At 46.4% G+C, this 144,179-nt stretch overlaps 1 protein-coding gene across 1 annotated transcript; it reads right to left on the reverse strand.

Moving 5' to 3' along the window:
- Positions 1-15,997: 15,997 nt before the first annotated feature.
- On the reverse strand, positions 15,998-120,442 carry ttpa (tocopherol (alpha) transfer protein). Its single transcript, XM_085993039.1, has 5 exons — positions 120,134-120,442; positions 85,570-85,723; positions 79,067-79,260; positions 31,263-31,373; positions 15,998-17,834 (listed from the first exon to the last, which is right to left on the reverse strand). Exons 1-5 carry the CDS (start codon positions 120,347-120,349, stop codon positions 17,661-17,663), a joined length of 849 nt encoding a protein of 282 aa, XP_085849165.1. The 5' UTR covers positions 120,350-120,442; the 3' UTR covers positions 15,998-17,660.
- Between the last annotated feature and the right edge of the window lie 23,737 nt (positions 120,443-144,179).

Below are 144,179 nucleotides of genomic sequence, written 5' to 3' on the forward strand. Positions count from 1 at the left end.
AGCAAAATGGTTGCTTTTTCTGCACTTATTGCACATTTTCTCAAAGACAGGGCACAGTTCTCTTTTGTGGAATTCATTTTTCTTCCACAGTTCCAGCAGTGTCGAGTCTTTAGGGAGCCTCCAATGTTGTCCTGAAGCTTGCATCTGTCATGCCTTGGGGTCTCCTTGGCTTTCTGTACTGCACCCATATTCTGTACACTTGACTCTCCAATCACTTTGAGTTGCACCACCATGCTTTCAGAGGTATGACAAATCTCACCTGTCTTCAACAAGGTTAGATTAGCCTCTCGAAGCAGTTTCTCTCGCATCTTCGTATCCCAAACACGAGTTGGTCTCGGAGTATCTCTTTTGGCGGTATGGAGTGGAAATCATACCCTTCGGCAAGCTTTCGCACTGCTGTATGATATTAGTCATATGTTTCACCACTTTCTTGTATTCTCCTGTTGAACTTATATCTCTCAAAAGAAACATTCTTGCGCGGTTGGCATTACTGAGAGAACTTCATCAGCACTGCCATCTTGTCTCTGTCTCCATTGTCTGACCACCAGACTTGGAGTACATAAGAACATAAGAACATAAGAAGTAGGAGCAGGAGTAGGCCATACGGCCCCTCGGGCCTGCTCCGCCATTCAATAGGATCATGGCTGATCCGAATCTAGACTCACGTCCACTTCCCTGCCCTCTCCCCGTAACCCCTAATTCCCTTATCTGCTAGGAAACTGTCTATCTCCATTTTAAATTTATTTAATGTTGCAGCTTCCACAGCTCTCTGGGGTAGCAAATTCCATAGATTTACTACCCTCTGAGTGAAGAAGTTTCTCCTCATCTCAGTTTTGAAAGGGCAGCCCCTTATTCTAAGATTATGCCCCCTAGTTCTAGTCTCACCCATCAGTGGAAACATCCTCCCCGCATCCACCCGATCAAGCCCCCTCACAATCTTATATGTTTCGATAAGATCGCCTCTCATTCTTCTGAACTCCAATGAGTAGAGTCCCAACCTACTTAACCTTTCCTCATACGCAACCCCCTCATCTCCGTAATCAACCGAGTGAACCTTCTCTGAGCCGCCTCGAGAGCAAGTATATCTTTTCTTAAATATGGAAACCAAAACTGCACGCAGTATTCCAGGTGTGGCCTCACCAATACCCTGTATAACTGCAGCAAGACTTCCCTGTTTTTATACTCCATCCCCCTTGCAATAAACGCCAAGATTCCATTGGCCTTCTTGATCACCTGCTGCACCTGCATACTAACGTTTTGTGTTTCATGCACCAGGACCCCCAGATCCCTTTGTACTGTAGCACTTTGCAGTTTCTCTCCATTTAGATAATAACTTGCTCTTTGATTTTTTCTGCCAAAGTGCATAACCTCGCACTTTCCAACATTATATTGCATCTGCCAAATCTCTGACCACTCACTTAGCCTGTCTATGTCCTCTTGCAGGTTTTTTATGTCATCCTCACTCATTGCTTTCCCTCCCATCTTTGTATCGTCAGCAAACTTGGATATGTTGCACTCGGTCCCTTCCTCCAAATCATTAATATAGATTGTAAAGAGTTGGGGTCCCAGCACTGACCCCTGCGGAACACCACTAGTTACTGATTGCCAGCCCGAGAATGAACCATTTATCCCAACTCTTTGTTTTCTGTTAGATAGCCAATCTTCCACCCATGCCAGTATATTACCCCCAATCCCGTGATTTCTTATCTTGATCAGTAATCTTTTGTGTGGAACCTTGTCAAATGCCTTTTGGAAGTCCAAATACACTACATCCACTGGTTCCCCTTTATCCACCCTGTATGTTACATCCTCAAAGAATTCAAGCAAATTTGTCAAACATGACTTCCCCTTCATAAAACCATGCTGACTCTGTCCTATTAAATTATGTTTATCCAAATGCTCTGTTACTGTTTCCTTAATAATGGACTCCAACATTTTGCCAACCACAGATGTTAGGCTCACTGGTCTATAGTTTCCAGCTTTTTGTCTACTTCCCTTCTTAAATAAGGGTGTTACATTAGCAGTTTTCCAATCTGCCGGGACCTTTCCTGAGTCCAGGGAGTTCTGGAAAATAATCACCAATGCATCCACAATCCCTATCGCCACTTCTCTCAAGACCCTAGGATGTAGGCCATCAGGTCCGGGGGATTTATCCACCTTAAGTCCCATTATTTTACTGAGTACCATCTCCTTAGTGATTTTAATCGTCTTTAGCTCCTCCCCCCCCCCATTGCCCCCTGTTTGTCCAGTATTGGGATATTTTTAGTGTCCTCTATTGTAAAGACTGATACAAAATATTTGTTCAGCGTCTTTGCCATCTCCATGTTCCCCACCACTAGTTTCCCGGTCCCATCCTCTAAGGGACCAACGTTCACTTTAGCCACCCTTTTTCTTTTTATATAGCTGTAGCAACTCTTGCTATCTGTTTTTAGACTTGGAGTAGACTTCACACACTTCTTCCCTGATCACTGTGAGAAGTGTTGCTCCCTGCATTTGTTCTGTCTTCTGGTCAAGCTCCATCGCAAGAGGGTAGTTATTCCAGGTTCACTTTTTTTTAATATCCGTTCCTGGGCAAGGCCAGCATTTATTGTCCATCCCTAATGTTAAGTATGTGTATTGTATTGAACAATTAACACAAAGACTTAAACGTATAACTCAAACAGGTCTTTACTGGTTGGAGGTAGGGACTATACATAGGTCTTTACTTCATGCCCACAGGCGGGAACTGAGGGGGATCAGTACCCACAGTACTATTTATACCCCTATGGCCAGGAGTGGTACTGCGTATCACTACGCCCAACAAGTAGTGCAGTCCTGTCCATAGGTTCAAAGTAGCACACATATTACATACACAACATTCCTCCCTTCCTAGCTTTACAGTCATCTCCCCATTTAACATAACGTAATAACATATATACATATATTACTTCAGGTTTACATAACAGAATAACATAGATACATAGATAACTTCATGTCAAAAACAGATCACAGATTCAGTCTCTGCGGAAAACAGTTCACAGATTCAATCTCTGTGGTGTAGTCGGTTCACGTTGCTAGAGTGACTCATTCAATAGTCCTTCCATGGATTTAACAGTTTGAACTTCCGAACTGAATTGGCTCCGTTCGGAGGGACCACGTGTGTGATCTGGTAGAGGTGATAATGGTTCAGATGGGTCATCTTCTGTTTTTACTTTTCCTTTTCTGCTTCTTGGAGACTCTCTGGGCTCCATTGTCAGCTGCCACAGCTGCCAGCTGCATGCGCAGTTCCTCCTTCTCTTCCTCCTGTTTCCGTCGTAGAGCCAGCTTCTCCCGATGTTCCGTAGACTTTTGGTGCTCCTCCATGATTTCTGCACTTTGGGAGTCGAAGTTACAAGCTGGGCAGGACAGGACATCGTAATATTCGGTGTCGTCCTGAGCTAGACCAGTGAGAGGGTCGTCTATTTCCTCCATACCTAGCTGGACGTTAGCCAGCTCTTGTTCCAAATCCAGACATCTTTCCTGAAGAGACTTCTTCATGTGTACCTCTGCATCCAGCTTTTTCTGGGCTTTCAGCAAGTCGTTTACTAGTGACCTCATTTGTGATTTTAATACTTCAACTTCCTTTGGAGATTGATTGATCGGACTATGCAATCCCTCTACCGGAGCAGCTGTTTCAGCGGTCTGTTGTTCTACGTTGACGTGAGTCAGCGTACTTTTGGCATCCAAGGGCTGCTCTGTTGCAGTCATCTCAGTCTGTGTTGCCACCTCAGCTCTTCCAATAACCTTTGAGAGCTCCGAACCCCTTTCGTTTGAATATTGAAGTTCATGTTCAAGTTTTTCCCATTTCAGAGTCCTGTCCTTCAGCATATGCAGGAGTTGGCTGACCGTTAACTCCTCTGACATCAGACGTTTTGTGTGCTCCTGCTCCATTTTCTCCATCAGCTGCTTCTGTTGTCTTTCCAGATTCTCCAACTCTATATCAAAGAACTCTTTCGTTGCATTCAACTCTTGCTCAAAACGGCGAAGCATTTGTTCTAATTGCTGTTGTAGTTTGAAATGGAGTTGAGTTCGAGCCCGGTGTCCCTCAGAAATGGGCACATCAGTAGACTTGCCAGACTCAGAATCCACAGTTAAACTATGTTGTTGTTGCTCAGTGGAATTCTGTGCTGAAACTTTGTCTTTTGCACCTGAGTTGGGCTTACCATCATCCGTTCCAGAGTCTGGGCCGACTATCTTCACCGAGTTCTCACTCGTTATTGTTTGTAGGAAATGCCAGTCCATATTCATTTTCCTAATCCACTCCCGTCCTAGTAGTGGAGGACCTCCTTCAGATATCACATATAAGTCCATTATTTGACTGTCTTCGCCCTTGTGGGCCACTGCAACCTCTATTTTCCCGATGGGGTACACTCTTTGCCCCGTGTATGTTTTCAATATAATCCCCGTATCCTGTAGGGGAATATGTTGGAATAACTTTCCGTAATCTTTCTTATTTATGACCGTCAATGCCGATCCAGTGTCCAATTCCAGTTTTACTTGGACTCCTTCTATCTGAAGAGTGACCCAAATTGTCTGGAGGTCTGCACCCTTACCAGCGTTGAGTACTCTTAAGCTAGCCAGTTCATTACAGCTTAAGCTAGCCAGTTCATTACTGCTAGCGTCTGAATCGGACTCCTGTTCGGTCACCTTGTGTACCTTTGCGTATTTTCCTTGCGGTGACTTCTTGTTGCTGGTCTTCTTCCCTGACCTGCATACTCTAGCTATATGTCCAAGCCTACCACAAGTTCTACATTCTTGGTTTTTAAACCAACACTGGTTCTGATCATGCGTTGTCTTTCCACAACGATAACATTTGCCAGAACTCACACCCAATTTGTGTGCACTGAGCTCCGGTGACCGTAGCTGCATTACTGCCGTGCCTCTCGCTGCGGCTTCGTGTGCTGCTGCCATAGTGACCGCCTTCTCAAGCGTCAGCTCATTCTCCTCGAGCAGTCGCTTTTGTGTATCCTGTTTAAATAAACCACACACAAATTTGTCTCGTAGTGCATCTGTCAATCCCGTTCCAAACTGGCAATATTTCGCTAATTTACGCAATTCCAGCAAATATTCAGCATTGCTTTCATGCTGTAGCTGCCTTCTGTCGTAAAATTTAAATCGTTCCGCTAGCATCAGCGGCGTGGGGTTTAGATGATCTTTCAGGACAGTAACAATCTCATCGAACGTCTTATCCGCCGGTTCATCTGGTGATAACAGGTGTTTCAATTGCCCGTACGTCTTCGCACCCATTAAATTTAATAATGTTAGAGCTTTATCTTGGTCACGAATTTTATTGGCCTTACAATAATTTTTTACTCTTTCAACATATATGGCCCAATCTTCGAGGTCACTATCAAAGGTGCTAATATTCCCGTGTTTAGGCATTGTAGATTTGCAATTTCTCAGATTTTATTTTCTTTACTTGTTATCAAAGATGGCGGCTTCCCGCTCTTGCCGTCGTCCTCCGCCCACAAAATGGCGGTTTTCCCGCGCTTGGCGGTCTTCACCCGTCCCCCGACACCGTCTCCCTTCAGCCCTCGAGTGCGGCCCTTATCTTCGCCGCGATCGATAGCCCGCGCTGTGCACCGCGACTCTCGCACCTTGAGCTTCTGCAGCCGCCGCGCCTTTCAGTCCGAGTGCGGCTCTTATCTTTGGTCCCGATCGCTGGCCCGGCTGCGCCCCTCACTTCAAAGCGGCCCGGCCCTTATCTGCCGATCGCTATCGCCCTACCTCTCTCTCTTCCCCAGTCCTGTCTTTACTCCGGTTCACAAGCTGATGGAGGCTTCAGGGTCCTAATGCCTGTCTCTTCCAGTCGCTGGAAGCTGTCAGGATTTCTGCTGCCCTTCAGTTTTGAGTGGGGTGTTGAGGATTGAAACCTCTCTTCAACGTCCTGTCTTTGGACGAAGCCGCCTGGAATAACTGCCGCAGGGTAAGAGCCTGACTCGTCGCCAGTGTTAAGTATGTGTATTGTATTGAACAATTAACACAAAGACTTAAACGTATAACTCAAACAGGTCTTTACTGGTTGGAGGTAGGGACTATACATAGGTCTTTACTTCATGCCCACAGGCGGGAACTGAGGGGGATCAGTACCCACAGTACTATTTATACCCCTATGGCCAGGAGTGGTACTGCGTATCACTACGCCCAACAAGTAGTGCAGTCCTGTCCATAGGTTCAAAGTAGCACACATATTACATACACAACACCTAATTGCCCATGAGAAGGTGGTGGTGAGCCACCTTCTTGAGCTGCTGCAGTGCTGGTGCAAGTACTCCGACAGTGCTGTTAGTGAGGGATTTCCAGGATTTTGACCCAGCGACGATGAAGGAACAGTGATATATTTTCAAGTCAGGATGGTGTGTAACTTGGAGGGGAACTTGCAGGTGAGGGTGTTCCCATGCGTCTGCTGCCCTTGTCCTTCTGAGTGGTACAGGTCACAAGTTTTGGAGTTGCTGCTGAAGAGGCCTTGGTGAGATGTAGATGGCACACACTACAGCCACGGTGCGCCGGTGGTGGAGGGAGTGAATGTTTAAGGTGGTGGATGGGGTGCCAATCAAGTGGGCTGCTTTGTTCTGGATGGTGTCGAGCAACTTGAGTGTTGCACTCAGCCAGGCAAGTGGGGAGTATTCCATCACACGCCTGACTTGTGCCTTGTAGATGGTGGAAAGGCTTTGGGGAGTCAGGAGGTGTGACAGTCACTGCAGAATACCCAGCCTCTGACCTGCTCTTGTAGCCACAGTATTTATGTGGCTGGTCCAGTTAAGCTTCTGGTCAATGGTGACCCCCAGGGTGTTGATGGTGTGGGATTCGGTGATGGTAATGTTGTTGAATGTCATGGGGCAGTGATTAAACTCTTGCTTGTTGGAGATAGTCATTGCCTGGCACTTATGTGGCGCGAATGTTACTTGCCACTTATCAGCCCAAGCCTGAATGTCATCCAGGTCTTGCTGTATTCGGGCATCGACTGCTTCATTATCTGAGGAGTTGCGAATGGAACTGAACACTATGCACTCATCAGCGAACATCCCTGTAATGATCAATAACATGTCATTCTATAGTGGACTCTAGGTGGAGCTGTAGAGCTGTGTAGAGCTGTATATAAGACTATGATATTAAGACTACATTACCCATGAGGCACTAGGCTACCCACAAGGCAGCAGTCAAGATGGAAGCCTCTGCAGATACTGTACCTAGTCCACATGTGCTCAATAAAGTAACTAGCAAAAGCTAGCTGTGGTCATAATAAGAATGTCTATTTATTAATGAACATAAGATGGTACCAGGATGGTGAAGATCTGCTGAAAATTGTGAAAAGCGACATGGAGAATTTGAAGCCACCAGAGCATTTGAAACTCATAGGAAACATCGACTACAATTGGCAGAGTCTTAAACAACAATTCGAACTCTACATTGCAGCCATCGGATTCGGTACGAAGCCAGACGCAAGGAAGATAGCGTTGCTGCTTACGGTTGCAGGCCCACAGGCAATAGAGGTATTTAATACATTTGTATTTAATCCAGAGGAGAACAGAGAAAAATTAGAAGATGTGCTAAAAAAATTTGATGCACATTGCTCTCCCAAAAAGAATGAGACCTATGAAAGATACATGTTCTGTTCAAGGACACAGCAGCAAAATGAGACTTTTGATAGCTTTATAACTGATCTGAAACTGAAAGCACAGACATGTAATTTCTCTGAGCTCAAAGCAACCATGATTCGTGACCAGATTGTGTTTGGTATTCATGATAAAAAAGTCAGGGAACGTCTGTTGAGAGAAACCGAACTAAATTTGGAAAAGGCGGTGAAAATATGCCAAGCCAGCGAGCTAGCTCGAAAGCACGTGAAGACTTTCAGTGAAATCAATAATGATGCGATTGTAATGAGTGATAATGCTGCTGTCGGTGCTGTGTCCTACAAGGGGAAGAAACGTGGGCAGAACAGAAATGAAAAGCAATCGGAGGATGAAAATCTTAATTGTAAACACTGTGGTTACAAACACCAGTTAAGACAATGCCCAGCATTTGGAAAAATGTGAACAAAATGTAATGGAAAGAATCACTTTGCCAAACAATGCTTTTCAAAAGTAAAAACTAAGAAAGGGCAACGAGTTAATGTAATTGAGGACACTGATTTAAGTGAGACATTTTTTGTACAAATGGTGTCATGTGACAATATCAAAAAGGATACAGAAAATGTGCAGCCCTCAGAAATGGACACTGCTGAACATAAAGTTAATGCAGTAAAAGAGGACAAATGGATCAGCCCACTGCAGGTAAATGGAGCATTAGTTACCTTGAAACTAGACACTGGGGCAAAAGCAAACTTAATCAGTATGAGTGACATTAACAATATGAAAGAAAAGCCCAAAATACAGAAAAAGTCAGTACTACTGAAGGACTATAATGGACAGAAAATAGATAGCTTAGGTATATGCAGACTTAAAGTGACAGTCAAAGACAAAGTGCATCATCTCATGTTTTCTGTTGTGGCTGAAAGACTTGATTCACTACTGGGTGACAAAGCTTGTGAGGACTTAGAACTGGTCAAGAGAGTCTACCGTATAAACTGTGCCATAAGCAGACCAGATGACTCGGTGGATTCTGTAGTGAATAATTTCCAGGATGTGTTCAAAGGATTTGGAGTTCTACCATTCACTTACAAGATCCAGCTAAAGGAGGATGCTCAGCCAGTGGTACATGCTCCACGAAGAGTTCCAGCACCCCTGCGTGACCGGCTCAAGAATGAACTGGACAGAATGACCACACTAGGAGTCATCAGGAAAGTCGAAGAGCCAACGGACTGGGTTAACTCCATGGTATGTGTAAAGAAAAAGAACAATGATCTAAGAATATGCATGGATCCAAAGGACTTAAATGCAAACATAAAACGTGAACACTACCAGATTCCCAAGCGAGAAGAAATCACCAGTGAAATGTCAGGTGCCAGATACTTTACAAAGCTCGATGCCTCACAAGGATTTTGGCAACTAAAACTGGATGAAGAGAGCACCAAATACTGTACCTTCAACACACCATTTGGCAGGTATTGTTTCCTCAGAATGCCTTTCTGGATAATATCTGCATCTGAAATCTTTCATAGAGCGATGGAACACATAATTGAAGGTCTGGAAGGAGTTCGGGTCTATCTTGATGACATCATCAGCTGGGGCTCCACACTGAAAGAACACAATGAGAGACTGACTAAAGTGCTACAGAGCATACGCCGGAATGGACTGAAGCTCAACAAAGCCAAGTGTCAGCTTGGCGTCCAGGAAGTCACTTTCCTAGGAGATAATCTATCTGGTAAAGGAATAGAGCCAGATATGGAAAAAGTAAACGCCATACTCAAAATGCCCCGACCCACTGACAAAAAAGGAGTGCTACGCATCATGGGGATGATAAACTTCATTGGAAAGTTCATTCCTAACTTGTCAGCCAAGACAGCCTGTCTGCGAGACCTGCTACATAAAACAAATGAGTTCGCATGGACAGAAAGACATGAACAAGAGTGGATAAACCTCAAAACAGTGCTGACAACCACACCTGTACTCACCTTCTTTGACCCAACAAAAAGAATCAAAGTGTCAACGGATGCATCAAAAGATGGGCTAGGTGCGGTATTGCTACAAGCAGAGGGTGAAGATTGGAAGCCTGTTGCCTATGCCTCCAGGTCTATGACTGATAAATCAAATCAAATCAGATCAACTTTTATTGTCATTGTTAGTGCACAAGTGCAGTACAACGAAATGTAGGCTTGCGGCTCCCGAGAGTGTACATTTAGATTAAGACATTTAAACATTCAACATACATTTGGCTTGTAATACATTAACATAAACATAACCATAATAAAGTGCATTGGCAGAGGTGCAGGCTTTAGAGTTTATTTGTGGAGTTCAGTAGGATGACAGCCCTGGGAAAGAAGCTGTTCCTAAATCTGGTCGTACGGGTGCGAATGCATCTGTAGCGTCTCCCAGATGGCAGGAGGGTGAACAGACTGTGGCTGGGGTGGGTAGGGTCTTTGATGATGGACCGTGACCTCCGTAAACAGTATTTCTGGTATATGTGCTCTATGCGTCAGTAGCCGGGTGCCGGTAATGCGTTGGGCAGTTTTGACTGCCCGCTGCAGGGCTTTCCGGTCATAGTAGCTACAGCTGCCATACCATACTGTGATACAGTTTGTCAGGATGCTCTCTATTGTGCAGCGGTAAAAGTTAGAGAGGATCAGGGGTGACAGGTTACATCCCTTCAGCCTCCTTAGGAAATATAGGCGCTGCTGGGCCTTCTTCACCAGAGAGGAGGTATTGAGGGACCAGGAGAGGTCTTCTGTGATGTGGACTCCGAGGAACTTAAAGCTGTCCACCCTTTCCACCACAGCCCCATTGATGTGGATGGGGGTGTGACTTCCGCCTTTAGACTTCCTGAAGTCCACAATGATTTCTTTGGTGTCGATATACCCAGATTGAAAAGGAATGTCTAGGCTTGGTAGTTGGACTAGAAAAGTTTCATGGCTACATATATGGACTTCCCACCTTCACAGCTGAGACAGACCACAGCCCTCTGGTTGCCATCATAAAAAAAAACCTGAATGAGGTGTCTCCAAGGATTCAACGACTCATGATGAAGCTGCAAAGATATGACTTTGAACTGATCTACACACCAGGCAAATACATAGTGTTAGCAGATGCACTATCCCGAGCACCCACAATGAGTCATGTGAGCTCTACTGAGGAAGACGTGGATGTTCATGTGAGTATGGTCACTGCTGCGCTGCCCGTGTCAGACACAAAATCAAAGCAAATAGCAGAAGAAACAGTAAAAGATACAGTATTACAAACAGTAATAGAGAACATTCATCATGGTTGGCCAAAAGGTTCCTGTCCAAAATATTTTCACATAAGGTCAGAATTGAGTGTCACAAGTGGACTATTACTAAAACAGAACAGAATAGTCATTCCACAGGCTCTACGTCAAGACATGCTCAAAAGGATTCATGAGGGACACCTCGGAATTGGAAAATGCAAAAGGAGAGCAAGAGACACTGTTTATTGGCCTGGCATAAATAAGGACATTGAGAACATGATAGGCAAATGTGAGACATGTCAGAAACACCAAAACAAACAAGCAAAGGAACCAATGATAGTAGCTGACATACCAACAGCACCATGGCAAAAGGTTTGTATGGACCTTTTTCATTTAAATGGTAAAGACTATCTAATAGTGATTGACTACTATTCTAACTATCCTGAGATGGCGCTGCTCTCAAGCACCACAGCAAGCAGTGTCATAATGCATGTGAAATCCATCTTCGCCAGACATGGAATTCCCAGGATTGCCGTTAGCGACAATGGTCCGTGCTTCAACTGTAAGGAGTGGCAACAGTTTGCAGCACAGTATGACTTTCAGCACATCACATCCAGTCCTTTGTATGCTCAGTCAAATGGTAAGGCAGAGAAAGGTGTTCAAGTTCTCAAGCAGCTACTGAAGAAAGCGACAGAAAGCAAGTCTGATCCCTATCTCGCCCTGCTGAGCTACCGAGCCTTACCTTTAGACTGTGGTTCTTCACCTGCTGAACTACTAATGAGTCGCAAGTTGCGCACCACGCTACCCTGCTTTGCAAAAGAACAGCAAAGTGAGGAACTGAGACAGAGACTTCAACTGTTAAAGCTGAAACAGAAATCATACTATGACAAGTCATCCAAAACTCTAAAACCATTGACAAGGGATGATGTTGTCAGGATTGAGGATCCAGATGCATGGAACAGGAAAGCTACAGTTCTTGAGGAAGTAGGACCAAGGTCATACACTGTTAGAACTGAGGAAGGACAGATTCTCAGGAGGAACCGCCGTTCCCTCCTAAAAACACAAGAGACTATTCAAGACCAGATTGATGACAATGCCGCAACTGCATCTTGTCATTCACCGCCAGAACAATCTCATGAAGACACATCAGACTTACCCGTGTTGAGAAGATCCACACGTGAAGTAAAAAAGCCTGATAGACTTAATCTTTGAGTACAATGTAAAGCTTTGAAAATGTGTTGACTGTTTTGAAAATGTTTATGTTTATAGAGCACTAACAAAAGTGTTACTGATATTATCTTTATTGTTTTCTTGAAAGTTGATTGATATTGATTTTGTTAAACCTCAAAGAAAGGGGATGTAATGATCAATAACATGTCATTCTATAGTGGACACTAGGTGGAGCCGTAGAGCTGTATATAAGACTACACTACCCAGCTGTATGATATTAAGACTACATTACCCATGAGGCACTAGGCTACCCACAAGGCAGCAGTCAAGATGGAAGCCTCTGCAGATACTGTACCTAGTCCACATGTGCTCAATAAAGTAACGAGCAAAAGCTAGCTGTGTTCATAATAAGAATGTCTATTTATTAATGAACATAAGAATCCCCACTTCTGGCCTGATGGAGGGAAGGTCATTGATGAAGCAGCTGAAGATGTTTGGGCCTAGGACACTGCCCTGTGGAACTCCTGCAGCGATGTCCTGGGGCTGAGATGATTGACCTTCAACAACCACAACCATCTTCGTTTGTGCTAGGTATGACTCCAGCCAGTGGAGAGTTTTCCCCCTGATTCCCATTGACTTCAATTTTACTACGGCTCCTTGATGTCACACTCAGTCAAATGCTGCCTTGATGTCAAGGGCAACCAGTTTCACCTCACCTCTGGAATTCAGCTCTTTTGTCCATGTTTGGACCAAGGCTGTAATGACGTCTGAAGCCGAGTGGTCCTGGCTGAACCCAAACTGAGCATCGGTGAACAGGTTATTGGTAAATGCCACTTGATAGCACTGTCAACTACACCTTCCATCACATTGCTGATGATTGAGAGTAGACTGATGGGGTGGTAATTGGCCGGATTGGATTTGTCCTGCTTTTTGTGGACAGGACATGCCTGGGCAGTTTTCCACATTGTCGGGTGGATGCCAGTGTTGCAGCTTGGCTAGAGACGCAGCTAGTTCTGGAGTATAAGTCTTCAGCAAGACAGCCGGGATGCTGTCAGGGCCTATAGCCTTTGCTGTATCCAGTGCACTCAGCCATTTCTTGCTATCACGTGGAGTGAATCAAATTGGCTGAAGACTGGCTTCTGTGATGGTGGGGACCTCAGAAGGAGGCTGATATGGATCATCCACTCTGCAGTTCTGGCTGAAGATGGTTGCAAACGCTTCAGCCTTGTCTTTTGCACCCCGTGCTGAGCTCCATTATCATTGAGGATGGGGATATTCCTGGAGCGTCCTCCTCCCATTAGTTGTTTAATTGTCCACCACTATTCACGACTGGATGTGGCAGGATTGCAGAGCTTTGAACTGATCCGTTGATTGTGGGAGCGCTTAGCTCTGTCTATATCATGCTCCGTCCGCTGTTTAGCATGCATGTAGTCCTGTGTTGCAGCTTCCCCAGGTTGGCACCTCATTTTAGGTACACCTGGTGCTGTTCCTGGCATACTCTTCTGCACTCCTCATTGAACCAGAGTTGGTCCCCTGGCTTGATGGTAACGGTAGAGTGAGGGATATGCCGGGCCATGAGGTTACTGATTGTGGTGAAATGCAATTCTGCTGCTGCTGATGGCTCACAGCCCCTCATGGATGGCCAGTTTTGAGCTGCCAGATCTGTTCTGAGTCTATCTCATTTAGCACAGTGGTAGTGCCACAGAACACGATGGAGGCTGTCCTCAGTGTGAAGACGAGATTTTGTCTCCACAAGGACTTTGCAGTGGTCACTGTTGTCATGGATAGATGCATCTGCGACAGGTAGAATGGTGAGGCTGAGGTCAAGTAGGTTTTCCCCTCGTGTTGGTTCTCTCACCACCTGCCACAATCCTGGTCTGGCAGCTATGTCCTTCAGGACTCAGCTAGCTCCGTCAGTAGTGAGCCCCTCTTGGTGATGAACATTGAAGTCCCCCACCCAGAGAACATTCTGTGCCTTTGCTACCCTCAGTACTTCTTCCAAGTGGTGTTCAACATGGAGGAGTACTGATTCATCAGCTGAGGGAGGGCGGTAGGTGGCAATCAGCAAAAGCTTTCCTTGCCCATGCTTGACCTGAAGCTATGAGACTTCACGAGGACCGAAGTCAATGTTGAGAACCCCCAGGGCCACTCCCTCCCAACTGTATACCACTGTGCTGCCACCTCTGGTGGGTCTGTCCTGCCGGTGGCACAGTACATACCCAGGGATGGTGATGGAGGAATCTGGGACATTGACTATGTCAGGCTGTTGCTTGACTAGTTTGTGCGACAGCTCTCCCAATTTTGTCACAAGTCCTCAGATGTTTTTGAGGAGGACTTTGCAGGGTTGACTGGGCTGGGTGTGCCGTTGTCGAGTCTGAAGCCGGTGCCGAGGTCGATGCCAGGTGGTCCATCCAGTTTTATTCTTATTATTGTTTTTCATAGCAGTTGTGTCCAACTGAGTGGCTTGCTAGGCCATTTCAGAGGGCAGTTAAGAGTCAACCACATTGCTGTGGGTCTGGAGTCACATATCGGCCATACCAGGTAAGGACGGCCAATTTCCTCCCTTAAAGGACATTAGTGAACCGGATGGGTTTTTACGATAATCCCATAGTTTCATGGTCACCATTACTGATATTAGCTTTTTGTTCCAGATTTACTTAATTAACTGAATTTAACTTCATCAGCAGCCATGGTGGGATTTGCACTCAAATCTCCGGATCATTAGTCCAAGCCTCTGGATTACTAGTCCAGTAAGCTAACCACTATGCTACCTCTTCCACTTTTCTACAGCATTCGCGTGGTGGATATCGAGAGCTGGAATTGGTGTAGAGCATATCCAGACACCATCGTTTACATGCTTTAGTTATCGAGTAACTTTTAAAACTATGTAGGTCACCGATATATCCACTAAAAAAGTGAAAGTTGCTTTCAACAACACTACCACCTCTGCCACCACGTGTCGATAGAACAAAGGGAAATCATGTGTGATTCACATGATGATGATGCAGACGCCATGCATGTACAGCATTTACCCTGCATGAAGGCCCTATCCTCTGGAATTCCCTCACTAAACCTCTCCGCCTCGCTACCTCTCTTTCCTCCTTTAAGACGCTCCTTAAAACCTACCTCTTCGACCAAACCTTTGGTCATCTACCCTAATACCTCGTTATGTGGCTCGGTGTCAAATTTTGATTTTTAACGCTCCTGTGAAGTGCCTTGGGACGTTTTACTACATTAAAGGCGCTATATAAATAGAAGTTGTTGTTGTCACAAAGACCATCCTCGCAAACGGAGGACTGAGAGCAGCACACACTCACTGTGCCGACAGTTCCCTAATGAGGAGAACATGTTTCATAAGTTTGTTTAGCCACAAGAGGTGAGATTCTCTCTAAAGTGAGTATGTGCTGCCCCTGTGTTTGACTACGTCCTTCCAGAACAGATCACTGTTCATCACCAACATCAGAGTAAACACCCTTTCCTACATCTACCAGCTGATGAGTGAACTCTACAACCCTGACGACCACCAAATCTAACTTAATAAAGCCCGTGAGACCCGAAAAAAGATAGACACAGAATGATCCATCGAGGGATTTAACTATAAATATGATAACAAAGTGGGATAAGTTTATTGAACTGCCCGAAATAACCAGCACGCTTACTGTGTGATGTCTTCGTAACTGACCTCAGTAGAAATGGTAAATGGTTAGTGCGAATATAGGTGGCTATTGGCAATAAGTGTGGCTACAACACTGTAATCTTGAATCTTGATGAGCACGATATCTTGCTGGGTTCTCAAGATTTCAAAGTTGTCCCCCCAAGATCTAATTGTTGCACTGCATTGTCCTCTAGTGGCATTCCAGTTACTGTGTCATTGTTTGCAGAGTTTGGTTGAGATACAACAGAGCATGTCCATTAAGTTGGAAAAAATAAGGGAAAGCTCATAGAATTACATTCTGTGCTACCAATTTGCTGGCATTATGAGCACAAGCAAAAATTCAACAACTGCAAATTGTAAATATTAGCACTTTTATTGAACTCCACCTTTTACAATTTTGCACTTATTCCACTTCTACATTTAACCCTAGTCGCCCGGTGAAAACAGGTGAGCTTTTAAAATCACCCAGGTCGCTTACCCGTCCTGGAGCCACCGGGAGCTGACTTTCCACTGAGCATGCGGCAGGGACACCCTCCCAAAGCAGGCAGGGTCCTTCTTAGCATACGCATGTCATGACCCGATGTTGCCATTGAGACTCGACTGCAAGTTTTACTCGGTGGCCTGAGCTTGAAGTGGCAGTGTTTTCTGCCAAATCAACCCAGCGCGATTGGGGTCAGGAGAGGCCCAAAAAGGTAAGTTTTAATTTTTTTAAATTTCCTTGTGGGGCCATGAGAAGCTGGAGTGCTCCCCCAGGCCCTACAAGGAAAGCTCAGACCTCCCCTGCTGCGACGTCGCCTCGCACCCCCCCACCCACCCCCCGCACCCCGCGGCCCACTGATTGCGGAACAGCCTGGCAGCTGATCTCACCACTTATCTGCTGTCAGCGGGTGGCCTCTGGGCCAAGCAAATTTCTGATGATTCCCACTGATTTCCCACCTGGAATGGGTGGGAAGTCAGCCAGAATGATTTAAATCTCTTCCCCAAATGGCTGCAGATGCTGGGTCAATTGAAATTTTCAAGACTGAGATTGGCTGATTAATTTTTCTTAAGTCAAGAGCTATGGATCAAAGGTGGGTAAATGGAATTAAGGTACAGATCAGCCGTGGTCTGATTGACTGGTAGAACAGGCTCGAGGGGCTAAATGGCCTACTCCTGTTGTTAGGTACCTAAATGAGGCCCAGGAGTTAAAATACCCCAAACATCACTTCTGGAGCAGCAGGTGAGTTCCTATCACACTGCTGCTCACCCACTGAAAACTGGCTCGCAGTTAAAATCGGGACCTAGTCTTTCTTTTTTTTCTTTAGGCACATTGCTTTATTTGTCAGACATTATGGGGTACATTTTTCAAGGTGAGGCTGCCAGCATGGAGTCTTGTTCAACAGAGTTGAGAATCGGTCAACGTACCCAATATGTTGTGTTTAGAACCTCAATCGATGGGCGCACAGTTCAAAGAACCAAGCACATTTACCTTCATACTTGATCTAAGGTCCCACCAAACAGGGCTTCTTGCTGTTATTTGTTGCCTATAATCCATGGATTTTGTAGTTTTCTTTTTTTTTTAAACTGTTGGGTATGGCTACCTCAAAGACTCTCTATGGCAATTAAAATTAGAGAGGAAATCAAATGCATATTACAACAGGCTTTAAATATCTACACATGGTTAAAAGCTTCCATTCCAATAGGTGCAGCTATTAAAATTTAATGAACAAATTATTAGAACACAGCTGAAGGCTTCAGTTCCTAAAGTTTTAGCTATTAAAATGTAAAAGATGATTCAGTTAGAAAACAAAATACATAATTACTCTTAATATACAGTAATCTGCAATATCAAATAAACCCCATATTTTGTTCAATATTTGATATCTTTTAAAAGGAATTTCTATTTATACAACATTCTAGTGCATAACTGGACACCTGCTGGTTCCATAGTACATAGTCATTTTTGGCAGTTGTGTTACATTGATTTAACACAATCAAGATATTGATTTTCAGACAGCAGACTCTGTGTCACAGGGTATCAAGTAACAAGTGAAAGCTCAAGAAGATCTTTCTCAGACTGCAGCACAAATTTGGTCCATTCCTGACAGAGTTCCTCATAAGCAGGTCCTTGGCCACCGTATTCAGGGGGAAGAATCTGAACTGGAAAGTGCTTGCAAAGGCTGTGCTGGTAATTGTTTCCATGCATGTGAATCTGAAATGGGCACAACACATTCAATTTAAATTACAGGGTCTTCAATTCCTCTCTTGCCAATTTTCAAAAAGTATCATTTTTTTTGTGTAAAGTCAACAATTTTGTACTTAAAATCTAACCACCTAATAAAAATAATATGGCATAACAACAGAAAATGCTGGAAACACTCAGCAGGCCAGGCAGCATCCGTGGAGAGAGAAACAGAGTTAACTTTTCAGGTCTGTGACCCTTTGTCAGAATTGGAAAAAGTTAGGGATGTAACAGGTTTTAAGCAGGTGCAGAGGCAGGGAACGGGAGGGGGGAGGGGAGGAAGGAACTAAAGGGACGGTCTGTGCTAGGGTGGAAAGCGGGAGATTAAATGTTGCAAATGGGGATGGCAGAATAATCAACAGCTGCCGCCTGAAAAAGGGGGCAGGAGTTATAGTCTGAAATTGTTGAACTCAATGTTGAGTCCAGAAGGCTGCAAAGTGTTCCTCGAGTTACAGTGAGCTTCATTGGAACAGTGTAAGAGGCCGAGGACAGAGAGGTCAGAGTGGGAGTGGAGCGGAGAATTAAAGTGACAGGCGACCGGAAGTTCGGGGTTACCCTTACAGACTGAACGGAGGTTTTCCACAAAGTGATCACCCAATCTGCGTTTGGTCTCCCCAATATAGAGGAGACCGCATCGTGAGCAGCGAATACAGTGTACTAAATTGCAAGAAGTACAAGTAAATCGCTGTTTCACCTGATAATATGGTGTTCTTGACCTGTTCTTACTATTATGGTTTACTTCTGTTATTTTTTGTTAATATGGATGATACTGGTGGGAAATGGGTCCCGACCTCGCTCCTGGGCCTCGACCTTGAACTAATAAGCTGCAAGCGCAAGGCATTCCTGATCTGGAAACAGCAACAAAACTCGAGATCCAGAAAGCAGCTCTACAGACGCCTGAATGCCAAGGATCAACAAAAAACTCGCGACCTAAAGAACAGATGGTGGGTGGAGAATGCACAGGAGATCCAACAGCTAGCTGACAACCACGATGTGTGTGGATTATTTAGCGCAGTCAAGACCACCTACGGCCCAAGCATCCAAGGACCTATCCCACTGCGGGCCAAGAACGGAGAGGTACTCATCAAGGACAGAGAGGCAGTCAGTGCCCGCTGGAAGGAGCACTTTGAAGATCTCCTTAACCGAGACTCTGTCTTCGATGCGAGTGTCCTCAACTCCATCCCGCAGCATGCTACCCACCACCACCTCAGTACAACCCCAGCCCGGCATTAGGTTGAAAAGGCAATCCAACAACTGAAGAACAACAAGGCCTCAGGAGCAGATGGAATCCCTGCCGAGGCACTAAAACATGGCGGAGAAGCACTATTGGCGCGAATACATGAACTAATTTCTCTTATTTGGAAGGAGGCGAGCATGCCAGGGGATCTCAGAGATGCCGTAATCGTGACCAACTTCAAGAAAGGTGACAAGTCCGATTGCGGTAATTAGAGGAGTCTCCCTGCTGTCTGCCACAAGGAAAGTCATCGCAAGAATCCTCCTCAATTGCCTTCTCCCAGTGGCTGAAGAGCTCCTCCCAGAGTCGCAATGCGGATTCCATCCACTAAGGGGCACAACTGACATGATCTTCACCGCGCGGCAATTACAAAAGAAATGCAGGGAACATCACCAATCGCTGTACATGACCTTCTTTGACCTCACAAAGGCCTTCGACACCATCAACCGTGAGGGATTATGGAGTGTCCTCCTCAAATTCGGCTGCCCTCAAAAGTTTGTCACCATCCTCCGCCTGCTTCATGACGACATGCAAGCCGGGATCCTGACCAACGGATCCACCACAGGCCCAATTCACTTATGGACCGGGGTCAAGCAAGGCTGTGTCATCGCACCAACGCTCTTCTCGATCTTCCTGGCTGCAATGCTCCATCTCACCCTCAATAAGCTCCTCGCTGGAGTGGAGCTAATCTACAGAACAACCGGGAAACTGTTCAACCTCCGTCGCCTCCAGTCCAGATCCAAGGTCGTCCCATCCTCTGTCATCGAATTACAGTATGCAGTCGACGCTTGCATCTGCGCACACTCTTGAGGTCGAACTCCAAACCATCGTCAACACCTTCAGCAAAGCGTACGAGAGCATGGGCCTTACACTAAACATCCATAAGACAAAGGCCCTCTACCAACCTGCCCCCGCCATACAATACTGCTCCTTGATTATCAAAATCCATGACGAGGCCTTGGACAACGTGAACCACTTTCCATACCTCAGGAGCCTACTGTCAACAAGGGCAGATGTCGATGACGAAGTCCAACATCGCCTTCAGTGTGCCAGTACAGCCTTCGGTCGCCTGAGGAAGAGAGTGTTTGAAGACCAGGACCGCAAACCCAGCACCAAGCTCATGGTCTACAGAGCAGTAGTGATACCCGCCCTCCTGTATGCTTCAGAGACATGGACCATGTACAGCAGGCACCTCAAAGCACTGGAGAGGTACCACCAATGCTGCCTCCGCAAGATCCTGCAAATCCATTGGCAGGATAGGTGCACCAACATCAGTGTCTTGCTCCGGCCAACATCCCCAGCATCGAAACTTTGACCACGCTCGATCAGCTCCGATGGACGGGCCACATCGTCCGCATGCCCGATACGAGACCCCCAAAACAAGCGCTCTACTCGGAGCTCCGACTCAGCAAGAGAGCCCCAGGTGGGCAGAGGAAACGCTTCAAGGACACCCTCAAAGCCTCCTTGAAAAAGTGCAACATCCCCACCGACACCTGGGAACCCCTGGCCCAAGACCGCACAAAGTGGAGGAGAAGTATCTGGAATAGCGCCGAACACCTCAAGTCTCTTCGCCGGGAGCAAGTGGAAGCCAAGCGCAAACAGCGGAAGGAGTGCACGTCAACCCAAGCACCCCACCCACCCGCCCCTTCAACCACCGTCTGTCCCACCTGTGACAGAGACTGTAGGTCCCACATTGGACTCATCAGTCACCTGAGAACTCATTTTTAGTGAGGAAGCAAGTCATCCTCGGTTCCGAGGGACTGCTTAAGAAGAGAAGAAGTGGGGAATGATACAATAATCTTCTTTGCATTCATTGTCAATGGCAGGCAGTCCCAGCTCAGGTATATCTTGGCGTCAATATAATTCAAAGCTCTGTAGGATTGTTCCTCTCCAGCTCTAGGATTAGTTCAGAATTTGAAATGGGTAGAAAAGGGATGGAAATGATATCACTTACAGATGTAAATTATCAGGCGATTTGTAGAACTGAACTGGTGAGAATTTCATTGGAGAAAAGAAAATTTACGGGAGACCTGATCCAGTTCTGCTGAATGCTGAAAGCTATAGATGACATAGGTTGTAAGCATGCTATTCGACCTAGTCTAAAACGAACAAGTCTCGAGTGAGGTTGGTGGTTAGTAGGAACCTTCTCCCCCACAGAATAGTAAGTATGAAGAAAAATTTCCCAGCAAAAGCAGATGAGATGATCAACTCCTGGATAAATTCTCAGGAATGCGATTGGTGGTTATAAGGATAGGTACAGACTGGGATGATCAAATTATGCACAAGACACACGGGGTGGGGGGGCGATTTTGCCAATGGGGGTGCGTTGGAGGCAGGACTGCTGCTTGGCGGGTCGATGTCCCACCTCCATCGATTTGTGGCCAACCCACACTATTTTCCCTTGATTGACCTTGTTAAGCCTGCCCAGTGGGTTTAGCAGGCCAATTAAGGGAAAGACAGTTGCAGAAAATGTCAGAGTAAGACGTTTCATCCGTCAAAAATTTTTGACAGGTGAATTGTCATCGTTTGACAGCTCTGTGAAGCTGTCAAACAGTGACATTCTCTGTAGTTTGATGAGTTCTTGAATTCAAGACCTTATGATCATTGTTCAGAATAGACTGGCATCTCTTGAGGAGCGATGGTCAGCTATTGAGCATAGAAACCAGCCCTTCATGGAAGTCCTCTGGAGTAGGACTTCCAGTGCAGAAACGGGTCCTCCTGGCCTCCCTGAAGTGCAGCAAGGTGCTGTCAAGCCACCTGCTAGCTCTGAAGTGGGGCTGACCCATAAGAGGGATGTTGGTGGCAGACAACAAGGAAGTGGGGGTTCTTCTCCAAGCGCTCACACAACCATGCCACTGCAAAGTCCTCGGTCAGAGTCCCACCAGAGTCCTCACCCAAATGAGATGGGCGTCTCATCCCCTGCTCAGCCGCAGGAGCAGCACACTGTTGCCGAACCCTCTCAGGTTCGCAACCCCAGAGGACGGCCGCCAAAGGTGTCGAGACAGGAGCAGCAAGAAAGTGAGCAAGGGGCCTCCACATCTGCTGAAGCCACAGGGGAAGCACCATGTAGGAGCACGCGTAAGAGGAAGATAATGCACAAGTAGTCACAAGGGTAGTCACTTGGGTGTTATGTTGTGTTTATTTTTGAAATGCCATCAGTTGCTTGTTGTGATAAAAATTTCTGATGGCAAACTGTTGAAGTTGTGGCCTGTGTCATTTCGCAAATGGGACTTCCACATTGAGGGCTTAGAGCGACTTGCAATTGCCAGTATGGTGGTCAGAGTGATAGGAATCCGTAGGTTCTTGTCCATCATCGATGCTCTGCTAAGAAGGTGCGAGGCAAAAGTGTTTGATTATGCAGGCTAAGCAAATCTGGCCAACATGAGTGCGTCCCTTGCATCCCGGGCAGCAATGTTGTCATGCGCTGGTGCCTTCTGGCCTGTGCAGTTCAGGTGGGTGAGCAGCAGCTTGGCGCTCCTGTTGTTGCTCCTGCTGTTGGTGCTGCTGTTGTTCAGGGTTCTGCTGCTGCCCCGGGTGGTCTTTGTCCAAATCTGATGTCCAGGAGGAGAGGAAATAAATGGTTCCCATTCTTCTACTATATACCTTAGTTGAGGAAGCGCTCAGTCAAGGTGGGGAGAGGGGTTTCCCAGGAGGTCACACTGGAGATGGGTTTCAGGCTCCAAACATCCACAACAATGAGTCGGCCTGCTAAAAGTTCCCCCAGACCTGAGACAACAAAGTTCTGCCACCTGCAAATGATGATTGCTGAAAACTCCTTTGTAATGGTGGAGCTGCAGCTGTTAATAAGCAATCCACTTGTGAGGCCACCAGGAATATCTGGCGTGTTCCAGAGGAGGCATGTAGGACGGGGGGAATGTCTAAAAATCAGAAAGGCCTCTCAAAATGGGATTATAGAGGCACTTAAGTGGTAGTTAAGGGTATTAAGGGCCTATCCCGCCTCTTGGAGACAGGATGGAAAGAGGGTCAGAAAACACACATTTGGGAAAATTGCTCGGAGGCGCCCACCATTTTTTGCGATGATACCACCTCGCATGCCTCCAAAGCTGCCTCCTCGTGTTTGGCAAAATCGAACCCATTAACTCTGTTGCTCCATCCATAGATACTACTGGACCTGCTGAATGTTTCCAACAATTATTGTTTTTATTTCAGCTTTCTAGCATCCACAGTATTTTGCTTTTCTGTTAGACTGTACAGGGAAAAATTCAGTTGGTTTGCGCCTCCCATTAGTGCCTTAAGAGGGTGCTAATGGGGCGCAAAGCAACTAGCGCCCATGCGCGGCGATGTTTGTGCTGCTCACAAAATTAACTAGGCATTTTGCGGCCACGCTAAACACTACCGCCATGATCTCCTGCGCCAGCAGATCGTGACGTCAGTCGAGTGTGCCCCGGACTGAATATTGAGTGGTGCCCCCACCTTACCGCCTGCCGCTAGCAACGACAGGTTGAGGGGAGCTTTTTGCAGTCAGGAAGGGACTGGGGGAGTGCTATTTAAAGGCGACCACTTCCTGCCTTTTTTTGTTGGTGACATTTTTGCACCACGCATTCTGAGAGAGAGAGGGAGACTTCTGGAGAGGTTCAATGCTGTGTGAACGAGTTTTGGGTACTGAGCAGCACTTTGCAGGCTCATTTTGATTTGCCCTTCCTTGTATCGATTTAGAAGAGACTGTGGGGGCTGCATTCTGAGCTCTTTCCCTGGGTCTCTCCATTGTTCTTTCCAGCAGATTTGATGTACAGGTCTCTCCAGGCCGAGATTCTAAGCTGCAATGAGCAGGATGTGGATGGAGAGCAAGATTAGCCCTCCCCTTTAAGAACTGGCCGGCGCCATTGTGTCTGTGTTCCATTGCTGACTGACATCACATGAGCTTCGCCAGCGCTCTGAGGTAGCGCCTCGCTTCTCGGCCTTTGCGCCTTAAGACAGGTGTGTAGCGCTTGATTTAGCACTCCAATCACCTCTAGGGGTGATAAAAGCCAAGTTTGCAGTCAGAGGCGATAATTAGCGTCAGGCGCTAATCTTTGCGCCCACCCAATAATTGCACCCGAAATGGGGCGATAATGAATTTCTCCCCCTCTGTCCCTTCTTGTCACACTCTGCTTATTTTTACCCAAATCGCTACACTGCTCTCTTGCCTTGATCTTTCACTTTAGATTTCTAAATTTCCCCTCACCTGACTCCTCCCCCCTTTTTTAGTTTAAAGCCCTACCTACAGCCCCAGTTATTTGATTCGCCAGGACGCTCGTTCCAGCCCAGTTTAAGTGGAGCCCGTCCCAATGGAACAGCTCCCTCTTTCCCCAGTACTGGGGCCAGTGCCCCATGAATTGAAACCCCTTCTTCCCACACCACTCTTTCAGCCATGCATTTAACTCTCTGATATGCTTGACCCTATGCCAATTTGCACGTGGCTCAGGTAGTAATCCAGAACTTATTACCCTTGAGATTCTGCTTATTAATTTAGACCCTAACTCCTCAAACTCCCTCAGCAGAACCTCATTATTAGTTCTACTTATGTTGTTGGTTCCTACACGGACCATGACAACTGGATCCTCCCCTTCCAAGTTCTTCTCCAGCTGCGAGGAGATATCCTTAACCCTGGCACCGGGCAGGCAACACAGCCTTCGGGACTCTCTTTCGCGGCTGCAGGGAACAGTATCTATCCCCCTGACTATATTGTCCCCTACTACTACCACCACATTCCTTCCTTCTCCCCCCACTTGGATGGCTCCCTGTACCACGGTGCCGTGGTCAGTTTGCCCATCCTCCCTGCAGTCCTTTTCCTCATCCATACAGGTAGAAAGCACCTTGTACCTGTTGGAGAAGGTCCAGGGCTGAGGCTCCTCCATCACTACATCCTGGGTCCGCATACCTTTCTGACTCACGGTCACACCCTCGTGTCCCTGACCACTGATGAACTCTAAAGTACTACTTAACCTAAAGAGTGTGACTGCCTCCTGGAACAAAGTTTCCAGGTAACTCTCCCCATCGCAGATGCATCGCAATGTCTGCAGCTCATGCTCCAGCTCAACAATTCTGAGCCGAAGTTCCTCGAGTTGCAGACACTTACTGCAGATGTGGTTGCTCGGGATCACGATGCTCTCCACAAACTCCCACATGCTGCAGTTACGACACACCACCTGCCATCTCTAACCTTGTTTTATTTATTAATTAATTAGTTAACGCTTTTATTCAATCGATATTTTAGTTTTATTATTTGATTATTTTATCTAGTTTAAGTTATTAATTTAATAACTACTAGCAAGTTACAGTTTCTCAGCTCTTAATTTAACTCCCTTCCCTAACTTAGAGAGCAAAAAAAAGCTATAATACTCACCAACCAAACACCTACCTGCTCTCCTGTGACGTCACTCTGATTTTTTTGTTGTTTTTGAATCGGAGCCTCGCCGCTGCTTTAATTCAGGTCCACTCTTGGGCAGCTCTTTATCCTCTCACCGCTGCCGCTGCTGCTGTCCTGTGACATCACTCCTTGTTTTTTTGGAAATCGTCGAAGGTTCCGCCGCCACTGATACCACCTCCAATTAGGTCCGCGCTGCCTGGTCTCCTGCTGTTTAAATACCACCGCTGCTGATACCGCCTCCAATTAGGCAGTGATGGCCTCGGTGATGCGGTCCCACATCATTCTTTCTGGCAGGCCTCCTGGCCCCTGTGGGTAGAGGACCTTTCTTGCAGTGTTGATCCCCTGCACAAAGCTGGAGTGCTGCATCCAAGACCCTGGGTGCCCCTTCCCTGGCTTGCTGTTAGTTCTAAAGCACTTTTCCCATTTTTTGAGGTGCAGAAGGGAATTCAGCTTTAAGAGCTGAAGACTCCCATTTGGGACTTTAATATATTTTTTAAAGGCAGTAAGGGTTGAAAATCGCATTTCTTTACTTCATTTTAATTTTTATTAGTTCAGAAGGCATTGCCCTTTTAATATATTGCCCTTTTAATTTCCCACAATGCCCATCAAACTCCACTGCCTCGCTTCCAGAGGTTGTTGGAAGATTGAACACCGCTTCTGGACGACAACTTCACCTCCCATGTCTGCAGTAATGCCACCAAGAGGGCATTACACGGTAAGTTAGCAATGGGCTAAAAGTCTTTAACCCCCAGTGTGAATTTTTCTCTTGTACCGCTTTGTCCATTTTCAGGGGCCGTTAACCCGAGGCCACCGGCAACTCTCATGCCAGCCATGAATTTGTGGCCCTTAATGTTTTAAATTTAAAGATGGTGAATTCTGTGTTCGTGCATTTGAGAAACGACCATGCTGATAAGTGAAATAATCACTTGGCACTCAGTGTCAACAACAACTTTCTCAAGTCAGCTACGTAACATTTGCATATTGAATTATCATTGGCCCGCAGGCATCTGTAAGGAATACCTATTATATTCACATGTGATCACATGCTGAGTTGTCATTAGCCTGCAGGCATCTGTAAGGACTACTATTGTTTTGAAGACCCAGGCTAGGGGTCCTAATGCCAGGCTTTCCCCATTAGTGCTGTTATGAATAAGATCACAGACCTAATGCTTAATAAAAGAGTTAAACTGCAATACTCCGTTGTCCTGCAAGTTATTATTTTTGTACAAAGTGTGCAAAACAAGACATGGTGTCAGAATAGGGATTAAAAATGGACATCGTTGGAGCTCCCTCGCCTCAAATGGATTGGGGATCTTTGAACTTACTTGGAGAATGGCGCAAGTTCAAGCAACACGTGGAGTTGATGTTCTCGGGTCGGCTGAAAAGCAAAGGGGAGGAAGAAAGATGCAGCTACCGACTCCTGTGGATCGGACAAAAAGGGGGAGACATTTTTAACACATGGTCTCTCACTGCGGATGAAGCAAAGTTACTGAAAAGTTATTTTGACTGTTTTGAATCATATGTGATTCCCAAGACAAATACAATATTCGCTAGGTACAAGTTTCAGGAGAAAGTACAAGGAGCTAGTGAGTCGTTTGAACAGTTCATGACTGAGTTAAAACTGCTGGTAAAAGACTGTGAATATGCAGATAAAGATGAGATGGTCAGAGACCACATCGTGTTTGGAATACATTCAGCTAAAGTGAGAGAGAAACTTTTGAATGTTGGGTCTGGGCTAAAGCTGGACAAAGCTATGGACATAGCTAGATCGCACGAGATAGACCAAGCACAGTTGAAAACCATAACTGGCACCACGAGCAGCTCGCATGAACAGACAGTGCATGCAGTTAATAGACACTCACCAAAGAACACCGCCCAGAGAGCGTGTTTCAGAACAGAAAGAACAGAGAGAGTTCTAAAAATGAGCGACACAGACATAAAACGCTTCAAAAACTTTGGATATTGTGGAAACAAGATGCATGGAGAAAAGGAGCACTGCCCGGCCAAAGGAAGGCAATGTGCTAAATGTGGTAAACGGAACCACTTTGCTAAAGTTTGCAGGACTGTTTTCGGACTAGCAGTGCACACAGTGAGTGACAGCTAAATGCCAGATAGAGAGCAAAATGCAGAGGAACTGTTTATTGATTCTGTGTCATAGAAAAAACAGATTTCAGAGACTGAGCAAGCCTTTGCAGATATTGAGATAGGAAAACAGGGCACAGAGTTAAGTTTAAACTAGACACTGGAGCTCAGGTCAATGTAATTCCTCTGAGTGAGTATCACAGCTACAGTCCACCTCACGCAGACTGACCAGCTATGGGGGTGAGCAGCTCATTGTAAAAGGCACATGCGTGCTGAAATGCAAGTACAAAGAAAGCGACATGATGTTGGACTTTTACATTGTTGACACTCGAGCACCTCCAGTGCTAGGTCTAAAGGCATGTTTAGACATGGACCTCGTCAAGCTAGTGCTATCATTGACAGTACCAGTTGAGAAGTAGACAGTCATGGAGGAGTTTGCTGACATTTTCAAAGGAATCGGACTATTCCCAGGTGAATGCACTATTCACCTTGACCCAGCAGCAACCCCTGTGGTTTGCCCACTGAGAAGGATACCCCTTGCTCTACATAGTCGCCTGAAGGAGGAGCTGCAGAGCATGGAGAATACAGAAATCATTGTCCAAGAAACAGAACCGGCAGAGTGGGTCAACGCGTTAGTAGTGGTTGAGAAACCACGTACAGGCAAGCTCAGAGTCTATCTCGACCCCAGAGATTTGAACAAGGCTATCAAACACCCTCACTACCCTCTACCAACATTAGATGACATCACACCCAAGCTAGTGGGAGCACGTTACTTCAGTGTAATGGACGCACGATCAGGATACTGGACTATCAAGCTCACGGAACAGTCATCTAAGCTAACAAAGTTCAACACACCATTTGGACGCTACCGATTTCTGCATTTACCATTTGGTCTTATCTCAGCTCAGGATGAATTCCAGCAGAAGATCGACGAAACCTATGAAGGCCTCGACGGAGCAGTCGCAATCGTAGACGACATCCTCATCTATGGAAGGAATAGAGAGGAACATGACAGGAACCTCCGTGCGATGCTACAAAGATCATGAGAGAAAGGTATCCGGCTCAACCCCGAGGAAAGCATAATCGGATCCACCGAGATCAGTTATTTCGGGCATCGCCTCTCAACTGATGGCATTAAGCTGGATCCAGAGAAAATCTCCGCCATCAAGAAGATGGAGCCGCCAAAGAGCCGCGCAGAGCTAGAGACAGTACTAGGCATGGTTAACTACTTAGCCAAGTTTGCCCCGAGCCTCTCTGAAATCAACGCACCCATGCATCATTTGCTCAAACAATCCAATGAGTTCCTGTGGGACAAACAACATGACACAGCATTTCAGAAAATGAAAGACCTAATCACCAGAGAACCAGGACCATTTCTTGCCTACTTCGACCCCAACAAAGAGCTCAGACTACAAATGGACGCGTCAAAGTACGGACTAGATGCAGTATTACTGCAAGAAGGAAAGCCCATCAGCTACGCTTCCAGATCTCTCACAGTGAAATCAACTATGCTCAAATCGAGAAAGAGCCATATGCAATTCTGTTTGGATGTAAGCGTTTCCACCAGTACGTCTATGGCCGACAAGTCATTGTGGAATCCGACCACAAGCCCCTCGAGTCAATCGTGAGGAATCCACTAGCCGCAGCCCCACCAAGGCTACAGAGAATGATCCTTCAGCTACAGAAGTATGACTTCACAATCATTCACCATCCAGGCAAAGACATTCCTGTCGCAGACACGCTCTCCAGAAAGTCTCTTAGCTACCAGGACAGCAGCCTCAGTGAAGGCATGGATGTGCAGGTGCACATGGTGTACAACAGCTTACCTGTGAGTGACTCAAAACTGAAGGAGATCCGAGCAGGAACAGAGAAAGATGCACAACTCACACTGCTGAGCAAAGTCATACATGAAGGATGGCCTGAGGAAAGGAGGAAATGCCCTCAGAGCATATCTGAATTCTGGAACCACAGAGACGAACTGTCACAAATCAATGGAATCGTCTTCAAAGTGGAGAAAATCATCATTCCTACCAGTCTCAGAGAAGAGATGTTGACAAAAATTCATGCTGGACATATGGGCATGGAAAAATGCAAACAAAGAGCACGTGACATTATGTTTTGGCCCGGAATGTGCAAACACATTGAGGACATTGTCGGAAAATGTTCCATTTGTCTAGAACGCTGCCCATCAAATGTCAAAGAGCCTATGATACCTCACTGTATCCCAGACAGGCCCTGGCAGGTCGCGGCAACGGATCTGTTCACATGGAACAACGAGGACTACATAGTGACTGTTGATTACTACAGCAGATTTTTTGAACTGGACAAGCTTCACAGCACCACATCTGCAGCTGTGATCCACAAGCTAAAGGCAGCCTTTGCCAGGCATGGCATGGTAGAGACTTTAGTCTCAGACAATGGCCCCCAATACAAATCAAAAGAGTTCGAGTCGTTTGCCAAGGCATGGGATTTCACACATGTCACATCAAGCCCACATTACCCTCAAAGTAATGGCCTTGCTGAAAAAACTGTCCAGATTGCAAAAACACTCATGGACAAAGCAAAAGCGGACAAAAGAGACCCCTACATCAGTCTCCTTGAGTACCGCAACACTCCGGTTGATAACTTCAAGTCACCAGCACAGCTGTTGATGAGCCGCAGACTTCGCTCAATCCTTCGAAGCACCAACCAGCAGCTGCAGCCAGAGGTAGTCAGCTGCAAGCAAGTGCATGCAAAACGTGTACAGAGACAGCAACACCAAAAGAGATACTATGACAGGTCAGCTAGACTACTGCCGCTGATGCACAATGGAGAATCCGTCAGAATCCAGGAGCATGACTACTGGAAGCCAGCAGTCGTCATCCAGCCAGCTGACACTGAGCGATCGTATCACGTCTGCACCCCAGTAGGACAGGTGTACCGCCGCAATCGCAGGCACCTCCTGAACACCAAGGAACAACACCGTCATTCCGACGAGAGGATCAGTTCAACAGAGTGTGTTGAACAGAGCAATACACAAAACACATCATACTTACCTGAACCTGAATTGTTGACCGATTCAGGAGCATGCTCAGTTTCATACCACACAAGGTCGGAACGAGAGGTCAAGCCTAGAGTTATCCTTGACTTGTAAACTGTCAAAGGATGTAGGCAGATCGCTGCCCTAAAACAAAACTGTACATCGTTATTGAAACGTTGAGCTGTTTTCAGCTCGTTAAATGCTGAGTTTACTTATATGTTTATGCTACCGAGAACATTATGTAGAAGGTTTAAAAGTAATGCATAACATTTTTCTTTTAAAAGAAAGGGGATGTAACATTTGCATATTGAATTATCATTGGCCCGCAGGCATCTGTAAGGAATACCTATAATATTCACATGTGATCACATGCTGAGTTGTCATTGGCCTGCAGGCATCTGTAAGGACTACTACTGTTTTGAAGGCCCAGGCTAGGGGTCCTAATGTCAGGCTTTCCCCACTAGTGCTGTTATGAATAAGATCACAGACCTAATGCTTAATAAAAGAGTTAAACTGTAATACTCTGTTGTCCTGCAAGTTATTATTTTTGTACAAAGTGTGCAAAACAAGACAAGTTACAGCTCAGCTTAAATGCATTTCCAACAAAGCTGGTTGATGTTTCTGTTTCAATTAAAGTAGAAGTATTATTTTCATGGCAATTGTTATAAAAAGGAAATGTAAAGGGTTACTCACACGTTCTTTGATTTTTTCTGACAGGAATGGCTTAATTAAAGCAAAGACTGAGTGGAACAGTATGGGCTCATTGATCATATGAATGCCTCGGACCTTCAGTGGAAAGGAGTCCTGAAAATGACAGGAAATGGCCTTCATTATATTTCATGTTGGTACCTATCTACATTTTAATAAAATGCAGCCTTCTGAAGGTACAATTTTACACAACCGTAACTCAGAGCTTTTTCAACAGATCCACCCTTGTTTAGAAATGAATAATCAGGTTAAAGCTAATAGGCTCTTGTATCAAGTTTTCTTGCTTCTAGACCTGAACACTTACCTTTCTCTAGTTTCTCTCCTCTCTCCCTTCATGCTCTCTCCGAGCTCAGCTTATCCATGAGACCCAACTCCAGGCCGGCGCAAAGCAGTTATTAGGCCAGTGTATTAGTACACTATACATTTATTTCTTGAACCTGGGTCTGAATTCAGTGTGATCTGAGAGGATTGAAGTCTCCTCTATTGCCTGTAAGCATCCTGGGGTAGAGTTTCAAAATCAAATCAAAATCAAATCAAATCAACTTTTATTGTCATTGTTGGTGCACAAGTGCAGTACAACGAAATGTAGGCTTGCGGCTCCCGAGAGTGTACAATTTGGATTAGGACACTTAAACATTTCAACGTACATTTGTACATATATATTAGCATAAATATGACCATAATAAAGTGCATCGGCAGATGTGCAGGCTTTAGTGTTTATTTGTGGAGTTCAGTAGGATGACAGCCCTGGGAAAGAAGCTGTTCCTAAATCTGGTCGTACGGGTGCGAATGCATCTGTAGCGTCTTCCAGATGGTAGGAGGGCGAACAGACTGTGGCTGGGGTGGGTAGGGTCTTTGATGATGGACCGTGCCCTCCGTAGGCAGCGTTTCTGATATATATGTTCTATGCGCTAGTTTTATCAGTGCAATCCTAGTGTAATTGGTTGAACCAGTGGAAAACATCGCAGAAACCCAAGCATAAGTTACGGCAAGCGTAAATCGAGTTTCTGTGATCTTTTACGCTGATTTAAAAATAATTTTGCCCAAAGCCAGCCCCACCACAAAACTGGCCACGCCTCCAGATCAAAATCACGAGGATGGCAAGTTTCTGCCAATTACGCCCGTTTAAGGAGGCTTTTCAAATTGTGCTCATTTTCTTAGGCACACAGGCAGTAGTAGGCAAGTTTTAAACGTTTTACACATTAAAAAAATATTAATTTACTAAGAAACTGATTAGTGTACACGAATGAAGCTAGTAAAAGGTCCAGTACAGTTCTTTTTTAAGTCATTTTCAATGATTTCAAATCAGGTTACTCATAAGTGGAGGACTAGACACTCTGGGAGCTAAATTGGATAGCTCCCAAAAACGGGCGATTAACCCACCCTGTTGCTTCCGATGCAGGATTCGTGCTGCCTGATAATTTGCATGATTGCTATATGCAGCCAGCACTAAACACACTGTTGAGTGGCGTCTCAGCAGGTGGCCCAAGTTTGTGCGAGGCTAGCACCACTTAAAGCTAGCCTACACTACTTAAAGCCAGTCTGCACTTTTTAAAGGGGAGTGCATTTTGGCTGGAGCAGGTGCTGGAACTGTTTGTGGAAGAGAGTCTGAGCAGAAAGAGTGAATTATGATGCAACGGGGAGAGAGCGTGCTCCACGGTGTTCTGACGCTGCACTGGAGGCCTTGCTGGAGGAGGAGAGAGGTCCTCTCCCCACAGGGGCCAGGAGGCCCTCCAGACAAACTCTGCAAAGGCAGTGGGAGCAGATAGCCATGGTAGTCAATGCCAGAATTCAAGCCAAGGACCTGGATGCAGTGCTGCAAAAAGTTCAATGACCTCACACGAGTAGTCAATGTCAATGAATTCATCTTAAAATGCCACATCTCACCAACTGCACCACTAGCCTCACACACTGCACAATGCACCACACCCCATCACTCAACCACCAATAATCGCTATCAATCATGACTCATACCTAACATTCATAGCTTCACTTCACCCTCACACACTTAGCACTGTTGTAAGCCTCACACCCACAACTCAAAGCTTGCACACACTGCCAGCTATTCAACCACGACAGGCACATCACCCAAACAGATTGCACCACACGCACTGACACACGTCCGTTTCTCTTGCACGACAAAGTTGGCGCATAACCGGAGGCAGCAGGAGCTAACTGGTGAGGGACAGGCATGGCTGCATGTACTTACCCCAATGGAGGAGACGGTGGTCCCCATCATTGGAGCGGCCATCGCTGGGGCCGTGGCCAGCAGCAGGGCTGAAACCATCGAAGATGACGGTATCTTCGTACCTAATCCTCCTTCTCACATCTCACTTCCCCCTCATCCCACAATTTTCTGATTTACAAGCTGCAGATAGTGTAAGCATGCACCTCTTGCTTTCCCCCCCTCTCCTCACCACAACCCTAACCTGTGCCTTTCTCCTCTCAGATACCCAAGAACTGCAACTGGCCTAGCAGTAGTGGAAGAGCAAGAAGACAGTGATGAAGAAGAAACACTGTCACTCGATTTCACACTCACAGCCATCAGTTCAGATGCTGACACTGCGCGCAATTTAGAGGATAGCTTAGAGGTGGGATCGGCACGTGGTGAGACACTGAGCATGAGTGGCCTGCAGCCAGGGCAGGGGGAGAGGGTAGCACAGGTGCCAGAACACCAGAGGGTGAGGTTGCACATGAGTTCTGCTGCAGGGAACTCAGATGAGCACTTTGATGGGGCGGACTACAGAAGAAGGCTGATGGGTATGCACAATGAAATGCATGGTGCATTGGCAGGCCTGCCAGAAACCCTGAGTGCAATGTCAAGGAACATGGAGGAGTCCGGCACCAACTTGGCACAGAGCTTTGTGCAGAGCTTAGAGCCCATCCTTTCCAGAATGGAAGTGGTGGTCAACTCCATTTGCACACTTGTGGACCCAACCATGATGTAATGTCTGATCGCCGAGGTCTCAGCTTCCATTGCAGCACAAGCAAAAGCCACCCAATGTCTGGGTGCTGCAGTGGATGCTCAGACTTCCGCCATGCAAACATAGACGGCTCTCATGCAAGCTCAACTTGCTGCCATGCAAGCACAGACTGCTGCCATCACAGCTGCGGATACCAGTGTTCAAAGGGGCTTTCAGGATGTCACAGCAGTCCAGCAATCTGTCCTCCAACAGATTACTAGGACTGCTGAGGCACCGCCATGGGAGAGTGGCAGTGGCTCCATGGAGCATGAACCTGCTGTCCTCTCTCAGGATGACAGCATTCATCCTCCCAACTCTGCCAGTGCCCTTGCTATTGCCTGTCAGCCAACCAGCCCAGACTGCTGCCACCCATGACAAGATGGTGCAGTCCAAAGCCGGGCCTTCTAGACCCAGAGATGCTTGAGGTTGTCCTCCAAGGCCATCTGCAGTCTCCCTCACTGAAAATCAGCAGCCTTCAACCAGCCATGCTGCAGCCACTGGGGTAGCATTGCGTAGGAGCACCAGGACAGGCAAAGGCACACAGAAGACAGGCACTAGTTGACGTTTGTATGCAATATGTCATGATTTAATTTATAAATTTGATTTGGAATATTTATTTTGTGGTGGCTTTTATTTTTGCATTGTGGCCAAGCAGACACTGTGATGGTCAGTAACAGAGGAAAAATAAGACGTGGGACTGTTAGTGAATAGGGAATTGGGGTTACGTCTATTGGTAGCGCAGTCGGGTGAGTTGTTCACGACAGCCCGGCCAGAAAGGGGTTGTCTACGTTGCCTCCTCTCTTCCTCCAACTCCTCCTCCTCCTGCTCCTCAGCTGTTCGCCGTATTGCTGGTAGCAAGAGCAGTACCCTCATGATGACGAGGTTGTGCAGCATGCAGCAGACCACCACGAATTTTGACACGCACTTTGACGAGTACTGCAGGGCTCCTCTAGAGCGGTTCAGGCAGCGGAAGCATTGTTTTAGCACGCCAATGGTGTGTTCTATGACATTTCATGTGGCAGCTTGGCTTTTGTTGTAGGCATGCTGCCCACATGTGATTGGGTTGTACACCAGAATCATGAGCTATGTTGTCAAAGGTTATCCCTTGTCGCCCAGTAGCCACCCTCTGGGTTGTCGTGGTGGCTCAAATGCAGCATGACTGCTGCCAGGATATCGAGCATTGACCTGCATGATTTGCTGTGTATTGTCACACACCAGCTGGACGTTGAGGGAGTGGAATCCCTTTCGGTTGCAGTACATCTCAAGAGTTGACATGCGGTGCCCGCAAAGCGACGTACATGCAGTCAATGGTACCCTGTACCATGGAGAAGCCTGCAATCCTTGCAAAGCTGCGTGCTCACTGCCTGCTGCTCTCTGGCAAGAGAAGATAAGACATAAGAGAGAATGAAATGTATTGCTGTCACGGAGACATGGTTGAGGGAGGGGCAAGACTGGCAGCTCAATATTCCGGGGTACAGAATCTTCAGGCGAGACAGAGGGGGAGGTATAAGAGGAGGGGGTGTCGCAATATTAATTAAGGAGTCAATTACTGCAGTAAGGAGGGATGATATATTAGCAGGTTCCTCTAATGAGGCCATATGGGTGGAGCTTAAAAACAAAAAGGGGGCAAGCACTTTGCTGGGAGTGTACTATAGGCCTCCAAACTTTCAGGGGGAGATAGAGGAACAGATATGTAGGCGAATCTCAGAGAAATGTGCAAATAATAGGGTAATAATAATGGGGGATTTCAACTTCCCCAATATTAACTGGGATAGTCAGAGTGTGAAAGGCTCAGAGGGTGTAGAATTCTTAAAGTGCATCCAGGAGAGCTTTTTGAGCCAGCATGTAGAAAGTCCTACAAGAGAGGGGGCGGTACTGGACCTAATTCTAGGGAATGTGGCTGGCCAAGTGGAAAAAGTGCTAGTAGGTGAGCACTTTGGTGACAGTGACCATAATATGGTAAGATTTAAGGTGGTCATGGAAAAGGACATGGATGGGCCGGAAATAAAGGTTCTAAATTGGGGGAAGGCCGATTTTAATAGGATAAGGCAGGATCTGGCCAAAATGGACTGGGATCAGCTACTTGTAGGTAAATCCGCATCGGAGCAATGGGAGGCTTTCAGAAGGGAGATTGAGATCATACAATGGCAACATGTTCCCATAAAGGTCAAGGGTGGTTCCAAAAACCACAGGGAACCTTGGATGTCAGGGGATATACGAGAATGTATTAGGAAAAAAAGGAGGGCTTTTGGCAGATACAAAAGGCTAAAGACGGAGGAAGCCCTAGAGGAGTACAAAAAGTGCAGGGGGATACTTAAAAAAGAAATTAGGAGATCAAGGAGGGGCCATGAAATAACACTGGCAAGCAAAATAAAGGAAAATCCTAAGATGTTTTATAAGTATATTAAGGGTAAGAGGATAACTCGGGAAAAAATAGGGCCCATTAGGGACAAAAGTGGCAATCTGTGTGTGGAGCCGGAAGATGTAGGAGGGGTTCTAAATGAATTTTTTGCATCTGTTTTCACTATGGAGAAGGACGATGTAGACATAGAAATAGGGCGGGGGGACTGTGATATGCTCGAACATATTAACATCGAGAGGGAGGAGGTATTGGCGGTTTTAGCTGGCCTAAAAATGGATAAATCCCCAGGCCCGGATGAAATGTATCCCAGGCTGCTGTGTGAGGCAAAGGAAGAGATTGCGGGGGCTCTAACACATATATTCAGGACCTCTCTGGCCACAGGGGATGTGCCAGAGGACTGGAGAACCGCTAATGTAGTACCATTATTCAAGAAGGGAAGTAGGGAAAAACCGGGGAACTACAGGCCAGTGAGCCTAACATCAGTGGTAGGAAAATTATTGGAAAAAATTCTGAGGGTCAAAATTTGTCTCCACTTGGAGAGGCAAGGATTAATCAGGGATAATCAACATGGCTTTGTCAAGGGAAGATCATGTCTGACTAATTTGATTGAATTTTTTGAGGGGGTGACTAGGTGTGTGGATGAGGGTAACGCAGTGGATGTGGTATACATGGATTTCAGTAAGGCCTTCGATAAAGTCCCGCACAGGAGACTGGTCAAGAAGGTAAGAGCCCATGGAATCCAGGGTGCCTTGGCACATTGGATACAAAACTGGCTTAGTGGCAGAAGGCAGAGGGTGATGGTCGAAGGTTGTTTTTGTGACTGGAAGCCTGTGGCCAGTGGGGTACCACAGGGATCGATGCTGGGTCCCTTGCTGTTTGTGGTCTACATTAATGACTTGGATATGAATGTAAAAGGTATGATCAGTAAGTTCGCGGATGATACAAAAATTGGTAGGGTGGTAAATAGCGAGGAGGGTAGCCTCAGTCTGCAGGACGATATAGATGGGTTGGTCAGATGGGCGGAACAGTGGCAAATGGAATTTAACCCGGAAAAGTGCGAGGTGATGCACTTTGGGGGGACTAACAAGGCAAGGGAATACACAATGAATGGTAAGACCCTAGGCAAGACGGAGGGTCAGAGGGATCTGGGTGTGCAAGTACACAGATCCCTGAAGGCGGCGGAACAGGTGGATAAGGTGGTAAAAAAGGCATATGGGATACTTGCCTTCATTAGCCGAGGCATTGAATATAAGAGCAAGGAGGTTATGATGGAGCTGTATAAAACACTGGTTAGGCCACAGCTGGAATACTGTGTGCAGTTCTGGTCGCCACACTACAGGAAGGATGTGATCGCGTTGGAGAGGGTGCAGAGGAGGTTCACCAGGATGTTACCAGGGCTGGAGCGCTTCAGCTATGAAGAGAGACTGGGCAGATTGGGTTTGTTTTCCTTGGAGCAGAGGAGGCTGAGGGGGGACATGATTGAGGTGTACAAAATTATGAGGGGCATAGATAGGATGGATGCTGAGGAGCTTTTTCCCTTAGTAGAGGGGTCAATAACTAGGGGGCATAGATTCAAGGTAAAGGGCGGGAGGTTTAGAGGGGATTTGAGAAAGAACTTTTTCACCCAGAGGGTGGTTGGAGTCTGGAACTCACTGCCTGAAAGGGTTGTGGAGGCAGGAACCCTCACAACATTTAAGAAGCATTTGGATGAGCACTTGAAATGCCACAGCATACAAGGCTACGGACCAAATGCTGGAATATGGGATTAGATTAGACAGAGCTTGATGGCCGGCGCGGACATGATGGGCCGAAGGGCCTCTATCCGTGCTGTATAACTCTATGACTCTATGACTCTATGTATTCAGCTCTCTTGGAATACAGAGCCTCATTTACCATTCTTATGCAACAGTCGATGGCAAACTGGGAGATGTTGCAAATATCTCCTGCTCCAGCCTGGAAGGAGCCTGACGCATAAATGTTCCTGGCCACGGTCACCTTCACAGCTACTGGCAATGTGGTCCTTGCCCTGCTCTGAGACTGCAGTTGTGGCTGCAGCAGGTGGCAGATTTCAGTGAGGACATCCTTGCTGAAGTGCAGACATCTGACACACTGTTCCTTGCTGAGGGTCAGGGAGTTGAATTGTTCCCTGAACATCCTGGGCAGATATGGCCTCTTGCTGAGAGCCCTTCTCCCCCTCCTCCTCTTCCCTCTGCCAGCAGCTTGTCCTGCTCTGTGTCGCTTCTGCTGATTCTCCCTCTCATACCATAGTCCAAGGGGAAAGCTTACTACTTCATCCATGTCTGGGAGCAAATGGTTTGTGCAGATTCCTTGAAGTCAGGACAAAGTCCTTCAGCATGTGCCACACCACTCCCTGTAGATTTTAGCAACTTTGAAGAACTCTAGGAACCACCACACACTTCTACAATCACAGCAAGAGCCAGTAGAAACCAATCATCAACTAGCCTGTAAGTAGTTGATGATCCCTTTAAATAGCGCTGGTGAAGGGTCTTTGTTGCTGCTGAACGCGTGTTCAGCTATGTGTGTTTAAGAGAGGGTGTTAGCTAGCGCTGAGCTCCAAAATGGCAGCGCTGACGTCAAATCAACGTTACTCGCGGATTGACGTCACGGTCTGCCTACTCTGCATACCTCCGGCAGATGCTCCCTGTGCACGCACCAATGCCCTCTCCAAATGGGCATCCGGTGTGGCTCACATGAGAAGTGTGCATCCACATTGTGGACGCCATTTTGGAGCCAAAACGGCACTTATAGCGCCGAAACAAACAGGCGCTACAGAGCCGAATTTTGCGGACACTTATTAAACATGCTTATTTTTGCGATAAACCCATTTTCAGCTAAAACTGCACCAGATTACCACTTTTAAATACATCAATGAATATTGTTCAATGCAAAGAAAAAAATAAATGATGATGTTTATTACGCTGATTGTGCTGGTTCATAGAAGATTTTATGTTTATGATTATGCAAATGATTTTGGGCAGAACTTGAACTGTAACCTAATCAGTGCAATTTCAAGCGCAATTTGCACCCAATTTCCCGACTGTGCCCAAAGCAGAAACTCTGACCCACTATCTGAAATTAATTTGGGCTGTTTCATCACTGCTCATAGTGGAAGCAGGCATGTTAGTTATCAAGATAGGCTAAAAGAGCTGGGAATCTACACTTTAGAGAAGAGTAGACATAGTGGTGATTTGATCAAGGTTAATAAGACAATGAAGGGAATAGATTGTGTTCGAGTAGATAGTTTGTTCCAATTAAATAGGTTAGGGTGGATCATGGATCCCAATTTTAAGTTGGCTTGAGTAGTCATCACCTCTTACAGAAGGTAGGTGCTGCATAGAATTATCAGAGCTAGAGTGATCTCTTGGACTAGTTTCAATTGCCATGGGGGATTGGAGAAGAATATCCCAGATTTTTTTCCCCAAATTGGTCTGGGTTTTTATCTTTTTTTTTTGCGTCTGCCAGGAGATCATATGGTTTTGGGTGGGGTGGGGTGGAGAATGTAAAAATTGTGATGCACAAGGAATTACAAATGTGCAGGGACCTACACATTGTGCTGTATATCACATTATTATGTAACTGTACAAACCATTTCAGGCTGTTTATTGGTGAAGTAATTGAACTGTGTAATGGGTAGACATGCACACATAGGGCAGCTAATGGCATTGTGACACAATACATTCTAGGTGTTATTCAACTTCAGCTATTGTGCAAACTGATCAGATAACAAACTGGTAACTATTACTAGGAAATACTGAATGGGACTTTCTCTGAATATAAACTATTGTTTACAATGCTGTCCGACTGACACCCGGAACAGGAAAAGGCATTCTACACAATTCACATTGGTGAGAAGTCTGCATCATACTTATGGTGTGAGAATTATGTGAATCTGCACTGTTCCTGAATATGTGCTCTCTCTGCCTGAATTTCAATTCCAAATGTTTTAATGGTGCTGAGGTCACCACTGTCAATCTGTCAGCTTCTGCCCATTCATAATAAATGGATGGAAAATGTGGGTGTGTAATATTCCATATATGGGCTTTGGTTTCTCTCCCCTTTATTACATGTTTTTGAGTATTCCCAGAAAAGGAAAATGGGGTGAGGAGGCCTACCGTCTATTCCCTGCCCATAAAAATGTCAGCAAAATTCTCCCCTGTGAACATCTCATACTGCCCACCACTTGCTCGCTCTCTGCATGCAAATGATTCTGAAAAGGACTGCTGACATAAGAACATAAGAATATAAGAAGTAGGAGCAGGAGTAGGCCATACGGCCCTTCGAGCCTGCTCTGCCATTCAATAAGATCATGGCTGATCTTCTACTTCAACTCCACTTTCCCACCCGATCTCCATATCCCTTGATTCCCCTAGAGTCCAAAAATCTATCTATCTCAGCCTTGAATATACTCAAAGACTCAACATTCACAGCCCTCTGGAGCAGAGAATTCCAAAGATTCACAACCCTCTGAGTGAAGAAATTCCTCCTCATCTCAGTCTTAAATGCCCTACCCCTTATACTGAGACTATGCCCCTAGTTCTAGACACTCCAGCCAGGGGAAACAACTTCTCAGCATCTACCCTGTCAAACCCCCTTCAGAATCTTGTATGTTTCAATGAGATCACCTCTCATTCTTCTAAACCCCAGAGAGTATAGGCCCAGTCTGCTCAATCTCTCATCATAGGACAGCCCTCTCATCCCAGGAATCAATCTAGTGATCCTTTGTGCACCGCCTCCAAGGCAAGTATATCCTTCCTTAGATAAGTCTCATCAAGGCCCTATACAATTGTAGCAAGACTTCCTTACTCTTATACTCCAACCCCCTTGCAATAAAGGCCAACATGCCATTTGCCTTCCTTATTGTTTGCTGTACCTGCATGCTAGCTTTCTGTGTTTCTTGCATGAGGACACCTAAATCTCTCTGAATACCAACATTTGAAAGTTTCTCACCATTTAAAAAATATTCTGTTTTTCTATTCATCCTACCAAAGTGAATAACCTCACATTTCCCTACATTATACTCCATCTGCCACCTTACTGCCCACTCACTCAGTCTATCTATGTCCCTTTGCAGACTCTTTGGCCCCGATTTTCGGGCAGCTGTCGGGCGGCTTTTCATGCGGCCGTGGTCCGAAAATCACGGAAAAAGCGGGTCGGGACCCCCCCCCCGCCTGATTCCCCGCCCCGTCCGACTTTCGGACCGCCGTTTCCAACCGCCCCGCTTCAGTCCCGCCCGCCGCTGGCGGGACTGCTCGTCGGAGCACTAATCACCAATGATCACCTTGTTAAGGATGATTTTCCCGTGCCGTTGCAACTTTGGGGCTTTCCCCACCTGAAACCCGCCTGCGGGGAACCCCGCCGATGAGAGCTGGCGTGAAAACAGCTGGCTTGCTTGCTTGCAGCAGCAGATCGCTGAGGGCTGAAGAGATTTAAAGAGGCAGCATTTGCAGGCTGCAGGACCTTGTTGATCAAGGCTTGGGGGAACTATTTGAAGCCTTAGGAGCAGCTGCAGAAAGTTGGAGCCTCACACACTTCTTCAGTGTGAGCTCCTGAGAAGCCCCTCTCACCACCCTAGCTCAGGACCTCCTCAACCGAGGCATCTGCTAGAAGCATGAGAGGCCTTTGGCACCTTCCCTTCCTGGCATTAGAGGGTCTCCAACAGCAGAGGTGGCAGCAGCAGAACCAGGAACAGCAGGATGAGCAGCAGGAGCACCAGGCTGCTGCTCACTCACCTGAAGCTGCACAGGCCAGAAGGGGCCAGCGCTTGGAAGTGGCTTGAGAGCACCTTGCTGCGCTTTAGGGGGCCATGGGGACCCGTTTCTGCACTGGCAGTCCTACTCAGAAGGACTTCTATGAAGATCTGGTTTCTCTGTTCAACAGATGGCCAACGCTCCTCAAGAGATGTCATTCTCTTATGAGCACTCACCATGTTTTCCATATGCTGGCGAGTTATCTCCTCCATGGAGGTTGCCAACCTTTCCATGGTGCTGCGTTCATGCACCAATGACTCCACAAAGGCTCTGCTCATGGTCGCTATGGACTCCTCCATTCGCTCCACACTCGCAGCGACCCTGGAGACAAAACCTGCCAGAGACTCCTGCATCTGTGCATGGAGATCCATCACCTCTTCTCTTGCGGATGGACCCAGAGGCAGAGGGTCGACATGCAGCGCAGCTGAGCTGGCAGAGCCCTGCGCCCTCTGCCGAGGACTCTCCACTACTGTCCCTGTCTCCACAATCTGCTGAGGCTCACTTGTCAGCTGTGAAACACCAGGTGACAACACTACTCTATGTCCCGAAGGTCCCCCCGAGGTGTGAGTGTCTGCGCTGGTGCTCGGTGCGCTTACTTCTGCTGACGCTGCGCCCTCAGAGGTTGGAGCTTCCTCTGAGGAGTCTGGCTGCAAAGCCTCTTCCTCCTCCACAGTGAGGACGGGGGCTCTGGATGGCACTGTGGGGGAGTAAAGGAAGGAGTTACAGATGTATTGCCAAGGTTCCTCTGGTGACTCCCAGCGAGTTGGCATCTGCTGACACCTGCATCCATGCAGCATTGGTCTCAGTGGGAGGCCTCTTCCTCCCTGACCTAGGGAAGAGGACCTCCCTGTGGGCCCTAACCCCATCCAATAATGCCTGCAGTGAAGCCTCGTCGAATTTGAAGGCAGCTCGGGGTCTGGCACTGTCCACAGCTGCTGCAGGCTCCTCTGCCATCCTGTACGGTTCATTTGGAAGCCTTCAGAGGATGCATTGCTTGCCATGGACCTTGAAAGCACCACGAATGATGACATCATACTGTGGGGATTTCTGACTCGATTTAGACAATTAGCAAGGCTTCCCACATGCTGGGAATTAATTGGCCAATTGAGGGAAAATTGCGTGGGGCTGGCTGACACTTTTTTATGTGTGTCAGAAACCCCACATTTGGGGAAATCCGACCATTCCCCACACAAGCCGAAAATCGGGGCCTTTGTGTTCTCCTCAAAGCTTACTGTCCCACCTAGTTTTGTATCATCAGCAAACTTGGATACATTACACTCGGTCCCTTCATCTAGGTCATTAATATAGATTGTAAATAGCTGAGGCCCCAACACTGACCCTTGCGGCACCCCAGTAGTTACAGTCTGCTAACATGAAAAAGATCTGTTTATCCCTATTTCAAAGCTGTCCGGGTCCACAGTTCCATTTCATCCTTCGACTCATCCGACGCTTCAACAAAAAACTTTTTTTCTTCCTTTCTGATGTCAAGGATCGCAAGCTTCATCAACTCGTGGACACCAATGCCCCCCCCAGAACCTTCTTCCCCGTTACTTTCCTCTGATCCCATCCCTTCTTCCAATCTCACCCCCTGCCGTGTTTTCACTATCCCCTCTGACCTTCCCCTCTCTGACCCTGAACGATCAGTCCTCAGCAAAGGCCTGAGCTTCATCCCCTTACGCCCCCATCTGAATGAATTTCGAGCTCGGCACGATGCTGAGCTCTTCTTCCGTCGCCTTCATCTCCGTGCCCACTTCTCTGGCCAGGAGTCTTCCCCCCGCACGGCTGATCCTTTCTCCCGCTTTCTAAATTCTCGTTCTACTTGGACCCCTCCCTCTGGCCTCTTACCCTCTCTAGATCTTTTCATTGCAAACTGCCGACGTGACATCAGCTGTCTCCATGTCTCTGCTCCCCTCTCTCACTCCAACCTACCTCCCTCTGAACTTGCAGCACTCCGTTCTCTCTGATCCAACCCTAACATTATCATTAAACCTGCTAAGGGTGGTGCTGTTGTTGTCTGGCGAACCGACCTCTACCGTGCGGAAGCTGAACGCCAACTCTCCAACACCTCCTCCTACCTCCGCCTGGACCATGGCCCCACTAGCAAACATCAAGCCATTGTTTCCAAGTGTATCACTGACCTCATCTCCTCTGGAGATCTTCCCTCCATGGCCGCCAACCTCATAGTCCCCCAACCCCGCACAGCCCGCTTCTACCTCCTTCCCAAGATCCACAAACAGGACTGTCCTGGTAGACCCATCGTTTCAGCCTGTTCTTGCCCCACGGAACTTATCTCTTCCTATCTTGACTCTATTTTTTCTCCCCTTGTCCAGTCTCTTCCCACCTACATTTGTGACTCTTCTGACGCCCTCTGTCACTTTAACAGTTTCCAGTTTCCTGGCCCCAACCGTCTCCTTTTCACTATGGACGTCCAATCCCTCTACACCTCCATCCCCCACCAGGTCGGCCTTCGGGCGCTCCGTTTCTTCCTTGAACAGAGGCCCAACCAGTCCCCATCTACCACCACCCTCCTCCGCCTGGCTGAACTTGTTCTCACATTGAACAACTTCTCCTTTGACTCCACTCACTTCCTCCAAATTAAAGGTTTTGCTATGGGAACCCGCATGGGCCCTAGCTATGCCTGCCTGTTCATGGGATATGTGGAACATTCTTTGTTCCTGTCCTACTCAGGTCCCCTCCCTCACCTCTTTTTCCGGTACATCGATGACTGTATTGGTGCTGTTTCCTGCTCTCACCCTGAACTAGATAAGTTCATTCACTTTACTTCCAATTTCCACCCTTCCCTCACCGTCACATGGTCCATCTCCGACTCTTCCCTTCCCTTCCTTGACTTCTCCGTCTCCATTTCTGGTGATCGGCTTGCAACAAACATCCACCACAAGCCCACCGACTCCCACAGCTACCTGGACTACACTTCCTCCCACCCCGCTTCCTGTAAGGACTCTATTCCATTCTCCCAGTTTCTCCATCTCCGCCGCGTCTGTTCTGACGATGCCACCTTCCATACCAGTGCTTCCGACATGTCTTCCTTTTTCCTCAACCGAGGATTCCCCTCTACTGTGGTTGACACGGCCCTTGACCGTGTCCGTTCTATTTCCCGCACTTCTGCTTTCACCCCTGCCCCTCCCTCCCAGACCCACGATAGGGTTCCCCTTGTCCTCACCTTTCACCCCACCAGCCTCCACATTCAGCAGATCGTCCTCCACCATTTCCGCCACCTCCAACATGATCCCACCACGAAACACATCTTCCCCTCACCTCCCCTTTCAGCATTCCGAAGGGACCGCTCCCTCCGCAACACCTTGGTCCACTCCTCAATCACCCCCAACAGCCCTTCTCCTTCACCTGGCACCTTCCCGTGCAAGTGCAGGAGATGCAATACATGCCCTTTTACCTCCTCCCTTCCCACTGTCCAGGGCCCCAAACACCCCTTCCAGGTGAAACAGCGATTTACTTGTACTTCTTGCAATTTAATATACTGGCCCAGTAATTCCGGGCACAACGCGTGAGTACGGACGGGATACTCATGCGTGTGCCCGGAGGAATTGCCGGTTTTCAGCATGCACAGCGCATGCGCTGAAAACCGGCATTTCCTGTCCTCTGACCCAAGGGGTTAAGAGGCAGAGCGCGCGCGACTGCACAGGCAGCGTGTACGCAGTGAAATTCCTTTTTTTTTTCAGAGTTGCGCGCGTGTAAAGGCCTCCGGTCTTTACGCGTGGAAAAACCAGACGTAAGTATTTAGTTTTTCAGGTAAGTGGGCTTTTAGTACAATGTAGAAATTTTTTCCCACAGGATTGTTATTTTTAAAGAATTTACAGTAAGGTAAGTTTAGTTTTAGACCCTATTTTTTTTAAATTTATTTTTTTCAAAAAATTTATTAATTGTTTAAAACTTTTTTAAAACTTATTTATAGTTAATATAATCAGTGGGATGTTTTTTAAAATGTTATTTAAATTTAAAGTAGTGTTTTGGCAGCCCATACTTTTCATGAGTTTGACAGCTCTTACTGTCAAACTCATGAATGAGTTTCCCCTCCCCTGATTGGCTGCACAGTGCTCACCTGATCCCAGCCGGCACATCGCACTAACTACGCCGCTGGATCAGGTTAGCACATCGCGCCGACAGCTGAACCGGGCCAGTGACAGGAAATGCAAGCAGGCCCGGGCTTCAGATGTCGGCGCGCAGGGTGAGTGCACATCGGGGGCTTGCACGCGCGGCAAGCCCCCGATCCTAATTTCAGGGCCACTGTATTCGCTGCTCACGATGCGGTCTCCTCTACATTGGGGAGACCAAACGCAGATTGGGCGACCGCTTTGCGAACACCTCCGTTCAGTCCGTAAGGGTGACCCTGAGCTTCCGGTCGCCTGTCACTTTAATTCACCGCTTCACTCCCGCTCTGATCTCTCTGTCCTCGGCCTATTACATTGTTCCAATGAAGCTCAACGTAAGCTTGAGGAACAGCACCTCATCTTTCAATTAGGCACTTTACAGTCTGCCGGACTCAACATCGAGTTCAACAATTTCAGATAATTATCCCTGCCCCCATTTTTCATGCAGTATGATTTTTGCCACTCCCATTTGCAACATTTTATCTTTCCTGCCTTACAAAAGTACAAGATGTTCTTCAATTCCTTCCTCCCCTCCTAACCTCCCCACCCCCTGTCTTTGCACTTGCTTAATATCTATTACATCTCTAGCTTTTTCCAGTTCTGATGAAGGGTCCCAGACCTGAAACGTTAACTCTGTTTCTCTCTCCACGGATGCTGCCTGGCCTGCTGAGTATTTCCAGCATTTTCTGTTGTTATTTCTGTTTATCCCTACTCTCTGTTTTCTGTCCATTAACCAATCCTCTATCCATGCTACTATATCACCCCCAGCCCATGAGCCCTAATCTTGTGTACTAATCTTTTTTGTGACACCTTATCGAATGCCTTTTGGAAATCCAAATATACTACATCTACTGGTTCCCCTTTATCTACCCTGCTAGTTATATCCTCAAAAAATTCTAATAAATTTGTCATTTCATCAAACCAAGTTGACTCTGCCTAATCATGTTATGATTTTCTAAGTGCCCTGATACCACTTCCTTAACAATGGATTCTAGCAATTTCCCGATGACTGATGTCAGGTTAACTGGCCTGTAGTTCCCTGATTTTTCTCTCACTCCATTCTTGAATAGCGGTGTTACATTTGCGACCTTCCAATCCACTGGGACCACTCCAGAATCTAGGGAATTTTGGAAGATCAAAACCAATGCATCCACTATCTCTTCAGCCACCTCTTTTAGAACCCTAGGATGTCGGCCGTCAGGTCCAGAGGATTTGTCAGCTTTTAGTCGCATTAGTTTCTCTAGTACTTTTTCTCTACTTATATTAATTACGTTAAGTTCCTCACCCTCATTAGACCCTTGGTTCCCCACCATTTTTGGTATGCTTTTTGTGTCTTCTACTGTGAAGACAAATACAAAATATTTGTTTAACGTTTCTGCCATTTCCTTATTCCTCATAACAATTTCTCCTGTCTCAGCCTCTAAGGGACCAACGTTTACTTTTGCTACTCTTTTCCTTTTTACATACTTGTAGAAACTCTTACAATCTGCTTTTATATTTCTTGCTAGTTTTCTCTCATATTCTATTTTTTCCCTTTTTATCAATTTTTTGTATGCTGGTTTCTGAACCTCTCCCAATCCTTAGGCTTACTATTATTCTTTGCAACATTATAAGCTTCTTCTTTCAATCTAATGTTATCCTTAACTTCTTTAGTTAGCTGTGGTTGGATCACTTTTCCCATGGAGTTTTTGTTTCTCAATGGAATGTATTTTTGTTGAGAATTATGAAATATTTCTTTAAATGATAGCCACTGCTTATCTACCGCCATACCTTTTAATGTATTTTTCCAATCTACTTTAGCCAACTCACCCCTCATACCTATGTAATTGGCTTTATTATTGAAGTTTAAGACTCTAGTTTTGGACTTAGGCAAGTCACTCTCAAAATTAATGTAAAATTCTATCATATTATGATCACTCTGCTCCAGAGGATCCTTTACTATGAGATTGCTAATTAACCATGTCTCATTACACAATACAAGATCTAAAATAGCCTGTTCCCTGGTTGGTTCCATGACTTATTATTCTAGGAAACTGTCCCACATGCATTCCATGAACTCGTCCTCCAGACTACCTTTGCCAATTTGATTTGTCCAGTCTATATGAAGATTAAAGTCCCCCAAGATTATTGCATTACCTTGGTTGCAAGCTCCTACTATTTTTTGATTAATATTCTGTCCAATGATATAACTACTATTATGGGGCCTATATACTACTCCTACCAGTGTTTTATGACCCTTGTTATTGCTTATCTCCACCCAGATTCTACTTCCTGATCTTCTGAGCCGAGATCCTTTCTCTCTACTGTCCTTATGTCATCCTTTATTATCAAGGCTACTCCCCCTCCTTTTCCATTCTGCCTGTCTTTTCGAAACATCAAGTACCCTGGAACATTTAGTTCCCAACCATGGCCACCTTGCAACCATGTCTCTGTAATGGCTATTAGATCAAACCCATTTATTTCTATTTGTGCCACTAGTTCATCTATCTTACATAGAAACATAGAAGATAGGAGCAGGAGTAGGTCATTCAGCCCCTCGAGCCTGTTCCGCCATTTAATGAGATCATGGCTGATCATCCAAATTCAGTATCCTGTCTCTACTTTCTCCCCATATTCCTTGATCCCTTTAGCCTTAAGAAATATATCTAACTCCTCCTTGAATATATTTAATGAATTGGCCTCAACTGCCTTCTGTGGTAGAGAATTCCACAGGTTCACCACTCTCTGGATGAATAAATTCCTCCTCGTCTCTGTCCTAAATGGTTTACCCCTTATCCTTAGACTGTGACCCCTGGTTCTGGACTCCCCTGCCATCGGGAACATCCTTCCTGCATGTAGTCTGTCTAGTCCTGTTAGAATTTTATAAGTATCTTGTTACAAATGCTTCATGCATTCAGATAAAGAGCCTTTAATTTAAAATTTTTACCATTATTCCCTGCTTTGACTTTATTCTCTGCTGCAAAGCTGTTAAACTTACTGGGGGAGAAATTCGGTTGCTAGCGCCAGCAATTAGCACCTAAAGAGGCTGAGAATTGGGGCGTTACCCAATTTTCGGGCGGGCACAGTGAACCCAGCGCCTCTTGCCATATTGAGTGGGCTTTTAGTGCTGGCACTAAATCTTAGCGCCCGCTTGCGGGCGCAGGCAGATCATAACGTCATTTCAGTGTGCAATGCCTTTTTGGCACCCCGGACTGGAAATTCAGTGGCGCCCCCCTCTGTTCCGCCTGGCACTAATAAGGACAGCTTCCTGGAACATTCCCCAGTGGCTCTCGGGCTTACGGGGGCGCTATTTAAAGGGGACTGCACTGGTATAAAAGCGGCAGCCATTTTGGGAGCACAACTTATTTGAGATTTACAGAGTTGCAAAGTTGAACTCTGAGCCATTTCACTAGTGACCCAGCGCTGCCAGAGGAGCTTCAGCCTTCATACCATCACCCTTGTTGTGTATGTACCTTTAAGAGAGAACTGTTTTACAGCTCCTGTATACTGTAGTACCGGCAGTGACCACACCTGTATATAAAGCCGGAGCAGGCTTCTGTACTTCAGTCTTGAGACTACTCTACTCCAGTAAATACCTGTTGATTGTTAAGTTACAGCATCCGTGTAGTTCTTGGGGAAACATCCTATTTAAAGAATCACGGATCTAACAGTGGCGACGAGTGTTGATTCGAATCTACCTGCAACTCTGCATTTCCCTTCGAGGATTTGCTCCGGGAGGGCGGTGGAAGAAAGTCGAGGCCAGAAACACGGGCGTCAACCACGAGCAACCACCCAGTCGTCCAGCAGAGAGTGAACATCGCAGGGGAGGCTGTGGAGAGCTGGGCTTGGTTCCCCAGCCACGACGATCAGCAACAGACTGACGACAGGTACAGCGCAGACCCTTCCCGGACAGCGGCGGCTGGAGCCGACCGACGGCAGAGAAAAAGCCGAGCAGCATCGACGGGGTAAGATAGAGGGTGAAGCACACAGGGCACAGCCGGGGGTTGAGCGGCATCGAGGAAAAACAAAACGGAGAGAGAGAGAGTAAAGCAGCAGCCGGGTTCAGGACCGAGCGGCAGAAACGGGAAAGGCGCACAGAAAAAAAATGCGCAGAGCACAGCCAGGGCTCAAGGGCTGAACAGTGTCCGTGGGGAGAAGAAGGGAGAGCGCGGGAGACGCCATTGAGCCGCAGAGAAGAAGGAAGAGCGCGGGAGACGCCATTTTTAGAAGCCGCAGCGGAGAAGAAGGGCAAGCGCGGGAAGAAAGGAAAGCACGGGAGACGCCATTTTGTGCCAGTGGAGAAGGGAAAGCGCGGGAGACGCCATTTTTGACAGTTAAATCACACCCAGGGATGCCGAAGAGTGGCAGTATCTCTACGTTCGACAATGAAGTCGAAGATTGGGCGACATATGTGGAACGTATTGAGGTGTACTGCAGGGCGAATGAAGTGCTGGTTTTGTTAAATTCCATGGGTGCAAAAACTTATGGGTTACTGTGAAACCTAATAACCCCAGAGAAGCCTGTGAATAAGAATTTCGAAAGCATAGTAGAAATCCTACAGGACCACTTAAACCCCACACCGCTGCTGAAAGCAGAAAGATTTAAGTTCCATAAAAGGAACCAACACAAAGACGAAAGCAATGCTGAGTACTTAACGGAACTGCGCAAGCTATCGAAACACTGCCAGTTTGGAGTGGGACTAGCAGATACGTTAAGGGACAAGTTTGTGTGTGGGCTTCAAAGTGAAGGAACCCAGAAACGGCTTCTATCAGAAAAGGATCTTACGCTGGACAAGGCTTTCAGTATGGCAGTATCACACGAAGCAGCCGCAAGGGGCGCTGCAGAGATACAACGGAGACCGCAAGAATATGGCACCAATGAAATGTCCTATGGAACAGGGAAGTGTTATCGCTGTGGCAGAACAACACACGACCAGAAGGATTGTTGGTTCAAGGACCAAGTGTGCAGACAGTGTGGAAAAGCAGGACACATAGCAAGAGTCTGCAGGTCTGGGAAGAAAACCAACAGCAAGAAATCTCCACAGGAGAAGTACAAAAAGGTACACAAGGTGATGGACAGTAGTTCAGATGAACAGAAAAGTGACACAGACTCCGGAAGCAAGGAGCTGGGTTGTCTGAAACTACATAAGGTAACCAAAATGGAGGATCACCAGACTATCTGGGTTACACTCAAGATAGACGGAGTTCAAGTGAAAATGGAATTGGACACAGGATCAGCCCTAACAGTCATAAACCAAAGGGACTACAAGCGGCTTTTTTCACATATACCCTTGAAAGCTACAGAGATTGTCTTGAAGACATACACGGGGCAAAAAGTCTACCCCAAAGGAAAAGTAAGGGTGAAAGTGATATACAAAGACCAGGAAATACCTAAAATGGACTTATATGTATTGCCAGATGGAGGACCACCACTGCTAGGACGTGAATGGATCCGGAAGATACAATTAGATTGGCATTCCATACAGGCACTGAAGGTTGAGGCCAAAAAGGATGACGACGTCACACCTGGACGACTGTCAAAAATGCTAACTGACGCAAAAGAAGTGTTCCAGGAGGGACTCGGAACACTAAAAGGCATAACGGCAACGATTAAAATAGAGGGAAATGCAAGCCCAAAGTTTCTTAAGGCCAGACCAGTGCCTTATGCGATCAGACCAGCCATCGAAGCAGAGCTGGAAGGGTTGGAATGTTCAGGAGTACTGTCCAAAGTAGACTGGAGCGAGTGGGCTACACCCATCGTTCCTGTAATGAAGAGGTCGTTGAGTAATACGCCTGGGGAACCAAAGAAGGTCTGCATCTGTGGGGATTTTAAGGTGACAGTGAACCCAGTCCTTCACACGGTACAATATCCGCTTCCACGAATTGAGGATATTTTCGCCTCGCTATCTGGAGGTAAACGCTTCACCAAAATTGATCTAGCCCAGGCGTACTTGCAAATGGAGGTAGAAGAAGCCTCGAAACAATACCTCACGATCAACACTCATAAAGGTCTCTTTCAATACAACCGGCTGGTGTTCGGGGTAGCATCGGCTCCGGCTATTTGGCAAAGGGCGATGGATCAAGTCCTGCAAGGGATTCCAGGGACCCAGTGTTATTTGGACGACATCCTGGTCATGGGTGAAAATGACAGTGATCACCTCGCCAACTTGGAGAAGGTGCTCACCAGATTAAAGGAATATGGGCTACGAGCTAATCGCCACAAGTGCGAGTTTTTCCAGAAGCAGATCTCGTATTGTGGCCACGTCATCGATGAAGAGGGGTTACATAAGTCCCCTGAAAAGATTGAGGCAGTAGTCAAGGCTCCAGCACCGGAAAATGTGTCACAACTGAGGTCGTTCCTCAGGCTGGTAAACTACTACCATAAGTTCTTACCAAACTTGTCCACGGTATTACACCCACTGAACACCCTACTGCAAACAGGGGTACCATGGAAGTGGAATGACGAACGTAGACGAGCTTGCCAGGAGTGTAAAGAATTGATCACATCAAAAGAGGTGTTGGCGCATTTCAACCCAGCACTACCAATTCGTTTGGCATGTGATGCATCACCCTATGGTATTGGAGCGGTGCTTTCGCACAAATTCCCAGTCGGGTTGGAGAGGCCAGTAGCCTTTGCGTCTCGGTCACTAACCTCAGACGAGCACAACTACGCCCAGGTTGACAGGGAGGCCCTCAGCCTAGTATGGAGAGTAAAAAAATTCAACCACTATCTGCATGGGCAGAAGTTCACCTTGCTGACTGACCACCAACCACTTGTCTCCATCTTTAATCCTAAGAAGGGCGTTCCAGTGATGACTGCACAACGGTTACAAAGATGGTCCCTGTTTCTAGGGGCGAATCAATATGAAATAGAATATAAAGGCACGAAACAGCATGGGAACGCTGATGGGCTATCACGCCTGCCACTGCCTACTGTGGAGGAAGCACCAGCAGTGGACCCTATCGAGATATTTTATTCGTCAATAATTGAACGATTGCCAGTAACGAACATGGATATAGAGGAGACCCGCAATGATCCGATACTGTCTCGGGTATATGATTTGACGGTGAGGGGATGGCCAACACATGGCGACTCACTGTTGCCAGCATTCTCATCCAGAAGAGAACAGCTGTCAGTATGCCAGGGGACAGTGATGTGTGGATCCCGAGTGGTGATTCCACCCAAGTTAAGGGAGAGAGTGCTAAATGAGCTTCATGAAGGTCATCTGGGAGGGGTGAAAATGAAAAGCCTTGCTAGGGCTTATGTGTGGTGGCCGGGGATCGATCAACAAATCGAGGACCTAACCAAGAGCTGCTCAGGATGCCAGAAGGTCCAAAATACACCACCACATGCCCCTCTACACCCATGGGAGTGGCCCTCCTCTCCATGGCAACGGGTGCAAATTGATTTTGCTGGTCCATTCATGGACTCAATGTTCTTAATAGCAGTGGATGCTCACTCGAAATGGCCTGAGGTGATAAAAATGTCCTCAACCACTCCAGAGAAAACGATTGCAGTCCTACGGACCATATTCGCCAGGAACGGCGTGCCAGAGCAGATTTGCTCTGATAATGGACCACAGTTTGTGTCCGAAGAGTTTCAAAAATTTGTGAGAAGGAATGGGGTAAGGCATTACACATCCGCCCCGTATCATCCAGCCACAAATGGATTGGCTGAGAGGTTCGTACAAACCTTTAAAAAGGCGACAAAGGCCATGTGCAACGATGAAATTCCACTACAGCATAAGGTGGACAATTTCCTATTAGCCTACAGAAATGCGACACATGCAGTTACCAACCAGACCCCGGCCATGATGTTCTTTAACCGAAGGTTGAGATCTCGTCTGGATTTGCTCAGACCCAATGTGCGAAGAAATGTTGAGGATAAACAATTCCAGCACATCAATGAGAAGCCGACAAGGAGCTTCAATGTAGGACAACCAGTCTTGGCCCGTGACTACCGAACAGAGAAATGGCAACCCGGAATGATATGCACAAGGCAGGGGCCATTAATGTACACAGTGGATGTCGGGGAGAACATTGTGAGACGCCACGTCGATCAGATCTTAGCGTCACAGGAACGAGTCAACCCCATGTCTCGAGTACCTGGGGATGAACCCGACATACCGGTAGCATCTACCTCCGAACCAGTAGCAGTGGAAACCGATGAACTAACCGACGAAAAGGGGCCAGAATCGCCTCCGCACCAAGAACAAGAACCTCAGGAAAGGCGCTATCCCGAAAGGATCAGGAAGCCGCCCCAAAGACTGAATCTATAAATGGACTATTTTCAGTTAATGTTGCATGTTAAAAATGTTAATTGTTAAATGAATGTTATGGTTACTATTAATCTAAAAGGGGAGGAATTGTTGTGTATGTACCTTTAAGAGAGAACTGTTTTACAGCTCCTGTATACTGTAGTACCGGCAGTGACCACACCTGTATATAAAGCCGGAGCAGGCTTCTGTACTTCAGTCTTGAGACTACTCTACTCCAGTAAAAACCTGTTGATTGTTAAGTTACAGCATCCATGTAGTTCTTGGGGAAACATCCGATTTAAAGAATCACGGATCTAACAACCCTGCTGCTGGTGAGCGTTTACACCCTATTTAATTTCTGCTGACCTATTATTATGGGGGCTGCTTTGGAGGGGAACGTCCTGCTGCTCGACCATCTGGAAAGGGCACAGGGACGGAGGGAGAGAGGGCCAGGAATGGCCAGACGGAGGGGGGCCAACAGACGTCGCCACACCAGACCTTACGCTGCCAGGGTATTCAGGCAGCAGTTCTCTTACCTCAACATGTCGGAGGAGCAGTGTGTTAGGAGGCTGCGATTCTGAAAGGAGTTGGTGACTGAGCTGTGCCACCTGCTTCAGGAAGATCTGCAGCTGCAGATAAGGTGCAGGACCTCTCTGTCGGTGGCTGTGAAGATAACAGTGGCATTGAATTTCTATGCAACCGGCTCCTTCCAGTCAGCAACTGGGGACATTGCCAACATATCCCAGTTTGCGGTGCATAGCTGCATCCAGCAGGTTACAGATGCCCTGTTTAAAAGGCGGCGTCAGTACATATCCTTCAATGTGACACCGGAGAAGCAGCGGGAGCGCGCAGAGGGCTTTGCGGCAATAGCGGACTTCCCCATGGTGCAGGGCGCCATTGACTGCACACACGTGTGCTTTGCGGGCGCCCGTATAGAATCCTGAGGAGTTCCGCAACCGCAAGGGGTTCCACTCCTTGAATGTGCAGCTGGTCCGTGACCACCGGCAGCTGATCCTGGCGGTCAATGCACAGTTCCCAGGCAACAGCCACGACGCTTTCATCCTGCGCCAGACTTCAGTCGCTGACCTTTGAAGCCCAGGCTCACCCAGAAGGCTGGCTTCTCGGCGACAAGGGCTATCCACTGTGCCCATGGCTGATGACCCCGCTCCATATGTCCAGCACCCCTGCAGAAGAGCACTACAATGTCAGCCATCAGGCGACGAGGAACATTGTGGAGCACACAATCGGCGTGCTCAAGCAGCGGTTCCGCTGTTTGGACCATTCGGGAGGAGCCTTGCAGTACTCACCAGAGGGAGTCTCCCACTTCGTCGTTCTCTGCTGCATGCTCCATAACCTCGCCACCCTGTGCACCCAGCCAATGCCAGCGACATTGAAGGACCAGCAGAGGAGGAGGAGGAGCAGGAGGAGGAGGAGGAGGAGGATGACCAAGACGGGAGGGTCCGAGAAAGTGGAAGGGCCGTCCGTCTGAGGCTGATAAGGAGTCGGTTCTAGGCCCCTCTCACGGACTGCTTGGTGCCAATCAAAGACCACGAATGGAACCATTCGGATAACCCAAAGCCTATGAAGGCCACAATGATTGTAAATAGCAGACATGGCCAATGACATTAAAATTCTTTGTTTATTTTGAAAACTGTGCTTCCTTCCAGCATGACAAAGCAATGGCAACTGAAAGCTTAACTAACAAACTAACACATCTGTGACTCGCACACCCGGGAGACTATCCAAAACATGACTAACATTCAGACCAGCGTCCACGGCCTTGATTTCTAGAAATAGGACATTTCTGCAGCCCCTTCTACTCTTTCCCCTTTGATGGTGATCTACTTCTCTTGCAAGAACGGCCCCTTCCCTCCCTGCAGCTCCTCCGTAATGGGACCCCAGTGGCTGTATGAAGGCTGGGGGACGCCTGCTGACTGTCCGAAAGCGCTGATGCCCCTGAGGGATGGCCTGGACGGACTCTGGGCTTGGAGGGGCTGGATGCTGACTGCTCCAATTGGGCATGGGTGGAAGCAGTCTATCATAAGAACATAAGAACATAAGAAATAGGAGCAGGAGTAGGCCAATCAGCCCCTCGAGCCTGCTCCGCCATTCAATAAGATCATGGCTGATCTGATCCTAACCGCCAATCTACTATCACAGAACCATCTCCTGAATCTAACAGAATTAGACACACGAAATAGGAGCAGGATCAGGCTACACGGCCCCTGGGCCCGCTCCGCTACCCACAGGGCCATGACCGATCCAAACCTAGACTCATGTCCAAATTCCTGCCCGCTCCCCGTAACCCTTAATTCCCTTTACTTCTAGGAAACTGTCTATTTCTGTTTTAAATTTATGTAATGATGTAGCTTCTACAGCTTTTTGGGGCAGCATATTCCATGGACCTACCACCCTCTGAGTGAAGTAGTTCCTCCTCATCTCAGTTTTGAAAGAGCAGCCCCTTATTCTAAGACTATGCCCCCTAGTTCTAGTTTCACCCATCATCGGGAACATCCTCCCCGCATCCACCCGATCCAACCCCTTCACAATCTTATATGTTTCAATAAGATCGCCTCTCATTCTTTTGAACTCCAATGAGTAGAGTCCCAATCTACTCAACCTCTCCTCATATGTCCATCCCCTCATCCCCGGGATTAACCGAGTGAACCTTCTTTGTACTGACTCGAGAGCAAGTATGTCTTTTCTTAAGTATGGACACCAAAACTGTATGCAGTATTCCAGGTGCGGTCTCACCAATACCTTGTACAACTGAAGCAATACCTCCCTATTTTTATATTCTATCCCCCTAGCAATGAAAGCCAACATTCCATTGGCCTTCTTAATCACTTGCTGCACCTGCATACTAACCTTTTGAGTTTCATGCACCAGGACCCCCAGATCCCTTTGTACTTCAGTACTTTCCAGTTTCTTGCCATTAAGATAATAACTTGCTCTACGATTTTTCCTGCCAAAGTGCATAACCTCACACTTTCCAGTTTTGTATTCCATGTGCCAAATCTCTGCCCACTTACTTAGCCTGTCTATGTTCCCTTGCAGGTTTTTTATGTCCTCCTCACTCACTACTTTCCCTCCCATCTTAGTACCATCTGCAAACTTTGATATGTTACACTCGGTCCCCTCCTCCAAATCATTAATATAGATTGTAAAGAGTTGGGGACCCAGCACTGACTCCTGCAGGTGATGGCAGCTGCAGTGGAGACGTGCCAGCGTTGGCATCAGGAATGCTGACATCCTGAGAGCGGACACCTGCTCCGTGGTCGGCCGACACACTGGCACTCTGACGGGGCAGCACCGCAGCATGCGGACCCATCGGCTGGTCCACAGATTGCTGGCCTGCTGTGGTGCTGCAAGGGCCCCGGGTAATCCTGCCTGATCCATGGAGGGTGGCAGCAGTCAGTGCTTCTGTGGCCTCAATCTGCCTCTGCATGAGGCCAGCGAGAGACTGCGTGGCAGCACTCAGCACTTGCGTGGCAGGTGCCAGTGCATCGGTGAAGCCCTGGACAGTCCTTTCCAGTGATGTCGCGACGCCCTGCACAGTCCTTTCCAGTGATGTCCCCACGCCCTGGGCAGTCTTTTCCAGGGCTGCCCCAAAGCCCTGGGCACTCCTTTCCTGTGCTGCCCCAAAGTCTTGCACACTCCTTGCCAGTGTCTCGATGGCTTCAGGCATCCTTGCAACTGCAGCCATCAGCTCAGTGTGCCTGAGTCGAGCCTGGGCGCTCATTTCTGTGAGGGAACGCACCTCTTCTGCGCTCTGTGCAGCAGTCATCGTGGCCTGACGTGCCCTCCGGAGAGATGGCTCCCGAACTTCCCTATCCCATTGGAGGCCGCTGGTTCCTGCAACTGGTTCCTCCTCAGATCCATCCCCCCCGCTCCCTTCCAGGGAAGCACTATCCCCAGTCTGCAGATGGGCTGGCTCGCCTCAGGGTGGGACGGATGGTCCGGCTTCCTCCTGCTCGTCACCTCCGGAGTCAGTGTCCCTGGCAGCTAGATGGCCCGGCTCCCAAGCTAGTGATGCAGCATCTGAAAGCAGGGAAGTTGAAGAGTGGATTTAACGAAAGGCCAGGGTGGCAGCAAGAGATGCAAGAGTGCTGCAATGCTCTGACATGGGTCCAGACTGAAAAAGCATGCTGGTGGGGGGAACAAGGAGAGAGTTCAAAAAGGTGATGACCTTACCATCGCTGTGCACAATGGGGTCAGCAGTTCCAGTGGTGACAGGACCAATCATCCGGCCTCCAACAATCTGGTGGACTCTTTCCTCCAGGTCCGTCAGTTCCTGCAGCTGAGGAGGGCCCCCGCCAGTACGAATCTGTTCCCTCCGGTTCCTGGCCAGCTTGCCCTGCAGGAGAAAGGACGGGAAGTTCTGAAACATGCTGCCCTGCGTTGTCATCTCATGCCCCCCCATGGTGGATCAGCCCTTACATGATGCCCTGAGTTGTCATCTCATGCCCCCCCATGGTGGATCAGCCCTTGCATGATGCCCTGAGTTGTCATCTCATGCCCCCCCATGGTGGATCAGCCCTTACATGATGCCCTGAGTTGTCATCTCATGCCCCCCCATGGTGGATCAGCCCTTACATGATGCCCTGAGTTGTCATCTCATGCCCCCCCATGGTGGATCAGCCCTTACATGATGCCGAGTTGAATGTGCATGTGCGTTCCCAGAAAGGGCCATGGGTGCTGGCTGACAGATGGCCATTGGGGCATCGCACAATCTCTGGCCATAAAGTCAGGTGCAGATGGAGGGATGAAGAAGATTGCCAACAAGCCACTCACCCTAACGACCCGAGTGAGATCGTTGAACTTCTTCCTGCATTGCACAGGAGTCCTGGGCACCACGCTGTTGGAGTTGACTCTTTGACAAACTTCCCTCCAAGCTCTGCAGTACTCATTCTGAGGAGGCCTCTTGCCATTGTCAGGGTACAGCACTGCTCGCCGGCGCTCCACTGTGTCAACCAAAGCATCCAATGCCCTTTGGGAAAAGCACTCCGCTCTCTGCCTCACCCTCTCCATCTGGTCAAAGTTTGCAACGCCTCAGATTGCACAGCGCCAAATTTGAGGCCTACAGGGCGATGAGTGTGGCTGCTGAACCTAGAGGACCCGCCCCTTTAAGAGCTGGCCAGCGCCAGCATGTCTCGTGGCCATCGATTATTGACAGCACCTGCGCTGCACCCGTCCACCCAGACATTGAGTAGTGCCGCCAGGTTAGCGCCTTAGGAGTCCCGTGCAGCACCTGATTTAACGCCGCAATCACCTTCAGGGGCGCAGCAACCCAATATCGCTGGAGGTGGCGATAAGTTGCTCCTGGCGATAAAATTTGCGCTTTGCCAATTCTAGCGCCTCGAGCGGGGCTATACCGAATTTCTCCCCCACTGTCCCTTCCTGTCACACTCTGCTTATTTTTACCCAAATCGCTGCACTGCTCTCTTGTCTTGACCTTTCTCTTTAGATTTCTAAATTTCCCCTCATACACTTTATTTAAAAATAATGCCAGTATAAAAGTGGTTGTATGGTCGCATCAGGAATGTGGAAGAAAAGTTAAAAGCCAATTATCCTACTCGCACCTTCCTCCATCCCTTGCAACCTCTAACACTAAGACCAATAACAGTAGTGTTGTGGGAACACCAGTACGTCCAACTTCCCTTCCAACAATGACCATCCTGACTTAGACATATAAGAACATAAGAAATAAGAGCAGGAGTAGGCCATACGGCCCCTCGAGCCATTCAATAAGATCATGGCTGATCATCGACCTCAACTCCACTTTCCCGCCCAATCTCCATATCCCTTGATTCCCCTAGAATCCAAAAATCTATCTATCTCAGCCTTGAATATACTCAAAGACTCAACATTCACAGCTCTCTGGGGCAGAGAATTCCAAAGATTCACAACCCTCCGAGTGAAGAAATTCCTCCTCATCTCAGTCTTAAATGGCCTACCACTTATCCTGAGACTATGCCCCTAGTTCTAGACACTCCAGCCAGGGGAAACAACCTCTCAGCATCTACCCTGTCAATCCCCTTCAGAATCTTGTATGTTTCAATAAGATCACCTCTCATTCTTCTAACCTCCAGAGAGTATAGGCCCATTCTACACAATCTCTCATCATAGGACAGCCCTCTCATTCCAGAAATCAATCTAGTGAACCTTCATTGCACTGCCTCCAAGGCAAGTATATCCTTCCTTAGATAAGGAGACCAAAACTGTGCACAGTACGCCAGGTGTAGTCTCACCAAGGCCCTGTACAATTGTAGCAAGACTTCCTTACTCTTATACCATCATATATCACCATTCCTTCATCGCCATTCCTTCATCGTCGCTGGGTCAATCTTCTGGAATTCCTTACCTAACATGAATGTGGAAGCATCACCACCACAAGGACATCACTGGTTCAAGGAGAAGGCCTATTGCCACCTTCTCAGGGTAACGAGGGATGGGCAATAAATGCTGCCTTGCCAGCATTGCCCACGTACCAAGAACAATTTTTTTTAAATCTGGGAAGCACTGCAGTACAGATTAGCCAAGGTCTCACGTAAAATTGTCCTTTGTCGCATGCTACACAATTTCACACTTGGCAAAGGATTCCACGCTGATGTTTCAGAGAAGGAAGAGGAAGATAAGGAAGGGCAGATGTGTGAGCAGGCTGCTAAAGCCCTGCTCCAGAAACAGATCACCCAGGATAACCCATTGCCATCTGTCAGACATCTGCCTATACAGCTATTAATGAACAGTTTCACCTATAAAAGTGCCTTGCCCACTGTAGAATCAATCCTGCTATCATGATTCCCCTTTGGTTACATCAACTCAAGAATTTGCTGACATGTAGCTCTCTTCCACAATTACAAATGCTCTCATTTGAAAACACTCTGCCAATATTTATCATAGGCATTCCCTCACACTGGCTTGATTTGTTCTGCACATTGGAGTCAATGGAAATAAAAATCGGCAGAGATGTAAAATGGGCTGCTGATTCCCTATTACCCATTTTACACTATTGCACAAAGTCAAAATGACCCCCATCCTCAGTGATAAACAAATTTTATGACAACATTTCTGTGTGCCTTTCAACTATTTTATCCTGCTGCCTCTATTTGGGGCCTATATTGGTGTGGCCCTTCAATCATAACCTCCTTGCCACAGTGGAATGTTGAAGGTGTTCAATGCGCCAGTCACCTGCTTTATGTTACTGTGGTAACCTGAAAGGAGTCGAGATTAAAAAAAGTTCAAAGCGGCAGTGATTTCCCAGGAGGTTGGACGCAGGTCACCTTTCAGCATGCGACACAACTCTGTCACTGACTCCCTGGTGAAGCGTGGTCTCTGCATGCTCTTCCAACAATCTCAGGAATGTTCACCTTGGCATGCATTTTAGTTAGCGGATAAGTGCAGTCCTCCTATCTGGTGTTTCTTTAACAGCATCCTTGCACTATTCCTCCAAGTAAAGCTAAATCACATTGACATCTACATGACATACTTTCCAGCTATTTCCATATCTTCATGAAGCTTCTGCCTATTTTGAATGGGAGTTTCTGCCACCCACCCCAAACACCAATGAAAAATCTGATAGCATGTGGGCTGGATTCATCTCCATCCAATTTCCAGTACTGTGGCAGCTGTCTGCGGTGGTTTCTGGAGTGTAACGGAGAATAAAATTGGCCCAGGTGTTTGTGCTTTGCATCTCTATGCTTGCGCTGCTCTCCTAAAGATAAGCACACAGCTGCTACATGCTCTGTGGTAGACTGCAGCATCTCCAGTCCCTCTCCCTCTCTCATTACGGCAGAGATATTGAAGCAGCATTTCTACAGAGCCTCCAACATTCCAAGCAGGGTGTTCTAAATATTATCAAAGGATTGCATGAAGCGCTTCTGCTTATTATTGAGTTTCCCTCTATAGGCAGCCCCCATAAAGAAAGAATCTGTGGACATTACAGGAGAAGAAAATTCTGGGCCTCACCCTCCATTCAGATTGTTCTTATTCTTCTGCTGCCCCCTTCTCTTGCTCCTGCTCACTTGTGTTTTGTGCCTCTTAAGGTGCTTGCTCTTAATTGTGTATGACTGATGCTTATGAAATGTTCAGCTTCTGGCTTATCTCTGGTGGCCGGCGTATCACCTTGGGAGGACATACATAAAACAAAAAGATAGTTCTCATGGTGTTTGCATGAAATGGTTGAGCATGCTTAATTTTTTCCAAACTTAATTCTCGTTTTTCAAAACTTAATTTTTGTGGTTTATAGTTTCTAGGGTCTCTGTTGTGTAGCAGGGAGTGCTAGTAAACAAGGGCCCTTGAGTATATCATTTAATTGTAGTGCAATTAGTGGTATTGATTTTATTTTATTTAATTTGAATTAATTAAAGGGTAAGTCATGGCAGCACAGCTCGGCCCCGTGGCATGCTCCTCCTGCACTATGTGGGAAATCAGCGACACTTCCATGTCTGCAGGAAGTGTATCCAGCTGCAGCTACTGGCAGAACGCATTGCGGCACTGGAGCTGAAAATGGATACATACTGGCGCATTCGCGATGCTGAGGACATCGTGGATAGCACGTTTAGGGAGTTGGTCACACTGCACGTAAAGGCTGCGCAGGCAGGAAGGGAATGGCTGACCACCAGGCAGAGTAGTAGGCACAGGCAGGTAGTGCAGGGGTCCCCTGTGGCCATCCCCCTCTCAAACAGATATACTGCTTTGGATATTGTTGGGGGAGACGGCTTATCGGGGGAAGGTAGCAGTAGCCAACTTCCTGGCACCATGGGTGGTTCTGCTGCACAGGACGGGAGGAAAAAGAGCGGGAGAGCTATAGTGATATGGGATTCTATTGTAATGGGAATAGATAGGGGTTTCTGCGGCCACAAACGAGACTCCAGTATGGTATGTTGCCTCCCTGGTGCAAGGGTCAAAGATGTCTCGAAATGGCTGCAGGGGATTCTGGAGGGGAATGGTGAACAGCCAGCTGTCGTGGTGCATATAGGTATCAACGATATAGGTAAAAAATGGGATGAGGTCCTAAAAGCTGAATATAGGGAGTTAGGAGGTAAATTATAAAATAGGACCTCAAAAGGTAGTAATCTCAGGATTGCTACCAGTGCCACGTACTAGTCAGAGTAGAAATAGAAGGATATTTCAGATGAATATGTGGCTAGAGGAATGGTGCAGGGGGGAGGAATTCAAATTCCAGGGACAATGGAACCGGTTCTGGGGGAGGTGGGGCCAGTACAAACGGGACGGTTTGCATGTGAGCAGGACCGGGACCGATGTCCTTGGGGGAGTGTTTGCTAGTGCTGTTGGGGAGGGTTTAAACTAAAATGGCAGGGGGTTGGGAACCTGTGCAGGAAGACAGAGGAAAGGTAAGCAAGGATAGCAGCAAAAGACAAGGAGAAAAGCAAAAGTGGAAGGCAGAGAAATCAAGTGTGTAAATCAAACAGGGCCACAGAAAATAATAATTCTAAAAGGACTAAGTGTTAAAAAAACAAGCCTGAAGGCTTTGTGTCTTAATGCGAGGAGCATTCGTAATAAGGTGGATGAATTAGCTGCGCAAATAGATGTAAACGGATATGATATAATTGGGATTACAGAGACATGGCTCCAGGGTGACCAAGGCTGGGAATTCAAAATCCAGGGGTATTCAATATTCAGGAAGGACAGGCAAAAAGGAAAAGGAGGCGGGGTAGCATTGCTGGTTAAAGAGATTAACACAATAGTAAGGAAGGATATTAGCTCTGATGATGTGGAATCTGTATGGGTAGAGCTGAGAAATAAGAAGGGGCAGAAAACGTTAGTGGGAGTTGTATACAGACCCCCAAACAGTTATGCTGAGGTTGGGGATGGCATTAAACAGGAAATTAGAGATGCGTGCAATAAGGGCACAGCAGTTATCATGGGTGACTTTAATCTACATATAGATTGGGCTAACCAAATTAGTAACAATACTGTGGAGGAGGAATTCCTGGAGTGTTTACGGGATGGTTTCCTGGACCAATATGTCGAGGAACCAACTAGAGATCAGGCCATCTTAGACTGGGTATTGTGTAATGAGAAAGGATTGATTAGCAATCTTGTTGTGCGAGGTCCCTTGGGGAGGAGCGATCATAATATGATAGAATTCTTCATTAAGATGGAGAGTGAAGTAGTTGACTCAGAGACTAGGGACCTGAATTTAAATAAAGGAAACTACGATGGTATGAGGCGTGAGTTGGCTACGATGGATTGGGGAACGTTACTTAAAGGGTTGATGGTGGATAGGCAATGGCAAACTTTTAAAGATCGCATCGATGAACTATAGAATTTGTTCATCCCTGTCTGGCATAAAAATAAAACAAAAAAGGTGGCGCAACCATGGCTAACAAGGGAAATTAGGGGTAGCATAAGCACCAAGGAAAGGACATATAAATTGGCCAGAAAAAGCAGCAAACCTGAGGATTGGGAGCAGTTTAGGATCCAACAAAGGAGGACAAAAGGATTAATTAAGAGGGGGAAAATAGAGTATGAGAGTAAGCTTTCAGGGACCATAAAAACTGACTGTAAAAACTTCTATAGATATGTGAAGAGAAAAAGATTGGTGAAGTCAAGCGTAGGTCCCTTGCAGTCAGAATCAGGGGAATTTATAATGGAGAACAAAGAAATGGTTGATCAATTAAATACATACTTTGGTTCTGTCTTCACAAAGGAGGACACAAATAACCTCCCAGAGATGTCGGGGAACATAGGGTCTAATGAGAGGGAGGAGTTAGATATATTTCTTAAGGCTAAAGGGATCAAGGGATATGGGGAGAAAGCAGGGACAGGGTACTGAATTTGGATGATCAGCCATGATCTCATTAAATGGCGGAACAGGCTCGAGGGGCCGAATGACCTACTCCTGCTCCTATCTTCTATGTAAGATAGATGAACTAGTGGCACAAATAGAAATAAATGGGTTTGATCTAATAGCCATTACAGAGACATGGTCGCAAGGTTTCTATGTTTCTATGCAGTACCAATGCCAGTACATTGAATGGTGTGGAGATGCCGGAGTTGGACTGGGGTGGACAAATGTAGGAAATCACACAACACCAGGTTATAGTCCAACAGCTTTATTTGAAATCACAAGCTTTCGGAGCGCTGCTCCTTCTTCAGGTTAAGTGGGGAAATGCATAAAGACACAGCTTATATAGTCAGAGAATCATGTACATTGAATGACACACTGCTGCTGGTTGATGTGTTGTCATAGTGAGTGAATTTAAAGGGGGAGCAGGAAGTTAATGAAGACACTTGCCTTGTGGAGCTGCCAGCAAGCCATCGAATTCTTTCTGATCCATAACCTTTATTGTTTTGATTTGATCTTCATGCCAATTTGTTGATTGGTCAAGCTGCCATCAATTTGGTTTGTATCTCTGTGGTTATATGAAACCTTCTTCTTTAAAAACAGACAAAGCATATGCTTTTAGCATTTGAAGAACATCAAGTGGTATCCAAGTGCCCAGCCCACATAGCACTTTATGTGCACGGATGACTAAACAACATGCAGGTAGTTTCAGGTGGCGTTTGATTTGGTGGCACAAGATGCAATAGGTTTGCGTGATAATTGAAGCATTTTTAACTGCCAGCCACAAAGTTTAACTTGAAGCATTTTGCACACTGCAGTGCAGATAGTAAAGATGAGAGAGGTTATGCCAATGCTCCCCATGCTCTGTCGTTGATGTTGCACCACATTCAGGGCGCATTGCTTGTGTACTATGGATATAAACTTAACATAAATTGTCAAACTGTGGGCAGGCTTATCTTGGCAATCTTTTTCAGACCTAAGAATTTCTTCCTTTTCTGTTTCCATGATCCATTCACTTGATCAGCCATCTCCTGCCTTTCTTGCTTTATGCTGAGGCACACAGGAGTGTTAAGTATAGTTGCCCTCTTCTGTTGCACTTCCTCGGCCGAACATCCAAACTGTTATCGGGAACAGTTCAGTCCTCAGGCTCATATCCTCATGCTCAGTAAACTTCAGCTCAAAACTGTGTTGCCCTTATACTGTCCTTGCTGACCTACATCGGCTCCCAGTCTTCAACTGCCTCCAACTTAAAATTCTCATCCTCATGTTTAAATTCCTTCATGGCCTTACCCCTCCCCATCTCTGTAATCTTCTCCAGCCCTACAATACTCCCAGAACTGACTTTCACCTCTTGTGCATCCCTCCCTTCACCCCACCATTGGCAACTGTGCCTTCAGCTGCCTAGGCCCCATGCTTTGGAAGTCCCTCCCTAAACCCCTCTCCCTCTCTCCTCCCTCTCTTTCTTTAAGGCCATCCTTAAAACCCACCTCTTTGACCAAGCTTTTGGTCATCCTTTCTAATATCTCCTCCTTTGACTTGACATCCATTTTTGACTGATTATGCCTCTATGAAGCGCTTTGGGACATTTTCCTGCATTAGAGGTGCTATACAAATTCAAGTTATTGTTGATGCTATACTTAAATGCAGCCAAAGCAACCCATTACGCAAAAAAGGAGTTGCAGCCCATTAGGAGCACCTTGCCCCTGCCATTGATTGCACTCCATGTGCCTGTGGAAATGTGCAAGGATCACACTCAAAATATTATAATGAGCTAACATCACTGAATCCAACAAGATCAACTCCCCTCTCTACGTTCATGTGAGTTTGTAGAAGTGAGGCGATTCTGGCTGCCTTTTTACCAGGGTCCCTGAATTGGTCCTGCTGTGTCACCAGCGAATAAATCCTGGGAGAAGTGAGGAAGAAGTTGGCTGGTGTCTGAAAAGCAGCCAAGGTATTTAATTTACAACGTTGCCTTACAATGTATCTTAATAGCACTCTGCTGTTTTTTGATCACAGAGGGGAAATGCACAGTAGTCTGGTGACTGCTTACCTACTTCCCAAATGCACGTGCATGCCGCTATGTTAGCAGTACACTCTGTATCACTGCAATGTCAATGCACCTGCCATGGCCCATAAAATGTGACAAGAAATATACATTAAGAAAACATCCTATACAAGGTACCTGAATGTTTGCAGACTTTCATAAGGTGGCTGATAGCTGGAGTCCTCTTCTACCACTAATTGAGGTGGGTTCTCTTCTTCTCCCTCTATTCCATGGTTATGGCCCTTTGTAGGGCAAAATTGTGTAAGATGCATCGCCATATTGCAATAGTCCTGGTTTCCTAAGCCAGCTTGTCCTGCATGTTTCTGATCCTGGCCTCCCTCTTCCAGAAGCAGCAGATAGAGGAGGATAGCCAGCAGGATAACTATAGGCACCACCACACCACATTATGCTGCATTACTTGCAACAGATGCACAGCTGAATTCAGGTTGCCAGAGTCCATCACGCATCAGTGCTTTGGGTGCTAACCATATTATTGGCCCAGTAAGTTTGGCAAATCAGTGAAACCAATGTAGATAAATGTGCATTCATTGAGGGTATAGTGAAGATTTAGGGGGAGCTGTTCATGCAAGGATGGATGAGATAGTTGGAAAAGGTCTCCTCAATGTGAAGCTGGAGAACTGTTCTTGTAGTTAGCAAAGGTTGTCCACCAGCCGCATCCAAACCTTGTTGATGTTCACTGCTGTCCTCTGGGTGGTTCATGTTAATTGTTCCTTGTACTGTGAAGTTGTGGAGCATGACAATGATGCATAAGACTTCAGCCTGGCTATATTGTACAACATCCCCAGATCTATTTAGACACCTGCATCTTTTTTTTACTATGCCTAAGGGCAGCTCAATAATGGCCCTCATAGAGGCATATACTTCATTATACCTGTGCTTGCCATAAAAATGCCATGTGATGTCAGGGCTGCAAATGTTAATCTTTGTTCCCAGGAACCAACTTTGCATTTTCCTTTCTGCGTCAAATAATGGGGGCATGGTGGAATTCCTTAAAATAATGACATGATGAGAGCTGCCTGAAAAACAGGCATTGATGTACATGATCCTGTGTAGATGGTCACAGGCTGGATGTTGGAGTGGTAGCTCTTGCAGATCATGAGTAGACCATTATTTTATGCAGGAGCACGTAGAGCAATCAATGATGTCCTAGTCTTTGGGAAATGCTGCCATTTGAAAAAAGCCCAAAGCACTCTCCTGTTGTTGCCGGAAGTCCATGGGTAAAGTAATGAAGTTGCTAGCTCTGCAAACAATGCATAAGTCACCTGTATATGCAGACTGCAGGTCGACTGATGATGCTGATGTCACCAGTAGCAGTCTGAAATGAGCCTGAGGCAAAAATATTCGCAGCTGATTTGGCCTTGACTACCATTGCAGTGCTGTGCCTGGCCTGAAATTTGACTGCAGGTCAGTTTGCAGTACGCAACTCAACTCTGTTGTACATTCCCTGGTGAATTATAGCCTCCACATACATTATTCCTCACACATGCCATTCGTAGTCTATATATATATATGCGATTGGGAGGGTAATGGTGAGTGGGTGCAGTCATACTGTAATGTAATCTGATTGACCTGACAGCCCTTGACCCTCCTCTTTGTCTTCTTTCAAATAGCATAAATAAAGACGAATTATCATAGAGTTACACAATTCCCCAACGACTAGTTCATTAGAAGAAACAGGTACATCAAAATTAGTGGTATAAAACCCTTGGCCACAAAATGGTGCAGAACAGAAAACAACAGAAGTACAAAAAAGCAGTTCGAAAGCACACTTGAAACTTACAGGCAGTTCTTTAAACAACTTTGCATTGAAAGGTCCAGCCTAGAAATCCTGGCCACCCAATTTACCTTGGTGAAATGAAGAAGCAGTGTACTTCCAACATAAAGGTCAGAAAATGATTAATGTCTAAATAATGTCTCTGCATTATCATATAAAAGTGAAACCACCACGTTTCTGGTGATAGTTTCGTGCACTGTTCATTTTCACCATTGGAAATTTGCATCATTTGAATTGTGGCCATCATGTACAGTATTATGATTTCCACCCACATTTCAGCTCTAATGCCACTATTCTACACATTTATGGACTATCAGAGATGAAAATTGGGGCCTCTCTCTATAGTAAACAAAATAAGCAGCTAACTGTAGTTTTTCAATGAAACTTTTACTCAGAAAGGCTTCTTCAATAACATCTTCCAGCTTGTTTTCAAATCATTTGGAAAGACAAACTTCTAAATTGTTGTGCATTGAACCAAAACATGCTTGTAAATTTACACTGAGAAAAATAAATATGTAGGGGTTGCAAAATTTACCCTATTTCCCTGAAGATTGGAAATATTGGTCCACATCGTGGACGAAGAATTGGGTGATGTGACTGGTCTACAGTGTTTTAAAATGTGCCGAGAACCGCAAAAGACTGTTCTGAGATGGAAAGAACGTGGACAACACGGGAGTCGAGGAATTCTGTGGAAAATATTCGCACACCTTGAGACAGTACATCTTAATAAAGTCGTTCCCTGGAGTTTGGGCAATCACAAAAGGTTTTAAAATGGCCATAGAAAGCATGGCAAAAGGAGCAGCAAGCAGCTCGAGTTGCCTGTGTGTATAAGTAGGAGGATGCAGTGGCTGTGAGTCAGACCTGCCAATCAAAGGGAAGTTCCCTTCAAGCACTTGGAAGTTGTTTATTGACTTAAGCAATTGCCCACTTGAGAATTGACTGCAGGACAATCGATTTGAAACTGCTTCTGTTTACACAGCCATTCAGAGCTCTCTTAGACAATGATAGACTGAAATCATGGAACGGATTTCGATCTGCAACCATTTAAGAATTGAATGGGTTTAAATCACCCATCATTCTGGACAATAGAGCAGTTGAATTTCCCTTTTGTTTCAGCCCAGGTAAACTCCGGATGTGGGCGGGAACATTTCGGCCCCACAGTGCAGACACACTAACCCAGTCCAACCACTTTGAGTTAGCCAATCACAGCTTTTCTCTTGTGAATTGGAACTTTTTGGGCGCGAATTTTCCAGACAGGCAAACAGCAGGGGGGGGGGCTCACAATGTATATATGATAGCTCCTGAGAAGCTATCGCTCTCTCTTTACTTCCTGGGACCACAGGTGAGCCTCTCTCTCTCTCTCTCTCACTTCGCTGGACCACATGTGAGCAGAGTTTCTGACTCCTCAGCAAAGCAACCCAGTAAGGAGTTGGGGGATGGTAATTAAGGGGATATTGCTAAGATTGTTTAATCAACATTGTAGTCACTTACCCCTCGTTTTTACCGTCTGCATTCCCCCATTTAAGCAATTTTACTGTAATTACTGTGTTCGTGTGGTATAGTTTGATATTTGATTATAGTTTCTTGTAGTTAATAAAACTTGATTTTTCTCTCATCCAAACCATGTGTCCGTTTTAATATCATTAATGATAAGTCCTGCAGTCAGAACTGGAAGGTGGGGTAGCGATTCGAAACCGCTGTTTTAAAATTGGTTTATTTGGAATTGGTCAGAGTGCAGGCAAAGGCTGCAGACCAGGTGAATTACCTTAAACCAGTTAAAAGAAGCCCCCCCTACAAATACAATGGCCGGAATTTTCTGTACCTGGACGGGTTGGGTGTGGGCGGTTGGGTCGCGACCCCGTTGTTGCTTCCATCCCGCTGCAGAAATCGACTTTGTGCTAATGGGGCCTATTAAGCCTACCCTGCATGTTACCCAGCCCTTTTAAATGGTGTGGGTCTGATGACGTCATCCATGATGTGCTTTCAGCCGGGATATTTAAAGGAGCCATGGCCACACTGCATTTGAAGGTTCATCTAGGAGTGTGCAGGTAGCACACTAGAGGTTTTCATTGCTCCAAACAGTTGGAGAGATGGCTGCATAGAGGCAGAGGGCTGCACCCAGGTTCTCCAATGACTCCCTCCATATTCTTGTGGAGGGAGTCAGAGCATGCAGGGAGGTCCTCTTCCCTTCCAATGGGTGGAAGAAACCTCCCCAGGAGACAAAAAGAGCCTGGCTTCAAATTGCAGAGGAGGTGAACAGCAGGGATATGTTCAGGAGGACCTGGGTGCAGTACCGGAAATGTTTCAATTATCTCATTAGATCTACAAAGCCACACTCAACTTCATCCTGCTGTGCCTCTCATCACATCCCCATCACTCTGCCTTCCCAACCCTTCTCCTGCACATCCTTACTCACACCAACATACCTTGCATGTCCACCCATCCCTCTCTCTCTATCTACATTATCACATCCCCATCTTACTAACCACCCCTCACACTCAGCCTCACCCTAGTGCAATCATACCAACTAACAACACACAAGGAGGCCACTTGGCATTGCCACCCCAATCCATCATAGTCTCCCTCTAAAGATGTAGTCTCATAGTCTCACTCAACCTCTCATTTCCCTCCTTGCAGAAGAGAGTGCACAATAAGAGGGAGATGGAGAGAACTGCAGGTGGGCCTCCATTATTTGCCACCCTCACAACAGCAGAAGAGGCTGTGTTGAAAGTATCGGGAGTGGCCGAGCAGCTGGAGATGGGAGACGGAGAGAGTGGGACATCTCAGCAACCCGGTGACAGAATTACATATCATACAGCTACATGGCATACAGCAGTCACTCATATAGGGACTGATGTCATCAGCCACTGAATGGTCATCGTGTGCATAATGGTATCTGTACCCATTCTTCATATGGCATATCTAACTCATCTCTTTACTCTCCCACAGGTCCATCAAGAGCCACCCCTCCTCCCTTTACTGTCCAGGAGGAAGAGCAAGACGACTCCTCAGATGAGCCTCCAGCCTCTGAGGCGCAGCTTCACTAGACATGAGCGCACCCAGCACCAGCGCAGAGACACACACCTCGGCGGGTCCCATGTGAGATAGAGTAATATTGTCACCGGGTCCATCACAAGTCACAGGTGAGCAAGAGCAGATGGAGACAGGGACAGCAGTGGACACTCCTCGCCGGAGGGTGCAGGACGCTCCCAGCTCTGCTCAGCTGCATGCAGACGCTGAGCCTCGGTGGCCATCCAGAAAGTGGGCATTACTGGAGGTGCAGGAAGAAGTGCAGGAAGCTCTGACAAGTTTTGCAAGCGCGATGTCAGCAAATGTTCAGAGAATGGAGGAGGCAATCTCCAACATGAGCACCAGCGTGTCGCAGGCGATGATGACTGTAGGCTCTTCCATGGATAGGATGGCTACCTGCATGGATTAGCAAATGCACCACTCACATGAGCACATGGTCTCTATGGAGCATAGATGGCTATCTATGGAGCAGAGATGGCAGAGGCTCATAGATTTCCTGTCTAGGAGGGATGTTAGCGTAGATATGGGACCTCATGGCCCCACTGATGTGCAGCAAGGTGCTCTCCAGCTCCTTGCTAGCAGGGAAGTGCGGGTGGCCCATGAGAGGGATGACAATGAGAGGGGAGAGACAAGTTTTGGATCATCTCAAAGCACTTACACTTCTCCCCCATTGCCACCCCTCGGACAGCGATGGGCGAGTCTGCCCCTGCACAGTCGCAGGAGGAGCAGACTTTGGCAGAGCCATCACAGACTCCAAAACCCAGAGGACATCCGCCAAGAGTGTCTAAGCAGTCACAGCAGGGAAGTGAGCAGGCTGCCTCTACCTCTGCTGAAGCCAAAGGAGTAGCACCTCGTAGAAGCACGCGGAAGAGAAAGATGACATACAAGTAGATTCACAAGGGTAGCCACTTGGGTGTTTTAGTCAATGTTAATGGCAAGTTTCCGTTAATGTATTGTCAACCATTAAAATCTTTATTTTCACCATTTTCCGGTCTTGGACACATTTATGTGCATCTTTGGAAGTGGCTTAGTGAGTTGCAGTGACTGGTGAGACATAATGGTACCTCCAGCAATGGTGGTCAGTGTGAAAGGAATGGCTTGGTTATCGTAGGGATCCTTTATGGTGTTGCTGTGGGCTGGTGCCAACCTGGCGCAGCATGTGGCAGCCATATGGATGTACAGCGTAAAGTTAAGTAAATCTGGCCATGATGAGCCCATCCCTGGCCTCCCAGGCAGCAATGTGCTCGGGTGCTGATGGGATCTGGCCCGCAGGTTCCTCCAGCTCCTGCTTCTCCTCGTCTTCCAGCTGATGCTCCTCCTCCTCCTCCTGTTCCTCCTCCTCTGAAGAGTTTGTGCGCTCAGTGCCTTGCTCCTCATGCAGCGCTAATCCTCGCTGCTGCGCTATGTTGTCCAGGGCACAGCAGACCACAACGATTCTGGAGACCCTGGCTGGTGGGTACTGAAGGGCTCCTCCAGATGTGTCAAGGCATCTGAAGGGCATTTTGAGCATGTCTATTGTCTGCTCTATGATACATCTGGTGGACATGTGGCTTTCATTCTATCTCTCCTGGGCCTCAGTACATGGCCCCTTCAAGGGTGTCATGAGCCACGTCTTCAGTGGCTAGCCCTTGTCTCCATGCAGCTAGCCAGAAGTCTGTTTGGAGGAGCAAAGAGCTGAGGGAAAGTGGACTGGCGAAGGACGAAAGAGTCATGGCAGCTACCAGGGAAATTGGCACACACATGCATGATGATCTTCCTATGGTTGCAAACCAGCTGCACATTGAAGGAATGGAAGCTCTTGTGGCTGACAAAGACACCTGGGTTATGATGGAGTGCCCTGATGGCCACGTGTTCAGTCGATGACGCCCTGCTCTTGTGGGAAGCCAGCCAGAGTGGCAAAACTGATCGCCCACTCAGTAACACTGGCTTCATCAGTGGCAAAGTTGATATAATTGGCTGACTTGTCAAACAGGGCATCGGTGACCTGTGTAATGCATCTGTGGGTGGCCGACAGCGAGATGCTGCAAATGTCTGCTGCAGATCCCTGGAAGGAGCCCGAGGTGAAGAAGTTGAGGGTGCTGGTGACTTTGACAGCCACTGGTGAGGCGTGTCCACCCATTCCTCTGGGCTGCAGGTCTTGCTCGAACAATGTGCAAATGTCTGCGTCTACCTGGCACGATAGCCTGAACCTCCTTTGGCAGTGCTGCTCAGTCATGTTGAGGAAGCTTATCCTCTGCCTGTATACCCTGTGTTGGGGGTACCGCCTCTGGTGCAGTGCAGCCCTGTGCTGATGCCCTCTGTCCTGTGCAGCATCAAGTGGTTGAGGAGAAGGTTGATGGTCTTGTTGGTGCTGCTGGTGTGCCTGGTGCTGCTGGTGTTGGGGCTCATTGTGGTCCGATTCTGAGGACCAAGGTGACACAGTATAAATGGCACCCATGCTGATGAAATAGATGGCTGGTCAAGTAGAGATCAGAGGAGCAAGCTGTCAGTGGAGTGATAGGTTCTACCAATGAGGTGAGACTGGATGGCGAATTTGCTGGAAGCACTTGCAGCCTGTAGAAAGCTAAATGTGTGTTGGGAATGCAGTCAGCAACAGCTTCTGCCTGAGGAAAGTGACCAGCTGTGAGGTGGGAGGTTTTATAGTATATTTGATGCTGTCAACTAATCAGCTGGAGCAATGGCCACTCAACTCCCACCTCAGGCTGACAGGTGTGGTTCCCGAGCTGCGTAAATCCTGTGGGCAGCCAGGGAAATTCAAAAGGTAGGCTGAAAAAGGCTCTTAAGCATCTGACAACTACCTGTTAATCATTTGAATTAGGTCGCCTGCCTCTGCTGGTCAGGTCGCTGCTGCACCGCAAACACGCCCAAGGGAATGGCGTGTGGAGGCGGGATGATGGCGGGTTCCTGACCCGCTGCAACTTTTTTCAAATTTCCCACCCGACCCGCACGGACTACAGAAAATTACGGCCATTTTCTTTAAATGATCATATATACTATTAAAATTGTACGGCCTGTCAGCTTTCCATTCAAAAGTTCCATCTCAACAATCCCTATGAGTTTTTCAATTTTAATTGTATGCACATCAGGTGACGTCTTTAATGTGGCAGCTGTGAGGTCTAGCTCACAGCTTCCATATTAAGATTTAGCTCTACTTTAAGATTTAGCTCTGCCTGCACTTTTACATTCTGACCACTCAGGGAGCATCATCCAGGAGCAAATTTCAGAAATGGTTCTGCCAGCTGGATGCCATATTTTTTTTTAAAGTGGTTTTTGTTCTCAGGTAAGTTGTTTTTTATCTTAATTTTCAACTTTAAAAACATGCTGCTTTCATTTTATGTTTAAAGTATGTTTTGTAACTTTCATACACTATGGCCTAGAAATTCACTGGCCTTAGCGCCGCTTTTGAGGCGCTAGAGGGCCTAGCGGCGAAGTTATGGCCAGTTTTGAAATTGACAGGGGCCCTAAATCGGCGTTAGGCCGGTAGCGCTGCGCCGGCACCGATGACGTCATCGGTGTGCGCAGCGTCCCGGTTGCCATGGTAACCCGCCCGAACTCGGAAATTGAGTTGCGGCCGCCTCGCCCGTGGCAGCCGCAAGCAACATTCTGGCAGAGGTGCCTTACAGAACGTTGCGCCGGCGCATTAAAGGCCCCGCGGCGGCCGGCCGCTTTCCCGCCGCCCGCCTGGCCGCAGCTCCCTCCCCGGACTTCCCCCCCCACCCCCCCAGAACAGAAGCAAGCCCGGCACTTGTCCGAGGTGCCGGGCTCATTTTTAAAAAGATTATCGCGGGCCGCGGCCGGGTGCAGGCAGCTCCTCCTTAAGGGAAGGAGGAGGCCTGCACTTCCCGAACCTGCCGCACCGTAGCGGGCACCGCAGCGCCGAAATTCAGCGCATAGCGCCAGTTTTCAGGCGCTAACAGCTTTCAGCAGCGCCGGCAGCCGTTTGGGCGCAGAAGTAGTGAATTTTTGGCCCGCCCAGCGCAACTTAGCTCCGGCACTAACTTCCGGCGCTAAAGCCGTCGCTGCGCCAAAACCCAATTTCTAGGCCTATGTCCCCTCCTGTCCTTTCCTTTTTCTAGCTGAGTAGCAGAACTCCCAGTTGGGGCCCTGCTCTGCCTGTTCCAATTCTTGCTCCTGACGGTCTTATTGTCCTCCCATCCTCAAAACAACCCTCTCCATTCATTTCATCAACTGCTATGCCTTGGTGTTTAACGTCCATCAATCTCAGGCCAGTTCTCTGGCTCTGATGTGCTGCCATCTGCCCTCATTCACCTCCAGCCGGTTCTCTTCCACTGCTTTTCCCGCCACTTTCTGTCACCTGCTCAGTGCCCCTGTTTTTAGTCCCAATGGGAACCTTTCAGCCATCTGGGCCATCATTTCTCTCCCGCCTCTTGTCATGCATTTCTGCCTCCCGCCTTGGCGAGCCGACTTTGGGCCTCTGGCATCGTTGTGACTCCCCTTAGGCTTCCAGCTCCCGTCACTGCTCCCTGCTGTTGTGCCTGGTAATTCTTAGGGGGAGAAATTCACTATCGCCCCATTTGGGGTGCTAGTTTTAAAAAAGTTTGAAAAGTTAGCGCCAGGCACAAACGATTTCAAACTTTTGAAAAATTTGTCATTTGCGCTCCAAGAAGTGGACCATTAAATCAAATGCTCCACTTCCTTCTTGGAGCATAATTGGCAGTAGGCGGGGCAGAGACTTCAGCAGCACTGCACACTGGGCCGCGCAGCGCTGCCGCGTTCAAAGGCTCCTTCCCTCCCTTAAAGGGAAGGGCCATTGCTGCAGGCTCTGCAATATAAAAAGTACCTACCTGGACCACCCAGGCAGCCATGATCCTGCGCGATCAAGCAGAGTGCCGGCTGATCGATCGCGGGCAGGTACTCACGAGAAAACTGGAACAAGGTAATTTTTTTTTACTTACCTCGGCCACCTCACCTTTAATCATCGCTCCTGAAGTGGTCGGGCGCCCGATGCATGCCTCCTGCAGCTGTCGGTGTTTTCGACCGGCGCTGCTGTAGGGGGCGGAAGTCAATTTCGGGTCTGGGGCGCTACCGGGACGATGCGCACGGCGATGACGTCACGATCTCCGGGCGAATGAGATCGGGGCACAATGCCGTAGCACCGCCACAAAACTGCCGCCAAATATGGCACAAGTCGATGTCAGCGCCGTACCCGCTCGCAAAGCCATTTGCGCCCCATTAGCACCACCCGGGGATGCTAATGGGAGGCGTAAAGGCACCCAATTTCACCCCCATAGAATCACAGAATGATACAGCACAGATGGAGGCCATTTGGCCCATCATGCCTGTGCTGGCTCTTTGAAATAGCCCAGCAAATGTTTCCTTTTCCAGTATTTATCCAATTCCCTTTAGAAAGTGAATATTGAATCTGCTACCACCATTTCAGGCAGTGCATGCCAGATAATAACAACACGCTGCGTAAAAAAAAAAAATCCGCATTTCTGGTTCTTTTGCTAATTACCTCTGCCACTGGAAACAGTTTCTCCTTATTTACTCTTTCAACACCCTCCAACATTTTGAACGCCTCTAACAAATCTTCTCTGCTCTAAGGATTCTTAATAGCACCTTCAGGGTCAGCCCTCCAACACCATTGCTGCTCCCCACAAGCTCGCCCAATACTCCCTTCTTTTCCAGTGGGGCTAAGAAAATGGATTTAAACAGAAGACTCATAATGTTAGAGTGGTCAGACCAAGACTGGCACACTCCATCCCAATTAAACATACCCGCTCACATACTTGATCATTCCATAGGTGTACACATTTGACAGATAGGCTGATCGATCTCTTTACTCGCCATATTACATTTAAATTCTTTTCAGGTTTTCCAAGTGGATCATGCACATTAATTAAAACATCTTCCATAGTTTTATGCCAAGGGCCTCCTCGATACAAGTTATCAAAGCTTTTCATTTCACATTGTCTTTAATTAAAGTTTATACTTTTAACGAGGGCTTTTATTTTTTATACATTCTATATATTAATATGATACATTTAATATATTATACATTATTTTATATTTCATATGTTATAGTTTTATTATATTGTGGATATTATAGTTAATATATTCTTTTAATGTATATTATATCATCTATCTTATGTTTAATATATTGTATTTTCTTATTATTACTACAGTTTCAGAGAATTTACTTTGTTTTCATCCTCCATTGGGAATGCCACAGGAGATCATATTATTGTTTTAAATTCTCAGTATAAACAGAAGAAAGCACAGGTCTTGTAATCAGCTCTCTCTCTCTCAGATGTAAAAATTAAGCACGTGATGATAGATTAAATATGAAACTTTACAAAAGAAACTTTTAATATTCTCCAGCTTTCTGAAATTAATTGGAAATGATGTTATAACATGAGGAATTCTGCATGCTGCTGCATGGAATGGGGGTATCAGGTTACTGCAGTACTAGGAACAGCCCTGGGTGTGGTTGGATTGAGAAAGGGGTCCAGGAGTGTAGACATACTGTGAGGGGGAGCAGCATGTCCAGAGGTGGGACAGTTGACTTGGGTGTGGCAACACTGGGTAAGCAGTGGTGGAGAGTGAGATTATTGCCGATAAGGGTTGCAAATGTACACTTTTTTTAAAGCAGATTTTGAATTCTAAGTGAATTAAAGATGAAAAACTTACTACAACCACTGCAGCAATTTTTTTGGCAATTGTTGGATTGATCTGAAAAGCGTGAGCAAATCGCCAGCCACAAAGATCGAAGATAACCTTCACACCATTTTGCTGGGTTTTCACCTCCTTCACAATTAGTTCTGATGTAATGAGACTGACACGAAACACTTCAAAGGCTGAAAAAAGCTTGGGGTCCCAATGTCCTGGAAAAAGAAACACTCAAGTCAGTGATAAAATAACAGTCAATTACCCTTATTCCAGCCTCTCTTGGGATAGTTAAATTCACCCAATATTACTGCCCTGATGTTCTTACATAACTCTCTGAACTGTCTGCAGATTTCCCCATCTATTTTATCACCACTGTTAGGTAATCTGTAACATACACTGAGAGTTATACCATTTCCCCGCCCATTTCTTAACTCTATCCATATGCATTCTGTTTTGATGTAACCCCAGGGCATCCTTACATTCCAGCACTGCGATAGAATTCTTCATAAACACTGCTCCCTCAACCTCTTTTTTTCCCTCCGTCTCTCCAGAAGATGTTGTAACTAGGAATATTAAGTTCCCAGTCCTGTCCAAATCTAAGCCATGTCTTTGTTATAGTTCCTGTATCATATCTATCCATAGTTATTAATTCTTCTAACACTCCGATTTTGTTTTGAATACTTTGTGCATTCACACACATACTACTAGGTCCAGACTACAATTTTTTGGAACAGGGCCTTATTCCTTTTCGTGATGGTCTCATTTAATTTTTTGATATCCCTTGCCCCTTTTACACAGTGTTTTTAATCTCTCACTAGCTTTTTCTTTCCATTTATGCTCTGATAATATGTTATCACTATTTACTTCAGCTAAGCCTACTGTTTAATTAATAATGTTCTCCCTGTCTAGTCTGAAATGCAGACTATCTCCACCCCTTGCCATATTAGTTTAAATCCTATCCCACTGCTCTATTTACTCTTACTGCAACGACATTGGTTTCGTTTTGGTTGAAGTGAAGGCCCTTGTTTCGGTATTAGCTTTCCCCTGTTCTACAACTTGTTCCGATACGCCAATAATGGGAACCGTTCTGTTCTGCACCAGACCAACAGCCACACATTGACCTTCCTAATCTTCCTCTCATTAACCTGCCTAGTGCATGGTACAGGAAGCAAACCAGATATTACCACCCCTAGGGTCCTGCTTTTCAATCTAATGCCTAATTTCATAAACCCCCTCTGTTGCCCCTGCAGATGGCAACTTACTTCGTTCATTCCACACTATCCTGAACTGTCTAGCACTCACTCTTGAGTGACAGCATTCTAGAGAGTGCAATCTGATGCTGCACTAGCCCCTAGTCTCTAGTCCACCGGGCCAAACTTCCTCTAAGGTTCCCCCCTGCCCTAGCCCTGAACTCACATCTTTCTCCAGTTTCTCTCCGATCTCCCCTCATGACCTCTCCGCGTTCATCTTGTCCATGAGACCCACCTCCTGCTCCCTCAACCCTATTCCCACCAAACTGCTGACCAGCCAACTTCCTTTTCTGGCTCCCATGTTAGCTGACATTGTTAACGGTTCTTTCTCTTCAGGTACTGCCCCCTCTCCCTCAAATATGCTGTCATCACTCCTCTCCTCAAAATACCAACCCTTGACCCCTCCGTCCTTGCAAACTACCGCCCCATCTCCGACCTCCCTTTCCTCTCAAAAGTCCTGAACGTGTTGTCGGCTCCCAAATCCGTGCCCATCTTTCTCGCAATTCCATGTCTGAATCCCTCCAATCAGGTTTCCGCTCTTGCCACAGTACCATTGTTTTCTGTCCCCGCCACAAACTCTGTTCCCTAGCCACTGACTCCATCCCTCTCCCTAACATTGGTCTGAAACTGAACCACACTGTTCTCATCAAAGTCACAAATGACAGCTATTGTGACTGTGACAAAGGTAAACTATCTCTCCTCATCCTTCTTGACTTGTCTGCAGCCTTTGACACGGTTGACCATTCCATCCTTCTCCAACGCCTCTCCACCATCGTCCAGCTGGGTGGGACTGCACTCGCCTGGTAATCGTAGCCAGAGAATCACCTGCAACGGCTTCTCTTCCCGCTCCTGCATCGTTACCTCTGGTGTCCCCCAAGGATCTATCCTTGGCCCCCTCCTATTTCTCATCTACATGTTGCCCCTTGGGGACATCATCCGAAAGCACAGCGTCAGTTTTCACATGTACGCAGACGACACCCAGCTCTACCTCACTACCTTTTCCCTCGACCCCTCCAAAGTCTCTAAAGTGTCAAACTGATTGTCCGACATACAGTTCTGGATGAGCAGAAATTTTCTCCAATTAAACATTGGGAAGACCGAAGCCATTGTTTTCGGTCCCCGCCACAAACTCCGTTCCTTAGCCACTGACTCCATCCCTCTCCCTAACATCTGTCTGAGGCTGAACCACACTGCTCGCAACCTTGGTGTCATATTTGACCCTGAAATGAGCTTCCGACCACATATCTGCAGCATAACAAAGACCGCCCATTTCCACCTCCATAACATCGCCCGTCTCCGCCCTTGCCTCAGCTCATCCGCTGCTGAAACCCTCATCCATGCCTTTATTACCTCTAGACTTGACTATTCCAACGCACACCTGGCTGGCCTCCCACATTCTACCCTATGTAAACTTGAGATCATCCAAAACTCGACTTCCCGTGTCCTGACTCGCATCAAGTCCCGTTCGCCCATCACCCCTGTGCTCACTGACCTACATTGGCTCCCAGTTAAGCAGCGCCTCGATTTCAAGATTCTCATCCTTGTTTTCAAATCCCTCCATGGCCCCGCCCCTCCCTATCTCTGTAATCTCCTTCAGCCCCACAACCTCCCGAGATAGCTGCGCTCCTCTAATTCTGCCCTCCTGAGCCTCCCTGATTATAATCACACAACCATTGGTGGCCGAGCCTTCTGTTGCCTAGACCCTAAGCTTTGGAATTACCTGCCTAAACCTCTCTACCTCTCTTTCCTCCTTTAAGATGCTCCTTAAAACCTACCGCTTTGACCAAGCTTTTGGCCACCTGCCCTAATTTCTCCTTATGTGGCTCGGTGTCAAATTTTATTTGTCTTATAACACTCCTGTGAAGCGCCTTAGGATGTTTTGCTATGTTAAAGGTGCTATATAATACAAGTTGTTGTTGTTGCAGCATGTGACCTATTGCTCCCTGAACACAGAAATCCCCTGTTCCAGAGACTCAAATTCTTGACAAAATGCAAATGTGCCATCCCTGGCTGCACTGAGGATCCATGATAGCCTATGTATTGCACGCCATATATATTATGTGGGTTCCCTGTTCTGTCATCCTTATGTCTAACTTAAAAATGTAAATGTGTAAGTCTGAACTTCCACTAGCACCAAACTCGCACAAGAATCAAACTTCACTTACTTCACAAATATTACACAAATATTAGCTATTGGGGAACAAAATCCTGTCTAGCTGTAACTTGATGCGCAACTTCCTCTGAAGCTAATCTCCAAAATCTCTTTGCTTTTCACAGTCCCTTGGCCTCTCACAACTGCCGGTATTTGCAAAATGTGATTTCTAGAGTTTGTTGTTATCTTTCTTTGAAAACTATCACATGCCGTCTTAGAGGGACTTTCAAGAAGAAAGTAACTTCCTTCCTTATTTTAATTCAATCATCTTCTAATATAATTTCTTTGGTACATTAGTCAATGTGTTGTAGTCATACAAAACTTGTCAATCTTAAGTTAATGATGCAGAGCAGCTGCAGTAACCAGCAGTAATATATTGTAATATATTGCTCCAATTACAGGTATGGTAGCATAGTGGTTATGTCACTGGACTAGTCAATCCAGAGGCCTGTGAATTCAAATTCCACCCTGGCACCTAGAAAGAAAAGAAAGACTTGCATTTATATAGCGCCTTTCACGATCACCAGACCTCTCAAAGCACTTTACAGCCAATGAAGTACTTTCGAAGTGGAGTCACTGTTGTAATGTGGGAAACACGGCAGCCAATTTGCACACAGCAAGCTCCCACAAACAGCAATGTGATAATGACCAGATAATCCTTTTTTATTATATTGGTTGAGGGATAAATATTGGGCAGGACACCAGGGATAACGCCCCTGCTCTTTTTTGAAATAGGGCCCTGGGATCTTTTACATTCACCTGAGAGACCAGACGGGGCCTAGCTTAACGTCACACCCAAAAAGACGGTACGTCCGACAGTGCAGCACTCCCTCAGCACTGCACTGGAGTGTCAGCCTAGCTTTATGTGCTCAAGTCCCTGGAGTGGGTACTTGAAGCCACAACCTTCTGACTCAGAGGCAAGTGTGCTACCAACTGAGCCACAGCTGACACTAACTAGGGGAATTTAAATTCAGTTAATTAAATAAATCTGGAATTAAAAAGCTAGTATCAGTAACAAACTGCTACAAAGTCAGCACTGTGGGAGTACCTTCACCACAAGGGCTGCAGCGGTTCTGGAAGGTGGCTCACCACCACCTTCTCAAGGGCAATTAGGGATGGGCAATAAATGCTGGCCTTGCCAGTGACACCCACAGAGAAAGTGGGAATAGTAGCAAATAAGGAAAGTATGACATTATGGCAGAGTGTTGACAGTGGCAGGATACTGAGTGGAGAAAAGGGCAAGAGGAAGGCAGGGAAATTTCCTCCTCTGCCTGGGGTTGAAACAAAGGTGGAGAGATCAGTGCAATCTTTCCACTACTACAAAGAGCTACAAAATATCTGCTTTCTTTTTGGGCAATTTTTCTCTCCTCCTCTTCTGAAAGCACTAATTCTTAATGAAGTATGCTTCTGGGCACAGCCCCTCCATTACCTCACCCAAATGACGATTCTTCATGTATGAGCAAAGACAGTGAATTTAAACATTCTATTATGGAGGGCATAACAGCTAAACCCCAGCCTGTGCTCACCAGACATCTATACACACACATGGCCAGAATTTTGCCTACCTGGGTGGGTCTGGTGCAGGCGGTGTCCGTGGCAGGTCGCGACCCCGCTGCTGGCTCCATCCTGCTGATGAAAATTAACTTACCTTAATGGGGCCTAGTAAGCCCGCCCAGCGCGTTACCGGCCCAATGAGATGGAACGGGTCTGATGACGTCATTCATGACGCGTTTTCAGCTGGGATCCTTAAAGGGATCATGGCCACATTAGATTTGAAGTTTAATCTAACAGTGCTGTCAGTGCACTACAGCACTGACAATGACTGCACAGAGGCAGAGGGCTGCACCCAGGTTCTCCGATGACTTGCTCCATATACTTATGGAGGGAGTCAGAGCACGCAGGGAGGTCCCCTTCCATGCTGATGAGTGGAAGAGACCTCCCCATGAGACCAAGACAGCCTGGTTGCTGATTGCAGAGGAGGTCACAAGCAGTGATGTGTTCAGGAGGACCTGGGTGCAGTGTCTCAAACGTTTCAATGATCTCATTAGGTCATGAAACGTTAGTACAAAGCCACACTCAACTGCTGTGCCTCTCATCACATCCCCATCACTCTGCCTTCCCTACCCTACTCCTGCACATCCTTACTCACACCAACATACCTTGTAGCTCCACCCATCCCTCTCTCTCTATCTACATTATCACATTTCCATCTCACTAGCCACCCTTCACACTCACCCTCATCCTAGTGCAATCATACCAACTAACAACACATAAAGGTAGGCACTTGGGTGTTTTATGCAATGTTTATGTAAAGTTTCCGTTAATGTGGTGTCAAACATAGAAATCTTTATTTTCAGCACTTGGACAGATTTGTGTGCACCTTTGGAAGTGGCTTAGTGAGTTGCAGTGAATGGTGAGACATAACGGTACCCCCTGCAATGGTGATGAGTGTGAAAGGAATGGCTTGGGCATCGTAGGGATGCTTTATGGTGTTGGTGTGGGGTGGTGCCAACCTGGTGCATCATGTACAGCATAAAGTTAACTAAATCTGGCCACGGTGAGGCCATCCCTGGCCTCTCGGGCAGCAATGTAGTTGGGTGCTGATGCCCTGTGTCCTGTGCAGCATCAAGTGATTGCGGAGAAGGTTGGTGTTGTTGTTGGCGCTGCTGGTGTGCCTGGTGCTGCTGGTGTTGGGGCTCATTGTGGTCCGATTCTGAGGACCAAGGTGAGACAGTATAAACAGAACCCATGTTGATGGAATAGATGTCAGGTGAAGTACAGATGACAGAAGCATTCTGACAATGATGAGAGAGGTTCTTCCAATGAGGTGACACTGGACGGAGACTTTGCTGGAAACACTTGCAGCCTGCAGAATTTGTGCTGGAAATGGACTGAGCAACAGCCTCAATTATGAAATGTCTCTCTACACCCAGTGGATGTGTTTGTGCATTCCTCACATATAAATGCATTGTATCTCACAACCATAACATTTCAAACAATTCAATAAACTCCTGATGTTCAGGGAATTATATTTTTTATGCTACTCATCTGTAGGTTCTGTACACCAGTGCCAAAATTAGAGAATCAATGAGAGTGCATGACTTAGAAAATGCAGTACTCACCAATTTTATATATCAAAACCCTGCTTCCACTGGAATCACGAGACCTCAATATCCCATGGTAACCAGCCTTTAGGAGACCCACGACTGATAAAGGCCTCAGATCTGCACTTATCTCAGGGCATTCAGCTCTCCATTTATGGTAATTTGACAGTAACTGTGAAGAGAATGTGAAAAGTTCTTAGCTGGGTAACTGATCAAATTGATAAGAATCCTCTCTCCCTTAATCAGGTAATGCCAAACATTTGTTTTTATTTTTTAAATCCCAGTTTTATCCTTTGCTCCACTGAAGGTGCTAATGCACAAGTGGCCACTCCTCAGGTATGAGCCTTGACAATATTTCCAAATGTTCAATTGGGACCTTTAAAAGAAAAGATAGATAGGACCTCGGTTTAGTGTCTCATCTGATGGTTGAAATGCCCCAACAGTGCAGCATTCCCTCTTATCTGCACTGGAGCGTCAGCCCAGATTATGCAGTCACTTCTCGGTGTGACACTCGAACCCATAAACATCTGAACAAAACACAAGACTGCCAACAAGCTGACACAGGATCCCTCTATGGTTACACAGCCTGCCAACACATTTTTTAAGCTCACGCATGAATAGTCACTTTGACGAAGTAGTGATGGGCTGTCAGTGGCAATGGAACTGCATCACAGCATGAGCCGGTGCCTCGAGAAGGGGGAAGAAAAATTTGAGCATGACATGACCACGAATACTACTACTAACTAGTCTGGTATGTTTAAAAATGTTGTACAAAACTGAATTCTTTATGGAACTGGAGTGATAATGGATTTGGTTCTGAATTATGAGGCCAGTCTCACTCACACAATGAACACAGCATGCCACCTGTACCTGTCAAGGCCAGAGAGACACTCAATTGATGTAGTTGCCTAGAAATTGGGACACGTAGCCACCATTTTTTAAGGCACTACGTAGCCTCTTAAGTCTACAAAATGTTGGGCAGGAAGCACATGCGCAATTTCGACTGCCATACTGGGTAAGAACAAAGAGTAAAACAACGGGAACAGGAGCAGTTTAAAAGGAGAACTGTGGCAGTCCAGCCCAGCAGTGAAACAAACCCAGAGAAAAATTACAAAATGACATCATAGTTGGCGGCGAATCCGGAGGAAATTGAGCTAAGTATTTAATTTACTATATACATTTCACTTTTTTTTTAACTTAACTATAAATAAATAGTTAAATAAATATTCAGAATAGTTAATAACTAATATAAAGCTTAGTTTAAGAAGAGCGGGCAGTAAATCTAACGAAAGAGAAAATCTGAATAAATTACGCCAGGGCGAGCACGGAGGAGCAGCTCGGAGTAAATCGGGTGAGTAAAAAGTAAGTTTTTTTTAAATCAAAAGTTGTCTACCTAATTTTAATTTAATTTTAACTAAATAATTAAATAAATAAAACAAGGTTATACAGGGTTGGCAGTGCAGGTGATCTGCCTCAACTGCAGCATGCTGGAGTTTGTGGAGAGAATCCCGGACGACCACGTCTGTGGTAAGTGCCTGCATCTCGAGGAACTTAGGTGATTTAGACAAGTTGAGTGAGTGGGCAAATACATGGCAGATGCAGTATAACATGGATAAATGTGAAGTTATCCACTTCGGTAGGAAAAACAGAAAAGTAGAGCATTAGTTAAATGGTGATAGATTGGGAAATGTTGATGTTCAAAGGGACCTGGGTGTCCTTGTACACCAGTCACTGAAAGCAAACATGCAGGTGCAGCAAGCAGTTTGGAAGGCAAATAGTATGTTGGCCTTCATTGCAAGAGGATTTGAGTACAGGAGCAAGGATGTCTTACTACAGTTATACAGGGCCTTGGTGAGACCACACCTGGAGTACTGTGTGCAGTTTTGGTCTCCTTACATAAGAAAGGATATACTTGCCATAGCGGGAGTGCAGCGAAGATTCATCTGACTGATTCCTGGGATGGCAGGACTGTCGTATGAGGAGAGATTGGGTTGACTAGGCCTGTATTCATTAGAGTTTAGAAGAATGAGAGGGGATCTCATTGAAACGTATACATTTCTGACAGGGCTAGACAGACTGGATGCAGGGAGGATGTTTCCCCTGGCTGGGGGGTCTAGAATGAGGGGTCACAGTCTCAGGATACGGGGTAGGAGATTTAGGACTGAGATGAGGAGAAATTTCTTCACTCAGAGGGTGGTGAAACTGTGGAATTGTCTACCCCAGAAGGCTGTGGAGGCCAAGTCACTTAATATATTTAAGGAGATAAATTTCTAGACACAAAATACATCAAGGGGTATGGGGAGAGAGCAGGAATATGGTATTGAGATAGAGGATCAGCCATGATCATATTGAATGGTGGAGCAGGCTCGAAGGGCCGAATGGCCTACTCCTGCTCCTATTTTTCTATGTTTCTATGTTCTATGTTTTTCTATGAACTTCAGCCAGAGTTGTTGAGTTGGAGTCCGAGGTGCAGACATCGCAGGGCATCAGGGAGGTGGAGAGTTACCTGGACACTTTGATCCAGCAGGTAGTCGCACCCCTTGCGTTAGGTAGTGGTAAAGGTTTGGTGTTTGGTTAGTGGTCAGGGACAGGAGGGTATGACTGCAAAGTATGAAGGGCCAGTTGGCTAAGGTAGGTTAGGAAACTAGATTAAAAGATATGATGGTAGATAAGCAATGGCAAACATTTAAAGAATTAATTCAGAATTCACAATGAATCAACATTCCCTTAAGGAATAAAAACTCCATGGGAAAAGTGGTCCAACAGTGGCTAACAAGAGAAATTAAAGATAGTATTATAGAATAGAATCATAGAATCATTACAGCACAGAAGGAGGCCATTTGGCCCATCAAGCCCATGCCGGCTCTCTGCAAGAGCAATTCAGCTAGTCCCACTCCCCCGCCCATAGATTAAAGGAAGAGGCTTATAATGTTGCCAAAAAAATAGTAAGCCTGAGGATTGGGAAGATTTTAGAATTCAGCAAAAGATGACCAAGAAATTGATATAGAAAGAGAAAAGAGAATATGGGAGTAAACTAGTGAAAGTAAACGTGAGTCCCTTAGCGGCAGAGACAGGAGAAATTATAATGGGGAATACAGAAATGGCAGAGACATTAAATGAATACTTCATATCTGTCTTCACAGTAGAAGACACAAAAAAAATTACAGAAATAGTGGGGAACCAAAGGTCTAGTGAGAATGAGAAACTTAAATAAATCAGTAATAATAAAGAAATAGTACTGTGTAACGAACAATAACATGTCATTCTATAGTGGACACTAGGTGGAGCCGTAGAGCTGTATATAGCTGTATGTATATAAGACTACACTACCCAGCTGTATGATATTAAGACTACATTACCCATGAGGCACTAGGCTACCCACAAGGCAGCAGTCAAGATGGAAGACTCTACAAGATGCTGTACAAGTCCACATGTGCTCAATAAAAGTAGCTAGCAAAAGCTAGCTGTGTTCATAATAAGAATGTCTATTTATTAATGAACATAACATGGTACCAGGGTGGTGAAGATCTGCTGAAAATTGTGAAAAGCGACATGGAGAATTTGAAGCCACCAGAGCATTTGAATCTCACAGAAAAAATCGACTACAATTGGCAGACTTTTAAACAGCAATTCCAACTCTACATTGCAGCCATCGGATTCGGTACGAAGCCAGACGCAAGGAAGATAGCGTTGCTGCTTACGGTTGCAGGCCCACAGGCGATAGAGGTATTTAATACATTTGTATTTAATCCAGCGGAGAACAGAGAAAAATTAGAAGATGTGCTAAAAAAATTTGATGCACATTGCTCTCCCAAAAAGAATGAGACGTATGAAAGATACATCTTCCGTTCTCGGACACAGCAACAAAATGAGACATTTGATAGCTTTATAACTGATCTGAAACTGAAAGCACAGACATGTAATTTCTCTGAGCTCAAAGCATCCATGATTCGTGACCAGATTGTGTTTGGTATTCATGATAAAAAAGTCAGGGAACGTCTGTTGAGAGAAACCGAACTAAATTTGGAAAATGCGGTGAAAATATGCCAAGCCAGCGAGCTAGCTCGAAATCACGCGAAGACTTTCAGTGAAATCAATAATGATGCGAATGTAATGAGTGATAATGCTGCTGTTGGTGCTGTGTCCTACAAGGGGAAGAAACGTGGGCAGAATAGAAATGAAAAGCAATCGGAGGATGAAATTTTTAATTGTAAACGCTGTGGTTACAAACACCAGTTAAGACAATGCCCAGCGTTTGGAAAAATGTGCACAAAGTGTAATAGAAAGAATCACTTTGCCAAACAATGCTTTTCAAAAGTAAAAACGACGAAAGGGCAACGAGTTAATGTAATTGAGGACACTGATTTAAGTGAGACATTTTTTGTAGGAATGGTGTCATGTGACGATATCAAAAAAGATACAGAAAATGTGCAGCCCTCAGAAATAGACAATGCTGAACATAAAGTTAATGCAGTAAAAGAGGACAAATGGATGATCCCACTGCAGATAAATGGAGCATTAGTTACATTGAAACTGGACACTGGGGCAAAAGCAAACTTAATCAGTATGAGTGACATTAACAATGTGAAAGAAAAGCCCAAAATACAGAAAAAGTCAGTACTACTGAAGGACTATAATGGACAGAAAATAGATAGCTTAGGTGTATGCAGACTTAAAGTGACAGTCAAAGACAAAGTGCATCATCTCATGTTTTCTGTTGTGGCTGAAAGACTTGATTCACTATTAGGTGACAAAGCTTGTGAAGACTTAGAACTGGTCAAGAGAGTCTACCGTATAAACTGTGCCATAAGCAGACCAGATGACTCAGGTGATGAAGCAGAGAGCCCATCAAGGATGAAAAGGCCAAAGGGTATCCATGTCTTCAAAAAGCCTAGTTTCTCCAAGAAGAAAAAGACTTTAAGGTCAAAGAGAAGCCAAAGGAAGAAAAGCACAAAGAGGAAAAACACAAGGAGAAAAAGTCCAAAGATATAATCGCAGCAGATGTTGTTAAGCAGTGGAAAGAGAAAAAGAAAAAGAAGAAGCCTGCACCAGAGCAGAAAGCAGTTCCGGTGGATACTCCTTCTTCCCTCAGGCCAATCTTTGGTGTTCCATTAGCCGAGGCTGCTGAGAGGACTATGCTGTATGATGGGATCCAGCTGCCAGCAGTTTTTCGAGAGTGCATTGACTACATTGAGAGTTATGGCATGAAGAGTGAAGGAAACACTGAAACCCTCTCCAAGCAAAGATCACAAGGAGACCTCGATCTATACAAGAGCAGATTGATGACAATGCCGCAACTGCTTCTTGTCATTCACCGCCAGAACAATCTCATGAAGACACATCAGACTTACCCGTGTTGAGAAGATCCACACGTGAAGTAAAAGAGCCTGATAGACTTAATCTTTGAGTACAATGTAAAGCTTTGAAAATGTGTTGACTGTTTTGAAAATGTTTATGTTTATAGAGCACTAACAAAAGTGTTACTGATATTATCTTTATTGTTTTCTTGAAAGTTGATTGATATTGATTTTGTTAAACCTCAAAGAAAGGGGGATGTAACGATCAATAACATGTCATTCTATAGTGGACACTAGGTGGAGCCGTAGAGCTGTATATAGCTGTATGTATAAGACTACACTACCCAGCTGTATGATATTAAGACTACATTACCCATGAGGCACTAGGCTACTCACAAGGCAGCAGTCAAGATGGAAGCCTCTACAAGATGCTGTACAAGTCCACATGTGCTCAATAAAAGTAGTTAGAAAAACTAGCTGTGTTCATAATAAGAATGTCTATTTATTAATGAACATAACATACTGGAGAAATTAATGGGACTAAAAATTAATGGGACTAAAAACATGCTAGGGTTTTAAAAGAGGTGGCTACAGAGATAGTGGATGCATTGTTTTTGATCTTCCAGAATTCCCTAGATTCTAGAACGGTTCCCGTAGATTGGAAGGTAGCAAACATAACCCCGCTATTGAAGAAAGGAGGGAAAGAGAAAACAGGGAACTATAGGCCAGTTAGCCTTTCATCAGTAGTAAGGAAAATGCTAGAATCTATTATTAGGGATGTAGTAGCAGGGCACTTAGAAAATCATAATATGATTGGGCAGAGTTAACACGGATTTACAAAAGGGAAATTGTGTTTCACAAACCTGTTAGAGTTTTTTGAGGTTGTAACTAGCAGAATAGATAACGGCAAACCAGTGGATGTCGTGTATTTGGATTTTCAAAAAGAATTCGGTAAGGTTCCACACAAGAGGCTATTACACAAAATTAGGACTCATGGGATTGGGAGTAATATATTAGCATGGATTCAGGATTGATTAATGGATGGAAAACAGAGAGTAGGAATAAATGGGACATTTTCGGGTTGGCAGGCCCTAACTAGTGGGGTCGTCTTCTTAGGCAGTCCCTCAGGACTGAGATGACTTGCTTCCTCACTAACAATGAGTTCTCAGGTGACTGATGAGTCCAATGCGGGACCTACAGTCTCTGTCACAGGTGGGGCAGACAGTGGTTGAAGGGGCAGGTGAGTGGGGTGCTTGGGTTGACGTGCGCTCCTTCCGCTGTTTGCGCTTGACTTCCGCTTGCTCCTGGCGAAGAGACTCGAGGTGTTTGGTGCCATCCCGGATGCGTCTCCTCCACTTTGTGCGGTCTTAGGCCAGGGATTCCCAGGTGTCGATGGGGATGTTGCACTTTTTCAAGGAGGCTTTAAGGGTGTCCTTGAAGCGTTTTCTCTGCCTACCTGGGGCTCTCTTGCTGTGTCGGAGTTCCGAGTAGAGCGCTTGTTTTGGGAGTCTCGTATCAGGTATGCGGACGATGTGGCCCGTCCATCAGAGCTGATCGAACGTGGTCAAAGCTTCGATGCTGGGGATGTTGGCCTTAGCAAGAACACTGACATTGGTGCGCCTATCCTGCCAATGGATTTGCAGGATCTTGCGGAGGCAGTGTTGGTGGTACCTCTCCAGCGCTTTGAGGTGCCTGCTGTACATGGTCCATGTCTCTGAAGCATACAGGAGGGCGGGTATCACTACTGCTCTGTAGACCATGAGCTTGGTGCTGGGTTTGAGGCCCTGGTCTTCAAACACTCTCTTCCTCAGGCGACTGAAGGCTGCACTGGCACACTGAAGGCGGTGGGGTACCACAAGGATCAGTGCTTGGGCCTCAGCTATTTACAATCTATATGAATGACTTAGATGAGGGGACCAAGTGTAATGTATCCAAGTTTGTTGATGATACAAAGTTAGGTGGGAAAGTAAGCTGTGAGGAAGACACAAAGGGCTAGATTTTCAGTATAGACAGTTTTGGGGCGCTAACCTTAGCGCCCGCCCGAAGTTAGCGCCCACCCCAAAGTAGCGCCCCGTTGCCGGAAATTCAGTGGCTTCGCCCTAAGAGGTTGGTGGAGCGCTAAAAGAGGCGTTCCACTACTATCTTTAGGTGCTAAGCCGGCGGTGCAGAGCGCAACACCCGAGCTTGGGCGCAGCGCACGGCAGACACTCTGGTGCCAGTGAGCTCTTAAAGGGGAAGGGTGCATGTGTTTTTTTCAAAGGCAGAGTCTGGAGAGGAGGAGGAGGAGGAGGAGGAGGAGGATGAGGATGAGGAGGAGGAGGACTGGATCCTTCCACACAACACATGCAGACTGCCTTTTATAGTGCAGGAGGAGTGCCCTTTAATTTGCGCTCCCCAGGGTGTGTTGCGTTCCATTTTACAAACGCTCTGGACGCCAGCCGCACAATGGGGCGATCCGACTGAAGTTTGGATTCGGGGCGGCCAAAGGGCGTTGCACGAGGATGTGACGTCATTTTCTGCGCGCGCATCCGGGCGGCCGCTAAACTTTGCGCCGGCGCTAACAGGCAACTTAATTTGGGGCGGGGCGCAAACTGCGCTGCGCCCGGGCGCTACACGCATAGTGCCCGAAAATCACTTCTCTTAAGGCGCTAACTGCTGGCGCAAGCAACTGAAAATCTAGCCCAAAGAGGCTGCACAGGAATATAGACAGGTTAAGTGAGTGGGCAAGAACATGGCAGATGAAATATAACATGAAAAAGTGTGTAGTTATCCAATTTGGTCGGAAAAATGGAAAAGCAGAATTTTTTTTAAATGGTGAGAGACTGGGAAATGTCAGCATTCAAAAGGGACCTAGGTCCTTGTACACGAATCACAGAAAGTTAACAGGCAGAGATTGGAGTATAAGAGTAAAGAAAGATAAACATAGAAACATAGAAGATAGGAGAAGGAGTAGGCCATTCGGCCCCTCGAGCCTGTTCCGCCATTTAATTACATCATGGCTGATCATCCAAATTCAGTACCCTGTGTGATAAAAATGCTAACTTCCGGGAAGTTATGTCATCACTTCCTGTGAACTATGAACTGTGAACTATGAACTGTGTACATACCTCACTTCCTGTCATATGTCACTTCCTGTTGGACTGGTATAAATACTGGTCTGTTCAGTATTGTAAGAGGCTTCTACCAGAGGCATGGTAAAGACCTCTCTTGTATATAGTGTGTTTATAAGTTACTTAAAGCTTACTTTAAAGTTACTTGATGGTAAGTCTCCTTTTTCTTACATCACCCTGTCCCTGCTTTCTCCCAATATCCCTGGATCCTTTTAGCCTTAAGAAATATATCTAACTCCTTCTTGAATATATCTAATGAATTGGCCTCAACAGCCTTCTGCGTTAGAGAATTCCACAGGTTCACCACTCTCTGGGTGAAGAAATTCCTCCTCATCTCAGTCCTAAATGGCTTACCCCTTATCCTTAGACTGTGACCCCTGGTTCTGGACTACCCCACCATCGGGAACATCCTTCCTGCATCTAGTCTGTCTAGTCCTGTTAGAATTTTATAAGTTTCAATGAGATCCCCTCTCATTCTTCTAAATTCTAGCGAATACAAGCCCAATTGGCCCAATCTCTATTCATACGTCATTCCTGCCATCCCAGGTATCAGCCTGGTGAATCTTCACTGCACTCCCTCCATGGCAAGAACATCCTTCCTCAGATAAGGTGACCAAAACTGCACACAATACTCAATGTGTGGTCTCACCAAGGCCCTGTACAACTATAGCAAGACATCCTTGCTCCTGTACTCGAATGCTCTCGCTATGAAGGCCAACATACCAATTGCCTTCTTAACCGCCTGCTGCACCTGCATGCTTACCTTCAGCGACTGGTGCACAAGGACACCCAGGTCTCATTGCACTTCCCCTTTTCCCAGTCTATTGCCGTTCAGATAATAATCTGCCTTCCTGTTTTTATCACCAAAGTGGATAACCTCGCATTTATCCACATTATACTGCATCTGCCATGCATCTGCCCAATCACCCAACCTGTCCAAATCATACTGGAGTTTCTCTGCATCCTCCTCACAGCACACATGCCCACCCAGCTTTGTGTCGTCTGCAAACTTGGAAATATTACATCTAGTTCCCCCATCTAGATCATTAATATATATTGTGAATAACTGGGGTCCTAGCACCGATCCCTGCGGTACCCCACTAGTCACTGTCTGCCACTCGGAAAAAGACTAGTTTATTCCAACTCTTTGCTTCCTGTCTGCCAACCAGTTCTCTATCCAAGTCAGTACCTTACCCCCAATCCCATGTGCTTTAACTTTGCACGCTAATCTCTTATGCGGGACCTTATCGAAAGCCTTCTGAAAGTCCAAATACACCACATCCACTGGTTCTCCCTTATCTATTCTACCAGTTACATCCTCAAAAAATTCCAGTAGATTAGTCAAGCATGATTTACCTTTTGTAAATCCATGTTGACTTTGTCCGATCCTGTCACTGTTTTCCAAGTGCTCTGCTATAACATCTTTTATAATGGACTCTAGCATTTTCCCCACTACCGATGTCAGGCTTACCGATCTATAATTCCCCGTTTTCTCTCTACCACCTTTTTTAAATAGTGGGGTAACATTAGCTACCCTCCAATCCATGGGAACTGTTCCAGAGTCTATAGAATTTTGGAAGATGACCAGCAATGCATCTACTATTTCTAGGGCCACTTCCTTAATACCCTAGGATGTAGATTATCAGGCCCTGGTGATTTATTGGCCTTCAATCCCATCAATTTCCCCAACACCATTTCCCTACAAATACTGATTTCATTCAGTTCCTCCCTCTCATTAGACCCTATGTTCCCCGACATCTCTGGGAGGTTATTTGTGTCCTCCTTTGTGAAGACAGAACCAAAGTATGTATTTAATTGGTCAGCCATTTCTTTGTTCCCCATTATAAATTCCCCTGATTGACTGCAAGGGACCTACGCTTGACTTCACCAATCTTTTTCTCTTCACATATCTATAGACGCTTTTACAGTCAGTTTTTATGTTCCCTGAAAGCTTACTCTCATACTCTATTTTCCCTCTCTTAATTAATCCCTTTGTCCTCCTTTGCTGAATCTTAAACTGCTCCCAATCCTCAGGTTTGTTGCTTCTTCTGGCCAATTTATATGTCCTCTCCTTGGATCTTATGCTATCCCTAATTTCCCTTGTTAGCCACGGTTGAGTCACCTTTTTTGTTTTATTTTTATGCCAAACAGGGATGAACAAATTCTGTAGTTCATCCATGCGATTTTTTAATTTTTTCCAACTGCCTATCCACCGTCAACCCTTTAAGTAACATTCCCCAATCCATCCTAGCCAACTCGCACCTCATACCATCGTAGTTTCCTTTATTTAAATTCAGGACCCTAGTCTCTGAGTCAAATACTTCACTCTCCATCTTAACGAAGAATTCTACCATATTATGATCGCTCCGCCCCAAGGGGCCTCGCACAAGATTGCTAATTAATCCTTTCACATTACATAATACCCAGTCCAAGATGGCCTGATCTCTAGTTGGTTCCGCGACATGTTGGTCCAGGAAACCATCCCGTATACACTCTAGGAATTCCTCCTCCACAGTATTATTACTAATTTGGTTAGCCCAATCTATATGTAGATTAAAGTCACCCATAAAAAGAAAGACTTGCATTTATATAGCGCTTTTCACGACCACCAGACGTCCCAAAGCGCTTTACAGCCAATTAAGTACTTTGAAGTGTAGTCACTGTTACATTGTAAGAAATGCGGCAGCCAATTTGCGCACAGCAACCGCCCACAAACAGCAATGTGATAACGACCAGATAATCTTTTTTTATTGATGTTGATTGAGGGATAAATATTGGCTAGGACACTGGGGATAACTCCCCTGCTCTTCTTCAAAATAGAGCCGTAGGAACTTTTACGCCCACCTGAGAGAGCAGATGGGGCCTCGGTTTAACGTCTCATCCGAAAGACGCCACCTCCAACAGTGCAGCACTCCCTCAGTACTGCCCTGAAGTGTCAGCCTAGATTCTTGTGCTCAAGTCTCTTATTACAATTATCTAGGGCATTGGTGAGACCACACCTGGAGTACTGTGTACAGTTTTGCTCTCCTTACCTATGCTTGCCTTAGAAGGAGTGTAATGAAGGTTCACTAGACTAATTCCTGGGATGAGGGGATTTTCCTATGACTAGGATTGAGATGAGGAGAAATTTCTTCACTCAAAGGGTTATAAATCTTTGGAATTCTCTACCCCAGAGAGCTGTAGCTGCTCACTTGTTGAGTATATTCAAGACAGAGCTCGATAGATTTTTGGATACTAAGGAAATCAAGGTATATGGGGATAGTGTAGGAAGGTGGAGTTGAGGTAGAAGATCAGCCATGATCTTACTGAATGGCGCAGCAGACTCGAAGGGCCTACTCCTGCTCCCATTTCTTATGTTCTTAACAAACAAGAGGCATCCTTTACCCACGACTGAAACATGCATTAGGTGCCTTATTTGCATATGCAAAGAGCCTAACGCCTGTTTGAGGTCCCTGCTGGACAATTGGTTTGCCCGGAGGCTAGCTGTACTCCACGAAACCAACTTACCGATCAACTGCAGAAACAAGGTAAGTTATTTAACTGTAACTCTTCTTCCCTATTGCCACTGCTACCCCCCCACCCCCCGCCACCGACCCCGCCACGGCCCCGAGATCCCTGACCTCCAAGACCTGGCCAACCTCTAGTCTTCCCCCTGGCCCCAACCTCCAGGCTCCCTAGATTTATTAACTTGCCACAATCGTTCCCCGAGGCCTCCCAAGCCCCGCGATTCCCCACCCCCGAGCCCCACTATCCCCCTGGCCAACAATCACTTACCCGCGTGACCTCCTCCTGCATCGTCATTGATATGGGAATGAGAACCGAGGCCCAATATCCGGGCTCCTCGGACCCAACCATCTGTGCACAGGGTGATTAGGTCATGCTTTTTAATCATGGTGCCCTGTGTTAATATCACATCATGGACACATTCAATTATTAAATACTATTAGTCAGAACATACTTTCTTAAAACAATCACACCACTTCTTGATGTAAGATTTACCCCAACACTGTGAATGATCAATCCTCTAACCAGTTTTGCAATGTTAAATAATAGTCATCACAATGACTCAACTAAAGCAACCTATATTACATAGGATTTGCACATCAAATTGCTTTGTCATCATGAGTATATTCAGATGCTTCTGGTTTCTATAGCTACCTTATATAATCACTGACTTGATACGACAATAATTGGCTCTGTTTTCAGAACAAAATAAGAGACCACATAATGAAAGGAAATGGAGCTTTGTTTCAATGAGGATTCTGGTTAAACTAGTATTTTTAATTTCATTTTGGAGTGCACTATTCCAGCACAGTGTGAACCCCACAGTGTATAACCAATTACACAGGTCATATAGCACAAAACCTCTCACCTCACAAAAGTTTTCATACTGCGCAGTATCAATCACAGCTCAAAATGACTTTCAGTGTCCTGGTCCTGATTTCAAAACTGCTGGCCTACAAAAGTACTGATTTATTTAGTCTATCCAGACTACTGTGTTTTTTTTCCACATAAGCTAATCTTTGTTTCCTCTTCTTCTTGTTTGAATTGTCCTATTTCAACTTCTTTATTTTACATAGAATTTACAGCACATAAACATGCCATTCGGCCCACTGCTCCACACAAACCAACTCCCACTCTATTTACTTCATCTAACCCTATCAACATATCCTTCTATTCCTTTCTCTCTGATGTAGTTATCTAGCTTCCCCTTAATTGCATCTCTTCTCTTCTTAGGCAGTCCCTCGGAACCGAGGATGACTTGCCTCCTCACTAAAAATGTGTTCTCTGGCGACTGATGAATCCAATGCGGGACCTACAGTCTGTCACAGGTGGGGCAGATGGTGGTTGAAGGGGCAAGTGGGTGGGGTGCTTGGGTTGACGTGCGCTCCTTCCGCTGTTTGCGCTTGCTCTCGGCGAAGAGACTCGAGGTGTTTGGCACCTTCCCGGATGCTTCTCCTCCACTTTGTGCGGTCTTGGGCCAGGGATTCCCAGGTGTCGGTGGGGATGTTGCACTTTTTCAAGGAGGCTTTAAGGGTGTCCTTGAAGTGTTTCCTCTGCCCACCTGGGGCTCTCTTGCCGTGTCTGAGCTCCGAGTAGAGCGCTTGTTTTGGGAGTCTCGTATCGAGCATGCGGACAATGTGGCCCGTCCATCGGAGTTGATCGAGCATGGACAAAGCTTCGATGCTGGGGATGTTGGCCTGAGCGAGAACACTGACATTGGTGCACCTATCCTGCCAATGGATTTGCAGGATCTTGCGGAGGCAGATTTGGTGGTACCTCTCCAGTGCTTTGAGGTGCCTGCTGTACATGGTCCATGTCTCTGAAGCATACAGGAGGGTGGGTATCACTACCGCTCTGTAGACCATCAGCTTGGTGCTGGGTTTGAGGTCCTGGTCTTCAAACACTCTCTTCCTCAGGCGATCGAAGGCTGCACTGGCACACTGAAGGCGGTGTTGGACTTCGTCATCGACGTCTGCCCTTGTTGACACTAGGCTCCCGAGGTATGGAAACTGGTCCACGTTGTCCAAGGCCTCGTCATGGATTTTGATAATCGGAGGGCAGTACTGTGTGGCGGGGCAGGTTGGTAGAGGACCTTTGTCTTACGGATGTTTAGTGCAAGGCCCATGCTCTCGTACGCTTTGGTGAAGGTGTTGACGATGGTTTGGAGTTCGACCTCCAAATGTGCGCAGATGTAAGTGTCGTCTGCATACTGTAATTTGATGACAGAGGATGGGACGACCTTCGATCTGGACTGGAGGCGACGGAGGTTGAACAGTTTCCCATTTGTTCTGTAGATTATCTCCACTCCAGCGAGGAGCTTCCTGAGGGTGAGATGGAGCATTGCAGCCAGGAAGATCGAGAAGAGCGTTGGTGCGATGACACAGCCTTGCTTGACCCCGGTCCGTATGTGAATTGGGTTGTGGTGGATCTGTTGGTCAGGATCACGGCTTGCATGTCGTCGTGAAGCAGGTGGAGGATGGTGACAAACTGTGCTATTTGCCTCAACCATGAGGTAGTGAATTCCACATTCTCACCACTCTCTCAGTAAAGAAGTTTCTCCTTAATTCCTTACTGGATTTATTAGTGACTATTTTATATTTCTGGCCCCTAGTTTTGGACTCCCCACAAGTGGAAACATCTTCTCTATGTCTGCCCTATCGAAACCCTTCATAATTTTAAAGACCTCTTTTAAAACAAAACCCACACTTAAGTCTCTAAATTTGCACTACTGGCTCAGGACTGTACATGCCAGGAGAGTATGCTGGGAATTTGAGCACGGTGGTAAGTGTGCCCTCTACCATCCATACATGTTAATGCCTTTGTTAAAATAATGGACATAGAAATTTCATATCAACACATTAATGCATTTGTTACTAATAACTGCAGTGTGATTTCAACCATGAGGGCAGATTATTTCTTCTGGTTATTGAAAAGCTGCTAATAACACATCTTTTATATAGGGGGTGAATTTCTGTGGGGGTTCATCTGCTGTAACTGCAACAGAAGAGCCACGGAATCCCCAGGAGAACAGCGTAAACACCGTTTATGCCATTTTTTGGGGGTTTCCACAGTTCATCTGCTGAAGTTACAGAAGACGAGTGGGAGAACCCCAGCAGAAATTCACCCCCTAAGTAACCCATTGTCAAGATGGTGGATTTGTAGCTTTCTCATGTGGGAGATTTCTTACTTAGTGAATTTGTACCTGTGGACAACGGAAAACCAACCAATCGCATCATTACTGTTACAATGAACATTTTATACTCTGGAACAACAAACAAGCCTCTTAAATGGTGATAAAGGGTAAAAGATGACTAATACAGCGGTTTCCTGTGGGAAAAGTCATACCTTAGGAGGCTGTACCTTGATATAAAATGTAATTGCTCCATGAAACTTTGCAGGTGCCTATTTCCTTCTGCCAATGTCACAGAGCAAGTCACACAGTGCAACAGAAGCACAGAATTAGCTAGGACGGTGCGTATACAGGAGAATAAATGTTGAACTCACTGATCACTAAACCTGAAACCAAACCTTCATATTTTTAAAGTACAATGTTAGTGTGTACTGATTCTTTTTTTTTAAACAGTTGTTCTGCTAAATATTGAATACAACACTAAATAGCGAATACGAGGGCTGAAATTCCAGTAGTCCTGCTCCAATGGTGGAAGTGCAGAGGAGCAAGACTGCTGTCCACCTTCATCAATCATTGTAGACCCTGGCCCAAATTCCAGGGACAGGGCTATTTAAATATTCAGGAGGGTGGCCTGCACCTGTATGAGTGTAACAGATGTACCTGCCCCAAAACACACCAGGGCCATGCCACTCCAATGGCAGAATTGAAGCCCGGAAAAGGCCGAGGAGAAAATAGGGATAAAGTTTTGAATTGTTCCTAAGACAGCAATTGGCCACTTTTGTAAAGGTAATCAGCTTCCCCACTGGATCTATTACCTTTGCATATTACACTTGAAGCTGGGCCTGATGAGGGCAATATTGACAGAGTATCAAGGGTAGCCCAGTAAGTTCCTCAGACGCACCCCCAAAGTGTGGTAGGGAAGGGGGGAAACACTCGTCCACTCCTCCTGCATCAGAATTTGAGTTGGAATTTAAAGGGGGCGGAAACCTAGCACAACCAGGATCTGCTCCAAATTCTGGTATTCCAGTGGGCGATTTGTCTACCTTTTGCCCTCCCTGGTCACTGGAATTTTTGTCCATAAATATTTATTAGAATTGCCTGGTTCTTGTATCCACAGCTGAAGCTATAGTAAATAAGGAGGTGCTTCCTTACAAAGCATTTACTTCTTTACACAAATTCTTATTTCCTCTACGTACCTATAAGAATATTTGCTTGAACTTTGTGCATTATCACTTCTCAAAAGCACAGGATTACTTTCTAATTTCTTTCCTGTACTTTTTTTCAAATTATTTTCAGGATATGGGTGTTGTTGGCAAGGCCAGTAATTATTGCCCATCCCTTGTTGCCTTTGAGAAGATAGTGGTCAGTCTTTTCTTGAACTGTTGCAGTCCATGTAGTGAAAGTACTCCCAAAATGCTGTTAGGTAGGGAGTTTTAAGAATTTGACTCAACGATGATGAAGGAACAGCCAAATATTTCCAAGTCAGGATGGTGTGTGACTTGGAGGGGAATTTGGAGGTGATGTGTTCCCAGGTACCTTTTGCCCTTGTCATTCTAGATGGTGGCAGTTGTGGATTCGGGAGGAACTGCCGAAGACGACTTGGTGAGTTGCTGCAATGCATCCTGTAGATAACACATACTGAAGCCATGGTGCACCAGTGGTGCAGGAGTTGACAATCAAGCAGATTGTTTTGTCCTGGAGAGTATTGAACTGTTCTGTGGGAGCTGGTTAGGCTCTCTCTTGTTGGAGATGGTCACTACCTGCCACTTGTGTGGTGTGAATGTTATTTGCCACTTATTCTAAGTCTAGATGTTGTCCAGGTCTTGATGCATATGAGCATGAACTATTTCATTATCTGAGGAATTGAAAATGGAGCTGAACACTGTGCACTCATCAGCAAACAGCCCCACTTCTGACCTTATGATGGATGGAAAGTCATTGATAAAGCAGCTGAAGATAGTTGTGCCTAGGATGTTGTCCTGAGGAACTCCTGCAGCAATGTTCTGGAGCTGAGATGATTGGCCTCCAATAACCACCACTATCTTCATTTGTGCCAGGAATGACTCCAGCCACTGAAGAGTTTTCCACCTAACCCCCATTGACTTCGGTTTTACTAGGGCTCCTTGGTGCCACACTTGGTTGAATGCTGCCTTGATATCAATGGCAGTCACTCTCACCTCACCTCTGGAATTCAGGTCTTGTGTCCATGTTTGGACCAGACTCTAATGAGGTCTGGAGCTGAGTGGTCCTGGCAGAACCCAAATTGAGGAGTGGTGAGCAGCTTATTGGTGAGGAAGTGCTGCTTGATAGCACTGTTGACAACTTCTTCTATCACTTTTTTGATGATTGGAATAGGCTGTTAGGGCAGTAACTGACCAGTTTGGATTTGTTCTGCTTTTTTTTGTGAAAAGGACATACCTGGGCAGTTCTCCACACTGTCAGGTAGATGCCAGTGCTATAGACATACTGGAACAGCTTAGCTAGGGCCATGGCTAGCACTGAAGCACAGATCTTCAGCACCACAGCCGGGAGGTTGTCGGGGCCTGTAGTCTTTGCTATGTCCAGTGCACTCGGCTGTTTCTTTATATCATGCAAAGTAAATCAACTTGGCTGAAGACTGACATCTGTGAAGATGGGGACCTCAAAAGGAGATTGAGAAATATCATCCACTCGACATTTCCAGCTGAAAATGGCTGCAAACGCTTTAGCTTTATCTTTTGCACTCATGTGCTAAGCTCTGTCATCATTAAGGATGGGTTGCTCATGCAGCCTCCTCCTCCCATTAGTTGCTTAATTGTCCCCCACCATTCACAACTGGATGTGTCATGGTTACAGTGCTTTGACCTGATACGTTGGTAGTGGGATCATTCTGCTCTGCATGCTGCTTTTGTTGTTTAACATGCATGTAGTCCTCTATTGTAGCTTTCCCAAGTTGACACCCCATTTTCAGGTGTGCCTGATGATGCTCCCAGCATACTCTTCTACACTCCTCATAGAACCAGGGTTGGTCATCTGGCTTGATGGTGATGGTGGAGTGAAGGATAATGGTGGTATACAATTCTGCTGCTGCGAATGATTCACAGCACCTCATGGATGCCGTGATTTGAGCTTCTAAATCTGTTCTTAATCTATTTCACTTAGCACAGTGCCAAACGACATGAAGGGATGTCCAGGGAGTGTGCAGTGGTCACTCCTACTAATGCTGTCATGGACAGACAGATCTGCAACAGGTAGACTGGTGAGGATGAGGTCAAGTAGGTGATTCCCTCGTGTTTGTTTTCTCACCACTTGCCGCAAGCCCAGTCTGGCAGTTATGTCCTTCAGGACTTGGTCAGTGGTGGTACTAACGAGCCACTCTTGGTGAGAGAGATTGAGGACCCCACCCAGAGCACACTGTGTGTTCTTGCTATCCCAATGCTTCCTCCAATTGGTTTTCAACATGGAGGTGTACTGATTCATTTGCTGAGGGAGGACGGTAGGTGGTAATCGTAAAAAGGTTTCCTTGACCATGCTTAACCTGAAGCAATGAGACTTCATAGGATCCAGAGTCAATGTTGAGCTGGGACACAACATACCCAGGGATGTTGTTGAAGGAGTCTGGTACGCTCTGCTGATAGATATGATTATGTCAGGCTGTTGCTTGACCAGTCTGTGGGACAGCTCTCCTAACTTTGGCACCAAGAGGAGTACTTTGCAGGATCAACTTGGGAGGGGTGTGCCTTTGTTGTCTGTTCTATTTTATTCTTGTTTTTCTTTCTAGCAGTTTGCTACAACTGAGTGGTTTGCTAGGCTACTTCAGCGGGAAATTAAGATCCAACCATGTTGGTGTGGGCCTGGAGTCATGCATAGGCCAGATTGGATAAGGATGGTGTTAGATTCGTGTATCTTGATGTTGTGTGTCCTTCAATAACTAGACAAGAGACTGCAGGGAACAATCAACAGGTGTTTACTGAATGAGGGTTACTCTAAAACTAACTGTACAGATCCCTACTCAGGGTTTATATACAGGTGTGGTCACTGCCAGTACTACAGTATACAGGAGCTGTAAAAAGTAGTTCTCCCCTTAAAAGGTACATACACTACAATTCCTCCCCTTTTAGATTAACAGTACCATAAAATTCATTTAACAATTAAATATCAACTAATTACAATTAACACTTTTAACATGCAACATTAACTGAAAATACTCTATTTATAAATTCAGTCTTTGGGGAGGCTTCCTGATCCTTTCTGGATAGCGCCTTTCCCGAGTGTCTTGCTCTTGGTGCGGAGGCGATTCTGGCCCCCTGTCGTCGATTGGTTCATCAGCTTCCGATGCTACTGTTTCTGGGGTAGATGCTACCTGTATGTCGGGTTCATCACCAGGTACGCGAGACATGGGGTTGACTCGTTCCTGTGACTCTAGGATCTGGTCAACATGGCGTCTCACAATGTTCTCCCCAACATCCACTGTGTACATTAGTGGCCCCTGCCGTGTGCATATCGTTCCTTGTTGCCATTTCTCTGTTCGGTAGTCGCGGGCCAAGACTGGTTGCCCTACATTGAAGCTCCTTGTCGGCTTCTCATTGATGTGCTGGAATTGCTTATTCTCAACATCTCTTCGTACATTTGGTCTGAGCAAATCCAGATGAGATCTCAACCTTCGGTTAAAGAACATCATGGCCGGGGTCTGGTTGGTGACTGCATGTGTCGCATTTCTGTAGGCTAACAGGAAATTGTCCACCTTATGCTGCAGTGGAATGTCGTCATCGCACATGGCCCTTACTGCTTTTTTAAAGGTTTGTACGAACCTCTCAGCCAATCCATTTGTGGCTGGATGATACGGGGCGGATGTGTAATGCCTTACCCCATTCCTTTTCATAAATCTTCAAAACTCTTTGGACACAAACTGTGGTCCGTTATCAGAGCAAATCTGCTCTGGCAAGCCGTTCCTGGCAAATATGGTCCATAGGACTGCAATAGTTTTCTCCGTGGTGGTGGAGGACATTTTGATCACCTCAGGCCATTTCGAGTGCGCATCCACGGCTATTAAAAACATTGAGTCCATGAATGGACCAGCAAAATCAATATGCACCCGTTGCCATGGAGATGAGGGCCACTCCCATGGGTGTAGAGGGGCATGTGGTGGTGCATTTTGGACCTTCTGGCATCCTGAGCAGCTCTTTGTCAGGTCCTCGATTTGCTGATCGATCCCCGGCCACCACACATAAGCCCTAGCAAGGCTTTTCATTTTCACCCCTCCCAGATGGCCTTCGTGAAGCTCATTGAGCACTCTCTCCCTTAACTTGGGTGGAATTACCACTCGGGATCCACACATACTGACAGCTGTTCTCTTCTGGATGAGAATGCTGGCAACAGTGAGTCGCCATGTGTTGGCCATCCCTTCACCATCAAGTCATATACCCGATACAGTGTCGGGTCATTTCGGGTCTCCTTCTCCATATCAGCGTTAGTTACTGGCAAGCATTCAATTATAGTCGAATAAAATATTTCGACAGGGTCCACTGCTGGTGCTTCCTCCGCAGTTGACAGTGGCAGGCGTGATAGCCCATCAGCATTTCCATGCTGTTTCGTGCCCTTATACTCGATTTCATATTGGTTCGCCCCTAGAAAAAGGGACCATCTTTGTAGCCGTTGCGCAGTCATCACCGGAACGCCCTTCTTTGGATTAAAGATGGAGACAAGTGGTTGGTGGTCAGTCAGCAAGGTGAACTTCTGCCCGTGCAGATAGTGGTTGAACTTTTTCACTCCCCACACTAGGCTGAGGGCCTCCCTGTCAATCTGGGCGTAGTTACGCTCGGCTGAGGTTAGTGACCGAGACGCAAAGGCTACTGGCCTCTCCGAGCCGTCCGGGAATTTGTGCGACAGTACCGCTCCAATGCCATAGGGTGATGCATCACATGCCAACCGAATTGGTAGTGCTGGGTTGAAATGAGCCAAAACCTCTTTTGATGTGATCAATTCTTTGCACTTCTGGAAAGCTCATTTACATTCGTCATTCCACTTCCATGGTACCCCCGTTTGCAGTAGGGTGTTCAGTGGGTGTAGTACTGTAGACAAATTCGGCAAGAACTTATGGTAGTAGTTCACCAGCCCGAGGAACGACCTCAGTTGTGACACATTTTCTGGTGCTGGAGCCTTGACTACTGCCTCAATCTTCTCAGGGGACTTATGTAACCCCTCTTCATCAATAACATGGCCACAATACGAGATCTGCTTCTGGAAAAACTCGCATTTGTGGCGATTAGCTCGGAGCCCATATTCCTTCAATCTAGAGAGCACCTGCTCCAGGTTGGCGAGGTGATCACTGTCATTTTCGCCCGTGACCAGGATGTCGTCCAAATAACACTGGGTCCCTGGAATCCCTTGCAGGACTTGATCCTTTGCCCTTTGCCAAATAGCCGGAGCTGATGCTACCCCGAACACCAGCCAGTTGTATTGGTAGAGACCTTTATGAGTGTTGATCGTGAGGTACTGTTTCGAGGCTTCTTCTACCTCCATTTGCAGGTACGTCTGGGCCAGATCAATCTTAGTGAAACGTTTCCCTCCAGATAGCGAGCCGAAAATATCTTCAATCCGCGGAAGCGGATATTGTACAGTGTGAAGGACTGGGTTCACTGTCACCTTAAAGTCCCCACAGATGCGAACCTTCTTTGGTTCCCCAGGCGTATTACTCAATGACCTCTTCATTACAGGAACGATGGGTGTACCCTACTCACTCCAGTCCACTTTGGACAGTACTCCTGAATGTTCCAAACCTTCCAGCTCTGCTTTGACGGCTGGGCGGATCGCATAAGGTACCGGTCTGGCCTTAAAAAACTTTGGGCTTGCATTTTCCTCTATTTTGATCGTCGCTGTTATGCCTTTTAGTGTTCCGAGTCCCTCCTGGAACACTTCTTGTGCGTCAGTTAGCATTTTTGACAGTCGTCCAGGTGTGACGTCGTCATCCTTTTTGGCATCTACAGTCAGTGCTTGTATGGAATGCCAATCTAGCTGTATCTTCCAGGTCCATTCACGTCCTAGTAGTGGTGGTCCTCCATCTGGCAATACATATAGGTCCATTTTTGGTGTTTCCTTGCCGTTATATATAACATTCACCCTTATTTTTCCTTTGGGGTAGACTTTTTGCCCCGTGTACGTCTTCAAGACAATCTCTGTATCTCTCAAGGGTATATGTGAGAATAGCCGCTTGTAGTCCCTTCGGTTTATGACTGTTAGGGCTGATCCTGTGTCCAATTCCATTTTCACTTGGACTCCAGCTATCTTGAGCGTGACCCAGATAGTTTGGTGATCCTCCGTTTTGATCACATTATGTAGTTTCAGACAACCCAGCTCTTTGCTTCCAGAGTCTGTATCACTTTTCTGTTCGTCTGCACTACTCTCCGTCACCTTATGTACCTTCTTGTGCTTCTCCTGTGGGGATTTCTTGCTGCTGGTTTTCTTTTCCGACCTGTAGACTCTTGCTATGTGTCCTACTTTTCCACACTGTCTGCACACTTGGTCCTTGAACCAGCAATCCTTATGGTCATGTGTTGTTCTGCCGCAGCGATAGCACTTCACTGTTCCGTATGACATTTCATTTGTGCCATATTCTTGCGGTCTCCGTTGAATCTCTGCCGCGCCCCGTGCTGCTGCTTCGTGTGATACTGCCATGCTGAAAGCCTTGTCCAGCGTAAGATCCTTTTCTGATAGAAGCCGTTTCTGGGTTCCTTCACTTTGAAGCCCACACACAAACTTGTCCCTTAAAGTATCTGCTAGTCCTGTTCCAAACTGGCAGTGTTTCGATAGCTTGCGCAGTTCCGTTAAAAACTCAGCATTACTTTCATCTTTATGCTGGTTCCTTTTGTGAAACTTAAATCTTTGCGCTATCAGCAGCGGTGTGGGGTCTAAGTGGTCCTGTAGGATTGACACTATGTTTTCAAAATCCTTTTCCACTGGCTTCTCTGGGGTTACTAGGTTTCGCAGTAAGCCATACATTTTTGCACCCATTGAATTCAACAATACCAGTGCTTTCCTGTCATCTGGCACTTCATTCGCCTTGCAGTACACTTCTATGCGTTCGACATATGTCATCCAATCTTCGACTTCATTGTCGAACGCTGTGACACTGCCACTCTTCGGCATCCCTGGGTGTGGTTAGACTGGCTCAAAATGGCGTCTCCCACGCTCTCCCTTCTTCTCTGCTGCGGCTCAAAATGGCGTCTCCCGCGCTCTCCCTTCTTCTCCGCTGCGGCTCAAAATGGAGTCTCCCGCGCTTTCCTTTCTTCCCCGCTGATACTGCTCGGCCCTTGAACACCGGCTGCGCTCTGCGCGTTTTCCTGCGCGCCTCTCTCTCTCGTTGATGCTGCTCGGCCCTTGAACACTGGCTGCGCTCTGCTCTCTCTCGTTGACGCCGCTTGGTCCTGAACACCGGCTGCACCCTGTGCGCTCTACCCTCTCTCTTCTCCCATCGACGCCGCTCGTTCCTTAACACCGGCTGCGCCCTGTGTGCTCTACCCTCTCTCTTCTCCCGTCGACGCTGCTCGGCCTTTTTCTGTGCCGTCGGTCGGCTCTAGCCGCCGCTGTCCGGGAAGGGTCTACGCCGTACCTGTTGCCAGCCCGTTTCGCTGGACCACCGTGACTGGAGAACCAAGCCCAGCTCTCAACAGCCTCCCCTGCGATGCTCAAGTCTCCGCTGGATGGTTGACGCCCGTGCTTCTGGACTCGGCCTTCTTCTTTCACTGTTCTCCAGGAGCGAATCCCTGGGAGGTGATGCAGAGTTGCAGGTAGGTTTGAATCTTCTCGTCGCCAATGTTAGATCTGTGTATCTTGATGTTGTGTGTCCTTCAATAATTAGACAAGAGACTGCAGGGAACAATCAACAGGTGTTTACTGGATGAGGGTTACTCTAAAACTAACTGTACAGATCCCTACTCAGGGTTTATATACAGGTGTGGTCACTGCCGGTACTACAGTATACAGGAGCTGTAAAAAGTAGTTCTCCCCTTAAAGGTACATACACTACAGATGGCACTTTTCCTTCTCTATAGGTTATTAGTGAACCAGTTAGGTTTATAACGACAATCCAACAGCTTCATGGTCACTTTTACTAATACCATCTTCTTATTTCCAGATTTTGTTTTAAACTGAATGCAAATTCTCAAACTGCCGTGGTGGGATTTGAATTGTGTTCTCTGGATTATTAATCTAAGCCTCTGGATTACTAGTCCAGTAATAACCATTATGCTACCGTATGAGCTTCTGGCCTATCTTTATTTTCTTGTACTTTCCCATTTCAGAGAGCATACTCTGAACCTATAATTAAAAAAGGTCTGACTTTTTGTTCCACCCTGAAGTTATTCCAAAGAGATCTAATATTTATTTAGTTGCAAATATTGCACTATTTGTAAACAAAAAGAACGGTAACAAGATTGTGAATATGAGAGGTGAGTGGCTGCTGGGACATTGACAATATTTTGCAACATTTTTGTGAGAAGTATGAATAACTAAATGGCTGAAAAGGGTTTATGTCATGTGTTTGCAGAGAAAGAAAGAAGCCAAAATGCAACAGAGGGGTACTGCGCCCACCTACCATTATCCTGTTAACTGCATATAAAGCAAAAGACTGGCTTAGGAACAGTATATATGTTAGCTAGGTTTCATCAAGAAAGCTGTGATATAGAGTTATGCTGAATGCTGCAATCTGACTTGCAGCCAAACTCTAGGACAGACATAGTACTGCCAGTAGTTGTCAAGGTCTCTTCAGCCTGAACTCTTTTGCCTCTAGCTAGCATTACTGTATTTGCCAATGTGCTAGCGACACATGAATCAAACAGGTGACTGATGCGTAGCTAGAATTTTCATCTTGTTTCCTACTGAAGAGCAACAGAAGCATGATATGTCTGTCCAATTTCACCATACTGCATGAAGCATAAAGTACATGGGGTCATTGATGGCAACAATATAGCCAACTGGTCAGCAGATTCCTGCTCCTCCTGCTATCAATACTTGCTCCTACTGACGTGTGCACTGTCATTGCCCAATGTTTTCTCTTCAAACTCATTGCCCAATGTTTTCTCTTCAAACTCATTGCCCAATGTTTTCTCTTCAAACTCATTAACTGCATCCTCTGGGATTTGCATAGCTGTGCTGGTGCTTACAAATGTTGTTGAGAAGGACACGACAACTTGCATTTATATAGCACCTTTAACATAGAAAAATGTCCCAAGGTGCTTCACAAAAGTGTAATCAGGCAAAAAAATAAACCTGAGCCAAAGGAGATATTAGGAGGGTTGACTAAAAACTTGGTCAAAGAGGTGGGTTTTAAGGAGGTTCTTAAAGGAAGAGACGAAGGTGGAGAGATTTACAGCATACAGCCTGGCTTGCAACAGTGGGCTGAAGGGAGTGGAGGATTCACCAGAAGCCATAGTTGGAGGAATGCAGAGTGTTCAGAGGTTTCTATGGCTGGAGGCATTTACAGAGATAGGAAGGAGCAAGTACATGAAGGGATTTAAACAAACAGATCAGAATTTTTAATTTGAGGCACTGGGAGTGACCAGGAGCCAATACAGATCAGCAAGCACAGGGGTGCTTTGTGAGCAGGACTTGGTGCAGGATAGGATACGAGCGGCAGAGTTTTGGATGAGCTGAAGTTTATGGAGGGTGGAGGCTGGGACGCTGAGCATTAGAACAGTTGAGTCTGGAAGTGACAAAGGCATGGATGAGCGTTTCAGTTGCAGATGGTCTGAGGCAGTGGTGGAGGTGCGAGAGAGTGGCTGGACAGTATAAGGGGTCGAATCCTCAGCTCGAGGTCAAAAATAAGACTGGTGTTTCAACTTGAGACAGAGTGGGATGGATTGGTGGCGAGCATACAAAGTTTGCGGCAGGGGCCTTTCCAATGTTTAACTGGAGGATGGAGGATGTTGGACAACACAGAGGCAGTGGAGGGGTAAGGCCATGGAGGGATTTGAAGATTTGAACACAAGGAAGAGAATTTTAAATTTGAGTCATTGGTGGACCGGGAGCCAATGTCGGTTAGTGAGCACAGCAGGATGGATGAACAGGACTTGGAGTGAGTTAGGATACGTGCAGCAGAGTTTTAGATGAGCTGAAATTTATTTTGGGTGGAAGATGGGAGGCTGGCCAGGAGAGCATTGGAATAGTCGAATCTTGAGGCAAGAAAGGCATTGATGAGAGTTTCAGCAGCAGATGAGCTGAGGCAGGGGCCGAGATGAGCAATATTACAAGCTGGAAGTGGGCGGCTTTGGTGATGGAGAGGATATGGGGTCAGAAGCTATGGGCAAGCAGCTCACAGAGCTCCTATCCCATCTCTTTAACCACCCTTGGGTGGATGTCATCTAGACCTGAAACCTTATATATTTTGAGATTTCCTCTTCTATTCAAGATGAAATCTCAATCTATTTTAATATTTATAATGTTATTTACTACAGTACATCCCACAGCTGGAATATGAAGAGAACTGCAGCATAGTCTTCTGGCTCAACTCCAAAGAATGCCAACAGGGAAAGTATTAAAAAATCTGCCTGTTCCTCAGATGTTTGGATGTAACAGAAACAGCCACAGACAGGATGCCTTTTCCTGCTCGCAACAGAAACAGTGCATGATTGGAATGATCAGGTAAGTGTACCCTCCTGTGCGGAATATTCTCATTTACTATATAATTAGCAAGTAGAATCCAAACTAAAAATGCTGATGTGAAAACCGACAGTGAAGCATTGGAGAACATCAGATCTGGCAACAGGAAACCTTCTCTCTCTGATCAACGTGGATACTGTGCGATCCTACCCAGCACTAGACAATGCAAGAAGGAACATCCCTGGATCTGCTATCAATAAAGTGAAAGTCTGGCCTAACCCCTTCCCCAGATAGGAAAAATAGAACAAATCTGCACGCCCCTAAGGATACTTAAATCTCCTTCACAATTCAGAATTAAATTGTACCTGCTGCCCTTCTTCCACCCTCAAGACATGGCGCTTACAACCAAATCTGACCAGCCAGCCCTGTCCTCAGAAAAATAAACCAGATTGATGTTGACTTTTGGCCACCTGACTGGCAGAGCGCCCTGGCCGGTGCTCGTACCCTTGGTGAAGAGGCAGCTGCGATTTTAAGGACAAGGGCTCATTTGCATCAGGGCACCAAACGGAGCCAGACGCAGCTCGCCAGATTACATCATTACATAGTTAGATATTATTTACAGCACAAAAACAGGCCATTCGGCCCAACAGGTCCATGCCGGTGTTTATGCTCCACACGAGGCTCCTCCCACCCTTCTTAATCTAACCACATCAACATATCCTATTCTTTTCTCCCTCATGTGTTTATCTAGATTTCCCCTTAAATGCATCAATTAAGGATGGATTAAAGCTCGCCAATATCGGGCCGCTGCAATCAGCAGTGCAAGGTAAATTTCAGGGGGGAGGGGCGGGTTGCGATCGTGGAGATGGTGTCCCAGGGCAACTGCTACCCAGATTATCTTTTGTGGAGCCCAGAAGAGCAGTCCTGCTCCTACATGCCACACAGAAATCATTCAAACTTACCTTTGCTGGGTCTCTTCGGCTCTATCGACTGTGATTGGAACCTGCACGCGCATAGATAGGGCCCCTGAGGGGAGTTCACTGCACCAAGTTACCAGTGCTTCACTATATTTTCCCACCATACAGAGAACAATCACACAGCTTTTCCTTCACTTTTACAGGGACTTTTATTACTCTGAGTTTAAGTATTTTAGCACAAAATAACACTTTTATATTTTGAGCATATCTGTACTATTTTAGTACATTTTTGCATAAAATAGTTTTCACTGCAATTTGAAACATATATTGAGAATATTGAGTACAGCGCCAACATGTTCCCATAAAGGTCAAGGGTCGGACCAACAAGTCCAGTGAACTCTGGATGTCAAGGGGTATACAAGGATGGATTAGGAAAAAAAGGGAGGCATTGGCAGATACAAAGGACTAAAAACAGTGGAAGCCCTAGAGGAGTATAGAAAGTGCAGGGGGGTACTGAAATAAGAAATTAGGAGAGCGAAGAGGGGGCATGAAAAAACACTGGCGGGCAAAATAAAGGAAAATCCCAAGGTGTTTTACAAGTATATTAAGGGCAAGAGGATAACCAGGGAAAGAGTAGGGCCCATTAGGGACCAAAGTGGCAGTCTGTGTGCAGAGCCGGAAGATGTAGGTGAGGTTTTAAATGAATATTTTGCATCAGTGTTCACTATGGAGAAGGACGATGTAGGCATAGAAATCAGGCAGGGGGATTGTGATATACTTGAACAAATTAACATTGAGAGGGAGGAGGTACTAGCAGTTTTAGTGGGCTTAAAAGTGGATAAATCCCCAAGCCCAGACGAGATGTATCCCAGGCTGCTGTGTGAGGCAAGGGAGGAGATTGCAGGGGCTCTGACACAAATTTTCAGAACCTCTCTGGCCACAGGGGAGGTGCCAGAGGACTGGAAGACAGCTAACATAGTACCATTATTCATGAAGGGTAGTAGAGATAAACCAGGGAATTACAGGCCAGTGAGCCTAACATCAGTGGTAGGGAAATTATTGGAAAAAATTCTGAGGGACAGAATTAGTCTCCACTTGGAGAGACAAGGATTAATCAAGGATAGTCAGCATGGCCTTGTCAGGGGGAGATCATGTCTAATCAATTTGATTGAATTTTTCAAGGGTTGACTAGGTGTGTGGATGAGGGTAGCGCAGTTGATGTAGTCTACATGGACTGCAGTAAGGCTTTTGACAAAGTCCTGCATGGGAGACTGGTCAAGAAGGTAAGAGCCCATGGGATCCAGGGCAATTTGACACATTGGATCCAAAATTAGCTTAGTGGCAGGAGGCAGAGGGTGATGGTCGAAGGTTCTTTTTGTGACTGGAAGCCTGTGTCCAGTGGTATACCGCAGGGATCGGTGTTGGGTCCCTTGCTGTTTGTTGTGTACATTAATGATTTAGATATGAATGTAGGAGGCATGATCAGTAAGTTCGCAGATGACACAAAAATTGGAGGAGTGGTAAATAGCGAGAAGGGAAGCCTTAGGTTACAGGACGATATAGATGGGTTGGTCAGATGGGCAGAACAGTGGCAAATGGAATTTAACCCTGAAAAGTGTGAGGTGATGCATTTTGGGAGGACTAACAAGGCAAGGGAATACATAATGAATGGTAGGACCCTAGGAAGGACAGAGGATCAAAGGGACCTTGGAGTGCATGTACATAGATCCCTGAAGGCAGCAGGACAGATAGATAAGGTGGTTAAGAAGGCATATGGAATACTTGCCTTTATTAGCCAAGGCATAGAATATAAGAGCAGGGAGGTTATGATGGAGCTGTACAAAACGCTAGTTAGGCCACAGCTGGAATACTGTGTGCAGTTCTGGTCGCCACACTATAGGAAGGATGTGATTGCATTAGAGGGTGCAGAGGAGATTTGCCAGGATGTCACCTGGGCTGAAGCGTTTCAGCTATGAAGAGAGACTGGACAGGCTGGGGTTGTTTTCCTTAGAGCAGAGAAGGCTGATGGGGGACCTGATTGAGGTGTACAAAATTATGAGGGGCATAGATATGGTAGATAGAAAGGAACTTTTCCCCTTAGTAGAAGGGTCAATAACCAGCGGGCATAGTTTCAAGGTAAGGGGCAGAAGGTTTAGAGGGGATTTGAGGAAAAACATTTTCACCCAGAGGGTGATTGGAATCTGGAACACACTGCCTGAAAGGGTGGTAGAGGCAGGAACCCTCACAACATTCAAGGAGCATTTAGATGAGCACCTGAAATGCCATAGCATACAAAGCTACGGACCAAGTGCTGGAACATGGGATTAGAATAGATAGGGCTTGATGGCCAGCGTGGACACGATAGGCTGAAGGGCCTCTTTCTGTGTTGTATAACTCTATGACTCCATAAACAACCTCTCTGGCACTGAAAATTAACTTTTACAAGTGTGGAGTCTCATCCCTTCAACTTTTAATTGGCCACACAAAACATGAATCTGTCCATCACCGAAGAGACCCTAACCAGTGATTTACAGAGGATGGAGGCATACTTCCACCGGTGTCAACTTCAGCCAAACCCACAAAAGACCGTCACCTCGACATTCCACCTCAATACCCATCAAGCAAACCAAGCTTTGAAAGTCTCCTTTAGCAGCGCATAGGTAAACCATGCCAAAAAGCCCTCCTATTTAGGAGTCACACTTGATCGCACCCTATCATATAGACAACATCTCCAGAACCTTGTCAAGAAACTAAAGAGTAGGGTCAACTTGATCCAGAAACTCGCCAGACCCACATGGGGAGCATACGTTCAAACCCTCCGTATGGCAGCACTTGCTCTGGTGTACTCTACAGTGGCGTACTGCTCTCCGGCATGACTATCAAGTCCGCATGTCAAATCCATTGATATTCAGCTGAATTCTATTATGAGAATTATCACTGGTATGCTTTTATCGTCACCAACACCTTGGCTGCCCGTGCTTGTGAACATTGCACCACCACACCTACGCCGCGAATATGCAGTCTCCAGAGAATACAACCGCTACACCAGCAAAGACATGCCTATCCAGGCCGACATGAACAACCTACCACCAACCCATCTCAAATCTAGACGGCCATTTTGGACCATCGCTGAAGCTCTTCAGCAATCTCCCCTCAGCCTTGATGACCGATGGCGAAATGCTTGGAAGAACTGTGACATATGGAATGGATTCCTTATAGAGGACCCCACAGTACAACCTGAAGGATCAAACCTTCCTCGCAAACAGTGGACAACCATCAACCGCCTCAGAACTGGTCATGGTAGATGCTGCCACCTTCTCCATAGATGGAAGATTAAAGCATCCCCATCATAGAAACATAGAAACATAGAGATAGGAACAGGAGTAGGCCATTCGGCCCTTCGAGCCTGCTCCGCCATTCAATGAGATCATGGCTGATCTTCGTCTGAGATCATAGCTGATCTTACCAGTTCAGTACCCCGTCCCCGCCTTTTCTCCGTAACCCTTAATCCCCTTAGCCTTCAGAAATATATCCAATTCTCTCTTGAAAATATTTATTGAATTAGCCTTCACAGCCCTCTGTGGCAGGGAATTCCACAGGCTCACCACTCTTTGAGTGAAGAAATTCTTCCTCATCTCTGTTTTAAATGATTTGCCCGCTATTTTTAGACTGTGGCCCCTGGTTCTGTGCTCCCCTGCCATTGGAAACATTCTCTCTGAATTCAGCCTGTCCAGGCCTGCCATAATTTTATATGTTTCGATGAGATCCCCTCTCAATCTTCTAAACTCCAGTGAGTACAAGCCCAAACTATTCAATCTCTCCTCGTAGGTCATTCCCCGCCATTCCAGGTATCAGCCTGGTGAATCGCCGCTGCACTCTTTCCATGGCAAGAACATCCTTCCGCAGATGGGGCGACCAAAACTGTACACAATACTCCAGATGCGGTCTCACCAGCACCTTGTACAGCTGTAGTAAGGTATCCCTATTCCTATACTCGAACCCCCTTGATATGAAGGCCAACATACCATTTGCCTTCTTAATCGCCTGTTGCACCTGCATGCTCTCCTTCAGTGACTGGTGCACAAGAACACCCAGGTCCCTCTGCACTTCCCCATCTCCCAATCTATTGCCATTTAGATAATAATCCACCCTCCTGTTTTTACCCCCAAAGTGGATAACCTCGCATTTATCCACATTATAGTGCATCTGCCACGTATCCGCCCATTCCCCCAACCTGTCCAAATCGCACTGTAGCCTCCTGACATCCTCATCAGAGCCCACCCCTCCTCCTAGTTTAGTGTCGTCAGCGAATTTGGAAATATTGCATCCAATTCCCTGATCCAGATCATTTATATATATTGTGAACAGCTGGGGTCCCAGGACAGATCCTTGCGGCACCCCGCTGGTCACTGCCTGCCACTCCGAAAACGAGCCGTTTATTCCAACTCTCTGTTTTCTATCCGCCAGCCAGTTCTCTATCCACGTTAATACTTTGCCCCCAATCCCATGAGCCTTAATTTTGCATGATAATCTTTTGTGTGGAACCTTATCGAAGGCTTTCTGGAAGTCAAGGTACACCACATCCACTGGCTCTCCCCCATCTATTTTACCAGTTACTTCCTCAAAAAATTCCAGCAGATTAGTCAAACACGATTTACCCTTTGTAAATCCATGTTGACTCTGTCCGATCCTTTCCCCATTTGTCAAGTGCTCCGCTATTTTATCCTTAATAATGGACTCTAGCATTTTGCCCACAACCGATGTAAGGCTTACTGGTCTATAATTCCCTGCTTTCTCTCTACCCCCCTTTTTAAATATTGGGGTAACATTAGCTACCCTCCAATCCACGGGTACTGTTCCCGAGTCAATGGAGTTCCGGAAGATGATCCTTAGAGCATCTGCTATCTCCAGGGCCACCTCCTTAAGTACCCTAGGATGTAGTTTATCAGGCCCCGGGGATTTGTCGGCCTTCAGTCCCCTCAACTTACCCAACACCATATCCCTAGAGATACTAATTTCTGTCAGCTCCTCCCTCTCATTAGTCCCTATGTTTGTCGATATTCCTGGGAGGTTATTTGTGTCCTCCTTTGTGAATACAGAACCAAAGTATGAGTTTAATTGGTCTGCCATTTCCTTATTCTCCATTATATATTCTCCCGAATCGGACTGCAAGGGACCGACTTGGGATTTTACCAGTCTTTTCCTCCTGATATACCGATAAAAGCTTTTGCAGTCTGTCTTTATGTTTGCTGCAAGTTTACTTTCGTATTCTATTTTCCCCTTCCTGATTAATCCCTTTGTCCTCTTTTGCTGTATCCTGTACTGCCCCCAATCTTCCGGTCTGGTGCTTTTTTTTGCCAGTTGATATGCCCTTTTTTTTGATTTTATGCTGTCCCTAATTTCCCTCGTTATCCATGGTTGAGTCACCTTTTTAGGTTTATTTTTATGCCAAACCGGTATAAACATGTTCTGGAATTCTTCCATTCTATCTTTGAATGCTTGCCATTGTCTATCCACGACTGTGGAGCTCCTAATCAGACCCTGGAGCACATCAGAGGAAATTTGCAGGCAGCCTACAAGATATCCACGCTGTTACACCGGAAGCTTTGGCCTGGATATCCAACTTAGATATTGACATTTGGTTTGCTTTGCTACCACCATACAAAAGAAGAAGAAGCAGCTTTTAATTGTGTTCAATCCTCAATCATTCAATGTGATTGGTTAATGAGATACACTGTTGCTTGTCCTGATGCTCTGCAGAGGGCACTGCGTCATTTCAATCTCCCACTTACAGCAATTTGTAAATTTCATATAAATTAAACGGGCAACTGCAAGTCTAAGGAATGGTCCTGGGTTGCAGTAAATTCCATCCCATTATATTGAAAAAGTGAGAACGTGAGAGAAAAGCAGAGAGACAATTACAGGAAGATAGAAACCCATTGGCCTGGAATTTGCAGTCAGCGGCTAAATGACGCCACTCGCCGCTGACCCCTAAGAAAGCTGCCCATAAAGATCTAGCGATCTCTGTGGCGTGAATTCCAGCTCTCCCAACATTAATTTGAATCTGACGCCAAATCAAGCATATCTCCAGCATCCAGCAACAGTAATATCATCAAGCAGGCTGAGCAGCCAATCACATTGAAGAATGCTCACAGACAGCAAACCAGGAAGTAAAATGCACAGAGTCTAATTTACTTTTTATTAAATTTTACAGAGAGGGAAATAAAGATTGGGTCATACACATAGGACTAAGGTAGAAGCTGAAATATCATAAACAAACTTTAAAAATTATATATTTTAAAAACCATGTAATTCTTAATTCATATTAATAATGAAAATATTTGGCATCCCACAAATATAACATTCATTTTTCAGGGCCAGAAAAGTTGTTCAGCAGTCAATTCACCTTAAAAACCCAGTTACAACAAGTCTTAACTTTTTGGTGGGGAGAGGTTTCACAGCAATATTCAGCCTAATCGGGGATGTTTTCGCCAGTTCAAGTGATTTGAATTGATTGCTGGCTCTGGGGAGTTCCACAGCGCAACCTGTGACGGAGCAAGAAATGACTGATCGCAACTTTTGGATTTCCAGGTTTATCTGTGCATGTTCTAAATCCTGAAGTTACCGTCAGTTTCAGAGGGGTAATGGTGGCGAACGCTGACAGTTTCGCTGTAATTACCACCGCAAAATCTTAGCCATTAATCTCCCTAAATTTTTGGCCATGAGCAGTTTAACTCCAGCTTTAAGTTATTTAAAGCTCCTGAAAGTTATCCTCAGCTAGAGTCTGCTGCACCCAAGGCAGGTGTCAAGAACTGGAAACATCTGAGAGTTTAGATGTCGAAACGTCATACTTTCTGAAAGCTCGCTGCCCTGGTCCAAAGAACCCCTGAGCCACGGAAAGATCAGATTGCGTGACGTGCATCCCCCATCCTACAACCCCCCTCACCCTTACCCTTACCTTCACCCTCAACCCATTCTTTCTCTCTCTCTCCCCCATGTTATTGCTAGCTTCTTTCCCTCCTCTTAGCCTGTCCATTTCTGTCGCCTCACCTTCAGCGCCAGCTCGATGTCGAAATCCCGGGCTCTCAGAAACTTGAGAAGGAACTCATTCTCCAAACCCAACGGCCAGTGCAGGCTCTGCTTCAGCGCTCGGAGTCTGAGCTCAGAAATGGAGCGGAGCATGGAGTCGGGGTCAAGTTCGTCATCCGACAGATCCTCGCTGCTGTGCCCTGGGTTCCTTTCCTTCGGATTACACTCTGTCGACATGTTCTCCTATTTTAAATGACTGCAGTTGGCAGCAGGCGCTCTGAAGCCGCGCGATCCACTCGGCGTAACCTAGTTATGATACTTTCATCACCATAAGCACCGAAAGTTACGCCTGCATTTATCTGGTGGGCGGGACCAAGGCGGCATCCAACCCCATATTGTACTTTTGTTTCCCCTGTTTTGATATTTTACTATACGGTAAATATAACTGGGGGCGCGGGGGTGGGGGCTATATTACAAGATGTTGCATAGCGTGGAACCTGCAGCTCCATATTACCAACAATCATTGCTGCTTTTTCTACTATCTGTGGAATTGTCACACTCTTACATACTGTCAATAGGAAAGGTAATATGCGCCATCATAGCATGACATGCATTGGTCACTCAAATATGTAAATAGGAGTGTGTTGCTAATAGCAATAACCATTGGCCCGTAATTTCCGATAGCCTATCGGAAAAAAATCGACGCACTTACCTGAGGGCTCCCGAGGTTCGGACACTTCCGATGCTGGGCCTCTCCACAGTCGAAATGCGCAGGGCCCACATATCCCAGGGGCGCAGGCGGTTTGCGTGGGCCAGGCGAGCCAATGATAGACCTGTCAAAAGTATGAATGGAGATCATCCCAAAAAGACACTAATGTAGCGGTACCACCGAGTGTCCCTTACTTACCGTACATAATTCCCTTTAACGTAACGATGTAGCCGGTGCGGGGCTTTCCTCCTTTGGGAGCGCGGGCGAGCGCGATGACGCGGGTTAACGCGATGACGTCACGTCGCACATCACGTGACCGTCCCAAGCGCGGGCAAATGCGATGACGTCATCACGCAAGTCACGTGACTGCCCAAGCGCGGGAAGAACACGATGACATCATCACGCAATCCACGGGACTGCCTACTCAGTCCTCGTGGCGTCTCCGTCTGGTGAAGACCTATTTTATGGCTCTCCTGTACCTAGCTCTGCAACCTGTTAGAATTCCTCTGTTCCTGCATTAAAAACCTTTTTGATTGTTCTCCTGGAGTCGAACTCGATTATTACGTAGGCATTCATCCAATACCTACATCGGTGAACCCGAATATCTACAATTGGTGACCAATGACGTGAGGACGGGAGCTCATCAACACCTATGTTGGTGACCCTGTTTTTCGTGAACGTTATTCATGAAAGCAGCGCAGCCGGACCCCGATATTTCGTGAACGTTTTTCACGAAAGAAGCACGCATGGAAGCTACAGCCGTTTTGCTCAGCTACTGCAACACTGGGAGCAACAACCGCCCTCGTGCTTTATAAAGGTAGAAGCCCTGTTCGCCCTGTGCAACATCGATACGGCACAGACCACGTACCTGGATACGGTCTCCGTTTTCGACAGCTCTACCGACTTTTGCAGCGTCAGCCTCTTCAACAACCCCACAGCAGAACAGCAAGTATAACACCCTCACAGCGCGGGTACAGCACGTTTACGGGCTCACAGGATCGGAGCGCGCCCCGGCGGGGAGGCCACGAGGACTCAGTCCTCACAAACCACCCCTCGCAACCCACGAGGACTCGCCCCTCGCAACCCATGAGGACTCGCCCCTCGCAAACCACGAGGACCCATCCCCCGCCGACGCTGCACCAGCCCGTCAGTCTGCTGGTCTGTCATTTCTACCATGCTTTTCAGCGTGACGGCAAAGCGTTGCCGCCCTCCTGGTAGTTTTTCCCCCTACCAAAATCAACAACAACTACAAGCGTTGCCGCCCTCCCGGCAGTGTTTCCCCCTAACGCAATCAACAACAACTAGAAGCATTGCCGCCCTCTCTACAGTTTTCCCCTCAACAAAAGCAAACATCTACTGACGCTGCGACCATCGAGGACGGGTCCAACGGGCATCCCGCGGCCGCGACCGGCCACGCGAAAATTGCTGTCATCACCGATCACTGATCAACGCAGCAACGGTTCACTCTCTTCTGCGTTACCATAGTAGCACTACGGCATGCACCGTTCCGTGCGTTCCCGACTGCCGAAGAGTTCGCTCGCCTGTCGGCAAGTTCACCCACCTGCCCAGACCCACGTTTCTTTCCTCCTGGATCGCCCGTTCGGCGTTCCTGCAGATTTCATCAGACTGGGGACCTTTTCCCAACAATGACAGAGCCACGGTCTGCGTCTGCCCAACCTGCCAGTCACTGTGACGCGGCCAGCTGTTTCATCCCGGCGCCCGTTTCGAACCACGGGCTACAGAGGTCACACGCTTCCACGGTCCTTCACAGGGCCGAATACATTTTATTCACCCCTACACGCATCGGGATCCGCTCAAGACCCCATCTACTGGACCACATATATCGACCTCACCCGCCACGCCGAGACAGCATGACCGCCCGCCTGACCATCAGCCACCCATCGTCGTTACGGCACACCTGGTACGATCATCCGCCTGACCATCAGCCACCCATCGTCGTTACGGCACACCTGGTACGATCATCCGCCTGACCACCAGCCACCCATCATCGTTACGCCAACCCAAGTACAACCGCCCGCCAGACCACCAACCACCCAGCCGTCTCCGTCTCGAGACTACAGGAGTCATTTGGACAGGCTTGTCAGACACCGCACCGTTCGACGTCCGTTAAAGCGAATTCTGGGGGGGCGCATGTAGCGGTACCACCGAGTGTCCCTTACTTACCGTACATAATTCCCTTTAACGTAACGATGTAGCCGATGCGGGGCTTTCCTCCTTTGGGAGCGCGGGCGAACGTGATGACGCGGGTTAACGCGATGACGTCACGTCGCACATCACGTCACCGTCCCAAGTGCGGGCAAACGCGATGACATCATCACGCAAGTCACGTGACTGCCCAAGCGCGGGAAGAACGTGATGATGTCATCACGCAATCCACGGGACTGCCTACTCAGTCCTCGTGGCGTCTCCGTCTGGTGAAGCCCTATTTTATGGCTCTCCTGTACCTAGCTCTGCAACCTGTTAGAATTCCTTTGTTCCGGCATTAAAAACCTTTTTGATTGTTCTCCTGGAGTCGAACTCGATTATTAAGTAGGCATTCATCCAATACCTACATCAGTGAACCCGAATACCTACACTAAAACATTAAATACATTTTTTAAAAACCATCACGTTTTTAAAATGAGTTAAAATTACATTAAATTAAATATTTTAATCAAGAATTTTATGGGGTTAAAAACAAACTTACCTTTTTTACAAGTATTTTAAAATTATAATAAATGAGTGAAAAAAATATATTGTTTTACTTTTTGAAGTTCTTATGCTGGTAAAAGCAGGTCTTACGCCAGCTTTTACCAGGCGTAGATTTCTAAGGGTTTTCAGCAGGCGGAGGCTCTGCAATAAGCGGAACTCTCCCCCCCGCCCCCCCCCACCGCCCCCCCCACCCACCCTCCCCCCCGCAGAGGCCCTTCTCCAGGGCAGGCATGCGATCTGTCAAGAGCATTCTTGACAGATCGGAAATGTCGGTTTTCAGCGCATGCGCTTTGCATGCCTGAAATTTGTAGAGAAATGGTGTTAGGGAAATTGACGGGATTGAAGGCCAATAAATCCCCAGGGCCTGATAATCTACATCGTAGGGTACTTAAGGGCATGACCCTAAAATTGTAGATGCATTGCTGGTCATCTTCCAAAATTCTATAGACTCTGAAACAGTTCCCATGGGTTAGGGTAGCTAATGTAACCCCACTATTTAAAAAAGGTGGTAGAGAGAAAACGGGGAATTATAGACCAGTAAGCCTGACATCGGTAGTGGGGAAAATGCTAGAGTTGATTATAAAAGATGTAATCGCAGAGCACTTGGAAAACAGTGACAGGATCAGACAAAGTCAACATGGATTTAGAAAAGGTAAATCATGCTTGACTAATCTACTGGTAGAAGTGATAAGGGAGAACCAGTGGATGTGGTATATTTGGACTTTCAGAAGGCTTGTGATAAGGTCCCGCATAAGAGATTAGCATGCAAAGTTAAAGCACATGGGATTGGGGATAAGGTACTGACTTGGATAGAGAACTGGTTGGCAGACAGGAAGCAAAGAGTTGGAATAAACGGGTCTTTTTCTGAGTGGCAGGCAGTGACTAGTGGGGTACCGCAGGGATCGGTGCTAGGACCCCAGCTATTCCCAATATATATTAATGATCTAGATGAGGAAACTAGATGTAATATCTCCAAGTTTGCAGACAACACAAAGCTGGGTGGGTGTGTGTTGTGAGGAGGATGCAGAGAAACTCCAATATGATTTGGGTAGGTTGGGTGATTGGGCAGATGCATGGCAGATGCAGTATAGTGTGGATAAATGCGAGGTTATCCACTTTGGTGGCAAAAACAGGAAGACATTATTATCTGAATGGCAATCGATTGGGAAAAGGGGAATTGCAACGAGACCTGGGAGTCCTTGTGCACCAGTCGCTGAAGGTAAGCATGAAGGTGCAGCAGGCGGTTAAGAAGGCAAATGGTATGTTAGCCTTCATAGCGAGAGGATTTGAGTACAGGAGCAAGGATGTCTTGCTGCAGTTGTACAGGGCCTTGGTGAGACCACACCTTGAGTATTGTGTGCAGTTTTGGTCGCGTTATCTGAGGAAGGATGTTCTTGCCATGGAGGGAGTGCAGTGAAGAGTCACCAGACTGATACCTGAGATGGCAAGAATGACGTATGGAAAGGTGTGGAGATGCCGGTGTTGGACTGCGGTGAACAAATGTAGGAAGTCACACAACACCAGGTTATAGTCCAACAGTTTTATTTGAAATCACAAGCTTTCAGAGCGCTGCTCCTTCGTCAGGTGAAGTGGAGAGATGCATAAAGACACAGCTTATATAGTCAGAGAATAATGCCAGATGATTACAGGTAATCTTTCTAACTGCCATTTATCACACCTCGGCAGAGAGATAATCACAGCAATCAAAGGAATGAGTGGTGTCCAAACAGGTTAGTCAGGAAAACATTACATCAAAGAACAATGAGGTGGGGTCACAAGGGGTCAAATGTTGCAGATGCTGGGGTCTGTATGAAAAACAAAAAACAGACAACAAAACATTTTTCTTTGCTGGAAATCACAGCAGGTCCAGCCGCATCTGTGTAGAGAGAACAAGCCAACGATGACTCGAGTCTGGGTGACCCTATGTCAGGTGGGGTTACATGTAGCGTGACATGAACCCAAGATCCCGGTTGAGGCCGTCCTCATGAGTACAGAGCTTTGATATCAGTTTCTGCGCGACGATTTTGCGTTGTCATGTGTCTCGAAGGCCGCCTTGGAGAATGCTTACCCGAAGATCGGAGGCTGAATGTCCTTGACTGCTGAAGTGTTCCCTGACTGGGAGGGAACACTCCTGCCTGGCGATTGTTGCGTGGTGTCCGTTCATCCGTTGTCGCAGTGCCTGCATGGTCTCGCCGATGTACCATGCTCCAGGGCATCCTTTCCTGCAACGTATGAGGTAGACAACGTTGGCCGAGTCACATGAGTATGTACCATGTACCTGGTGGGTGGTGTCCTCACATGTGATGATGGTATCTGTGTTGATGATCTGGCATGTCTTGCAGATGTTGCCGTGGCAGGGTTGTGTGGTGTCGTGGTTGCTGTTCTCCTGAAAGCTGGGTAATTTGCTGCGAACGATGGTCTGTTTGAGGTTAGGCGGCTGTTTGAAGGTGAGTAGTGGAGGCATGGGGATGGCCTTAGCGAGGTGTTCGTCATCATCGATGACATGTTGAAGGCTGCGAAGAACATGGCATAGTTTCTCCACTCCGGGGAAGTACTGGACGACGAAGGGTACTCTGTTGGTTGTGTCCCGTGTTTGTCTTTTGAGGAGGTCTATGCGATATTTTTTGCTGTGGCCCATCGGAACTGTCGATCGACGAGTCGAGTGTCATATCCCATTCTTACGAGGGCGTCTTTCAGCGTCTGTAGGTGTCCATCGCGTTCCTCCTCATCTGAGCAGATCCTGTGTATTCGCAGGGCTTGTCCATAGGGGATGGCTTCTTTAATGTGGTTAGGGTGGAAGCTGGAGAAGTGGAGCATCCTGAGGTTGTCCGTGGGCTTGCAGTAGAGTGAAGTGCTGAGGTGTCCATCTTTGATGGAGATTCGTGTGTCCAAGAATGAAACTGATTCTGAGGAGTAGTCCATGGTGAGTTTGATGGTGGGATGGAACTTGTTGATGTTATTGTGTAGTCTTTTCAGTGATTCTTCGCCATGGGTCCATAGGAAGAAAATGTCGTCGATGTATCTGGTGTATAGCATTGGTTGGAGGTCCTGTGCAGCGAAGAAGTCTTGCTTGAACTTGTGCATGAAGATGTTGGCGTATTGGGGGCGAATTTGCTCCGGCATCTCCACACCATGGCTACTATCGACACCACAAACTGCCGGCTCAAAGTGGAGAGGATCTCCAAGAAGATCGCGCATATCGACACAGACATCAAGTTTCTACAGAGATGCAAGAAAGCAGACAAGATCCCGAAAGGACTACAGATCACGAACCCACTCAAGTCAACCTACAACACAGACTACGCTGAGAGACTCTGCCGTCGTAGCTCTCGCACACTCCTCACCCATCTCGTACACCAGCTCTACAGCAGACGCCGCAACCTCGAAACCGAGATAGAGTCCATGTTCTCAGCCTGTGCTCAGGACACAGCAGACCAACTATGAGACACCGCCAAACAGACGAGACAATGGAACTACACTGCCTACATGCACACCAAGAACAGGAAGCTTGAGAAACTCGGCATCACCACCAGCAGCAACCAAGCCTCCCCCGGTACCACGGTTGAAACCACAGGGAAGTCCATCGTCAACTTGTCCGACCACACCCTTCAACCAGACGAAATTGAAGTTCTCAGCCGAGGGCTCAATTTCTGCCCCACCACCAAAATGGACCCCATCGCTCTCGCGGCAGACACAGAGGAATTCATCAGGAGAATGAGGCTCCGGGAATTCTTCCACAAATCCCAAGATGTCAGCAGCGAACCCAATGAGGCAACCAATGATCTGGAACAGCAGACAGAGGGATCCGCAGTGCAGCAACCGAAGAAGAAAGAGTCAAATTGGACCCCTCCGGAGAGTCGCTGCCCTAAGCTTGACATGTATGCTCAAGCTGTCAGGAGATGCATCAACACCAGATTCATCAGCCGCACTCACAAGACAGTCCAGAATGTCACCCGAGCACAACGCAAAGCCATCCACGCTCTCAAGACCAACCGCAACATCGTCATCAAACCAGTAGACAAAGGAGGAGCCATCATCATACAGAACAGAACGGAGTATTGCAAAGAAGCATACCGACAACTGGACAACCAGGAACACTACAGACAGCTACCCGCAGATCCGACCAAAGAACACACCCGCCAACTCAACAGACTGATCAAGACCTTCGATCCAGACCTTCAAAGCATCCTACGCACTCTCATCCCACGTACTCCCCGTGTGGGAGACTTCTGCTGCCTCCCAAAGATACACAAAGCCAACACACCCGGACGTCCTATCATATCAGGCAACAGAACCCTCTGTGAGAACCTCTCTGGATACGTCGAGGGCATCCTGAAACCCATCGTACAGGGAACCCCCAGCTTCTGTCGCGACACTACAGACTTCTTACAGAAACTCAGCACCCACGGACCAGTTGAACCAGGAACACTCCTCGTCACGATGGACGTCTCAGCACTCTACACCAGTATCCCACACGATGACGGCATCGCTGCGACAGCCTCAGTACTCAACACCAACAACAGCCAATCTCCAGACGCCATCCTACAACTCATCCGCTTCATCCTTGACCACAATGTCTTCACCTTCGACAACCAGTTCTTTACCCAAACACACGGAACAGCCATGGGGACCAGATTCACACCCCAATACGCCAACATCTTCATGCACAAGTTTGAGCAAGGCTTCTTTGCTGCACAGGACCTCCAACCAATGCCATACACCAGATACATCGACGACATTTTCTTCCTATGGACCCACGGCGAAGAATCACTGAAAAGACTACACGATAACATCAACAAGTTCCATCCCACCATCAAACTCACCATGGACTACTCCTCAGAATCGGTTTCATTCTTGGACACACGAATCTCCATCAAAGACGGACACCTCAGCACTTCACTCTACCGCAAGCCCACAGACAACCTCAGGATGCTCCACTTCTCCAGCTTCCACCCTAACCACATTAAAGAAGCCATCCCCTATGGACAAGCCCTGCGAATACACAGGATCTGCTCAGACGAGGAGGAACGCGATGGACACCTACAGACACTGAAAGACGCCCTCGTAAGAATGGGATATGACGCTCGACTCGTCAATCAACAGTTCCGACGGGCCACAGCAATAAATCGCATAGACCTCCTCAGAAGACAAACACGGGACACAACCAACAGAGTACCCTTCGTCGTCCAGTACTTCCCCGGAGCGGAGAGACTACGCCATGTTCTTCGCAGCCTTCAACATGTCATCGATGATGACGAACACCTCGCTAAGGCCATCCCCACGCCTCCACTACTCGCCTTCAAACAGCCGCCTAACCCCAAACAGACCATCGTTCGCAGCAAATTACCCAGCTTTCAGGAGAACAGCAACCACGGCACCACACAACCCTGCCACGGCAACCTCTGCAAGACATGCCAGATCATCAACACAGATACCATCATCACACGTGAGGACACCACCCACCAGGTACATGGTACATACTCATGTGACTTGGCCAACGTTGTCTACCTCATACGTTGCAGGAAAGGATGCCCCGGAGCATGGTACATCGGCGAGACCATGCAGACACTGCGACAACAAATGAACGGACACAGCACAACAATCACCAGGCAGGAGTGTTCCCTCCCAGTCGGGGAACACTTCAGCAGCCAAGGACATTCAGCCTCCGATCTTCGGGTAAGCATTCTCCAAGGCGGCCTTAGAGACACACGACAATGCAAAATCGTTGCGCGGAAACTGATATCAAAGTTCCGTACTCATGAGGACGGCCTCAACCGGGATCTTGGGTTCATGTCACGCTACATGTAACCCCACCTGACGTAGGGTCACCCAGACTCGAGTTGTCGTTGGCTTGTTCTCTCTACACAGATGCGACCGGACCTGCTGTGATTTCCAGCAAAGAAAAATGTTTTGTTGTCTGTTTTTTGTTTTTCATACAGACCCCAGCATCTGCAATATTTGACCCCTGGTGACCCCACCTCATTGTTCTTTGATGTAATGTTTTCCTGACTAACCTGTTTGGACACCATTCACAACTTTGATTGCTGTGATTATCTCTCTGCCGAGGTGTGATAAATGGCAGTTAGAAAGATTACCTGTAATCATCTGGCATTATTCTCTGACTATATAAGCTGTGTCTTTATGCATCTCTCCACTTCACCTGATGAAGAAGTAGCGCTCCGAAAGCTTGTGATTTCAAATAAAACTGTTGGACTATAACCTGGTGTTGTGTGACCTCTGACGTATGGAAAGTGATTGGGTCGATTAGGCTTATATTCGCTAGAGTTTAGAAGAATGAGAGGGGACCTCATTGAAACGTATAAAATTCTAATAGTACTAGACAGACTAGATGCAGGAAGGATGTTCCCGATGGCGGGGAGTCCAGAACCAGGGGTTACAGTCTAAGGATAAGGGGTAAGTCATTTAGGACTGAGATAAGGAGGAATTTTTTCACCCAGAGAGTGGTGAACCTGTGGAATTCTCTACCATGAAGACAGTTGAGGCCAATTCATTAAATATATTCAAGAAGGAGTTAGATATATTTCTTAAGGCTAATGGGATCAAGGGATATGGGGAGAAAGCAGGGACAGGATACTGAATTTGGATGATCAGCCATGATCTCATTAAATGGCGGAACAGGCTTGAGGGGCCGAATGGCCTACTCCTGCTCCTATCTTCTCTGTTTCTATGTTTAACCAGCATTTCCAATGTCCCTATGGGTGTGTACACAGCGCATACACACCCATAGGCATTGGAAAATACGGGTCATTGCTTCCCATTTTGTTTCCATGCCTATAGTTGAGGAGCAGAGGTTGTGTGACATGGATGGAGAGTCACCTTTAAAGAGGGAATGGCAGAAGTAGGCATAGGTGAGGAAGCAGCCTTCTAGGACAACTCTTCATTCATCCCACTCAATTGCCCAACCCAAATGACCCATGCAGAGCCAGAACGTGTGCAGGCCCAGGCAGCCATCACAGTAGCAGAAGTGGTGCCTACAGTTGCAGGGCCATATTATGACCCTGCAGAAAGATGTAATGAGTCACTATTATCCCAGGAAACCTTAAAGGTTATCAGCAGCCAGTCACCTTACTTCCTTCTCCTACAAGGATAGCAATTAGAAGGAGCACTAGAATAGGCAATAGGATACATTCTCCATACAAGTTACAAAGACACCAACACCACAACAAACATTTCTCCAATAATAATTTTTTTAGATTCTGATTTTGGGCAGAGGTTTAATTTGTCCCGACCCACAGTTCTGCATCAGGAGATAAGTAGATGTGCCTGTATGGTGGGTGAGGTGTAATACAGGGTCACTTGGGGTTTGTACGGCAATTAATTGGGAACAAGATAGAAGAATGCTTGTGCTGGAGTGGGGGTTCCAAGTTTACGTAAAATAGTTCTCCAATAAATTATGTCAGATTTGTCATCCACACTGCTGTCCAGTGGAGCTGGCAGCTCTTCTGACTCAAAGGCAAATGTTACTCCTATTGTTAAAAAAGTTGGCAAAATAAACCCAGCAAACTACAGATCAGTGAGTTTGTCATGTAAAGTTATGGAAACCCTTAATAAAGATAAGATCATAGAGCATCTGGATGGAAATAAAATCATAAAAGATAGCCAATATAGGAAGGGGAGGTCTTGCCAATGTAACTTACTGGTTTTCTTTGAGGATGTGACAAAGGAGCTTGATAAGGGTATGACAGTGGATGTGGCGAATTTGGATTTCAATAAGACCTTTGATACAGTTCCTCTAGAAAGACTGGTACTGGAAATAAATAAAGCAGGAATCAGTAGAAATACTTTACAATGGATATGTAATTGGTTGACCAAATGAACTGAGAGGGTAATTTGACAGGGATTGTCATCAGACTGGGAGAATGTTACCAGTGGAGTCCCACAGAGGTCTGTTTTGTGACCTCTTTTGTTTAATGTCTTCATAAATGATCTGGAGCGAGGAGTCACAAGCACAATGACTACATTTACAAATGACACAAAGGTAATGAAGGTGGTAGACTCAAAAGCTGAACAGGATAAGCTAAAAGAGGATTTGAATATACTCGGGAATTGGGCAGACAGGTGGCAGATGAAATTCAATGTAGAGAAATGCAAAGTGCTTCACATGGGGACAAAAATCCAGGAAGGGACTATTACTTAAATGGAAAGAAAATAATGTGTATGGAAAATGAAAGCGATCTGGTAGCCCTGATTGACAATAAATTGAAGCTATCGCAATAATGATCGGTGGCAGTCAGTAAAGCAAATCAGATGTTGGGATGTATTAAAAGATAAATATTGAGCCAAAATGATGAGGTAATGCTGCCACTTTATAAATCATTGGTGTGACCACACTTCGAATACTGTGTACAGTTCTGGTTGCTTTAGTGCAAAAAGAATATTGCAGCTATTGAAAGTTACAGAAGAGAGCAACCAGGATGATTGAGGGGATGGAGGGATTGGATTAAGAGGAGTGATTATATAAATTGGGCATGTTCTCATTGGAGAAGAGACGGTTGAGAGGTGATATGATTTGTAAGAATGGAAAGAGTTAATACCTATAAGCTTTTGCAAAACTAATCTAGTTTGCTAATCGAGCAGTTTTTGCAAGAGTAAGTGTTAAACCGGCAGCTGCATACTGTTATCGATTAAAGCCATTGCGAAGCCTATGTCACAGACAGGTCAAGAGGAACAAAAGGGAAGTACCAGAGCATGGTTATCGAAAAGGTTGGATGAAATTAGGAAGTTTAAAAAAAATTCATTCATGGGACGTGGGCGTCGCTAGCAAGGCCAGCATTTATTGCCCATCCCTAATTGCCCTTGCGAAGGTGGTGGTGAGCCACCTTCTTGAACCGCTGCAATCCATGTGATGAAGGTACTCCCACAGCGCTGTTAGGTAGGGAGTTCCAGGATTTTGACCCAGCGACGATGAAGGATCGGCGATATATTTCTAAGTCAGGATGGTGTGTGACTTGGAGGGGAACTTGGAGGTAGTGGTGTTCCCATGCACCTGCTGCCCTTCTCCTTCTAGGTGGAAGAGATTGCGGGTTTGGGAGGTGCTGCCGAAGATGCCTTGGCGAGTTGCTGTAGTGCATCTTGTAGATGGTACGCAGTGCAACCACGGTACAGTGGTGGTGGAGGGAGTGAATGTTTAAGGTGGTGGATGGGGTGCCAATCAAGTGGGCTGCTTTCTTCTGGATGGTGTCGAGCTTCTTGAGTGTTGTTGGAGCTGCACTCATCCAGGCAAGTGGAGAGTATTCCATCACACTCCTTACTTGTGCCTTGTAGATGGTGGAAAGGCTTTGGGGAGTTAGGAGGTGAGACACTCACCGTAGAATACCTAGCCTCTGACCTGCTCTTATTGCCACAGTATTTATGTGGCTGGTCCAGTTAAGTTTCTGGTCAATGGTGACCCCAGGATGTTGATGGTGGGGGGGGGGGGGTTTCAGCTATGGTAATGCCGTTGAATGTCAAGGGGCGGTGGTTAGAATTTCACTTGTTGGAGATAGTCATTGCCTGGCACTTAAAGAGATGTCTATGTGCGCTGATCTCAAGAGGTTTAAACATTATGTGGACAACCGCAATTGGACCGTTTAAGTCAGCTGATCAGAACTTTGGGGGATAAAAGAAAAGGGATTGCGAACATTCAGTACAGAGATAGAAGATCTACGAAGAATGTCAAACTTCTGTAGATGGATGTAATGCTGGCTGGAACCTAACACCTACCTAGCTAATGAACAAGGCGACGCACGCTACTCTGTCCAGTGACTGAATGGATAATAACCATTGAGAACTGTAAATTGCTGCCATCACACACGGAAAGGTATGGATCTCTGCTGTGTATACTAATAAAAGATTTACTGTAACCAATTGGTATCAAGTCCGAATCCTTAATCATTCTTACAACTGGCGACCCAGATGGGACTTGATAAACAGTGATCATTTGTTGTATTACACAGTGGAGTCCTAGTTTAAGTTAGAGGGAAGACTACTGAACTGGGAGGGACAACCTAATGGGAGCGCAAGAGATTTAATCACTTGCCAGTAATAAAAGGTGCATCAAAATGTCTAAAAAGGGAAACGTAAAAGAAGTATTAGAGGATAAGTTAAGTGAGTTAACTACTAAAGATACTCAAACGTTGGTGTCGGAGTTTCTGACTAATGAGACATAGTCTTAGGAAGAGGCAGTGAACTATGAGATGTCGTCTTATGAAGAAGTATGTATAAAGAAAAAGATTAGCGAAGACAAATATAGTCAGAAATGGGAGAATTTATAATGGGGAACAAGGAAATGGCTAAGCAATTAAACAAATACTTTGGTTCTGTCTTCACGGAAGAGGACACACATTACTTCCCAGAAATGCTAGGGAACTACAAGGGTCTAGGGAAAAGGAGGAATTAAAGGAAATTAGTAATAGTAAAAAAATAGTGCTGGAGAAAGTAATGGGACTGAAAGCTGATAAATCCCGAGGGCCTGATAATCTGCATCCCAGAGTACTAAAAGAGGTAGCCATGGAAATAGTAGATGCATTGGTTGTCATCTTCCAAAATTCTATAGATTATGGAACAGTTCCTGCATATTGGAGGGTGGCAAATGTAACCCCACTATTTAAAAAAGGAGGGAGAGAGAAAACAGGGAACTACTGACCGGTTAGCCTAACATCAGTAGTAGGGATTATGTTAGAGTCTATTATAAAGGATGTGGTAACAGGACACTTAGAAAATATCAACGGGATTAGACAAAGTTAACATGGATTTATGAAAGGGAAATCGTGTTTGACAAACCTGCTGGAGTTTTTTGAGGATGTAACTGGTAGAATAGATAAGGGAGAACCAGTGGATGTGGTGTATTTGGATTTTCAGAAGGTCTTTGATAAAGTCCCATATAAGAGGTTAGTGTGCAAAATTAAAGCACATGGGATTGGGGGTAATATACTGGCATGGATTGAAAATTGGTTAACAGACAGGAAACAGAGAGTAGGAATAAATGGGTCTTTTTCGGAGTGGCAGGTGGTGACTAGTAAGGTACCGCAGGGATCTGTACTTGGGCCCCAGCTATTCACAATATATATCAATGATTTGGATGAGGGAACCAAATGTAATATTTTCAAGTTTGCTGACGACACAAAACTAGGTGGAATTGTGAGTTGTGAGGAGGATGCAAAGTGGCTTCAAGGCGATTTAGACAAGTTGAGTGAGTGGGCAAATACATGACAGATGCAGTATAACGTGGATAAATGTGAAGTTATCCACTTCGGTAGGAAAAACAGAAAGGTAGAGTATTATTTAAATGGTGATAGATTGGGAAATGCTGATGTACAAAGGGACATGGGTGTCCTTGTACACAAGTCACTGAAAGCAAACATGCAGGTGCAGCAAGCAGTTAGGAAGGCAAATAGTATGTTGTCCTTCATTGCAAGATGATTTGAGTACAGGAGCAAGGATGTCTTACTACAGTTGTACAGGGCCTTGGTGAGACCACACCTGGAGTACTGTGTGCAGTTTTGGTCTCCTTACCTAAGAAAGGATATACTTGCCATAGAGGGAGTGCAGCGAAGGTTCACCAGACTGATTCCTGGGATGGCAGGACTGTCGTATGAGGAGAGATTGGGTCGACTAGGCCTGTATTCACTAGAGTTTAGAAGAATGGGAGGGGATCTCATTGAAATGTATAAAATTCTGACAGGGCTAGACAGACTGGATGCAGGAACGATGTTTCCCCTGGCTGGGGGGGTCTAGAACGAGGGGTCACAGTCTCAGGTTACCGGATGGAAATTTAGGACTGAGATGAGGAGAAATTTCTTCACTCAGGGTGGTGACCCTGTGAAATTCTCTACCACAGAAGGCTGTGGAGGCCAAGACACTGAATATATTTAAGAAGGAGATAGATAGATTTCTGGACACAAAAGGCATCAAGGGGTATGGGGAGAGAGCGGGAATATGGTATTGAGATAGAGGATCAGCCATGATCATATTGAATGGCGGAGCAGGCTCGAAGGGCCAAGTGGCCGACTCCTGCTCCTATTTTTCTATGTTTCTATGTTTTCTATGTTTCTAAGAAGCAGTTAATTATATTCAGGGACAAGAAGATAAAAGACTGTAGACAGAAAATATTCCGGTTTCAGAACAAACAAATACAGAAACAGAAACAAAAATACCAGAGAAAAGTGTTAAGAATTGTACAGGAGGTAAGTGGCTTAGGCGAGGACACGGACTGTGAGCTTGAGACTTTGAATCAGTACAGAATAGGATTCAATAGAAATCCTCTGAAATTGAAAATTGGTTTAAGATAAAAAGGATAAAATTGGAATAAAGAAGAAAATAGGAGCTCAAGTCTCTTCTACCGATCCACAGTTTTTTGTTTTCAGTTTGAATGTTAATGTCTTTTTTTTTTAAAGCATGTTACTGTGGCTGTGGTTCCTCTTTCTTTTTCAGGCTGGAATGTTGAGTTTAAGATATTGGTCTGAATTAAATTGCTGTTATTGAGGTTAACTTACCTATTCAATTGTAAAAAACCAGACTTTTATGGTGGCTACGGTGAAATTCTTGTTGTTGTAAATTGTGTGAAAGTCTCTGGTTCCGGACATGAGTCGTTCACATCAATAGTTAGCATTTTTAAAATTTCTGACCAATTTCAGTGTTCAATCCTTTGAGGTGATTTTTTATTCATTTTAGTGATACTGGAATGTGTGACCAGAAGCGAGAAAGGGGGGAATGCTATTACTGTGTGTATGATATCGGGCAAAAGTTTTAAAATTCATTTTAAAGCAGCAAGAAATTGTGTAACACAAGCTGACATTGATTGATGATGTGTGGGTTTGTCTTCTTTGAAATGAAAAAAATGAAGTTTACCTTTTCGCAAGCAACTGTGTTTTTTGTTACTTTCTGGTATCAGATTAACTCTTGTTTTAATTTACTGAGCAACAACTTTTGCATTACTGACTGTAAACATTTTGGATATTTAAAAATGTTTAAGTTTTTTAAAATTTGAGTGGATGTTTCCCCACACTGACAGAAGAAAATCTGAAATTGACAAATAATGAATTAACACATTGGGCTCGCAGGAAAACCACAATGGATTTTCTGTTTTTTCTTTTAAGCAGAGGGCCGTATAAAATGACTTCAAGGTGTTACAGAGCTTGAACTTTGCTGGAAAGGTGCAGTGGGAGCTCCAGTAATGTTCAGAGTTTAAGTTCTTATCTGCAAACATCAATGGATTTTGAATGTCGCAGTGTGGCGACAAAAAAAATTAACTTAAAACTGTGCCTTACCAATTGTAATCTTCCAAAACACATTGCTTGAGGGGGGAAGATAAACAACGTGCATCACAATTGTTACTTTTGTTTTCTTTTGTAAAATCACAAGCCTGGACATAATTTTCTTTGTGAAATTAAAATTGATTAGATAAATTGATATGAGTTGCTGTTCAAACACTTGGGAAGGGAAGTTTACCTGAAATTTAAGGGGATAATCAAAATTTATTTTTGGAAAGGCTCAGTCTACGTGGTTCCATCCAATTTGTGTGTTAAAAGAAAGTTTTTGGGGGGAGACTGTTGTGTTAAAGGTAACTAATATCCCTCATCTGCAGACTGAATTGCTGTCTGGCATATTTTGGCGAATAAAAAGTCCAATAAGAATTTAATTAGAATGAACAAAAGTGTGTTGATAACTTGGATTGATTTGGGAACTTTTGTTAAATGGTAATGATCACATTGTATTAGACATTGAAATTTCTCCAGGGCTCCTGAATGAGATGAAATGGTAATATAATGGGAATTTTTCTAAAATCATTTTCCTAGGTGATTATGGGTGAATTGCAGGAACCCAAACAGGGGTTAGGAAAAGATGTGTGAGTGCAACCCTGAGTAACATGATTCATGAAAAAAATTTCAATTTGTTCTAGCATAAAACAAAAAGCTTTATTCATCTCATTGAAGTAGAGCAGTACAGGCCAGTTCATTAAATATATTCAAGAAGGAGTTGGATATATTTCTTAAAGCTAAAGGGATCAAGGGATATGGGGAGAAAGCAGGGACAGGGTACTGAATTTGGATGATCAGCCATGATCGCATTGAATGGCGGAGCAGGCTCGAGGAGCCAAATGGCCTACTCCTGCTCCTATCTTCTATGTTTGTATCACACAGAAACCTCACAGGATGAATGAGATTATTTTCCTCTGTATATCCATAAAATCAATCAAACAGCTCTGCAGCCAGTTCCTATTAAGCGAGTCGTCTGTTTTCTCTTACTTATGCATTGAAAGTGCGTTTTAACGTGACAATTCTGCGGGTGTAATATATTCATCAATATGTTTGATTATACATTGTCATTAGCGATCATTTGATTTCCACAAGTTCAGTAAAGATAGTTATGGTACACATTTTATAACAGAGAACGTCAGAATTGTTATATCATTTATTCGGGATGTACCCTATCATACTGCAGCAAAAGACAAGGGCCAAACATATTCCAAGTTTAATTATCAGGTTTCTCTTTACAAAGATATATTTGCATAGTGTTTATGTTACTGGACTAGTAAGCCAGTAGCCTGGACTAATTATCTAGAGCTGCGAGTTCAAATCCCAACAAAGCAGTGGAGGAATTTAAATTCAGTTAATTAAATAAATCTAGAATAAAAAGCTAGTATCAGTAATGGTGACTGACGTAATAAAACTCACTACGCACTTGGTTTGAGCATAAAGCAAGGCTTTAATCAGAACATGGAGGTTTAGTTGTACTTCACTAGTTCCTTGTCTTACAAAATGTCCCTGGCAAGCTGGGGCCGACGCCCGAGTATTTATACTCCTTGGACGGTGCCACCAGCTGGCCGTCCAGCGTTATTTCACGAGTAGTTTCTTTATGAATGATGAGATTTATAACATTCTTCCTGCCTAAAAGATTTGGAAGTCTGACGACTTCCTCTTAGCGGATCAGGCGGACCATGAATAGCCGCAGTCTTTTAGATTTTGGTTTATGGCTAGAAGGCATGTCTCCCCGGACCGTGTCTTGGTCCCTGGGCCGTTTGATCCGTACTAGTGGATCGACAGGGCCCGTGTTGCTCTGATCGACCCGAGGGAGGCTGGGGAGATCGTGACTCTGGGTGTGGGTCCCCACAGGTGCAGAACTGGCTTCATCCTGTTGGATAGTCGGGGATTGACCGGCGTCCTGGCCTCAGGTGGCCATCCCACGGGGAGCACTGGGCTCCCCGACTGGATCCGGTGGGGCAGCTGGCAGATCTCTCGATGCCCCAGGTAGGGCATCATCTTCAGGGGAGCGCAGAGTGTTGGCATCATCCCCGTGGGTCCCTCTATTGGTTGGGTCCGTGGAACCGGCCGGACAGGGAGCCAGGTCCCAGAGCGAAACGGTGGACTCCCGGCCATCAGGGTACCGCACGTGCGCGTACGTGGGGTTGACGTCCGTGAGTTCTACCTCGTTGATGAGAGGATCGGTTTTAGATGATCGGACAAATCTTCAGAGCAGCACGGGGCCGGGAGCTGCCAACCATGACGGTAGAGATGTCCCATGGGTGGAGCGACGCTGGAAGTTGAAGAATCGCTCGTGAGGTGTGACATTGGTAGACGTAGAAAGGAGAGACCTGATGGAATGCAACACGTCAGGGAGCATAGTTTCCCACTGCTGGTCTGGTAGGTTGCGTGACCTCAGCACAAGACGAACAGTGTTCCAAATGATAGCGTTATATCTCTCAACCTGTCCGTTACCGATGGGATGGTACGGTGTCTTTTTACTTGTGGCAATTCCCCGTTGGGAGAGATAACTTTTGAGTTCGCTTGACATGAAGGAGGGACCCCGATCAGAGTGGACGAAATTGGCCATACCGCAAAGGGAAAAGACTTGATCAAGGCATTTGATCACTGTGGAAGTAAACATATTGGGACAGGGGAAAGCGTGAATATTCATCCACCATAGTCAGTAAGTAGGTGTTTCGTGTTGAGGAAGGCAATGGCCCTTTAAAGTCAATGCTGAGACGCTGCATAGGCTGCATAGCGTGTATGAGCGAGCCATCTGATGGACGGAAGAATTGCGGTTTTAAATCCGCACAAATTCTACAGGAGGAGCACGTTCTTTTCACATCTTCCGTAGAAAATGGGAGATTTTTAGATCGCACAAAGTGCAACATACGGGTAACGCCAGGGTGGCATAAGTCAGTATGAAGATCCGCCAGAGTCGAAGTTGATATAGAAGAGCAGAATGCCCGCGTGAGGGTATCCGGGGCCACATTCTCTTTGCCGGGTCGATAATGTATGGTGTATCCAAGGCGGCCAATTCCATCCTCCAGAGTTGTATTTTGTTATTCTTGATCTTAGTGCGTTTCCGGTTATCCAGCATAAAGGCCACGGAGCGCTAATCGGTTATAAGTGTGAAATGGCGACGAGCGAGAAAATGACTCCATTTACGTACCGCTTCGATGATGCCCGTAGCCTCCTTCTCAACAGGAGGATAATGGAGCTCGTACCCTGCAAATTTCTGGACAGAAATGCAATGGGTCGACCACCTTGATTCAAGGTAGCAGAGATCGCCACATCCGATGCATCGCACTCGACCACGAAAGGAAGGTTTTCATCAATGGAACGAAGCGTGGCTTTTTCCATTTGTCGCTTGAGGAGGTTGAAAGCTGAAATAGCCGTTGCCTCTAATGGAAATGACTTTGCGTGAAGCAGGGGCTGGATCTTGTCGGAGAAGCGGGGTATCCATTTTGCATAATAGGCGAACATGCTGAGTGATGTAAGAAAAAGGAGACTTACCATCAAGTAACTTTAAAGTAAGCTTTAAGTAACTTATAAACACACTATATACACAAGAGAGGTCTTTACCATGCCTCTGGTAGAAGCCTCTTACAATACTGAACAGACCAGTATTTATACCAGTCCAACAGGAAGTGACATATGACAGGAAGTGAGGTATGTACACAGTTCATAGTTCATAGTTCACAGGAAGTGATGACATAACTTCCCGGATGTTATCATTTTTATCACATTCTTCCCTCCTGCAGGATTAGGAGGCTGTGGTCTACCTTTTGGTCCGCAGCCGCCGAACAAGGAAGAGTCGCACCCGTTTGGATTCCCGTCGTAGAGGGTCGCTGGTCCGCTTACATGCGGTTGGCCATTGGTCAGAGTCTGTGTGGCCTGGATTGCCCTGTGAAGGGTCGGGGAGATCATGGCTTCGAGTACGAGCCCCAATAGGTTCAAAGTCGGACTGCCTCTGTTCAGAGGGAGGTGCAGAGCTGGTCTGTGGCGGATCAGTACTTTCATGCGCGGTACTGGGAGGGTCGCAACCTTGAGCACGGGGTTCTACCGGCACCAAGCTAGTTGGTGTCCGATCAGGATCCTGGAGAGGGGTACCCGATAGGTCCCAAGAGTTTCCTGGTGAAATGCCATCACCCGATGTCCCACTAGGTCCTGGTGGGCAGGGAGCCAGATCCCGTAATGATACGGTAGATTCTCGGCCGTCGGAATATCGTATGTTTGCATAGGTGGGGTTGGCATCGGTTAGTTCGACCTCGTCTACAAGAGGGTCATTTTTAGACGTCCGAACGTATCTTCGGAGTAATACAGGTCCAGGAGTAGTTAGCCATGACGGGAGTGATGTCCCATGAGATGAGCGACGCTGGAATCCAAAGAACCGCTCATGAGGTGTAGTATTTGTGGCTGTAGAAAGCAGGGACCGTATAGAGTGCAATGCATCCGGAAGCACTGTTTCCCATTGCTGGTCTGGTAGGCCCCGAGATCTTAAAGTGAGACGTACGGAATTCCAGATGATACCGTTATACCTCTCTACCTGCCCATTTCCGATGGGATGGTATGGTGTTGTTTTGCTTGTAGCAATTCCCCGTTCTGAGAGGTAGTCCTTGAGTTCCCTTGACATAAAGGATGGACCCCGATCTGAGTGAATATAAGCCGGCATTCTGAGCATATTTTCTTTACATCTCCAGTGGAAAAAGGGAGATTCCGTGATCGTACGAAATGTAGCATGCGCGTAACGCCAGGATGACACAAACCATTGTGGACATCCATGAGAGTGGAGGATGACATAGTGGAGCAGAATGCCCGTGTGAGGGTGTCCGGGGCCACATTCTCCTTGCCAGGCCGATAGAGAATGGTATAACCAAAAGAGGCCAGTTCCATCCTCCAAAGTTGTATTTTATTATTCTTAATTTTGGTTCGTTTTCGATTATCGAGCATGAAGGCGACTGATCGTTGGTCCGTGATCAATGTAAAGTGCTGGCGAGCTAGAAAATGGTTCCACTTCCGTACTGCCTCTATGATGGCTGTGGCTTCTTTCTCAACCGGAGGATAATGTAGCTCGGCACCTTGTAAGGTCCTGGACATAAATGCTACAGGACGACCTTCCTGATTCAGAGTAGCCGAGATCGCCACCTCCGAGGCATCACATTCAACCACGAAAGGGAGATTCTCATCAATGGAGTGAAGAGCCGCTTTCTCCAACTGTTTTTTGAGAAGGTTAAAGGCTGCAACAGCCGCTGTTCCCAGTGGAAATGATCTAGCATGCAGCAAGGGTTGGATTTTGTCCGAAAAATGAGGAATCCATTTAGCGTAGTATGCAAACAGACCGAGAGCCCGACGTAAAGAAGCCGGATTCTTAGGTGACGGGAGCTCTTGGAGCGGGCGAAGTCTTTCTGGGTCTGGCTTAATGATACCATTGCCTACGCAGTAGCCAAGGATGTTGATGGTCGGTTGCGACTCAACAGATTTGGATTCATTCAGGGTCAAATTACGGCGATGGAGGGCATCCCGAAATTTTTGGAGGTTGGAGTCGTGTTCCTGTTGATCGTGACCTGCAATGGTAATGTTATCAAGATAGGGAAAAGTGTCCCTTAGGTTTTCCTGCTTAACCAGGCCATCCATTGCCCGTTGAAAGACAGCCACTCCATTAGTAACCCCGAATGGGAGGCGACGAAATTGGTACAGCCGTCCATTAGCCTCAAAGGCTGTGTACTGCTTATCTGAGACCTTCAAGGGTAACTGATGATAGGCACTTTTTAAATCGTAAGTTGAGAACACTTTGTATTCGGCCAGTTTATTAACCATATCATCAATGCGTGGCAATGGGTAGGCGTCCAAGTCGGTATATTGATTGATGGTTTGCGAATAATCGATGCATAGTCGCTGTTTGTGAGGTTTTAGAGGGTTCTTGACAATGACGACTTGAGCCCGCCAGGGCGACGAACATGGTTCAATGATATCCTCTGTTAGAAGTCGAGAGATTTCAGCCGCAATAAAAGATTGGTCTTCCTGATTAAAGCGCCGCGATTTCGTTATTATCGGTTGGCATTGAGGCGGAATACTGGCAAATAATGAGGGTTCATCAAGTGAAGCTGCTGAAAATGCACAAAATGGTAATTTAGATGGTATATTAGAAATAGTAAGTCCGGGTTTGGATCCACCAAACTCAATGGTGAGTTTCTTATGCTGTTTTTGGAAGTCCAGCCCTAAGAGGAGATCACTACATAAGTCTTTGAGCACCGAAAGTCGGGTGGAGGGATACATACGACCATGAAGTGTCATATCAACAACACAAAAGCCGGAGATTCTGGTATTAAGTGATGACTGGGCCATCGCAATTGCCTGGTCCGATGGGAAGACATGTAGTTTCAATTTCGCAACAATCTGTTCCTTAATGAAACTATCAGTACTTCCTGAGTCAATTAAGGCATTTAAGGTATGCCCTTTAATTGAAATTTTTGTGGCTGCCTGAGACAGGTTCTGTGGGCAAGCAGCTGTAATTGGTGTCGTTGCACAGAGAGTGGCTAAAACTCTCGGTGTGCTTCTTCGGGAGAGAGCTCGAGAGGAAGCTTGATAGGTCCTAGCTGGAGCATCTTGATAGGCCCTAATTGGGGCAGTTCAGTAGGCCTTAGCTGGATTGGCCCTCGTAGAGGCCCTTGATAGGCAAACTTTAGCAAAGTGTCCTTTTTTTCCGCAATAACTGCAGATTGCATTGCGAGCAGGGCAGGTTTTCCGAGGGTGAAAAGCATCTCCACAAAAGAAGCATTCCTTCCTAGATTGCCAAGAGGCTGCTAAAGTGGGGTCGTCCTCCTCTTCTTCATCAGAATTATCAGAATTAGATTCCCCCATGATAGGGTTCACCTGAGACCGCTTGAATTGTCTGGTTGCAGCTACAGCAGCAGATCGAGATCTGGGCAGCTGATAGAGGTCTGCATTTCTCTTTGCCAAATCCAGTGAACAAGCTAGGTCAAAAGCTTTTTGTAGCTCAAGTGTTTTACTTTCTAGTAGACGCTGGCGTATAAATGGAGAGGCAATCCCGCAGATGAAAGCATCACGAATCATTTCTTGGCGGTACAGCTCAGCTGAGGCTGCCTGAAAGTTACAATCTACGCTGAGCCTGCGAAGTTCTTGCAGGAATTCGTCAATTGATTCCCCTGGCCCTTGTCGGGCTGTGGCCAGTAGATGTCTAGCATAGACCTCATTTGGGGTCTTCGCATACAGTTTCTTAAGTGCCCGAATCACCTCTTCGTAACTATCCCAGTCATCAACATATTCGAACACTTTTGGGGTCACATAATTGACAAGTATCTTCAATTTAGCAGGAGCATCCACTTTACATTCATCCAGAAAATTCTCAAAAGTACGATACCAATGCTTCCATACCCTG

The sequence above is a fragment of the Somniosus microcephalus genome, chromosome 7, assembly GCF_052327205.1.
Source record: "Somniosus microcephalus isolate GS21.2 chromosome 7, FLI_Smic_1.0, whole genome shotgun sequence".
NCBI classification, from domain to species: Eukaryota; Metazoa; Chordata; class Chondrichthyes; order Squaliformes; family Somniosidae; genus Somniosus; species Somniosus microcephalus.

Bases quoted from the DNA above. Each gene is read 5' to 3' on its own strand.
- ttpa (XM_085993039.1), bottom strand. From the start codon at position 120,349: ATGTCGACAGAGTGTAATCCGAAGGAAAGGAACCCAGGGCACAGCAGC. The intron at 79,261-85,569 runs GTGAGTACTGCA...TTCTTTTTCCAG, and splicing joins GGTTTTGATATATAAAATTG to GACATTGGGACCCCAAGCTT. The intron at 17,835-31,262 runs GTGAGTAACCCT...TGCCCATTTCAG, and splicing joins CAGAAAAAATCAAAGAACGT to ATTCACATGCATGGAAACAA.